A 144179-nucleotide genomic window follows, 5' to 3' on the forward strand; every position below is an offset into this window, starting at 1 on the left:
AGTTGCTAAATGAACTGAGCCCAGCATTTTTGTGGCTAAGTGAGACATGTTGTTAAGTTGCCCCCTTTTACGACCTTCCTGATCACCGTTAAGCAAATCTCTGCAGCTGTTCAGTTAGTAACACGGTTGTTAAGTGAATCTGGAGTTTGCTGGTCGGAAGATCACAAAAAAAAAGATCACATCACCCCCGGGGGACACTTCAACTGTTGTAAATATGAGTCAGCTGCCAAGCGCCTGAATTTTGATCTTGGGGGACCATGGGGGTGCTGCAACGGTCGTTAAGTGTGAAAAACAGTCATAAGTCACTTTTAAAAGTCTGGGTGTAACTTTGAACGGTCACTAAACGAACAGTTGTAAGTCAAGGACTACCTTTATCGGATGCTTTGCTTGCATTGCAACCTTGTATTTTTGGTTCATCAATCCAGAATGAGGATCAAACCTTGGTCTATTTTCCAGACAAATTTACACTGTCTTTTTCTTCCTGTGCATAAAATACTCCCCAAATAGTATCCTTCTGACAAAATTCGGATTCCGAATCCTGCTGATTCAGATCCATTAGCGATCTGAATCTGTTCTGCCTAAAGGATGAATAGAAAAACCCCCCAGAGCTGAGCTCCCTTCCAACAAGGCTCTTGATTTGAAGCCAATCTCAACTTTTACGGCGGGTTTCATTTTCTCCTTAAGGAGAACTCCAACGAACTTTCTCGCTTGGTTTTTTTTTTTTTTTTAAACTACTGGAATAAGCAATGAAACGGTGCTGAAAGAAGACAGAGAAGGCAGCTGGTCTCTTAGTGAAATACAATAACGGAAATCAAATTGCTGAGATGGGTAAAGCCCAGATAGAAACTCTTCTTCCAAACATCTGCCAAATGTGCTCTGCAATACGGAGCCTTTAGAACCATTTGGAAACCTTAGCAACGATGGGTCTGGATTAAAATCCAGCAAGAAAATCTGAGATTGCATTTAAATCCATTCCAAGGTTGGGATAGCACTATCCACCTTCCTCAGTGAGAAGAGAGTCTTGCATCGTTCAATAAATATGGAGTATTGGTCTAGAGATGGCTAAGAACTTTTATACTTAAATAGAACCTCCATAGTAAGAAATTGTACATCCTGAGACCTCAAGCCTCTCCTACTGATGACAACCCAGAGGGAAGATGGCGGCCTTCAGTGAACCAATGTGTAGCTTTTGGGCCACATCCACCGGTGGAAGCAACGTGCCGCATCTGATAGGCCTATGAACCAAACCAGTTGGCATTTTCTTACAATCTTAGCAGCAACTTTTTCATGAAAACCTGCTCTTTTACAGCCCCACCTCTCTTACAGCTACATACCGAGAATGGTCTAAAAACAAAATAGCAAAGGCAACATTTAGTCCTGGTCTGGATACGCCTATTTCTTGCCTCGTCTCGGTCATCAGTTTTGTCAGATTTTTTTCCAAGCATGCATCGGTTTCATCAATCAAATCCTTGTTGTGTACAAAGATTAAGGCTGAAATTATCATGCACCCTGACCACAGAAAACACGGCCCCTTTTGATATCTAAAAACATCTGCATGTAGGGTCCCGGGGACTAGACGTAGCTACCGAAGGTGGACAAGGAAGTCCAAGGTCAAGAAGCCTTAAAATTGAAGAGCTGGGTAGGTACCTAGAGAGACTGATCAGCAAGGACATTTGAACCATCTTGTTAGCAGGAAGGGAAGGAAGCCCATCAGAATGAGGATAATTCATATTCATTCATTCATCATATTTCTACCCTGATCATCTCACCTAAGTGATCCTTTTGGGAGTCTAAGTGATTCTTCTTGCTGATGGAAAGAGAACTGACTGTTGGTCCAAAGAGAATGGAATTAAACTATTTCTGACAAGGTCCAAATAGTCTTGTGGTGGCCTCTCCAGCTAGACTGAAAGGAAGTGTGAAGAGGGGACTGAACTTGGAATCCTTGCAGTGGGAAAAGGGGCACAAGACTGACCTCCTCCAGAATTCTTTAAGCCTTATCTGGCCGTTTCCAAGGGAAGGTGGTCAGTCTGGTGAGATTCAGGGTTCCAATATCTAAGGCGCTGCCACAAAGAAGGGGGGGGGGTCAACCATTCTCCAAAGCACCTGAAGGCAGAACAAGAAGCAAAGGATGGCAACTCCTCCAGGAGAGAAGCAACCTAGAAACCAGGAGGAAGGTCCTGACAGTGAGAACAATTAATCAGTGGAACAACTTGCCTTCAACTTGCTCCAACACTGGAGGTTTTTAAGAAGGGGGACTGGACAACTGTTTGTCTGAAACGTTATGGGGTTTCCTGCTTGATCAGGGAGACCTCCAAGGTCCCTTCCAACTCTATTATTCTGTTATTCTTGTAATATAAGTGACTAACAATAAAGTTTATGTTTGAGACTATTCACAAGTGACCTGGCTGCTTGTGCCCTATAGTTTTCAGAGAGGAAAAATTAGGATTGTGAATGGCAACCTCAAGGGGTTACCTCAGGCCTGATTCGCCTTCTAAAATTCTAGCCTATAATTCCCAGGTTCTAAAAACAGCTAGCCATCTGAAGCTATAGGAACAGTAACTATCCACCTGCAGCTGGTTTTCCAATCAACTCATCCCTCGAGTTTTGAAAACTTGGGTCCTAGCACACTGATCAGAAGTCTCAGAAAATACCTTAAATATGTTACCGGACCAAATCTTCAAGGGAATACGATTAGCTGCGCTCAGGGGAAGCTAATGAATCTCTTCTCCAGCTGAATCTGAAGAAATGAGGAGAACCAGATGCTGGCAACATGTGGAGATTTAAGAGATCTGGACCTGAAGGCGGGAAACTCTTTCAGAGCAAGTAGGAATTTTATGTTTTTACTCAATTAGCAGAGGCTTCTGCCAGGCTACAGCCTATAGTTTTGATATACTGTGCATCAAAAAGAGGAGACTCAGAAATGCAGATTGAGCCTAGGGTAGCCACTCACGTTTTTATCACATTGGATCCTGAGCAGATCAAAGCTTTGATCCAGATTCCTCCATTGTTATTATTGTTATTATTATTACTATTATTTCTTCATTGCAGGCATTTTATTTCATGCTATAGACTGATTGGGACTCAGACAGCCCTGCATATGGAACCAGTCATGTTCCTGTGGATAAGACTTTAGACTGGATGGTTGACAAAGGGTTGAAAGGAAAGAAGGAATTCAACAGAGAAGAGGATGCAGAAATGGCAGCCAATCTGGCAAGATCGTGCATTTTCATTTAAATAAGTCTCGCTATGGGAAAGTTGGCATCATCCAGATGGAAGAATGGGTGGCTTCTATAAAGACTGCAGGCAGGTAATACAAGCGTCTGTGTGTAGCTGTGTGCAGGTACACTGGTTTGCTTGACATAAAGCCTGCCAATGCTGCTGAATCACAAATTTGTAAACTAGCATAAAAGAGAATATTTGCAGCTCAGGAGTGAGCTGTGGAGTCCTTGGTGCTCTCTTAAGCTTGATTGTTTTGTTGGAGACGTTTGAGTACTGAACTAGCTAACATCATCACTGCTGTGGTGGAGGTGGTGGGGAATTGCTCTCCCCATTCCCTTCTAGCACTGATGATAAAAGTTGGATAATGAAACGTCTGCAAGAAAACAAGCAAGTTCAAAGAGCACCAAGGACCCCACAAACACTACTGTACTAGTGTTTTAATGTTGGCTCAGTGGAACTGCTGAGTTTTGGTGAATTGATGCACTCTGTCATGCGTTCTTGCGCTATTCATGCAATTATGAAGCACAATGGATCTCCCTGCTCTTCTCTTTTACCACAGCAGCTGTTCCTGCATGCAAGCAGAAGCATCAGGACAGATGATGTTTTGTGAAGAGTTGCACATGACTGGCAGACTGAAAAAAATCAAAACAAAACAGTGCCACAACATTAAAAAAAATGGACACTGTAATTATTTCTTTTTTTAAAAAAAATCCATCAGCATTAAATGTTTTAACATTTCAAAACATTAAGAAAGCCTTGTAGAGAGGATGTATTAATTGAAAGGAAAGTTAAGGGTTTGAGTCGCTCTATTTCTCCTGTAGTCTGTTGGCTGAGCAACTCAAAAGTTTTATCTAAAGGTGGTGAAGACACCCTATGCATTATTTCTCTCTCTCTCTCTCTCTCTCTCTCTCTCTCTCTCTCTCTCTCTCCCTCTGTGTGTGTGTGTGTGTGTGTGTGTTGGGGAAGGGAGGGCCACTGTTGATAAGAGATGCTAATTCCAAAAGTTGTTCCATTTGGTGAAAGCTAAGCTTTATTTCCATCCCCCCCCCCTTTGGGATTTATTTCAATACCTTCAAAGAAGTTTTAAAAATTCATGCCCATAGCTAATTTTTCTACGACCAGGGTAGTAGATAGCATTCTGCATGGGCCACACACCCACTTATTTTTGTGGTCCTGGAATGAAAACCAAAGGAGCAGCTGGGGGTCCCCCTCTTTCTGATGGTCAACCACATAAAATAGTTCACGTTTTGCCCCAACAAAGAGAACACTCCCCCCCCCCCAAGTTTAGTTGTGTTGGAACGTTCAAGCCATTTCCAGTTTTGTTCCAAAAAACATACAGGCCAACTCAAAAGTGTTCCAACAGAGTAGTTTGGATTCCAGCCCCAAACAAAAACACATTTTTCTAGTTTCACACACATCTCTATTTGCTTCCCCCTTCAGGCTATTTAATTGGAAGTCAGTGACTGGACTTGGAGCCTCCTGTATGCATACAAAGCTGGTGTTCAGCCTGTAAAGCTTCGCCAGTAACCTTGTAGACTTCTAATGTTAAACACTGAGACTTGACGAAGCAGAACAAGCTTCTTCTGGTTTGCCTGTTCACTAACTGACATTTCCAGGAATGACAAACAGGTATGAATGGACTTGGTTAAGTGACTCTAAAAGGATCCTCATCAACAAAGATGTTGGGTCCAGGAGCAAATGGGGGGGAGGAGAGAAAAAAAGAGATAACGTGGCATGCAAATGTTGATAGACCCTGAACCTCTCTCTTAAAATCATAATTAAGAACAAAACAACAACAACAAAAAAGACCCACACTTATTATACTTCTCCTTCCTGGATATCATGCACTCTTGTTTGCTTCGTTCTTTCCCCAAATGTTCTTCTGAAGATGAAGCTGAGTCTTTTTTTGTTTTTGTTTTGGTGGCCATGGATAAAGGCAGGTGATCCTTCTCTTTCCACAAGTGCATTGTGGGAAATGGCCACCAAAGAGGCTGAAAGGAAGATACAGGCACAGAGATCCAGGAGATTCGGAAAGGAGCAAAGCTCTTGGCCCCGATTCTGCGCGTTTGTGCTTTCGGTTTCGGCAGCCCCCAGCCCCACCTTGCCTTCCAAAGTCCGCGGGGGTGTGTGTGTGTGCCTTTGGCCCTCTTTCCTCCCCAAAGTTAAGACCATAAACAAACTCCAGTGTTTCTGAAAGGGGTGGGAGAGGGTGAGAAGCCTACAGGCTGACCAAGAGACACCGGAGGTGTAGATGGGGTGGGATCGGTATACTATACAAAGACAGGCAATAATAATTAAAGTATTAACATCAAAGCCACCACTGATCAGTACAAACGACACTGTAAGGGACCAATCTCTGTCGGAGAAATTAAGCAGGGGAGAAGAAACATTGCTCTCCTCTCCCAAAGAAAACTAAATTCATAAGCCAAGCAACATCCCTCCCGCCCCCAACTCCCCTGCTTTGCCTCTTCTGGGGTGCCCCCAAAGTAATGGAAGTTCTCGTTGGCTTCCAAAGTGTCCCTGTACTGTGTCCCACTCCCCAGCTGATGGATGTCTCTGGGTGTGCGTGTGTTGGGATGGGCAGGGGGCTCTGGGTGTGTGACAAGGCATACGGGCTCTGCGGAGCGGCCAACAGCTCTGGGGCATGGCCGGTGAAGAGAGGGCAAGAAAGGGGAGAAGGTGGACCAAGCTACACATACCACTCTTTTTTGGAAATAAAAGACCCGTCATTCTGAGAGACCATATTATCGGCTATGTCCAGTTGCTCGGGGTCATACTGGAATCCAAGTGTCCGTTCGTTGTAGGCTTCAGAGTGGGCTTCGCCCTCGTCCACTGTGAAGTAAGGCCGCTTGGAGTCCTCCTCATACTTGTTGGGACAGGACCGGTGTTTCCGCTCAGCCCCGGCGCCATCGTCATCTTCGTCCTCGTAGCTGTTGCTGCCCAGCGGGCCGGGCTTTTTCTCGTCATCTGAATCGTCAGGATACTGGAGGTTCTGGGCCATGGGTGGATGATGCTGGGGGATGCCCGCCTTGCTGTACCCGTTGCCGTAGACGTGCTTCTTGGTGCTGTAATCGCCCTTGAAAGTGTGGCGCCGGTGGCGGAGCACCATAAGGACGACCACGGCCACCACTACGACCAACGAGGCTCCGCCCACCACGCCCCCAATCACGGCAGTGGGGACGGTCGGATGTGCCACGGATGTGCCCGGTGGAGACGGGGTGTAGGGGAATTCTGGGTAGGAAAAGACAGATGGAAGGGGGAACAAGCATCAGTCTGTGAAGAATGGCAAACACATGCTTTCAGACTTGAAAATAATAATAATAATTTCAAAAAATCGGGGGGAGATGAGGAGAAGGAAAAGGGGAGGGAAAGCCAGGGAAGGGGACAGGAAGTGCCTACCTATGGAAGCCCTAATTTGGGCTCTTCATACCCAGCTTTGTGGTCAGAAAAACCTTGTCTTCCCACACAGCCTGTTGTGGAAATGCTGGTAATTCTCAACCAAGGCACTCCATCAGCACTGCATATAATCACCTTATATCAAATCACATTTCTTCCCCATTTTAGCCAGCACCCAACACTGGGCTCCACAAGAAGGTGCATCACCTCGTGAGACCTTCCAGAAACTCATAATATCTGTTAGGTGAAAACTACGGACCCACACATGCAGAGTCTGAGCTAACTACTTTATTATGTTCTGCCTTTAATACAGGAATCTCCCCAGTCTGGCTGCCTACTCTTGGGAGCCAATAGGCAAGGCTCCAAGGAACTTGGGAGAGCGGGGTGGGTCCTGGCTCTTTTGTGGTTGCGCAGTGACTCCAGGCTAGCTCTGCACTTGATTCCCTCCTCCCTGCCAGGCTGGGTGTTTCCCAACAGTGTCCAACCCTTGGAACAAATTCCCTCTCTGTGTCCTCTTGCAAATACCAACATAAGATTCTGCCTGGATCTACCTGCTAAATATTTAGTCAATCCCCAAGAAGGTTTCCTGTTCATAAGCATTAATTCCTCAGGAGGATCAGTTCTCATGTGGTTCGTGAGCTTGTCTTGTTTGCATGATGGATATTAAGAACTGACAGGCACCCAGATCAAGAGAGGCACCAACAAGACTGAACAAAGAGGTAGGAGGCCATGTTTGTAACCCAGATTAATCCTGGTACAGATGTTACCTCTTGTGCAGGGGCTGCCCAGACTGCCTGTCTGCTGATGGATCCAATTCAAGGCGTTGGTTATCACCTTTAAAGCCCTACATGGCTTGGAGGCCAGGCTATTTAAAGGACAGCGTCTCTTCTACTACTGTACATCCACCTGACCCAATAAGGTGGGAAGACAGGTGAGTCCCATCTATTAGGGTGAACATCTGGTGGGACCACGAAAGATGACCTTCTTGGTCATCAGTCCCCAGCCTTTTTCCTCTGCCTTTTCCAGTTAGCAGATCCTCTGGCCTTTCTTTTCCCACCCCTGAGAGTCAGATTGAGGTAACAATCTTGCCTGGCTGGGGAATTGTGCATTCCTGCTTGGCTACTCGAGCTTTTCCACCACATGATGTGGAGAAGAAGGAGGCTTTGCAGAGGACCTCAAAGACCTGAACAGAAAACCCTGAAGGCTTGGCTTATCTTTCTGCCTTTGGCCTGAGTGTGTATTACTAAAAGTGGGGCTGGGTTTCTGGAAAGCCAAGACTCTTACCATGTCTGATGTCAGGTCCATCCTCTCTCAAACAACCAAATCTTCTCAACTCTTATCACACAAATTGCACATAACAGAAAGCACCGGCTTGTCTTCCCAAAATAATAAAAAAAAGTGAGCTACTTTGTGCCAAGGGAACAGGCACGTAGAGTAACCCTCTACACAAAGTGTAACCCTCTCTGTGAATTATTATTCCAAGCAAAGTGTAGAAGTGAGAAAAGATGGCGTAGAAAGCATGCATGCAAAGACACAAGCTCTGTTCAGACTCACATGCATTAAATAAACATTTGCATACAAAGGAACGCATGAACTGCAGCCGTTGTGCTGTGAAAAGGTGCAGCCAAATGCATCGGGGCAAAACACTAAATTGGATCCCATTTGATTTACCATTTAAACAAAATCAAAAGTAAATACTAAATGTGCTCCATGTAACAGAAGTTGATTTAGCAGACTTTGGATTTAGTGGACATTTTTTTGCTTCTAATTCGGTTCACTACATTATGGATCTGTCTTTTAAATGAAGGCTTTCTTGTGGATTTAACAGACACTCTTCTCCCATAAAGCTTTATTATATTAAGGTTTTGCTCTATAGTCAATATGATTTCTCTCCAGTTCTAGATTGAGTGATTTCCTTTACTAGTCTTAGGCCTGAAATTGCGTGCCTTTTTTGACATTCTGGATAACCCCAAATGTTGGCCAGAGATCCTGAGAGTTGTTTCTGCCTGATACACACCATGGTCTCCAATTCCTCACGTGCAATTCTGGGCTTGTCTGTATTATGCTCAGAGGCCCTCTTCCCTCCCACCCTTTGAGGTTTCACTCTGACACAAGACAATGGCTCTGCAGGAACAGGGACTGGGTGGATTTTTCCGTAAGAAAGATGCTACAAAAATGAAAGAAAAGGGGAACGCGATTTCCCCCTACTATACCCTGGTTTTTTTGCACTCCCAGTTAAGGGCGATGCGTAGGAGGCATCACCTTGATAAGGCAAGCACATTTCAAGCAAGAGGTCTGCCCCCCCCCCCCAGAGGTGAGCAAAGAGATGTGTGAAGTGTGCTAGACTCAGGTTTTTCCAGGTCAGAACGTCCCGGGGAGAGAAAATCCCTGGGTCCCAATTCTCTTCCTCTTTCACCCGTCCCCTTATTCTCAATTCAGCAGCAAAAGGGCAAGATGCTGATCCTTTTCACCCAACCCTGGTGAGACTTGGTTGCCATGACATTTGAAGGCATCCTTCTCCCCACCCCACCCCCCATGGGGCTGCCTGCAAGAATTCACACATTTGCATCGATTTTGTCTCTTAGAAAGGCTATTCCTTTCACCAACCCCTAACCCTTTCCAGGTTTTGACCAGCCTGCTGCAACCCAAATCTGAACAATGCCAGGGATGCTATTCTCAACACAGATGATGAAGAGACTATATGGGCAACTGACTTCACTGAGAGATACCAGGAAAGTCCAGGGCTAATAGAGGCTAAGAATCCCTTCCGGTTCATCTAGAACAGTGGTTCTCAACCTTTTTAATGCCGCCACCCCCCAACCGGCCGTAAGTCGAGGACTACTCAACCGGCCGTAAGTCGAGGACTACTCAACTGGTGCAGCACCGTTTGCAGAATGGGACTTTTGGCGGGCTCAGCAGGGCAGAGACAGCCTGGACAATTCCTATTGGCTTTTGAAAGCCAATCGAATTAGACTCTATTCAAGAGAGTCTATTCTATTGGCTTTCAAAAGCCAATAGAATAAAAGGGAGTAGCACAGCTAAGGAAAAGGGGGAAAAAAATGGCGGACTGCCTTGTTTGGCGACCCCCGTGAAATGGTCGTTCGACCCCAAATGGGGTCCCGACCCACAGGTTGAGAACCACTGATCTAGAAAAAGAGAAAATATTTGAGAGGCTGCCACCAAAGAAAAGGGGGTCAACCTATTCTCCAAAGCACCAGAAGGCAGGTCAAGAAACAATAGATGGAAACTAAGCAAGGAGAGAAGCAGCCTAGAACTGTGGAATAATAAACCAGTGGAACAGTTTTGCCTTCAGAAATCATGGGTGCTCCATCACAGGAGGTTTTTATGAAGAGACCGAACAGCCACTTGCCTGAAATGGTATAGGGTCTCCTGCTTGAGCAGGGGGCTGGACTAGAAGACCTCCAAGGTCCCTTCCAGCTCTATTCCGATTCTAAACAGGAGGGGGAGAAAGGACGGAGGGCTTTCCAGGGAAAGAAACCCAGGAGGAGAGCAGATGATGGATGGGACCTTCTCAACACTGCCACTTGGTGGAGATAGAGACCGAAGATTGTTGCTGTGTGGTTACCCTTCGCCGTGCAACGGAAGGGAGGGGTCCTGGGTGCTCTCCGAGCTTGGTGGTTTTCTTGCAGACATTTTTTTGCAGACAGTGCTACGTGCGGATGATGCAACCTAGTTTGGGTCAGGCAAGGTCTGCAAGAAAACCACCAAGCTGAGAGAGCACCAAGGACCCCTCCTTTCAATCCCCAGCTACAAATATTCTCCTACACTGATAACAATGGAAGTTTCAGCCTAAGGCTGCTTCTCCTGACCAGGCTCCTCTTTAAAAATAGCAGATAATCACAATACAGGCTTACAGCAGTTCATTCAGTCTGACGTTACAACGGCATCGAAGAAAAGGGACTTGGGATCTTTTTTTCCCCACACCAATGACCCGTTGCGGCACCCCCCACGTGGTTTACGTTCGGATGCTTGACAACTGACTCACACTTATGACGGCTGCAGCGTCCCGGGGTCACGTGATCCCCTTTGGCGACCTTCTGACGAGCAGAGTCAATGGGGAAGGCAGATTCGCTTAACAGCCGTGTTATTAGCTTGACATCTGCAGTGATCTGCCTTCACCAGGGTGGGAAGAAAGGTCGTAAAGTGGGGCAAAATTCACTTAACAACTGTCTCGCTTAACAACAGAAATCTGGGGCTCAATTGTGGCCGTAGGTTGAGGACTACCTGTACTTAAAAGGAGCAGGGGGTTTCCTGCCTTCCATCTTGCAGTTTTGGACTGTCCTCCAGAAGATGTTTTGGCTCACTTTTGCTTTCTCCTTAGAACCCAAGGTAACCCTGCCCATCCTGGTGTCCCCCCAATGTTCTGAACCCCGATTCTTAAAATTTTCCCAGTCAGGAGGGAGGCCTTCAGGCCTGATCAGCCATCTCTTTAGTCATACTAGAATAGAACAGAACAGAACAGAACAGAAGAGAATAGAATAGAATAGAACCTTGGAAGTCTTCTAGTCCAACCCCCCACTCAAGCAGGAGAACCTACACTATCTCAGACAAGTGACTATCTAGCCCAGTGGTTCTCAACCTGTGGGTCGGGACCCCATTTGGGGTTGAACGACCATTTCACGGGGGTCGCCAAACAAGGCAGTCCGCCATTTTTCCCCCCTTTTCCTTAGCTGTGCTGCTCCCTTTTATTCTATTGGCTTTTGAAAGCCAATAGAATAGACTCTCTTGAATAGAGTCTAATGCTATTGGCTTTCCAAAGCCAATAGGAATGGTCCAGGCTGTCTCTGCCCTGCTGAGCCCGCCAAAAGTCCCATTCTGCAAACGGCGCTGCACCAGTTGAGTAGTCCTCGACTTACGACCGGTTGAGTAGTCCTTGACTTATGACCGGTTGGGGGTCGTGGCATTAAAAAGGTTGAGAACCACTGCTCTAGCCTCTTCTTAAAAACCTCCAGTGCGCCCACAATTTCTGGAGGCAAGCTGTTCCACTGGTTAATTGTCCTCACTGTCAGGAAGCAAGCCTGTTTGGGTTTCAGCTCTTTACTTTTGCTAGGAGAGTTTTCTCATTGCTAAGATGGCTACTGATGGTTGGCCAAACCTTTTTGCAGGTACCCAGCTGCCCTCTTCCACCTAGAAGAGGCTACCTACTTCTCCCCTCCCTGGAAAGCCAGCCTGGAAGCCAGCTAGCTGGAGAGATTACAGCTGTTTGAATTATGTATATCCGGATTCTTATTTGAAAGTATAAATTCCTTGCCGGAATTCTTGTCTTGTTAGTTTGACCTTCTTGCCTAATAAATATTTTTTTTCTGAGAAAGGAGAGACTTCTTCCTCTGGTTATTTGTTTCCAGAGCAGAAGGGCACCTTCTTCACGCGATGGATGACTGAAAATGTGGAGTTCTTTCAGTGGTCCTTTCCTACGCAGGTACGTTTGATGGTGATGGATGCAGTGGTCTTCAAAAAAAACCAATCTCTTCAAGGAAGTTGGTGGGTCGGAGATTGTTGTTTAGCACTGTTTCCTCCCCCCCCCCCCAATTCAGATCTTCTTATGTGGTGCTTTTTCAGGGATGAATCTTCTAGGAGAACCGGTGGGCTGAGGCTGGAGATCCTACCATCCAAGTTGGCCCCAAAATGCTAGAATTCCTAGCACCTGGATGGAATTGGAAGGAGAAAGAAGACCAAAGGGAAGCCGAGTAGAGCAGTGGTTCTCAACCTGTGGGTCGGGACCCCATTTGGGGTCGAATGACCATTTCACAGGGGTCGCCAAACAACACAGTCCGCCATTTTTTCCCCTTTTCCTTAGCTGTGCTACTCCCTTTTATTCTATTGGCTTTTGAAAGCCAATAGAATAGACTCTCTTGAATAGAGTCTAATTCTATTGGCTTTCAAAAGCCAATAGGAAATATCCAGGCTGTCTCTGCCCTGCTGAGCCCACCAAAAGTCCCATTCTGCAAACGGTACTGCACCAGTTGAGTAGTCCTTGACTTACGACCAGTTGAGTAGTCCTCGACTTACGACCGGTTGGGGGTCATGGCATTAAAAAGGTTGAGAACCACTGGAGTAGAGGGAGGGAACCACAGTCCTCCTTCCCATCTAGAAAGCTCTCCAATCCTGCTGCCATTAAAAAGAGGAAGCCTGAGCGTCCTAAAGAGCTACTGTGGGTCTTTCCCTCCTCTTCTTTGCCCCAACAGCTGTTGCCTTCAAGTCAAGCATCCTGTCCCCCTGCCAACAGCTCCGTCTCCTGGGACAGCAGCTGGACCAGAAGAAAATCGAAGGATCGTTCTGGGTTTTTGTCTGGTGAAGAGCCAAGCTTGCAGCGTTCCTTTTATCCCACCAGAGAAGGACAATGGGAGATTTATTTAACAAGGACTCCATGTGCTTTGGGCCTGCTGGACAGCTGGAAATCTCCTCTCCTAGGTAAGGAAGCCTTCTGAGATCCATTCCAGAGAGATGAATCGTACAGGTTCCACCTGTTCCTGATGGACAACTGGAGAAGGTCCACTGGCCAAGTCTGTCTTCTCACGCAGCTGGACATGAAAAGGCCATGTTCAGTTCTCTGCTGACTCGAGTCTCTGACTTACAGCTCGAGGAAAGGGTCCATCAAGTTTCTAGACCTCAGGGAAGTCAGATACCCCACTCCCCCCACCCCTGCAATCCGGCTTTGCTTCTCAATAGGAGAATTCCACGCAGGAATCCTAAATGGGTGGAAATGCTTTCATGGGTCTCTCTAGCGCAGTGTTTCTCAACCTTGGCAACTTGAAGATGTATGGACTTCAGTTTCTAGAATTCTCCAGCCAGTTTTGCTGCCTGGGGCATTCTGGGAGTTGAAGTCCACACATGTTCAAGATGCCAAGATTGAGAAACACAGCACGCCAAATCCCAGGCTGGTCGAGGAGAAACAACATACCTCATGGAACCTCCATACATGAAAACATGTTTCTGATCAAAGAGGAGGAAAAAAAACATCCTAGTCTTCCTAAATGTGTGGATTTCCATGAAAACAACTAAGAAAGTATGGAGATTTTTTTCTTCCTTAGCATAAGCAATTTTCTAGTCATCAGAGTCTTTCAGGTAAACAGGCAAACTGGAGCTTCTTAAAACGTATTTTGAAAACAGGGAGAGAGATGGAAAGGGCCTGCTGTAAATCTGAGCACCTACAGAGAGCAATTAGCATGCATATTTATGATTTAATTCAGTTTCTGATCCCCTAATTCTAATCCCCAGCACATTCATTTCCTAGAAAAACAAGTTGCATTTATACCATCATGATGACTGCTAGTTGGATTTATATATTACTTAGACTGCAACAACGTCCTTCCATTTTTAAAGCAATGCAAGGAATTCATACGCAAAGTAAATGGATGAAATACTGTAAATCCTAGCCTAACAAATGCGTTCCACTTTAATCCTAAAGCTTATAAATTCCCAGTTAATTTACTTTCTTTCTGCTCTTTTCTCCTCTTTTATTGTTTGTCTGTTTCCTGTTTTTTCCTTTCTTACAAATCTTTTCAAAAATAGCATAGAAACAATTTAAAAAGATCTCTCTTGTGATTTGCAGCCTGCCAAGCCTTGACACTGCCAAGACACTTTGCACTTTGCATATGCTCAGGCAACCTCATTAATAATATCCCAACTACTTAACATTACAAAACAGATGCCTTGGTTTTCCTCCAAGATAAGATCACTTTTAAGATGGTGCTATAGAGCTCCAGGGGTACTGCCTCCTCTTTGAGGACATTCTTAATCTCCTCTGGCTTCAAAACTGACTTTGAAACATATCTGGTGGACTTGTAGAGATGTTAAAGCCTTTTGGATTAAGATTTGGTGGAATATTCAAAAGATTTTTAAGAGAAAGATAAAGTTTACTCCGCAATTATTTTTGTTGGGTATTATTGTAGATTTTGATGTTAAAGAAATCAATTTGATGTTGAATCTTATAACAGCTGCAAGATTATTGGTGGGGCAATATTGGAAGAAAAACTCACTGCCTACTTTGGAAGAATGGATACTTAAGGTGTCTAATTTAGCAGAAATAGCGAAAATCTCCGGCTACTTGAAGGACCATTCACAAGAAAGATACATTATGGTTTGGAGAAGATGGATTGATTATATTCAAAAGAAATATGAAACTGAAAAGTATTACCTTGCTTTTGAGTAGATTTTAGATAATTATTAATAGTTTTACGGTAATTATATTATTATTTTTGTTTTAATTTGTTAATATTTGTTTTGAGAAGGAGTTAAAGTGTGTTATGGTTTTGATTGATAGTATAGTTGGTTTATGTTAGTTAGATTATGTTTGTTTATTTGTTACCCTGTAATCAGCTCTGGGAAGTGGGGGAGGGAGGGAAGGGGTGAGGGGTGGGGGGGTTATATTGTAATAAATTTATAAAACTTTTAATAAAAAAAATGACTTTGAATCCTAATTTCTGGAGCAAATGGAACTCAGGAAATTGAGAAGCCTCTCCCCAAAACCCTGGCCTGGATTTGGGGTTGGGAAGACGTCTGCAACCACCCCTCTCCCTAGACAGACAGCATGTCTAACGGGGGGGGGGAATGGGGGGGGCTTAATCAGGCTGCAGGGGCGACCCCTTGAAAACCTATCCAGAAGTTTTGCAGCTGCTGCTGATGTTTCAAGCCCTGACAATTTTGGAGACTGGAGCCAGCTGGGTTTTAATCTCACCTACTGCCTGTCAATCAAGAGCTTTTTTTTTAGGGAGGGGGTGTAGAGGCCCCAGTCCCGTCTTCATTTCTGCAAACTGGGGGAACTGGCCAGCCAGGTTCCCAGAGATTGTCCCCACAAACCAACATCCATTCTGTCCACTGATCTTTGCTCTTGAAACCACATCTGCATGCGTCCATGGAGGATGTTGAGCTTAAACTTCCTGCTTTCCTTCCGATGGACCCCCCCAAACAGATTTTGAAAAAAGCATCTCTTTTGGGTGCCCCAATCTCCCTCCTTCCCTCCCTCCCTCCTTCTATCCCCAGCTGTTGCTGCTGGATCAAGATACTTGACAGCACTGGGACTAAAAGGATCTTGTTTTTTTCTGGTTTAATTAGTCACCGAGAAGCTTGCCTCCTGCTTAAGGCTGCCAAGTGATAGAAGACACCTTGGCTGGGAGATCACTTAGCTTATTTGATCCAAGAATCCCTACCATTCATTCTCTTGAGGGGGGGAGAGAGGGAGTGGGGAGTGGGTGGGTGAGGAAGGAGATTATCCCTGAAACCCCAGACTGAGAGACGGAATGAAGAAAAGTATGAGTTAATTTGGCCAAATCTGGCCGATGTCTTAAGGACATCTGTTATCGTCTGATTTGCTTCTTCCTCCCAGTCTGGATCTCCACCGTTGGTGTGTCTCCATCCAAGCTTAAGTGGTCGAGCCAAGGCTGGGAGTGTTATTTAACATGGTTAAAAACTGGCACTCCTTTGTTGGAAAGTCAACACAGTTCTGTACAGGTGAGGATTAGGTACGGTGTGAGGGTCATCAAGAGGGACATCACCAGACCAACCGTTGTAAAGCGAACCGTTGTGTCCAAATTGTGCAGGATGTTTGTGTGGTAATTGGGACTTCAGAACTGGGTTGTAAGTACCTTTTGGGGGAGTCCGTTGTAACTTTCAATGGTGGCTAAGTGATTGGTCGTATGCCGAGGTCTACCTATACTAGGCAAGGGGAGATCTAGGCTTAGATTGTCCTTTGCAGGGACTCTGCTTCTCAGCTTCTTTGAGCACCTTTGAGGTCACAGAAATCAAACAAGGGAAGATTTTTATGGTATGGGGTCCCCTGCTTGAGCAGGGGTTGGGCTAGAAGACCTCCAAGGTCCCTTTCAACTCCGTTGTTCTGTTATGCTGCCTTCAACTCTCAAAAGACAAACATCGCTACAACAACCACAATAATGTTGGCGAGGATGTATGAGGATGATGCTACCACAAAGGTTACTGACCAATCATTCTCAATCTCAGCCCCTTTAAGATGGGAGGACTTCAACTCATATGCTTCCCCCAGCCATCATGCTAGTTGTGGAATTCTGGGAGTTGAAGTCCACCCACCTTGAGGTAGCTTAGATTGAGAAATATGTCGATAAAGATTCTCAGTCATTCAGGCAAAGCTGTTTGAAGGTTGAATCATGGCAACTTGGACTATGATGTTAGTTTGAGATGTTTCAGTGCTCATCCATGCAGCTTCATCGGTCAGCGCATGCTAGTTAGGCACAGAGTCGCTGGAATGTACCAACTCCTACTTGAGGTTGAGACAACAAATCCGTAGATAGTCCTCTATCAGGAAAGCCTGAGTCTGGATTTTGCACTAAGCAAGGGTTGGGCTAGATATCCTCCACCACCTCTTTCCACCTGTAAGAAAACTTGCTTCCCAAGTCCATGGAGTTGCCAGAGTCAAAATTAACTTACACACACACACACACACACACACACACACACACACACACACACACCGGCTGGGGAGGAAACCCTCTGAGTTCAGTTGAGCATTCTCCTAACAAGCAATCCAAACAAAGCTTGCAGCTCCCAGGCTGGACATCTGACCACAGGCAGCAGGATGGTGGGTGCGAATCATGTCTTGAAAAACAAGTGTACGTTCTCAAAGAAAAGTTAAAGTCAAACCTGCCTACTTTTGAATGAGGAAGCCTGGCTGGCTGCAGAGTGGAGTAACCATCCATGAAACTCTCCTCTCTATGCATGCCCAGTTGTGCATGGTTAGCAAAGCATGCTCCTTTCAACCCCAAGCTTCCTCTCTCCCTGGACTCCCCTTATTAAGATTGCGCAAGCCAACCGTGATAGACTTCCCCACCTCGCTGGCTGGATCCAGCACAAGCTAACAAATGTACTGCAACGCGCAGCTACTCCGTGAACAGATTGTGAGAATAAAATTTCCACTGAACCCTTGCTTTAATGGGCCCTAACTGGCAACGTTCAGCTGGCAGCGCGCATGGCCACCGCGGTCAGCTCAGCCATGCCTGTTCCTCCCTGGGGGCCGAGGAATGACCCATGGGGTGTGGAACAAGTGGGTCCTTCAGATGTGAGTGCCGAGTTCGGGCCCTTTTGCCTTCCAACCTCTCTCTGGGCTTCAGAGCAGACCTTTAAAATACCATCACGCTGAGATTCAGCTCCTGGGATGGAAAGCTGCATTTTGCCCTGGCTGAAAAATATATCAAGGAGGCACTGAAATTTAAGAGGGTAGGGCAGTGGTGTGATTCAGCCGGTTCGCACCACTTCTGCAGAACCGGTAGCTAATTTTTTGTTGCCCAGGCCCAGAACGGACTTCTGGAAGCGGCATCCACACAGAGAACCGCTTGTTCGCATATTTGAATCCCACCACTGGAGTAGGGGGCACCGAAGGCCTAGGAAAATAAAAAATGGACATGACAGGTAGACAGTTGACACTCCCTTTGGCACATATCAAGAGTCACAAGGATTCCCATTTAAAGCAGGTTGTTTAAAAAGCTTTTTTTGGGGGGAGGGAGGAGGGTTTCCAGCACCAGGAAAGCCACGATAAAAGATGGTGATTAAATCATATGAACAGTTGATCATCTGGACCAGCTTTATGAGAGATCAAAGGGCTGGGTGTTAGTGGCAGGGCCTTCTTAGCTGTAGCCCCCTGCCCAATTTTAGAGGCCTTGGGCCCAAGGGTGACTTAACAAACTCCTTGTCATCCCATAAGTGACCCCAGTTGGCACCGCCATTCAATTTGTGACAATGGCAGCAAAGTTTCCATCGTTCAGCGAGGCGGTTCTTAAGACAGAGGCGCATGCCCCAGTTCACTACCCTTTCTGCTACCGCCGTTAAGTGAATCTTTGCAGCTGTTAAGTGCATCTCTCCTAGGCAGGGAGTGAACCTGGCTTGCCCCATTAACTTGGTTTGTAAGAAGCTGGCAGGGAAGGCCAGAAACGGAGACCTTGTGACTTTGGATGCTGCAACCCTTGTAAATACAGCCTAGTCGCCATGTGCCCGAATTTTGATCACGTGACCCTGAGCTGCCATGACGGTTGTAAGGGCGAGAACTGGCTATCAGTCCCTTGTTTCTTTGAAAGGTCGTTCAATGAACAGTTACAACTCGGGGACTGCCTATGTGTAGTTCAGCTGCCTTTTTTTCCCTTTAAAGCACAGCATTTTAATCACTGCAGTTCATGGACGTTTGCTTCTGAGTGACGCCTATTTTTAATACTGTGCCATCATTCATGATCTGTTCTTTTTGGCAAATTCTGGATTTTTTTTTTTTTTTTGTTGTTTTATTTAATCGCCCTCCTTTTTATCTTCATGCCTACCAGCTGCTGGGAAAGATCACGAGAAGGATGTGGCTTTTCCCCTTCTGCAATTATTAGGTTCTCCCACAGCTCACATTGGCAACCAAAAGGTCGGATAAGCTAGACTTGCGGTCCAGTTTTTGCAAAGATATAAAACTCCACCCTAGACTCCCAATTGTGAGACGGTTGCAGGGGGACCTGGAAGAGCCATGGGGGAAACAGTAATCCTTGACTTATAATAGTTTGTTAAGTGACTGTTCCAAGTTGCAACAGCACTGAAAAAAATACCATTTGTCTGAAATGGTAGAGGGCTTCCTGCCTGAGCAGGGGGTTGGACTAGAAGACCTCCAAGGTCCCTTCCAGCTCTGTTCTATTCTTCCTTCCTTCCTTCCTTCCTTCCTTCCTTCCTTCCTTCCTTCCTTCCTTCCTTCCTTCCTTCCTTCCTTCCTTCCTTCCTTCCTTCCTCCTTCCCTCCCTCCTTCCATCACTGGAGGTTTTTAAGAAGAGACTGGACAACCATTTGTCAAGCTTGAGCAGAGGGCTGGACTAGAAGACCTCCAAGGTCCCTTCCAGCTCTGCTATTCTATTGTTCTATTCTTTTTTTCCTTCCTTCCTTCCTTCCTTCCTTCCTTCCTTCCTTCCTTCCTTCCTTCCTTCCTTCCTTCCTTCCTTCCTTCCCTCCCTCCCTCCCTGGAGGTTTTTAAGGAGGTTTTTAAGAAGAGTGGACAACCGTTTTTTCAAGCTTGAGCAGAGGGCTGGACTAGAAGACCTCCAAGGTCCCTTCCAATTCTATTATTATTATTATTATTATTATTATTATTATTATTATTATTATTATTAATCATCGCACAGTCAGCCAGATGTTCAGACTGGATTTGGCCTTTTTGTCTACCTATCGAGTGGGCTAGGCAGATGTGGACGTCTGAATTGATGGTATTACAGATATCATCGCAGGATGGAAGCTGTTCTTCTTCTTCTTGTGTCTTATGACCGTTTTTCACACTTATGACCGTTGCAGCATCCCCAGGGTCATTGGATCCAAATTCAGATGCTTGGAGACTGACTCGTATTTATGACAGTCGCAGGGTCCCGGGGTCAAGTGACCCCCTTTTGCGACATTCTGCCGAGCGAAGCCAGATTCACTTAACAATCGTGTTGCTAATTTAACAACCGCAGTGATTCGTTTAACAACCGTAGCAAGAAAGATTGTAAAATGGGGCAAAGCTCTCTTAACAAATGTCTGACTTAACAACAAAAGTTTTGAGCCTCGTTTGTGGTCATAAGGTGAGGACTGCCTGTAAAGATACCCAGATAGATGACGTACATCCATGCCGCAAAGTTATAGGTGCCTTTAAAAGTGTGTTGACTGTCATCAAGCTTTGGGAAATTTACACAACCTGTTTGACCAGAGCAGAACAAATGCAAAACAGCAACTGCGTGAATTAAACAGCACAGGTCCTCAACTTGAAAGTGACCAAATGAAATGAAATTAAAAATATATATATACTGGATTTCATCCCTAGTCAGAGTGCAAATGCCCTTTTAAGAAAGCTGCAGATGAGAAGAAGCAGTGATGTAGCAGGAATGGACCAGGGTTTATATCCCAAGTTTTTATGCCTAGAGGGATCCAAAATAACTATTCAGAAAATGGGAAAATTGGGGAACGAATCCAGCCTCAGCGTCAGGGCTGGCCTGAATTGATCTAGCTTACTGCTAAAGCTTCCCTCTGGCCAACATCTGGACTGGGCGAGAACCCAATTAGGAGATTTTATATTATATTTTTGAATTTTCTTTTTCAGAACCACGGTTGAACTTTTTGTTTGGTCCATGTGTTTCTCTGAGAGCAAAACTCATGTATTCCTCTAGAACAGGGGTCTCCATTTAAGACTTGTGGACTTCAACTCCCAGACTTCCCCAGCCGGCATAGCATGACATCGCTTCCTCCCCTTGAGTCTTCCAACTTAGTGTTCTCAAGGTTGGTATGGCATCAAGAGGAGGGGAATTATGTTGAGGTTTGAAGTTGATATTCTATTATTGCACCAAAGGAAGTTGGAAGTCAATGCCTTTTTTCCTCTTTTTTTCTCCCTTACCTCACTTCTCTAACTCCCTTTCCCATATTTTCCGCTATTTACTCGTGTATTTTCATTGTATCGTATATTATAAATTAATAAAACTTTTGAAAGGAAAGAGGAGGGGAATTATGGGAGTTGCAACTGGGAAGACCCCAGCTGAAGGACTTTAAATGGCATTTCCATCTGTCATCTCTTGCTATCTTCTGACTGTAGGACCACCCTTCTTTCTCCTGATTCCTGCCCATCAATTCTGCTAATGTCGCACCTTGTCTCTTAGTCAACCCTTCCTTCTGTGGCTTAGCCAACTCTGGAGGGAAACTGTACACCCACAAACGCACACACAATCTCTACATGCTTGGAATTAAGAATGAAATCTGAAAAACCAACAGGGACTCAACTACAGCAGTCCTGATTGGTGACTTTATTCCTAAAGCTTCTGAAAAACAAACATCCCTTTTGAAAACAATCAGCAGGAACAAAACACCAGCCCTGTTTCATCCTTTTTCAGACATGACCTTGTAGCACGTCTTTTGACATCCCATGTATGTATGTATGTATGTATGTATGTATGTATGTATGTATGTATATAGGTCTTTGGTTGTTCGGGTTTTCTCCCGCGTAAAATTGGAAGTGTCTTGGCAACGTTTCGACAAGGTCCTATTCGTCATCTTCAGGCTGGTGTTTTCAGCTTCGTGCTTCGAGGAGCACATCATCTTCAGGCTGATGTTTTCAGCTTCGTGCTTTGTGCTCCTCGAAGCACAAAGCTGAAAACACCAGCCTGAAGATGATGAATGGGACTTCGTCGAAACGTTGCCAAGACACTTCCAATTTTACATGGGAGAAAACCCGAACAACCAAAGACCTACATACAAACACCCATGAAAACCTCAGAAAACATATATATGCACCCCTCCTTCTGATTCTCATGGCCTTTCATCCTTCTGGCTTTCAACCAGATGTGGAAAGGGCACAAAGAAAAAGAGAGAGCTAAATTGAGATATTGCCAGCCAAAGGAGAAAAGCAGGAGAAGAAACAGGAATTCCAGGAAAACCAGCACTCCTAGTGAAAAACACCCTTGTAAATAAATGGAAGGGCTAGAAAATCCCACCGGATTCCATAGCTTTTTTCCCAGAGGAGCAGAGAAGATGTGAGAACTCAAGGCAAGCTTGTAAAAAATAAAAATAAAAATACAGAGGTAGCCCAAAGCTTAAATTAGGTTTATATTTTGCAACCCCCAACAAGGTAGAGGTTTGCAATGCCTACCTGTGACATTCACTTCCACCTGCCCAGATCGGGTGCCGATGGTGTTGGTGGCTTCACATATATATGTCGCCGACAGGCTGTACGTGACCGGTCCTTTGAAGAACAGAGTGCTGTTTTGAATTTCGGCACTGTCGGGCAGCGAGCCATTCAGCCTGTCAAAAACAAGAACACAAAACCCTTGGCCCATTAGCAGAAAGCTTGTCATCCGGCTAGCTAATTCTACAAGCAGTGGATGATTGAGTTCAACAGTCATTGGACACCTTGCTGCCATGTTAAATTATTAACTAACATAGCTTAAACCCGTCTGTAGGGCGATTCCTGATCAATGATGTAGTAGAATCTTGGGCTAACTATCTTCTCCTGTATGGGACTGGGTGAAGAGGCAGAAGATCGGTGGGGTACTAGGTGCTCTCTGGGCTGGGCTGTTTTCTTGCAGATATTTTATGATTCAGCTGGACAACATCTCCAACTCACAGCCCGGACACATCTCTTGGAAACTATCAAGTTCTAAAGTCTCTTCTCTGAAGTCCTCTTTGTTAACCAACAGAAGAGAATATTGGTAGCTCAGGGATGAACTGCGGAGCCTTCGGTGCTCTCTGAACATGGATTGTTTTCTTGCAGACATTTTACAACCCAACTAGGTAATATCATCAGTGCTAGAAGGGAGTGGGTTTTGCTCTCTATTTATATAAAAGTGGCTTGCCCTGCCAGGGTTGATGTGAGTGTTGGCTTTTTGCAGGGTCCTTGGTGCTCTCTGAGCTTGGTTGCTTTCCTGCAAGCTGCAGATATTCTCTTTTATTGGTGTGACAGAGATCATTTTGCAGCAACAGTGAGCAATACATGCCTGGGCGCAAAGAAAAAGCCCCCAGTTTTGCACAAGATCTCGTCACCTCCTAAAAACACCAACTGTTGGGGGAGGGGGCTGCCATCCTATTTCAGTGTTTCAAAAACATTTTAAATTATTAAGTTTTAGAAGAGAGGATCTTTTGGGACCTACAGCTGCCATGTTGCTAACCTCTGATATACAACTGCTTGATTTTTTTAAAAAACAACAAAAGGATAGGATGAAAAAAAACAAAATTAAATTAGTTCCCTGGCCCTAAAGAAGCGATAACTTCAACCTAGACTATTTTATTCACCCATCGCTTCAAAAATGGATTTGCTAATGCTATTTGTTCTATAGTAACAGTTCTTTCCCACAAAACACCACATGTAGGAATTGCAGCCTCATAGTGTTAGCCCCGATAGAAACTGAGAGAAGCTCAGCAAAAAAGATTAAAAATAAATAAAAATAAATCAATTCCGAAGTGTTTTGGAAAAATCACTGAGCAAACACAAACAACTCTGTACACAGAGGTAAATTATGCAGTTTACTCATGTTTTAATCAATCCGAGGGAAAGCAATTAAGTTCAGCAAGAGCAATTGAGGAGCACCCAACCCAGGGGTGACAGACCCGATTTGCATTCAGACGAAGCTCCAATTAGAATCAGTGGGTGGTGGGGAAAACCCCTCCCTCCCCTTGAGAGCAATTAATGTTCCGAAAATATTAGCCCAACACCGAGGTCCTCTAAAGCAGTTTCACCATCTACTTGATTGCCTTCAAAACACCATCACCACCATCATTAACCATAAGCTATTTGATCCGAGAGATGGAAGCTTGATTTTGCCCATGTTAGCATGCCCCACTGGCAAGGATTTTGAGAAGAAACAACCAATACTTTATAATTTAAGGCAAGCTATAGCATTCCCAACCAGAAAGCTAATAATGCATTATTTTGAAAAGAAAGGAAAGAGAGTGGGAGATTTGGGGTCTTAGAATCGTAGAATTTTAGGCCTGGAAGGGACTTTGGGGTCTTCCAGTCCAACCCCCCAGCCCAAGGCAGGAGTCCATATACCATCCCAGGCAAATTGTTGTCCTATTTTTTTCTTGAAAACCTCCTGTGATGGAGCACCCACAACTCCTGGAGGCCAGCTGTTCCATTGATTAATTATGGGGTTCTTGATGTTCTCTGAGCTTGGTGGTTTTCTTGCAGATGTTTCATGACCAAACTGTGTAACATTATGAGTGCTAGGACTTTGACTAAAGGATGTGTCTGCAGAGAACAGAACAGAACAGTACAGTACAGTACAGAACAGAAAGTAGAATAGAATGAAATAGAATAGATTAGAATAGAAAATAGAAAAGAATAGAATAGAATAGAATAGAATAGAAGCTGACAGGGACCTTGGAGGTCTTCCAGTCCAACCCCCTGCTCAGGCAGGAAACCCTATATCATTCCAGACAAATAATTGTCCAATCTCTTCTTAAAAGCTTCCAGTGTTGCAGCATTCACGACTTCTGGAGGCAGGTTGTTCCACGGATTAATTTGTTCTAACTGTCAGAAAATTTGTCCTTAGTTCTAGGTTGCTTCTCTTTTTGATTAGTTTCCATCCGTTGCCAGATGGACAGGAAACACAGCCAAACAAGCCCATTGTTCTTCCTTGTAAAGATACATTAACAGAATCCTGTAAAGAACAACCCATGGTGATGATTAGATTGCCTCTCTCTGTTTAGATAAGCCAGCTTCTTCCTCCATGCTCATCTGGAAAATGCTCTTCTGCTGGCCTTCTTCAACCACAGAAAACATATTTGAAGGTTGTGAGGGTCGTATCCCATCCAGGGTCAATGCCAAGGTTCCAGGATTGATGATTTCTCCCTATCAGACTGTTAACTCTCTGCCCACAGAAGGGAAAGGAAAGAAAAGCTTTCCTTCTGACACGCTCGCTTTCTAGAGGCAACGCGTTTGTGAGAATGCCCACCAGGAAGCAGCCAACCTCAGCCCTCACTGGGCCTCTGAGAAGCACGACTCCCATCTCTTCTTGGGCTGTTTGTGGGGAAGGGACCATCCGCTCGCTCGCCTCCATCCAGGTCACTGCAGGTGATGTGGCCGATGACTCAGCAGCTGCTGATCCAAATGTGTCTGCTTGGAAACACACAAACTCACATACAAACACTCATGCTCCTTCCTAAGCTGCCAGTCAGAGATGCTCAGGTGGGTGGAAACTGATATCCCCAACAATGTCTCAGTTGCCAAACAGGAGAAAGGAGCATTTAAAAAAAAGAAAGAAAGAAAGAAAGAAAAAAGAGGTAGGATTATCTGAGGACGACCAGGCTTGAACAGATGTGTGGGTTTTATTTTGAATGTTTTCCAGGGAAACCAACTGGAATCCAGTGTCAGAGACCTACTTCTGAGGTCTAAAGAAGTCCTGCAAGCCATGAAAGGTGAGAATGAGCTTACACCTGAGAGGTGCAACAGGTCAGATCTTCTCGCCTGCTAATTAGATGCTCTTGATTGCAGAAACCATGTGTGGGAGGATGGTGGCCTTCCCCCCCCCCCTTTTTTTTTTTTGCTTTTGTGAAACATCTGCCCTCCAGGGAGACTCTCACCCTGCATCCTGATAGGGTCAAAAAGTTAGGACGGAGGCCCGCCCCCCCCCAAAGGTATTTACAACTCAGTTTTGGAGTTCCAATAACCAGCCCTTCCCCCCTCTCTGCATTCACAATACTGCATTTTAAGCTCTTGGCAACTGATTTGCATTTACAGCCATTTGTAGCACCCCAAAGTCAAATGACCATGATTTAGCAATAACAATAGCACGTAGATTTCTATACTGCTTCACCGCTTCACTGTGCTTTACAGCCCTCTCTAAGCGGTTTACAGAGTCAGCCTATTTGCCCCCAACATTTTACCAACCTGGGAAGGATGGAAGGCTGAGTCAACCTTGAGTCAGTTAGGATCGAACTGCTGGCAGTGGGCAGAATTAGCCTGCAATACTGCATTCTAACCACTGTGCCTTGCAATTTATTATTTTTTTGCCAGAAACTGCTATTTATTTCTGGTTTCCAGCAAAAAACACCCATCGCCAACAATGGGTTCACTTAACAATTGTGGTGTTCACTTAACAACCACTGAACAAAGGTCATAAAATCAGGCACGGTCATATGATAACCGGTTTAACAACCGGCATGACTTAATGACCATAATAGCAGGCTCAATTACAGTCGTTAGTTAAGGACTACCTGTATTTGTTAAGATTCGGAGGAGGCACTGGGAATGGGTTGCAGTCCATTCCCCTTAACCCCTAAAACTTCTGTTGTTCTCTATATGGTGGCTGCCTCTATCAGACTGAACAAGGGAATTCAAGAGAAAGCATTTCTTTATGTCATCAGCAGCATTTAGTACGGTCATTTTTCTAACCCAGAACCCACCATGTAACAAATATTGCAGAAATGACTAGAATTAGAATAAATAAAAGGGTGGCATAAAAGACTTACACAGAGAACAGCAGCACAAATGGAAAAGCTAAACTGGGCCTTGCTTAGAAACGCTACTTTGCAGTCTTCAGGGTACAGTTTTCGTAAAAAAATGGAGGAAAAGAGGTGTCAATCATTCTTCCTTCACCGGCACAGTCTGACCAAATAGCTCTTGAAGCAACTTTACGGGCGCAAAAGTGTTCCCAGTTGGTTCCCCATTCATTCAATGCTACAAAGAACTGTTCATCCATGTGCTGTGGGTCAATACTTACAGCTTCCATTGGTACTCCATGGCGGGGGGATTGGCGTCAGATATACATGTCAGTTTGACATCCTTCCGGTTGAGATACCAGTTACTGTCAAAACCATCGATTCTAACCTCAGGTTCATCTGTTAAGGAGGACAGGGAGAACAGAATGGAAGAAGGTGGGTGAAAGAGAGAGAGGGAAAAAAGGAAGGAGGAGGGTAAGGGAAGAGAGAAGCAGGGACGGAGGGAAGAAAGAATCAAGACAGCCAAGGAGGGTAGAAGTGTGGTTGAGAAGATTAGGAATGAGGGCAACATTGAGGAAGAGAAGGATGGGAAGAACGGGGTTGAGAAGGCGTGGAGAACAGAAGGATGAAGAGAAACAAGGATGAAAGGATGAGCCCAGGAGAAGAAAGGAAAAATTGGACAGGTAAGGGCAAAAGTGGAATTGGAAAGGCAAGGAGAAAAAGAGGAAGGATGGAGGGAAAGCAGAGAAGAGTCAGGAGAAGACAGGAGAGTAGGAAAAACAGCAAAAGGAGGTAGGGTGAGAGAAGATTCAGACATTAATGGATGTCCTGGAGACCAGCTTCATCTCCCAACAATGGCTTCTGCAGCAAACCACAATGATGTCAAAATGACACATGCATGACACCCATCATGTCAACAATGATGGTTGCAGATGTCCTCGTGTCCTGACATCATCACACGTTTTGTTACTTGTCCCTCCTCCTTCAGGGAAGCCCATACCTAGTGCAACTCCCCAACAAGGGAAGTAATCAAATCTTAATTAAGGTGGCTGTGATAAGACCTCCCATTTTAAGTTCTGTCACTTTGAAGTCCCAGCTCCACTGCTAAGCATCACTCCTGTTTGTTCAACTTACACAACACGTTGAGGGTCATGCTCTGCGTAAAACGCTCAAACTGGTAGTTGACCACACACTTCAGCTGCTGCTGGTGGGCCTCTCGGCTTGGTAAAAGACGGTAGCGGCTGATCACAGTGATGGTGCCATTCTCATTGCGGATCTCCTGGAATTCTGCCTCGCCTTTCAGCTTAGTGTCCCAGGTCACAGTGCTAGGAGGTTTCCCATTGGAGGATATGCAGGTGGCCACCAGGATTTTCTCCGTCATGCCGGCCCTGGCAATCAATGGTCTGGAGGTGCCCTCCATCCGGTTCACTGGTTTGGCTGAAGAAAAGACAAGGGATGAGCAAGCAGAAGCAAAGGAGTCATGATCAAGTAACCAACAAGGAGCATGAGTCATTTGATGAACGTCAACCTAGTGGTCCTCCTCATTAGTTTGCCCAAGAGCTGAACATTAGTGAAGATCTGACTTGTTGACAAGGATTTCTCTATGAATCCCATCTCAAATGAAACCAGCCCCAGCTTGCTTCCTTGTTTGTGTTTTTATTATTGTTGTGAGTGAGCCATCCAAAGTTGTGTTTTACAAGACAGGAAGAAATATGAATCTTATAAATACATATATACACACGGAGTAAAACAATGCAAACTACAAATGAGATCCCACTGCTGAATCTGAATTCATTGGAGTGACACATTTCATGAAAAATGGGGCACGTTTTGAGTTGTTCTTCATCTGGACAGGACAGCAAATATGCTACGAAAATCCGGTGTGCTAGAAAGGGAGAAGCTGAGGGCTCTTTGGTAACCTCTGATGACATCTCTCCCTCCTTTCACACCACAAATTCTCCACAAAAAAAAAAAAAAAAAAACGTTGAAGGGAAAACAGCAGATGTTCTGATCTACCTGACTTCTAGGTTAGCATGCTGATTCTGAAACATGTCTCTGCTCTGTTTGAGCCGAGTCACTACGGTTATTCTACAGACTAGAGTTAAAACAGGCCATGGCTTAGTGTAATGTGTGGATTGTAAGGCTTGAATTCAGAAATAAGTCCTCCCTAATATAAAAGTGGAGGGCCAGTTTGATGTAGTAGCTACAAAATGAGGCTATAAACCATGAGACTGTGAGTTCTAGCTTGGTTTTGAGCTTTCTCCCAAACCACATCTTTTGTGGATGACCTTCCCCAGCCACTAACTCACACTAATGTTGATGTTTTTCACGGATCATTTTCCTTACGGAGCTTTGTTTTTATATTATTGCTGTAAACTTGCTTTGGGGTTTACATTAAATGGTCTGCATCAATATTTTCAAAACAAGAAGCCCTGACTGGGAGGTTGTGCAATATTTTGAATAATAGCTTCACCCTGTACACAAACATTTGCATTTGTCCAGAGTCAATTTCTTTTCCTTAATCTCAACATTGATGCAGCTTTTTCCAGTTTTCTGGGTCTCCAAGCAAACTTGCAAGAGAGCTAAAAACTCTGACATAGCTGATGTAGTCAGTGAGAGGCCGTTGCAGAACAATCGATCTACAGGTAGAACATCCGATGACACAGGTGATCATTTGAGGACAAGACAAAGTTTGTTCAGAAGGAAGGCAAATATTTCCTACTCTCATTCTAACTCAGTGGAGAGTTTTCTCATGAAGAGTAAAATATGTTTACCAAATATAAGCCCCAGACAGAACAAAAGGAAAATGATCAAACATTTTTCTGGAGAGCTGGGTGCAATCCTAGATTTGTTTGCCAAGAGTTGGAAATTGAAATGTTTTCCGACAGGTAAAACAAGTGCTTACATTTGAGATCTATGAAGGGGGGGGGAGACCTGAAAAGGAATCCCTCTGAATTTGGAAAAGCCATTTCTCCTTTCTGCTCCTGCAGTTTCTCATTTTTGAATCCATTAAAAACAAGTTTCTAATTCCCAGAAATGTAACCAATTTTTTATATCTTTTGGGCAGGGAAAAAGTCCTCCGAGCTTTAACCACAATGCAAACCTTTCCAAGCTCTCTGAATTTCTGGTCCTGCTCTCCATCCCCTCCCTGCTCTCACTCAGGGACGGTGGGAGGAGACTGAAATCACCCCATGTGCAAAGGAGAAAAAGATTGGAAAGGAAGGCAAAATCATGAAGCCTCTTGATTCCATCCTTGATGCTCTTGTTCACCTGGTTAGAGATACCGCTTAGTTCTACCCCTACTAAGAAACTAGTAAAGCCACATGGACATAAAACAGCATAGGGGAAGACGGATGGATCACTCTGATGCACACTCTGTCTTTGCTATAGCCCCAGCAGGTAGGCAATGTTGCACCTGCTTTGGCAGAAGGGGCATGCTGTGGACCCCAACAATCAAGAAATTCTCTCTGGCAGCTTCCAGAAGGGCCTTTCCTGTTGAGGCTCCCACCCTCTGGAACATTTTGCTCCTCAAGGTGAGATCCGCCCCCTCCCACTTTCTTGATCTTCCAAAATGACCTCAAAGCCTGTCTCTGCCAACTGGCATGGGACCCTGATGGGGCGTTCCAGATCGGTGCTAGTTAGCAGAGTAGGGAGAAGTTCTCACCTCCACCCTGTTGTATTCTGGTTCTTATCTTAACTTATCAAATTTCTGTCCATGCTAATGTTTAATGTTTCGTATTTTTGCTTTTATGGTGATGTAAGCCACCCAGAATCACCTGACAATGAGAGGGCAGCATATAGTTTTAATAATAATAATAATGAATAAAAAGAGATTGGCAACCTACCCAATACGGTGAGATTGAGTTGGTTTTCCCGGTTGCCAGTAGGGAAGGTGGCAAACTCACAGATGTAGATCCCTTCATCGTCCAACTGGAGGTTGGACAGCTTGATGGTCCCATCGGTGATGGAGGGGCTCTGGAAGACCACTCTCTCCTCGTAGGGGGGCAGGATGGAGACCCCCATGACAGGGTTGTAGATGGCCACGTTTTGCTTGGAGCCATTACTGCCCTTCTGCCAGGTGACCTGGGTGATCCTCGTGTGATTGATCTTGACCAAGTTGCAGTGAAGGACCACATCGGTCCCGATGAAGCCAGAGACCGTCTCATTGACAAGCACCTTCTGAGCCCAGAGGCCTACAACGAAAGAGGAAGGGAAGGATTAGGAGATGTTGGGTTCTTAAAAGAGTTCTCCAAGCTAAGATTTTTGGGGTTACTATTGTTTTACTATTTCCAAGCTAGGTAACATAATCCGCAAAGATTAGGATGTCACTGCAAAGGATCTTTTTTGCCGGGCTTCCAACGTTGTCTTTATGAATCTGCCAAGGTTGTCATTTTGGAACCACAAATTCCCGTGAGCCCTTCCAAAGCGCAGAAGATTAATGGGAGACAATTTGGCAACATGTTTCATCTTGTTGCAAGAATTCTCCCGTTTTCTGGGTTTGCACAACGCAATGAATCATTAAGTCACCCAGTGGCCTGGGTTCACACAACATACTAAGACACAGACACACACACGCACCAAGGAAACAACCAAGGTTAAAGCTAACTAAACTTAGTATTGTGTGCAAAAATAGCCCAAAAGACCACTGCAGAGGCTGTCTCTTTTCTTGAAAGAGAACAGAACAGAATAATGGAATAATAACTTTATTGTCCCTTTAAATGTACACTCATCAGCATACATTAGAATGAGATTTTGTTGCATACAGCTCCCAAAGGGAACCGCCTCCAGTATACACTGCATAAACATGACCAATAAATAAAAAAATAAAAAAATTATGCATATATCCACATACACACACACACACACACACACACACACACACACACATAGCCCAGAGAAACAACACAGTCTAGTTCGGGTGTATACACATACATGGCAAGAAAAACAAATCTTACGAGTTTACCAGGCGGATGGCATAGGGAACAAGTAAATTATGGAAATCTAGCATGCATCAATTCTATAATACATGGGAGCATGGATAAATAGAATTCCACCCCACGCCCCGCACAAAACGTCCCTCCCACACACAAACACACACAGAGACAAAAGCAGCCAGCCACTGAAAGAAAATAAACATTACAAGGCAACTTAAGGGGTGCTGACTCAGGAGGAAGTGCCATGCCATTTAATGGGGCACAGGGCTTTGATGCAAGGCAGCCTTCTTTGGCTTGGTGATTTTCAAAGGTGCTGAGCTGGCAGCTCCCATCAGCCTCAGCCAGTTGGCTGCAAGGTGATTGTATTTGCAGGGGGTCAGCTTGGAAGAGGCCCTGATGATGTTGTTTTGGGGGCACACCACGAATGGGAGAGAGGAAAGATGAAGGCGAGGAGCAGTTTGCAGTTTCACAGCAGACCCAGTCAGGGTGACGGTTCATAGGAACTGAATTTTGGAAGGGCTGGGAGGCAGGGTGGAGGGGAGACTTTCTCCGTACAGTGGAGTCCTTGGTACTCTCTGAGATTGGCTGTTTTCTGGTAGATGTTTCATGACCCCAGTTAGGTAACGTTATCAGTGCAAGGAGGGAGTGGGCATTGCTCTCGGAGAGCTGATGATGTAACCTAGAAGGGTCATGTAACATCTGCAAGATGACAGCCCACCTCAGAAAGCACCAAAGATCCCATAGATGTCCTCCTCCTCTTCTTCCTCTTTCTCCACCTCCTCCTCACAAACCCCAATCCCTTCTAGCACTGACGGCATTACCTAGATGGGTCATGAAACGTCTGCAAGAAGACAACCAACCTCAGAGAGCATCAAAGACCCCATAGATGTCCTCCTCCTCTTCCTCTTTCTCCTCCTCCTCACAAACCCCAATCCCTTCTAGAAGTGATGGTGTTACCTAGATGGATCATGAAACGTCTGCAAGAAGACAACCAACCTCAGAGAGCATCAAAGACTCCATAGACATCTTCCTCCTCCTCCTCACAAACCCCAATCCCTTCTAGCACTGATGGTGTTACCTAGATGGATCATGAAACGTCTGCAAGAAGACAAACCAGGCTCAGAGAGCACCAAGGACCCCACAGTTCAACCCTGAGCTACAAATAGTCTTTTTCTATTGGAATCAATAACCTTCCAAGAAAAAAAAGGGTGTGTGTGTGAGACTAGGCATTAAATACGTCTGAACCCTCCTCCTTCTCGCATTGCAAAATGAGCCCTGGGTTCTTTTAGCAAAAGGCAGCAAAGTCTCCTCCCTCAACCATGCCCCTTTCAACCCTCTCTCCTCCTCCCCATTTCAAATTTCTGCTGTGGCTGCATATTCCCTGATTTGTATATTTAGAGATAACACGCCAGTAATTATATGGCTGGTATTTTTATTTCGTACAGAGAAAAAGAGATGGGGGAAAGGGGATGGTTAACAACGCACAGCCGAGAACTGGAAAAGCAAGACCCTCCCACCCCACCTGCCCATCCCAAAGAAATAGAAAGCCTGGGGAAATGCGAACGAGAGGAGAGAGGGAGATGGAGGTAAAAATAAATTTAAAAAGGAAGAGAGAACAAAGTGCCTCCGGAAAAGCATCTGGGGGGAAGCTAACATCTCCCTTTTCCACATCAGTGGGCTGGGTGAGAAACTTCTGTACGCCTGCTGAAAAACCCTGCATGTTCAATCTAAAAGATTCTGGCAGGGCGGTGTCTCGCATTTTCAGGCACATCCTGAATTCACCGACAGGCACCAGGCAGGCCAGTTTGACGGGATTGTCCCCACCCCATGCAAAATGTGATTACATCTTGCGAAACACACCCATGGCTGAGCTCTGCAGGGTAGTATGGTGGCAGTAAGCAGGCGCTAGTAAGCAGGCAGGCTGCTTTGCTGGAGAAAAACTGGTCCACCTGCTCTCTGAACCTCTTAAGGAGGCCTCGAAAAATTTCTGAAGAACCTCAAGATGTCCTAGGAAACTCACTACCTTAGAAGGAACACAACCAGTGGTGGAATTCAGTCGGTTCGCATCACTTCGGCAGAACCGGTACCTAATTTTTTGTTGCCCAGGCCCAGAATGGATTTCTGGAAGCAGCATCCACACAGAGAACCGCTTGTTCGCATATTTGAATCCCACCACTGGACACAACGGACATTGTGAACTTTGGGAAGTAACAGCCCGGGCTCCAAAAGACCACCAATGGAAAGGAAGGAGATGCTCAGAAGCGGTACCACCCCATAAAACCAAGGGTGTCACCTGTCCGTTGGCCTTGGTTCAACACTTGTTCATGAGCCAATGGGAATCCTTTGGGGTCCTCCGGTCAGTTAGGAAAGAGATCAGAGGCAGAGTTTTTTTTTTTTTTTTTTTTTTGAGGTGGTTTTTGGGCGCTTTGTATTGTAATGTGTTTGAAAGCCTGCAACTGTGAGTAGATAAATAGGTACCACTTTGGTCAGAAGATAACATCTTTTTGAGACCTTCTGACAAGCAAAGCCAATGGAAGCTGGGTTCACTTACCAGCTATTTTAGTGACTTAACCAGTGCAGTGATTCACTTAACAACTGTGGCGAGAAAAGTCGTAAAATGGGGCGAAACTCACTTCAAGATCTTGCTCAGCAACACAGGTTTTGAGCTCAAATCTGGTCACAACTTGAGGACCACCTGTATCTGCTCAATACTGCTAGTCATCCTTACAACCATTCATTTAACAACCGCTGGAAGTTACCACAACTCTGAAAAAAGGACTTACAAGGCCCTTGCACTTACAACCCCCATGGTCACACAATCAAAATGAGGGCACTTGGCAAGTAGCATGTATTTTACTACAGTTGCAGCATCCTGAGGTTGTCGCCATGTGTGATCTTCCCAGCTGGATTCCCACAAGCAAAGTCAATGAGGGAAGCCCCCGTGATTCACTTAACAACCACCCGGTTCACTGAACAACTGGGGTGATTTCACGACCTCTGCCCAACAGGTTGTAAAATTGAACATGACTCACCTAACCCCCACCAAATTGTGCCGTAAGTCGAGAACAGCCTGTATTGCCTACCGATTCGCTTTTCATCCTCCCAGACGCTTATTAGAAAACAGGAGGGATTTGTGAGTCAGGTTTTTCTTGTACAGCGTGGTGACATAAGAGATTCCGTGTCCCATGTGGCTTCTCTCTCCTTCCCTCACCAGCCAACCAAACCCTCCTTAACTGGGCAAAACAGCCAAGTCTAAAATATTTGCCAAGCCGGGATTCGTCAATGAAGGGAAATCGGACAAACAGATCTTCCTTTGCTTGCGATGTCCAGATTTGGCCTTTTGAGGAGAAGACTTTAGACCGCTAACCAAGCAATACATCCAAAGAACAAAGTCCCCTTTTCTTTGCTCCTCTCTTTCTAGGGAGCAAAGCTTCTGCACCTGCAAAGGGGAGCTATTGCTTGCCAGGCTCAGCCTCTGAAGTGTTTATGGCTCATTCTGCATGCTGGGACATGTCCGGGAGCACATGAACGGTCATGCAGGAGAGGGCCTGGGAACAGCCTTCCAGCCCTGAGCACTTCCTCCCCCTCTCCCAGGCTTTGGGGTGATCGTCTTTGGCTTCCCCACCCAACCTCTTGAAAGCCAGCCAGGAAGACAAGTTGACTCAGCTACTTGTTTGAAATGCCCTGTCAAGAGGTGCTCAGCCTGAATGGGAACGGCTCTTCCCGGTCCCACTCAACCAGCTTGGCGAAGGCATCTCGTGAAGGTCCTATCCTGAAAGATCTTGAAGCCACCTATTCCCGCAAACCATGGCTTGGCTTCCCAGAGCCATAATGTGATACTCTGGAGCAACAGGCTGAGTGAAGGTTTCTTCTGAGCTGGGGCTGCTGCTTCAATAGCTCTACTGACCAACTGACATGCTGCAAAAAAGGGACTTGGGATTGGTTGATGCACTAATGACCATCACAGCATCTCTGCAGTCACATTCTCATGTTTTGGGCACTAAGCAACTTGCTTCCATTTACAGCCATTGATCGATGCTTCGGGCAAGCAAAGTCAACGTGGAATGCCAGGTTTGTTTAACAACTGTAGTGATTCGCTTAGTGACCACAGCAAAAATCAATATAAAGTCGGCTGTGACTCTTCTTAGCAACTGCATCTTCCTAGCAATGGAAATTCCAGCCTCAGTTGGGCTTGTAAGTCAAGAACTACCAGCAGAAGCATAACTTTGGGAAAATTCCCCACTGGCCTGGAAATTCAAGGTGGTATAATCCAAATACGGCTTATATCGTTGGATGTATTTGAGCTGCAGGACTAAACACACCCACCGGGGTAGACAGGGACTTCCTTCTATGAATGGGTATAGTTAAAAAACAACAACAACCCACTTTGTCCTTGTGTTCTTCTCACTTGTTCTTGAGAACTCTGACCACAGGAAGAACAGCATTATCCCCGCAGCCAAAACCGAATGGAAGAAGCCAAGCAATTTATTAATGAAATGATACTAAGAACATGTCCTTGTTTTTGGAAGAAACCAAACTCTCTCTGCCAGTTACTCCTTTGCCCTCAAGGAGGGGAGGGGGGAGTTAGAATAGAATAGAGCTGGAAGGGACCTTGGAGGTCTTCTAGTCCAGCCCCCTGCTCAAGCAGGAGAACCTAGACTGTCTCAGACAAGTGACTGTCTAGCCTCTTCTTAAAAATCTCCAGTGATGGAGCACCCACGATTTCTGGAGGCAAGCTGTTCCACTGGTTAATTGTTCTCACTGTCAGGAAGTTTCTCCCTAATTCCAGTTGAGCTCTTGAGGACAGATTGGGCAGGCAGAAAACTGGCTGCAAGCCCGCTGCCTTCTCCTCCACCACCTCAATCCAAGAACAAGGATATTTTTGGACAAGAAAGATCTGAAATGAGAGAGAGAGAGAGAGAGAGAGAGAGAGAGAGAGAGAGAGAGAGAGAGAGAGAGAGAGAGAGAGAGAGAGAGAGAGAGAGAGAGAGATGGAGAACAAGCAGGAGGTGGGAGAGGAACCAGGTGAGGAAGTCACAGACTTCCTAATGGCTCCCCCCTTGGCATGTAGAAGCCAACATTATGAAAGATAAGGACTCCTCCAGTAGGACAGCTCTTCATTCAATCAAGTTCTTGCAAGTTCTTCAAACCCCCCACGGTCCACATTTTCCAGACTATACTGTAGGGCAAGAATGCAACCCCCAGTCTGCAAGTCAAAACTTTGCTCCTGGGCATCTCAAATAAGGGCCCACTTTTAAAGACCAAAGGGTCTTTTAGGGCTCACGTAGGTTTGCAGGTGAGAAAGGCATATCCAGAAGCAGAAGGTTCAGGATCTACTTGCTTGATTCAATTAATCTGAAATTAGTCTATCTTATAGGACTATTGGAAAGATAGAGTGTCCCTGAGCAGTTGGGCTTGCTGGGAACTCTATGTGTTGCAGGTGGGGAAGGTTGCTTCTGGTTAAAGTTCTATCTGAAGCACCTTCCTTCTCTTCCCTCCTTCCCTTTCTATTTTTTCTTCATCTTCATTTCCCTCTTCCTTTCTTCCTTCTTTCCTTCTTTCTTTCCTACCCTCCCTCCTTCCTTCCTTCTCTCCCTTCTTCCCTTTCTATTTTTTCTTCATCTTCATTTCCCTCTCCTTCCTTCCTTCCTTCCTTCCTTCCTTCCTTCCTTCCTTCCTTCCTTCCTTCCTTCCTTTCCTTCCTTCCACCTACTACAGTGATTCTCAACCTTGGCAACATCAAGTTGTGTGGACTTCAGCTCCCAGAATTCCTCAGCAATGCTCATGTTGTCTGGAGGATTCTGGAAGTTGAAGTCCAGCCTTTCTCCAGCAATGGGTATCTTTGAATTGTAGACCTCAGCACACTGATTTGGACTCATTAACCTATGATGTGGACAAAAATATGTGAGATCGCACATATGTTCACTTGGAAAGAGGCTGGACCGTGATCTCCTGGGTAAGTGGGCTGAAAGTTTCAGCCTAGAAACATCAAGGCATAGAGTTCTCCTCCATCCATTTTGCCAACTTAGGGTCAACGTATGAGCAGCCTCCTCTGCAAAAATTGGCCCAAAACATGTCTGAGCATGATGGCCTAAGCTCTCCCCCCTCTCCACGCATTCAGTGCCATAAAGCATCTGAGGGTTGGAGACGTAGTGGTGCCAGTACTTCATTAGCTGAGCCTTCGCCTTCCTTCCTCTGGCTTTGCATTTGAAGTGGTTGGCATAGCATGTCTCTGCCAAGGAGAGATTGGCTGAGTCTTGCAAATGTAGCTTTCTTAGGTATTGCTGGAAGACTGTGGGCCACTCAACTACTGCCTGAGCACATATTTCCTGGCAGAAGAGGATGCTGGGAAAGGTTGGGACACTAACATATTGCTGCAAAGATCATGTTCATGCTTCCAACATTCTGAACAAGCTTGTGTCCTGAATCTCAGTTAGTACATATGTTTGAACACCTGTCACATTCCAAGCTTTGGCTTGTCTTGCTAGAAGATGGCAGTCCTACCATGGGGACTTTCATGGGCTAGGTTCTACTGCTTCTTCTGACGCTTTCCCAGGCTCCAGGGTGACTCCACCTGCATGCTGGTTAAAAACAGGTTGGGGCTCTGCCTGAGCAAAGGCCAACCCAAAGCTTGTCTCTTAGAAGCTGTCTTGACTTAATTGGACCAGTCTTGCAGTTTCTGCCCTTCGTGTTCCTCCACCTTACATGTTCTCTTGGTCTCCAACAGCCCAACTTCCCAACAAAAGCTTAGCATTTTGGTTAAATCACTCTCGAGCATCTGAAATATACTGGCTGAGCAGGTGTTTCAGAACAATGCAAGATACCGTAGTCCCAGCCCATAAATGTTCATTGGACCAAAATTTTGCATCTCTGAAAGCCATAGATGATCTACGTATTGTGCCTGCAGGATCTCATGAATGAATGGCTGGTTTTGAGTCAAGGAGAATCATAAGTGGATCTAAATATGGTGCCACCAAGATTCCACTCTGTATGAATGACATTTTTGAGTCAAGAAGAGTCATAGATAGGTCTAAGTAGGGTGCCCCAAGGGGTCTCCGGTCTGCATGAATGGCTAGTTTTGGGTCAAGGAGAATCATAGGTAGGCTACATATGGCATCCCAAGTCCCCAAGGACTGAAACTGAAGAATTATGAACTTGGCTTCCCCAAAAGCTCTTTTCCCTGCCTCATCAATGCCACACTGATGCCTTTTCTCCACTCAGAGTCTGAGACCTCAAGCTAGCCCAAGGCTCTACAACACAATGTAGGTGGAGCCACTTCCAACAGCGTGTTGCAATCTCACGTATTTGATTTGGCTGGAGGGCAAAGAAGGAAAGGAGAGAGCGAAAAAGGGTGTCATATCATTCATGTACGCACAGGTTGACATTTCTAGTCTTAACCCAAGGATCAGACCAGGATGCTTGAGTTCACCATTTGGAAATAGTGTTTTCAAAAAATCCCTATAATACCTCTTCCCCGACTTCAAAAAAAAAAAAAAAGAAGAAGAAGACGAAGACCCACTTTCATGGATCAGTCAGCTCAAGAGCTTTTCTGGCAAATTAGCTGATGACTGGATTTGTTATTTTGCAATATAATTCACGGAGATAAGCATGAAGACTTTCCTTTCTCGCTTCATAAATGAGGGAATTGTCAAATCGTACACCCTCCATATTTGCTCCAGAAAAACAAAGCTTAGCCTGAAATAGTATTTATGTACTCCTCCTCCTATTCCACTGAATAGATGCCAGCTAATCTGGTATTCAGCCTCTGCTCAAATCTTAAAGAGATGGACTTTATATTTACTTATTATATATTCTGACGATAGGCAGCTGAAGAGCACCCCAAATTCCTGCCTAAATGACTGAATAACAGCCGGAGCGTCTGCAAACAAGGTTTAAAATCTGCACGAAGGTGATTGCAGTGTTGCCGCCAAAGGCCAGGTTATTTTGCCCATGAGAACACGGATGTGCAAAAACGACTGGGCATTGATCATGATGCTTTAGCTACTAGCACAGTGGTTCTCAACTGGTCGTAAGTCGAGGACTACTCAACCGGTCGTAAGTTGAGGACTACTCAACTGGTTGCAGCACCGTTTGCAGAATGGGACGTTTGGCGGGCTCAGCAGGGCAGAGACAGCCTGGACAATTCCTATTGGCTTTTGAAAGCCAATAGAATTAGACTCTATTCAAGAGAGTCTATTCTATTGGCTTTCAAAAGCCAATAGAATAAAAGGGAGTAGCACAGCTAAGGAAAAGGGGGAAAAAATGGCGGACTGCGTTGTTTGGCGACCCCCGTGAAATGGTCGTTCGACCCCAAATGGGGTCCCGACCCACAGGTTGAGAACCACTGTACTAGCATGTTGCATGAATCCTGTCGGAGAATCTGACTGCAAAGCAGGGAAACATTTCAAGAGATCACACTACTCAATTGGATATAGTTTCGTCCTGATGAAATGGAAGTTCACGATGCACACCAATCTGCGACTGCCCTTTGCACTGTCCCCTGGCCTGTTCCCACAAGGTATTGAGTTTGCCACAAATCTCACATGCAGATCACTGACATAGAAGAGAGGATCTGTAGCTCAGGGTTGACCTGTGGTGTTCCTGGTGTTCTCTGACCTTGGTTATTTTCCTGCAGACGTTTCATTACCCAACTAGGGAACATCATCAGTGCTAGAAGGGAAGGGGGTTTGCAGAGAGGAGGAGGAGGAGGAAGATTGTGGAGTCCTTGTTGCTTTTAGAGCTTGGTTGTTTTCTTGCAGATGATTCATGACCCAACTAGGTAACATCATCAGTGACAAAGGGAGCGGGGTTTGCTAAAAGAAAACAACCACATTCAGAGAGCACCAAAGACCCCACAGATCACTCGCATGAAAGAAACTCCCAGCAAATTCTGACAAGCAACTTCCTCAGATTCTCAGACTGAACGAGCTGGTCTCTCGGCACTTCACAATCAGCAATGAAGTGCTGAAGACTTTCTAGTCATCTCCAATCACTAGAAAGGAGTGAGTTGTGTTCTCAGCTGCCACAACTAAGTATAAAATCAATGGCTCTTTGTTAGGGGGAAGCATCTTACTTGGCAGAGTTTTTGCACAACTTCCTACGGGCTCAATCTGTGCCAACCTCTCTCTCTCTCTCTCTCTCTCTCTCTCTCTCTCTCTCTCTCTCTCTCTGGCACGCTGTTTCCTAGCTAGCATGTTGCCACCTACCTATCCCCCCCCCCTCACCCAATCTTGCAACCCTATAACCCGGCTCTGCCACATCCTTGGCATCACCCCACCCTACTAAGATGTGGCAAGAGCACACCTGTGTCATGGGTTTTGGCTTCAGAGAGATTAACTAGTGCCAATGCTTGTGTTTCAACTCTCAATGAAAAGAGCAAGGGGGGCATATGCCCCCTTCCCCATCCAGGGGGCATATGATATCATTAACACTGGGATGTTTTTCTTCCTCTCCATTGACACACCTGCAATGGAACGAAGGCTTCTAATTCCTGATGCCTTCCAGAAATTGGATCTTTGCTCCAGGGGAGAAGATGTTTTGGGCTGCAGTACAAGGTAATCAGAGCTTTTCTCCGATGATGGAGAAATGTCACCCTAAGGCAGTTGCTGGCTGTGGAATTCTGGGAGTTGAAGTCCTCATGCCTTAAAATTGTCAAGTTTGGGAAACACTGCCCTAAGGCAAGCCTTCCTGGGCTGGCATCGAGAGGCCTCTAAGTCCAGATTTCCGGTTCACCCAGGAGTCAACGAAGGCACCTTGTAGAGTTTCTTCATCAAGCAGGAGCTGTTATCTTGATGTCAAAGAGGGGAGTTTGCACTTATCCCAACATAACTATTCATCCTTGTTAGATCTCTTAGTTGCCACCACCAACCTATGCACTAGGAGACCAACCAGCCATTTCAGAATTGTGAGCTAGACTGGAAGTGAATGAAGGCATGTCCCAGGATATTGTTGCAGGATCCAATTTGGATTCATGCTGAAGTTCATCTCCAGGGAACTTCTCTCTAGCCCAAAGCACAGAGTAGTCCCTGAAGATAGATTCCAGCATGAGTCCAAAAGCTCAGAAGACTAAACCTCTGGTGATTGGCCCAGATTGGACTACAGAACGGAATTCCACAAGACTTCCTGGAAGACCCTAATGGAAAATTGTTGTATTGTCATCAAGAAAACAACGTGGCTGCAAACAGGATCGTGAGAAGTCAAGGTTGATTCAAAGGAGACTTGATCTTTTAAGCCCTCTCAACCTGTGGCCATCAGATCTGGTGATGGTGAGCTTTGCAGATTAATTAGGTGTTCTCTTCCTCTCTCTAATCTTCCACCCATCCATTTCCTGGAAAGATTCACAGAAATTATTTCTGCAACATCATATGACTGAGATCTGGATGTTTGAAAGGTAGGGACATGGAGGGCTAGCAGAATCCCCCTGGGTAGCACAGAAGATGCAAAGTCCATCCCAAAGAAAGACTTTTCAAGTTCATAGCTCTTCTGGGCTCCATGACACAGCAGCCAGATGTGGGATGCAATAAATGAATTTTTTGTGAAAGGACTAGGAGGATGTTGAGATCCAGTATGGATAGAGTTGGGTTACGCCAAAGCTCTTATGATCACCCTCTCTTGGTCCGGAATGAAAAATGTCAGCACCAAGGAAGGAGACAGCCAACAGGTGGAAAAGAAACCAAATCACCCACCTTTCTTTTCTCTAGGTACACTAAGGATGGCATCTAGACCACACCTGGACTTAAACTGGGTTGGACTCCTCAATGAATCAGTAGTGTTGGCCCTCTGAAACCTGATGCTGCTTGAATCCTGCTGAGTCAGCCCAATTTCGATCCCAGACACTGACACCCTTCACAAGATGAAAGAAAGAAAGAAAGAAAGAAAGAGAAAGAAAGAAAGGAAGGAAGGAAAAGAAAGAAAGAAAGAAAGAAAGTTGATGGGACAGCACCCTCAGGCACCCTCGTGTTCTGAATTTCTACTCATTTCAATGTCTCCTTCAACTTCTATACATCCAAATCTACCGTCTTGAAAGCAGGGAGATAAAGACTATTTTAGGAAAGGAAGAAAGGATGAGAAACTTATGACACCTCCACGACATATCCCGTGGCATGGCCATCTCACCCTACTCCTTAATAGGACAGGTTGATGTTCTCCTACTCCAAAGCATGGTGCCAGTAAGATGCTCTCTGCAAAACCCAGTCCCAAACGTAAGATGGATCTTGAGAAGAGGACAGGAAGCTGTGAAGCTGGCTGGAAATGCTGAGGCTGCTGGATGAGGGTTGGGGTGCTTGATGCAATCTGGTAAAGCCCAAAGCTCAGCACTAGCGGGCCAAGGTTCTCAATGACTCTTGAGTTCCCAGGGTTTGAGCTCCACCCCTGGGAACAGATTCTGCTGCCGTGAGCACTTTCCCCAACCATCAGCCATCGCTGCCTTCCACAGGAGGGCAATGCTTCCTCTTGCCCAGTACAGCAAGAGCTCGGATTGGGAGGGAGAGTCACAAAGGGGGTCTCCATCCCTTTATCCCTGGGGCTTGGATTGGGAATTACAAGGGAGTGGTAATTCCTTCCTTCCTTCCTTCCTTCCTTCCTTCCTTCCTTCCTTCCTTCCTTCCTTCCTTCCTTCCTTCCTTCCCTTTTTCTTCCTTTCTTTCTTTTCTCTCTTTCTTTTCCTCTTTTTTCCTTTCTTCCCTCTCTATTCCTTCCTTCCCTTTCTATTTTTCCTCCTTCCCTCTTCATTTCCTTCTCTCCCTTCTTCTTTCCTTCCTTCTCTTTTCCTCCCTCCTTCCCCTCTCTATTTTTCCTCCTTTATTTATTTCCCTCTCCCTCCTTCTCTTCCCCCCTCCCTCCCTTCCTTTCCTTCCTTCCCTTTCTATTTTCCCTCCCTCCCTCTTCTTTATTTCCCTCTCTCTCTTTCTTGCCTTCTTTTTCCCTCCCCTCCCTTCCTCTCTCTCTCCCCACTACACTACACATTCCTGACCCCAAATATCATCCTAACTTTTCACTTTTCATCTTGCTGGCCTTTCAGCCTTTCAACACTTTTGTTCCCACACAAGGTGGGCTTTTAAAATGTCTGTTTTCCGTTAACTCCCAGTAGTAGAGCCTTCGCTGTCTTTAGGGGTGCCTTAGTGCCAAACCACCTCCCCTTCTGATTTCTGAAACTAGCATAATGTGAGTTTGACTCACTAACCTAAACACTGAAATTCTCAGCTCAGCAACCCTCTCTCTTAGATGGGCTCCCCACGGCCAGCCGAGGGAGGCTCCCAAGTCTGGCTCAATGGGCTTGACTTCTTGCTTCCTTCTGGAAGAGTCTGCAATTCCGTTCCACGTACATAAATTTGAGTCTCTTTTTGGCTTTAGCCACCCTCCAGGAGAGCCACTGAAATTTGCTGCAAACCTCGAACTGCTGCTCATTGCCATACTGATCTGACTTTAACCAGCAACCCACCCACCCACCCCACCCTCCTGAAGTAAGTTAGCTTTGAGCGAACAGGGTGGAGAATTTTGAAAACTATCCCACAATTTGCTTGTGGAAAAAAAAAAGGGAAGATCCATCTCTCTCTCTTTCTCTCTCTCTCTCTCTCTCTCTCAGTGTGTGTGTATGATGTGTGTGCAGGAATTCCTGAGCTGGCAGATTAGGAGGTGGGGGAACTGGAACGAAAAGCTCACAAACGTTTGGCCGGCAGAGCTGTTGACTCATCTCAACACACAATAGGAGCCTGAGAAAAGCTGAAAGCAAGCTGAGTCAAATCCCCCCCCCCCAAGTCTACAAAAGGGAGGTGAGATTATTGCTTCCCTGTCTTGAGCCTCATTATCAACACCGTTCACCCACTTTTGCTAACTCGGATCAGAAAGACCAGGAGAATCCCTTCTCCTTGCTTGCTCCTCAAGTACTTTTTACCCGCAAGGCTGTGCTTGCTCCCCTTGCATTTTGTATCTTTGCTACGGATATGCCTCTATTCCTCACTGGTTAGGAAGAAGTGAGTTAGGCCTGCTTTGTTTTCAGAAGGAAAGGAAGGATAAAAAGCTGGAGGAGAGAAACTGGAAGGATAAGGGCTTATGAGCCGATGCTGAAGGAAGGGAGTTTGCTTAGTTTCGAGCAATGTATCTCAATCCTGGCAACTTTAGGTTGGTTGGGTGGACTTCAACTCCCAGAATTCCCCAGCCAGCATGCTGGCTGGGGAATTCTGGGAACTGAAGTCCACAGATCTTCAACTTGCCAAGGCTGAGACACACTGACTTAAGAGGAAAAATAACAATCTGATTTCTTTTCACCTGGACGTTTTAACTTGTTTTTCACCCTGAGTTTAAGCAACCTTTTATTTATGTATTTGTATGGTTTTCTTCTGTTGTTGTAAACCATCCAGAGTCAATTAGGTGAGATGGGCAGTGCAGAAATTTAATAAATAAGTTAATTAAAGTGGCGGAAGGAACAACAGCACCAGATGCCTTTTGAAGCAAGCTCTAATCCTGTTGACACAGACATAACTACCTTTTTGTATTGGCAACCAGAGGTTTGACCTTCTCTGGGAGGTTTGGATTCGCTGGTCCACCCACCAGCCCCCAGACTCCTTGGGAGTCTCCCCTCCAAATCATAATCAGACCTGAACCTGCTTAGCTTCCAAGTTCTGACAATAGTGTTCAAATCCTTCAACGGATGCCTGAATGAGGAGAGGCAACAGTCTACCCAAGACGTGATGACAATGCAAGAAATTACACAAAGCCTAAGGACTGATGAAGAATTTTAAAGCTAGGTTAAGCCAAGGACCCATCTACCCCAACTTTCTGTGCTCCAGAAAGTTCTATCAGATGCAATCAAGAGGTTTGCAAGCAAGGACATGGGGAAAAAGCCCTAGTTCTACTCTGGTTTCTAGTAGCTGGCATTTAAGGTATGTTGCCTTTGACCAGCTGTCATTACATCCTCCAGACCTCAATGGCCCTATCTTTCATGACTTTGCTCCAGTCCCTTTCAAAATGGTCTTAATGAACAAAATAACAGAGTAGGAAGGGACCTTGGAGATCTTCTAGTCCACCACCCCCTGCTCAGGCAGGAAACCCTATATCATTTCAGATAAATGGCTGTCCAATCTCTTCTTAAAAACCTCCAGTGATGGAACATTCACTGCTTCTGGAAGCAGGTTGTTCCACTGGTTAATTGTTCTAATTGTCAGGAAGTTTCTCCTTAGTTCTAGGTTGCTTCTCTCCTTGATTAGTTTCCACCTGTTGCTTCTTGTCCAGCCATCAGGGGCTTTGGAGAATAGGTTGGCCCCCTTCTTCTTTGTATTTGGCACACTGAATGCCCACGATCTACACCGTTTAACTAGGCAACTCTGAGAATGCACTGGGCACAAGCATCAACGAGAACAGGCTAAAACAGGCAGAGTGCCCCTTCATCCGATGCCAAGCAAGCAGAGGTAACCTTTCTTTTCTTTCTCAAAGTGAGTGGAATTGATTCATGTTGCAACCAAGCAATTTTGGATGTGGTGTAATGCTCTTCCTCCTGACTGTGTCAACTACCGAGCAAGAGGAAGGGATCGGCTGAGAAGATTGTGCAACCTCCTCTCCATGAACCAATTCCCTTTAGGGTTTCGCAACTGGGATTTTAGGATGAATGATCTGGAGAGCAAGTCAATTCTTCTCAAAGCACACTTTCTTGTCCTGGGCCAAAGACTGTGATGCTTAATTCAATTCGAAGTCAGGAGCCTCTGTTTACCTACCCAAAAGTTGATCCCTCTTAACTGAGTTGCTTTTTAATGGCTTTTTAGAAATACCTTTGATACAAAACTCTAAATTTATACACCACTGTGGCTTTATGAGATGGTACATGGTTAGTGAAACGGGCTCATGGATAAAAACAACCAAGCTGAACTTCTGTGGAAGGGCACAGGAGCACCTTTTGTTGTTGAAATATGACACCCTGGGTGCTGAGATCAAAGGCCAGCCTGGGGAAGGGGGGGTGTGGTTGAATGACTGCGTACTTTGGGGGACATAATCCATGTAGAAGTTCAAAGTCACCACCAGGTGGTAGATGGGATCTATGGAGACACACTTTCCTTAGGCTACACCTCTAGTTTTCGTTCATCGGAGCTTCTCAAGCTCTACAGGACCATGTGCATAGCCAGCAGTGAATTTAAGACACAAAACAATAATAAGCACATCCTCTGGACTTTGCACATGCAGAGATCAACTTACATGTTCTCCAAATGTTCTTTTTCTTCCTTGCCCAGACAACTTCCCAAACACAATGTCGGTATTATCTGACAAGCAATGGCGGGTTGCAGTCCCACAATTCTCCAAACCATTAGTTTGGGATCCCAAATTAGTTGCTCCTTTCCACATTCTAGGCTGAGTCTTCACCCAAAGCAGAATTTTTTATCTAGATCTTCTACTATCTATGTCCATCAAGTCACTGGCCAGAGGTGACAATCCTTTTGATGGTCTATATCTCCCATTAATCCTAACTTTTCACAACTACAGCAGGGCTTCTGGAAACCTCAACCCACCTGAAAGATAATCAGGTTGCCAACTTTCTCTGGTGGAAGCTAATAAATGTGAATGCAATATTATTCTGATAGCAATCTTCTCTTATTCCACTTTATTCTTCCTCTTGTTCTACTTGCCTTCTAACTAGGCCTGGATGAACCCTAATTTGGATACCTCTTCTCCTTTCAACTTTCCTTCAAATTATCTTGGGCAAAACTGGATTTGGGGAAACTTACACTTTCTTTCTGTTTTCTTGCTGCCTGCTGTCTCCTCTCTTATTTCAGCCCCACCCCAAAGAACAACACACTAAATTAACAGAGGGCTTTGTGCCTCCCCCTTTGCCCAAACATGAACTAATTCTTCTAGCCAGAGTTGGGGGAGGAGAGAAAAATCCAGTTATCTTGATTTAATCAGCACAGAATCTGAGTGCTCAGAGGGGTGAAACCAAGATGCCGAAGTTCCCCAGAGGGGAGACACAACACAATCTCTCCTTTCCTGGTTTATGCTGCAGATCTTAGGCAACTGCAAAATCAGGCCTTTAAGAAGTCATCTGGAGGATGAAGTCAACAAAGACATACCAGAAACCTTACTCAAACATTTACGAGCATTTCCCAATCCACAAGGACTGGAAGCTTCATTTGTTTTCATTGCAAGCTGGGCAGCCAGGTCCATCCCATCCCATCCCATCCCATCCCTCCATCCATCCATCCACCCACTCACCCACCCACCCACAACAGTGCTTCTCAACCTTGGCAGGAGGACTTCATTTCCCGGAAGTAGGAAGGTTGGAGGAGAAGAGGAGGACAAGTGGGGAGAAATGGGAAGGGAGTGGTGAAGGAAAGAGGAGAGGAAGAAGAGGGAAGTAGGGAAGAAAGAGAAGAAAGGGAGAAAGAAGGTAGAGAAGAAAGAGTAGGAGTGTGGATACAGTGAAAGGGAAAATGGGTGAGCAACACCAAAATTTATGTGTATTTATTTTATTAAAAGTATCTGATAAATAAGAATGTAAAAAGAATGTATGTTAACATGTGATAAATATCTCGGTATATGTATGGGGGAGAGTTGGGAAAAATAAAAAAGTTTAAACAAAAATATAAAGGACTTCGTTCCCCAAAATTCTAGGAGTTGATGTCCATGCATCTAAAAGTTGCCAAAGTTGAGAAACACCTCTCCCCATGTCTCCCTTTTTTTATGACCCTGTAGTCCCTTAATTTGGGATAGAGTTGGGGCAACTGGATAGACCTGAACATTTACTGGCTGGATGCCCTTCCTGACACCTAAGGGGAGTTAGCAGCAGATATTTTCTCTTTGTGCCCTGACAGAGAAACATCTATCACTACCTAGGATTGAACTCTCAATTTCCTGAGTGGGAGGTGACAGTCTTCACTACTATGTCACTACACTGCTTATCTATCTATCTATCTATCTATCTATCTATCTATCTATCTATCTATCTATCTATCTATCTATCTATCTATCTGCCTGCCTGCCTGCCTGCCTGCCTGCCTGCCTGCCTGTCTCTCTGTCTATTTATCAATATATCATCTATCTACCTATCATCAGTCATCTATCTACCATCTTAAAGATATCTGCCTGTTAGTCTGTAATCTAGCTACATTTCCCCAGGGCTCCATACCTTTGCCCTAGTTCACTGAATCTTTTTTTTTTTTTTTAATTTTCTGCTATCATCTTTCTGCCCACATCCCAAAATTACAGCCCCTTACATGGTTTGTTCTTGCCTGCTGTCACTCATGCTGACTTTTACATGCCTGCAATGTTACGTCGTCCTAATAAGGGTTGAAAGAATGTGACTAACGCTCAGCCAGAAAGCATCATGGCAAAATCAGGGCTTCCTGGTCACAGACCTCTAGAAATGTTCATTTACTTTCACCCCAATTTTTCTGCCCCCCTACGATGCTCTTCCATCTGATGGGCCAAACTGCAATGCTTCTCACTAGAGGAAGTCCTTGAGCTATGATCACAGCTGGGCCCAAAAATTTATGTGGCTGGGGGAAACATGAGTTAAGTGAGTTTGCCCCGTTTTATGACTTTTCCTGCCACAGTTGTTAAGGGAAGCATTGCATTTGTTCATAGAGTAACAGGGTTGTTAAGCGAACCTGGCTCCCCCCCTTGACTTTGGTGGTCAGAAAATCACAAGAGGGGATCACGTGACCTTAGGACACTGCAGCCGTCCTGTCATAAACACGAGTCAGTTGCCAAGCGTCTGAATTTTGATCACGTGACCACGAGTGATGGTTACAATGGTCATAAGGGTGAAAAACGGTCCTAAGTCACTTTTTTTCCCAGTGCCGTTGCAACTTTGAGCGGTCACTAAACGAATCCTTGTAAGTCGAGAACTCCCTGCATTTTGGGTGGTCACGTGGCAAACGAACGGCGGCTGTTCTGTGCTGACAAAAACTAAAGCCCTTTTCCCAAACCAAAATCAAAGTTGCTACTCAGTACCTAATAAAAAGGGTTTTTTTAAAAAAAAAAAAATTGTAAAGAAACACTCTCATGTGACTTTAGGCCTTGTTCTGCTGACACACCGCGCTCTGCTATCTTAGTTTAGAGCAAACAAAGGCATAGCTTAACGTGTTGGGACAAAGCCGCTTTTCCTGCCCTAAAGATCTCCGTGGAAAGAAAATTCACTGGAATGAAGAGATCTTTCCTCCTCCCCCCCCCTCTTCCTTTTTTTTCTATTCTTTCCACTATCTACAAGTAGGATCTGCATTTTTAAAGGATTCGCCCACCCAGGTGGGGTGCTTTCCTCCCCCTCCCGCCCCCTCCCCTTTCCAAAATTCTCAGGTAAGTTGCTCAGTTGGGCAAGGATGAAATTTCATTCATTCCAAGATAAAGTGAGTCCCCCAAAGCAGGAACCTATCAGAGACCACCAGCTTTCCAAATGTGCTGACTATTTAACGGTGTGCAAAATGTTTCAATTGTGCCGTACTCTGTGATGATCAGGGGGCTGGAGGTTAAAACATATGAAGAACGGTTGCAGGAATTGGGTACGTCTAGTTTAATGAAGAGAAGGATGAGGGGGGGGGGACATGATAGCAGTCTTCCAGTATCTAAGGGGCTGCCCCAAAGAAGAGGGAGTCAAGCTATTCTCCAAAACACCCGAAGAAGGCAGGACAAGAAGCAACAGATGGAAACTAATCAAGGAGAGAAGCAACCTGGAACTAAGGAGAAACTTCCTGACAGTTAGAATAATTCATCAGTGGAACAACCTGCCTCCGGAAGTTGTAGATGCTTAATCACTGAAGGTTTTTAAGAAGAGATTGGATAACCATTTGTCTGAAATGGCGTAAGGTCTCTTGCTTGAGCAGGAGGCTGGACTAGAAGACCTCCCAGGTCTCTTCCAACTATTATTCTGTTATTCTGAGCTGGACTCAAAACAGCTGCCTTGACGTGACTCAAAGTATCTCAGCCTCAAAATGGTTCCCCCTCCCCCCTCCACAACGGAGTTTCTTCTGGAGGACATAAGTATCCTTTGACAAACAGAGGCTGCAAGGACACCCTCCTCAAGGTGACCCATCTTGTCCTAAAGATATGCAGCTGCATACTGTTGACCTCACACCAAGACACAACAACTGGGCTTACCCTAAGCCTCCTATGCAGTTTGTTTAGTTTTGGCTTTATCTGTTATGCTAACTCGGTCACTGTGGTTTGCAAATCCTGCTTCTCAGAAACATAACACAGGGGCAAGGAGAGTGGGAATGATTTCTGCCCAGCTGGTGAAGGACCTTGAAGAACACAAGCCAAAAGTCAAACTCCTGGTCCTACCTCCACCAAATGAACTGTGGCTATGGAAATGGCCTGCAAACTTTACATCATATTGCAACGGAAGGCCCCCTCAGAAGGTTCCCCTGGATCCCTGCAAGAACCACATCATCTCGAGGGCTGTCTGAGGGTTAAATGATCTAGATTTCCAGCCATGGGCTTAGCCATTCTAGTAACTGGTCACACATAATTTAATGTTATTCATCAAACTAAAAACAATGCCTGAGAGGCATTGTCTATAGACCAGACAAAGTGGTGGGCAAAATGCAAAACTGCAGAGGCCACAATATGGTGAGGGGGAGGAGGAGAAGGAGAAGAAGAAGGAGAAGGGGAAGAAGGAGAAGGAGAAGGGGGAGGGGGGGAGGAGGAGGAGGAGGAGGAGGAGGAGAAGGAGAAGAAGGCAGAGAAGGTGGAGGGGGGAGGAGAAGGAAGAGGAGAAGAAGGAGAAGCAGAAGAAGAAGACTTCACACAGGCCATGACTACATCTGGGGACTGACTTAGCCTTGAGCCCCGTGTTGCTGAATAGGGAGGCTTTGAAACTTTCTCCCCCCCCCCCCAATTCTCAAGCATCGATCTGTACACATCTTCCCAGGCTCTCAGCTCAGCCAGCTAATTGCTGCTGATCCCCTTGCGAGACTCCTGCCAGGGGCACATCCATCATTTGGAAGAGAGGAAAATTGGTAAATAGTGGTAATTTGCGTTTTGCCTAATGGGATTCTGCCCGCCTGGGGCCTGAGCCCGGGGCGGTGAGTAACGGGAAAGGCCACAAAAGGCAGACGGGTGACGGGTGGGGTGCAAGCATCCTCCTGCAGCCTCAGAGGGGCCCCATTATCTCCCACCTCCCACTTCTTCCTCTGGAGTCAGTTGTCTTTGCTCTCCCAGGCAGACTGGAGCCCCAGGAGATCAGCTGCGAGCAAAGCCAGCTCAGGTTGGACCAGACGGAGCTGGAATTACAGGTTGCACCAAGTGACTCAACAGGAGGCTGCTCGCTCGCCTGCATCGTGCCCCGTCCCCCAATGGTGCCTGGGCAAGAATCCAACAAATGGGATTGGCTGCCAAGGGCAAACAGGGGAGCCTTGCGACAGCCCGTTGCAAGCCATGGTTCTGGGGAAGATGGGACATCAGGGATCATGCACAGCCCCGGGGATCGAGGGCCAAAGTCTAGAATGTCCCCATGGCAGTAAGAATTGGTTGTTTCTTTAGGTGGCTATGAATGGACAAGGATACAGGCTGGAAGTCTTCTCCTTCTATCTCCTCCTTCTCCTTCTTTTTCTTCTTCTCCTCCATCTATCTCCTTCTCCTCTTTCCCCTCCTTCTCCTTCACCTTTTCCCCTTCTCCTTTTCCCCCCTTTCCTTCTCCATCTCCTTCTCCTCTTCTTGCTTCTTCTCTTTCTCCTTCTCCCTCTTTTCTTTCTCTGTTTCCTCCTTCTCCTCCTTCTCTCCCCTCCTCCTTCTCCCCTTCTCCTTCTCCCCTTTTCTTCTCCATCTATCTCCTTCTCCTCCTTCTCCCCCTCCATCCGTCTCCTCCTCCTCCTTCTTTCCCCTCCTTCTCCCCTTCTCCCCTTCTCATTCTCCCCCCTTTCCTTCTCCATCTATCGCCTTCTCCTCCTCCTCCTTCTTCTCTTTCTCCTCCCCCTTTCCCTTTTTCTTCTCCATCTCCTTCTCCCCCCTCTTCTCCTTCTCCCTCTGTCTCCTCCTTCTCTGTCTCCTCCTTCTCCTCCCTTTTTATCCTTGGGGATTTCATATCATTTGATTCGGCTGGCATGACTTCTCCGGGCCCTTTAATTGTGTCCCTGGCAGGAGCCTCTCAAGGGATCAGAACAATTAGTTGCCTGAGCTGGGAGCCTGGGAAGATTGTCTGCATGGGGTGGGGACAGCGGATTTTCATAGCCTTCCTCCTGAGAACTTAACAGTAGGCTTTTGCTACGGCTAGACAGAGCCTCCCTGTTTTGAAGCCTTCTCTACCAGTAAAAACAGGAAAACAAGAGCAGGAGGGAACTCTCAACTTTAAAAACTGCTAAACTGGTTGCCATGGCTACTGGTGTCAGGTCTGGTCCCTATTTATGCAGGGCAAGCTACAGTATAGAAACAGAGAGCAAGGCCTACTCCCTTCTAGCACAGATGATGCTACCTAGTTGGGTCATGAAATGTCTGCAAGAAAACAACCAAGCTCAGAGAGCACTGATGTCCTCCTCCTCCTCCTCCTCCTCCTCCTCCTCCTCCTCCTCCTCCTCCTCCTCGCAAACCCCTCTCTCTTCCAGCATTGATGTTGTTACCTGATTGGGTTATGAAACATCTGCAAGAAAACAACACAGTTCAGAGAGCACCAAGGACCCCACATTTCAACCCTGATCTACAAATATTCTCTTTTATTGTTACCTGGAAACATCAGATGCCAAGAAAGTCACATAACCATGAAGTCTCCAAGAATCACAAGAGGCTTGTTCATCCCCCCCAAAGGTGTCGCTAACAAGAGAAGCCAAAGACTCTCACCCTATTTCGATTATATCCCCTACCATGGGACTGTTTGGCTAACCACATTCTTTCCTCTTTCTTCTTTCCTTTTCCTCCTTTGCCCTGAAGTTTTGACAGCCATCACCTAATCCCTTCAATCCTCCTGTAACTAAAGCTACAGAGGTGCCATTTAAATAAGTACACAGATGTTATCTGCTTCCTCCTCTCTTCATTCGCCACTCCTTCTATCACGTCTCCTTGGATTGAATTTTGGATTGCAACCTCCTTACAAGTCCTCTCTAAGCAGACCTGGAGAGCAGAAGAGGCAGACCGTTTACAAGCCAAGGCAGTTCTTCAAACGTTTTGAAGACCAGAAAAGTGAAGAAGGAACCATCCAACACATGGGTCAAGTCAGATTGTATATTTTAGGACTTACATAATGCTTTCCTATATTTGTTCCTCACCATCTGGTGAGTCAACATGATCAAAGTATTGGATGCAGTTAAGAGCACCCTCAGTCATGGGTGTTTCTGGGGAGACCTTGGGATAGTCCCTATTGTTCAACCCAGGGATATAAAAGAACAGGAAATCCCCATCATAGGAGCCAACTTGAACTTCTGGAGAAAGGGCAGGATTGAATGCAACTCAAGAAATAATAACAATGAACTGTAGCCAACTTTATCTATAAAACTCAGGAAGACTATTAGACACTATATCTAATTATTAAGTATTAGAAGTATTAGATAGCCTTAGATATTGGAACACAGAGAGCAGTGTTCCAATATTCGAGGGGCTGCCACAAAGAAGAAGGGGTCAAGCTATTCTCCAAAGCACCTGAAGGCTGGACAAGAAGCAACGGATGGAAACTAATCAAGGAGAGAAGCAACCTAGAACTAAGGAGGAATGTCCTGATAGCAAGAACAATTAATCAGCCAAATGACTTTCCTTTAGAACTTGTGGATACTCCATCACTGGAAATTTTGAAGAAGAGATTGGACAACCATTTATCTGAAATGGTATTGGGTCTCCTGCTTGGGCAAGGGGTTGGACTAGAAGACTTCCAAGGTCCCTTCCGACTCTTACGATTGAGTTCAAGAGAAGTTCTCCAAGGGTTTCCAAAAGAGAACTTGGTAGATAGATGGCTGATCCTTTCTTTTTTCTATTGTCTGATTGCTATATATCCTCTCAATCAAGATTCAAGTGGTTGCAATCAGCTCAATATCCCAAACACTGAAGGATATTATGGACTAGGCATTCTGGATCTCAATAAACCTGAGCAATTCCCTTCTCCTTTGGCAACTGTGAAAGTCACTTGGTAGCAGATGCTTGTTTGCTTTAAAACAGAACTGAGTATTATGTTATATGTTTCTTAGAACAAACAAACACAACGGAGAGGGAACAGGAATACTTTTACCTGGAAAATATTCTTCTCTTGTTTGAAAGCCATTTTCTCTTTCATCTCCTGCTTCCTACATAGATTTTGTTCCCACCACCCATCTGGCTACAACAGGAGCAGCTGTTGTTTGTATTGTTTGGGTGGATACATACGGAGGACAATTTAAAAGAACTCAAGAGTTCATTTGTGTGTGTTTTCAAAAAGGACGGAAATCTAACCGCTTCGTTTTTAAGTAGATATGGTACCTCGGAGACTATTCCTTTAGGAAAGTTGGCATTTTTTTAAAATTATAAACTTTATCTCCTTCAAATGTCAAACAGCACCTCAGGCAAACCAGAAAGGAGGAAAGCTTCTTGTAGGCATGAGTTGGAAGAAGACATTTCCCGTTTTTTTTTTCCTCCAAGAGGATTGTCTATCTCTGTTTTCTTTCCTCTCCTACTTTTTAAGAAGCATTGGCCAATGGAAAGACAGGGGGGCAAAGTGAAATCTTGGATAGAAATAACTCTTGCAAATTAGCCCAACTAAGACTCAATAAGAAGGACCAAAATGGTTGGCTAAACATATTGGTCTCCCATCTCAACACAAGCAGTTGAAACTCCATTTTTCCATCTAAAAGGTTGACCGGGCCCCTACCACTTTGGAGACCAAAATGGAAGACGAAAGCAGTTATTAAGCTCCACCCCTTTGTAAAGTTCCACTTACACTTCAATTGTTCTACACCTGAATTCTCCCATCTCCAATTATGACATTCTGAGTTTCTGGGAAGTATCATTCAATGAATTAGGGGCCAGATAACTTCAGACTATCTGAATTACCTGATCTGATCATCGCTGTACAATAATTTCTGGTTTGTTCCAGAACTGTTTTTAATGACTTGCACAGACACCAGAAGATCAAGAAAGATCAAGACTTTATTTGCATACCTGAGGTGGAGGCTGACAATATGGATGTGACCACAGATGAATCTTTGGGAAAAAGCATATTAAAAGGCTCAGGAAATGGGTTGATGTGCTAGACTTAGCCCAATTCCTTTTCTTCTTTCAACTTCTTTCTCAAGTGGTTTTAACTTTGGGTTTTGAGCTGTCACAAACTTCAGTGGCTGATCCATTCTATCCGAGGATAGAAATCATTTTGATAACTACCAGAATTTCCATCATCTGCCCAAATCTCAAAAAAGTGCTTATCTTTTTTCCTAAGTAAGCTGGACTACTCAACTCCTAATTTTTATCCAGCAAAACATTCTGCACGTTCTCAAGTCAGTAAGTATGTTTAGCTTCTTAATACAAGAGGACCTAATCAATCAATACTTCATCTTGAATGTCTCCCTATATACAAAAGTAGAATTGCACTTGTATATAGGCACATCCTCCGGGTTCAAGTGAGGTAGCATCAGCATGCTGGTAATAGGTGGTTTACCGTCACTATTCCATGCCAAATTAGAAGCCCTGTGGAAATCCTAACCCAGTTGACAGACCTGAGGATTGGATGGGTAGAAACATCTCTGATACATCTCTGATACATCAAGCTACTGGAAGGAAACCAAAGCTTCCCCGGCTCAACCATAGAGGTGAATTCTCTCCCAATGTTCTTTGAATCATATACACAAAGCTGCTCAATTATGACAAAAAAACTTCATCAAGGACTAAGTGCTTTCCAATATCTACGTCTCTCTCTCTCTCTCTCTTTGTATCAGGCCCCAGTTTGAAGGATTTCTCTGTCAATATTTATTCCTCTGCTTGGGATTCAGACCAGCTCCTGACAGAGTTTTAGTAAGTATCTCTAAAACCTTCATTTAGAATTGTCACGTTAGCTGACTGCAAAGAGGATTTAGAGCAAACAAAAAAAAAGTATATCTTTATTCAATGAATTCATTACCTCGAGATGCTAATTTGAATGGCTTTAAGTTGGATAGATTTTAAATTGAATTCAGATCGGATGTGCTCACCAAGGACAGGGCTGCTGATCCCGAAGACTCAGTGTTAACTCCAGACGGAGATGTGACACTTCCAAATTATTTGTTGCACAGGAGCAGCAGCGGGAGATGAGTTGGTCTCCATCTCCTACTTGCAAGCAACCTGGAGACATCAGAAAAGTGAAAGGCTGGACTCAAACGGGCCTTGTCTTGATCCAGCACAGATCTTAGGTTTGTATGGCCACTGTACATTAACTTTTAAATTAAATGCTTTGCTGAAACAATATAAGGAATATGCATCCTGTGATAGTCAATCCTAGGCTGAATTAATAGAGGGATAGAATCAAGATCACATGAAGTTCTAGCATCATTTTACAAAACCTTAGTAAGACCACACTTGGAATGTTCTGGCCACCACAATGTAAAAAAGATGTTGAGACTGTGGAAAGAGTGCAGAGAAGAGGAACAAAAATGATTAGGGGGGTGGAAGCTAAAACATACAAAGAATGTTTGTAGGAATTGGATAGGTCTAGTTTAATGAAAAGAAGGACTGGGGGGACATGATAGAACTGTTCCAATATTTAAGGGACTCCTACGAAGAAGAGGAGGTCAAACTATTTTCCAAAGCACCAAAATACAAGACAAGAAACAATGGTTGGAAACTAACCAAGGAGAGAAGCAACCTAGAACTAAGGAGAAATTTCCTAACAGTGAGAGCAATCAACCAATGGAACAATTTACCTCCAGAAGTTGTGAATGCTGTAACACTGGAAGTTTTTAAGAAGAGAATGGACACCCATTTGTCTGAAATGATATAGGGTTTCCTACCTGAGCAGGGGGCTGGACTAGATGACCTCCAAGGTCCCTTCCAACTCTGTTATTCTATTCTATTCTATTCTATTCTATTCTATTTTATTCTACTCTACTCTACTCCAGCTGCCTAACATCCTACAGTTGCATTTTTTAACTTAAGGCAACGATTTTCAAAGTGTGATACTCCCAGAAGTGTTGATTCTAAAACTGGACTTTTCTTGCGAGAGATTAAAGAGATATTTAATTGCTTGATAGGAAGAAGTCCTGTTCATTGCAAAGTACCATGAGTTATGAGCCTGACAACCAACTGGTCCTGAAGTCAGATGATATTAAACATGAGGGAAAAACAGAAGGATCAGTCTAATTTTTTTCTGATTATAAAATTCTCAGAGGTATTCTGTTGATTATTTTAGGAAATAGAATTCTGCTCTGAGCTGGATTTTAATCTGATCTGTTCTTGGGCATCTGCAAAATGGAGACAAAAGGTCCAACGGCAATACAGTTGTCACAGCATCATGACACAAGCCTGTGACTTCCATCCTTGTGTCTCATGAAGTTCTAAGCTTTCTGTTGGGATACAGGCTGTGCCAGTTTCTGGTCATCATGGTTTGTTACTAGATGCCAAAGGGACCCGTCTGTCCCCAGACTGTCAGGTTGACACAAGCTGTCTCTCTCCTGTCTTGCTTCCATCAATTTTTATCAACTTCCAACAGTGATTTTGACAAAAGACACCCCCTTAAGCAGGTCCATGTTAAAACAGGCCTTTTTTAGGAGCATTTCACCTGATTTTGAGGGCCATTTTGGGACACTGGAGAGAACAATATCACAAAATGCAGACAGGTGCAGAATCTGAAGGATAACTAATCTAGGTGATTAGTCAGGGAGATGTGAATCAACTCAAAATGTGGATGGACAAAATTTTCAAGCACCCTGCCAGGAGCATGGTTCTTACAAAGTGCCAAGTTTTTTTCCAGTTTGTCTGTCAAGAGGCTCTCTTGCTGAGCACTTTTGGGAAGTGGCACATATCTGAAAAGGGAAACGGGTAAAAGCAAGCTTCCTTATTGTGATATCTGCAGCGCAGTGGGTGTCAAGGAGCTATTGATGTGCTGAAACCCACTCAACATTCTCTTTGAGCACCCTCCAATCCATCTGCATCTGGGGGGTCTCAGCCGTCCCCTGACTCTTCAGGACTTTCCTTATTGACTTCCAGTGGGGAAGGGGAGGCAGGATGAAGCTCCTCCTGGATGGTGCTTTCTAATCAAGGAAGCTATAACTAGCTTAATTAGAATGATTGCAAAGGGCAAGTCCTGTTTAGAGTTCTAGGATCAAGCTGTGATCATAAGCTATGTCTAGAAGATAAGGTAGACCATCTCCCAAGGCCAGTCGCTGAGGGAAATGAGCAGGCATAGCTATTCTGTTCCTGTCATCCCTGTGGAGTTGGGCATTGGAATGGGAAGGGAGGGGGGGAGGGAGAGGGGGAGGGGAGGGGAGGGGGAGAGAAGAGAAGTCCTTAGGAAGGCTTCCTAAAGATCGGCTCCCATCCTAAGCCGGGTCATTAGGAAAAAGCATTAGGACAGCGGTTCTCCACCTGTGGGTCGGGAGCCCATTTGGGGTCGAACAACCATTTCACGGGGGTCGCCAAACAACGCAGTCCGCCATTTTTTCCCCCTTTTCCTTAGCTGTGCTACTCCCTTTTTTTCTATTGGCTTTTGAAAGCCAATAGAATAGACTCTCTTGAATAGAGTCTAATTCTATTGGCTTTCAAAAGCCAATAGGAATTGTCCAGGCTGTCTCTGCCCTGCTGAGCCCGCCAAAAGTCCCATTCTGCAAACGGTGCTGCACCAGTTGAGTAGTCCTCGACTTATGACTGGTTGAGTAGTCCTCGACTTATGACCACTTGGGGGCCGCGGCATTAAAAAAGTTGAGAACCACTGCATTAGGATATTGGTAGCTGGGAGGAGTGGGAAGAAGTTAGAAGTGCTTCCAAATATTACGGGCATCAAAGCTAGCAAAACTTTGCAGATTATTTCTGCATTTCTAGTGTGCTATAGATCAAAGACCTATAGCAATGTTCTATACCTTCGGAGGGGTTTGGAGAAGAGCTTTTAAAGTCAGACAAAATAAAGACAGGATTGGCTGAAGGAAAAGAAGAAGTGACTGGGTGAGATTATGAAAGCAGCCGATGCGCGCTGCAAAAAATCACCACCTTGGGAAATTGGGAGAGACATTGGGCCATGCCATGTTTGTGGGATGAGGTGGGGGCTGGAACTGGGTTCCACTCCAGCCTGAGAAAGCCCTTCTTCCCTCGACACTCAGTCCTCCATAATCAGACACACCAATCCAGAAAAGTTTGTTTCTCAGCATTTACCAGCAAGCCCTCTTTCTACCCTGCAGAACCAGCCTCTTGGCAGGCAGGGACACCCACCTAGGGATTCTCCCCAATTTCAGGATCCATGTTCAGACAAAGCCAGCTCTCCAAGGCAAAGGGGTTGGTCTCCCCAAACGAGTTTGCAGCCTTGAAGTCATGATGAGATCAAGGTGGGTTTCGCTCTGGTGCTTTCCAAAGAAGCAGAGGAAGCGATGAGGGAAGCCCGTGGTAGAGACATCAAAATGCTACTTATTTCCACTTCCTCCTGGCACGGTGTATGGCATGATTAGTCAAGCCTATAAATCAAAAGGCTGGCCTACATACTGGAAGAAAGTCATAATTGATGTGGATTTGGGGCTAGAACAGAGAGAGGGGTTAAAGGGAAGGGAAGAGTTGGGAAGAGTTATCCAATATGAGGGTCAGCTCAGCTGGAAAGGAGGGGGAAAATAAGACCAGGCTGACCTAACATGATCCTGGGAGGTGGACCTGAAGAGTAAGAAATGTAAGCAATAAAGAAGAGGGATGCATGCTGGGAAACAGGAAGGGCATATTTTTCTTCTGTTACGATGGACATTTTTAGACTTTGGATAAATTTGTGGAATTTACTACTGACCCACGCAGAAAGGTGAAATTTCTTCTTCTGAAGGAAGGAATGCTCATGTATGAGAAGAACCATCTCCTAGAGATCAACCCATGGAATTTACTTCTGACATGGGATAGTCCAAGTAGCTACAAGGCCTCCCAAGTCTTTTTTGTGAGGGTTCTTCTGTGCTTCCTTCACCTTCCTGATTCCATCCAGGTTCCATCACCCTAAAACAGGGTTTCCCAACCTTGGCAATTTCCAGGTGTATCGACTTCAATTCCCAGAATTCCACAGCCAGTATGGCCATTGCTTAGAATGCTGAGAGTTGAAGTCCACTCACTTTCAATTGACCACGGTTGGGAAATACTGGTCAAAAAGGTAGAACAAGAGACTAGAGAATTGCAGATGCTAGTGAAGGTGGCCTAACTTGCAGCTGCAATGGAGACAGCTCTAAGCTACTGTTGCGTCTACCCAGAAACGTTCCAAAAGCAGAGATGGGGATGCTGTAACCCTAGAGCTGTTTCTGAGGCTTCAATGCTGATCAGAGCCTGCAATGTATGTGGGTTCTCCTGCAAAGTATCTCTGTTCAAGAGAACTGAAGACCATCAAGAAAGAAACAACTATTTTTTTTAAAAAAAAGCCCCATGACCCAATATTTTCAGTTTTCTTTCCAAGGAAGCCCACCTTTCCTTCAAAAACAAACTCTTCAGCATACCTGCTGAACCTGTTGTTCTCCTGTTCTGCCACTTTCCTTGCCATTCCAACATTCCCCAGAGTCTCCCCCTCACCTTCCTTATCAGGACATCCCCTCCTCCTGGATCAAGCTGGATGACAAGTCTATGGTGACTTCCCCAAAACGTGCCTCAGGCCTTACATTTCTTGCACACAAGGGACTCCAAAAGTCACGGTGCACCCATTCCCATTGGATGATAGATTACCGTCCTTAAAATCATTTTTCCTGGAATCCTGCATCCTGTTCTTTTATCTCAATCTCAGCATTTTCCACCCATCCTCTTTGAAACCAAGGCCTTTTAATCTTCTTTCCTCTCCCTCCTGCATCCCAAATTCCTGGCATTTATGGCAAATGGCTGCTTGGCCCCACTGTTTTGTTCAGATCTGTTGAATGTAGACCTCTTTCTTTCAACCTTTCTCTTTCTCTCTTCCTCTATTTCTCTCTGCCCCCTCTCCTCCCTCTTTTCTTCTATTTCCCTCTTTCTCCTGCTCTCTCTCTCTCTCTCCCTCTCTCTCTCCCTCCCCCATTTCTCTTCCTCTATTTCTCTCTTCCCTTTCTCTCTGTTCCTCTCTCTCTCTCCCTCTCTCTCTCCCTCCCCATTTCTCTTCCTCTATTTCTCTCTTCCCCTTCTCTCTGTTCCTCTCTCTCTCTCTCCCTCTCCCTCTCTCTCCCTCCCCATTTCTCTTCCTCTATTTCTCTCTTCCCCTTCTCTCTGTTCCTCTCTCTCTCTTTCTCTCTCTCACTCTCTTTCTTGCCTTTGCATGAACCATAGTCCTCTTGTCTAGGGAGGGAAGCTGCCCAAAGACAGCTGTTGGCTTATTCAGCTGCTAAGCCATTTTAATTACCCGGGATCCCTGGAAAAACAGGCCACGGATAAAGCAAGCCCCATTTCCCTCCCCCAAAGGGGTGGGCTATCTCCTGAACAGCGGTTTGTCTCTTTGATTAAATTCTGACATGAGAGCTAAAGCTCGTGGGGAGGGAGATCTCATCTCGCAAAACCTTTGACAGAAAGAGGAGAGAAACCTCGCTCTGAGTCTGGAGCAAAGAAAAACATGTTCCCAGGAGAAGCAATTGAAAAAGAAGGAAAAAAAAAAAAAAAAACAGGAAAAAAACAGAATTTTTGGGCCAGCTTTGAAAATCCCCCCCCCCCTTTTTTTATATAACAAAAGTCCAAGCTGGTTTTGGAAAATTTGAGGAATTTAGCTGAGGCTAGCCAGCACATTGCAAGGATATTGTCTACCGGGTGAGAAAGAGGAAAAGAGACACAAATTAACCTTGTAAAATCGGGCTTGAATCACTTAACAAACCACTCTGCTTAGCCATGGAGATTCTGGTCCAAATTGTAAGTCAAGGACTAGTGCATGCAAGAATGCTTATACTTTCAACAAAGTTCGAAAACATTTGGTGGGGCTGGGAGTGATATCAGTTAAACAGAGTGTGTTACGCTCAAATAAAACAGTCATCCAGGTCATGGTTGTCCCAAAGGTGCTTTTCCTAAAGGCAACTGAACTCTCTTGAGTAAATGAAATTATCTGGTTATGCTCTGGTAATTCAGAATCCATATTGTTACCCCCCGCCCCCGACTAGTGACTGATGAAAATAGATGATGGGTGATCTAGTCTAAAAATCTGGAAGCATCAAAGTGTCTACATTTGGTCGACACAAGAAATATGCAATGTGGAAGTCACCATTGGTCCTTTAAATCAACGGAAGACATTTCACAATGCTTCTCAGCCTTTTTGGCTAAAGTCTAATGTTATCTGTGTAACATTTTTCACACTGGCTCTGTAAATTAGTTCAGTCTCATTATTCCCCTATCACTGAGTATAGCCCATTGTCCACAGCCAGCAGTGGGAGGTTTAAATTCCAGTGGGATAGGTTGGTCGCATTCTTAGCCACTACACTCATGGCCTGGAAAAGAAAAGCTTGCTTCTTAATTAAGATTTGGTAACTACAGCTCCACTGTAGATATTTCTCTCTCTCTCTTTTTTTTTTTTAACAAAGCCCCTTAATTGAACAAATATTGAGAGGATAAAAATAATTGTGAGCTTGTCAGTTGTCAAGATAACATCCTCAGAAGATGAAGGGGAGATTTAGCGGCCATCTGACTGATAGAGAAAACCCCTTGATGAGGGCCAGCTATAATTCTAATCTAATTAAACAATCCAGCACTTTAGCCAGCAATTTAACAAATTAAGAGACTTCATCAATCCAATCAATTATGGCTTCTGGAGTTAAAGAAGAGGCCCCGTTTTCTAGCCTTGTGCATAAGTTGTAGGCTGACACAACACAAGGGAAATATTGCTCCAATTGACCCAGGTGTTCCCTGAGGAAGTTCAGATAAATAAAGCTGTAAATCAGGGGTCTCCAACTTTGCCAACTTTAAGACGGGTGGAGTTGAAGACTTGTGGACTTCAACTCCCAGAATCCCCCAGCCAGCACAGCTGCCAAGACTGGACACCCCTGCTGTAAAGGGTATTTGCCAGCTACCTTTAAAACCCTCCAAAGGTTGATGAATGTTAAATCATGCTCTGCTCTTTCCAAATCCCTCCCGGTGCCTAGATGTCCATGCAAAGATCTTACCCAAGCACCGTCTTTTCATTAGAAGACCCACCTACATCCCTCGCAATACCCACCCACCAAATCTTCTTCAATCAACCCTGGTTTCTAGGGCAAAGGGGAAAAGATGATGTTGCCCTTGGCACCCAAAGCGGCATGTTAAAAGGCAAGGAGATATATATCCCAACCAGAACTCTTGGAGGTAGGTTGGGCTGAGAAAGAATGACTGGTCCAAGATCTCTCAACCAGCTTTCATGCCTAAGATGGGACTAGAACTCCCAGACGTCTATGACCGGCCCAGAGTCACCCAGCCAGCATTTATGCTGAAGGCAGGACTAAAACTACAGTCTCCTGCTGATTGGCCCAAAGTTACCCAACCGGCTACAACAGGACTAGAACTCCCAACCTCCTGCTTTGTAGTTTGATGCTCAGTCTGATCGAGCAATCTTTTCCAACCTGTGCTGGATTAAAATTGAACTCGGACCGCTGGAGGTTCTGAAAACTACAAGTTGCTGACCCCTTTGATGCAAGCTGCTGACCCCTTTCATACAATCTCCTCCCAAAACACAAGCTGGACCCATTGTCTTTCTCTTCCCTGTTCCAGCTCAAATGCAGATCTTCCTTGTTCAGCTTGGGGGGGGGGGAGGAAAGATTCCTCTTTTCTCATTCTTTTTTGGCCTCCCTGCTTTTCTCCCCCCACCCCACCCCTGGTCTTTCTCCCCCCCAAAACCACTCAGTTTCTCCCACAGAGACATGCAGTTTCGCTTTCCGAGGAGCTGGGGTCGCCAGTGGTCTCCTCCTCTCCCCAAACTAAGATACCCGTTGTGGGAAGCTGCGCCCTGCTCTTTTCCAGCCTTAACTTGCAAGCTTTCAAGTTCTGGCTGAGCTCTTGACATACCTGTTGGGACCTGTAGCTGCCACTGCTGCTGCCACTCCCCCCCCCAATTCTCTTTGAACATGCCTTTAATTGGGTAAGGTTGACTGAAAGCAGCTGCAAAACTCACCCCGTCAACCACGGCTTTGGCACCCTGGTGAATCCACTTCCTCACTGAGGACATGGTATATTTCCAGGCAGAGCCCTCACCTTAGAACGACCTTAGTGCAGAATAACAGAATAACACATTTGGAAGGGACCTTGGAGGTCTTTTAGTCCAACCTCCTGCTCAGGCAAGAAACCCTATGCCATTTCGGACAAAGGATTGTCCAATCTCTTTGTAAAGAAAACCCAGTGTTGAAACAGTCACAACTTCTGGGGACAACTTGTTCCCCTGATTAATTGTTCTCACTGTCAGGAAATTTCTCCTTAGTTCTAGGTTGCTTCTCTCCTTCATAAGTTTCCATCCCATTGCTTCTTGTCCTGCCCTCAGGTGCTTTGGAGAAGAGGTGGACCCCCTCTTCTTTGGGGCAGCCCCTCAAATATCGGAACACTGCTATCCTGTCACCCCTGGTACTTCTAAATTAGTTACATGGAACCTTCATGTGTCGACCTGGTGTTTCACACCTGGTCTGAAAAGCCAGGTTCTTATTTTGCAATCCCTCTCATGTTATGGACAGAGATTCCGGATTGGGCAAGATTTTGATCAGAGTTAAATTCAAGGATAGATTTCCCCTTCCCAAATGTTGGCTCAACCCGGACTCAATCGGAGGAATCCCACTTGTATTAGTGGCATGGACTTTAGTAAGACCATCGGTTCATCCACCATCCATTCTCCTCAGTTGACAACCCATGGAATTTACCGAGGCTGGCAGATTGAATTTTTCCAAATCCATGTTTTGATTCACCGAATGAGAAAAGCAGAGCAACCATGAAAAAACAACAACAACAAAAAAAAAACCCTCTTCATGGGTCAAACTGCTCGTTCGTTAAAAAAGCATCTTTGCTGAGATTTTCAATCAGTTTCAAACCTATTTACCTGTCACAGCTCTCAAGTGGAAAAGAAGCACTGGTCTGGGGTGGGAATTAGCATGACAAAACATATTGAAGGAATCTCTTTTCTGGGTGAGATCAATACCTCCCAAATGTGCGGTAATTCGGAGATAGAAGAATGCGGTTGGGCTAAAGTGCCAAGCAATGAATGGAACTGCTGAATAATTGATGGAAGCAAAAAAGAAGAAAGGAGAGAGAAGGAAGGAAGAGTTGGCACCCAATTTGTATCTACTGGCACTTCCAATGGAAAAAACAGGACTTTACAGAAGCTCAAAAAGGAAATTATTCTATCTATCTATCTATCTATCTATCTATCTATCTATCTATCTATCTATCTATCTATCTATCTATCTATCTTTCCATCTATCCATTCATCCATCCATCCATCCATCCATCTCTCTCTCTCTCTCTCTATCTATCTATCTCTATCTCTTTGTCTATCTTTATTTCTCTATCTCTATCTATCTTTATCTAGCTATCTAATCTCTCTCTCTCTCTCTTTGTATCTTTGTATCTTTGTATCTATCTATCTATCTATCTATCTATCTATCTATCTATCTATCTATCTATCATCTATCTGTCTATCTGTCTATCTTCCTTGTAGGGCTGACATATAGGTGAAAAGGGACACTAAAAGAAGAAAAACAACTGTACTGCAAAAGTTTGACAGATTTAAAGGGAAAAAAATCTAGAAACAAAACCTCTGTTAAATTTGCTTTTCACGACACAAAGATAACTATCTTTATGAGCAACCTGCCAAGAATTATCTGACTCTCACGCAATTCCGAGGACAACAGTCATGTCTGAAAAATGTTAGAAATCTTTGCAATACTTAGTAAATTAATATTCCCTATTATATCCATAAATCGGTTTATAAATCCTGACCCACCCCACTCCCTTTTTTTAACGTCAATTGCAGACTCTTCATCTAATTGCAAAGTCGAGTACAAGGGCCAGTGAGATTATAATCAAAGCAAATAATGAAAAAACAAGGAGGTGTTTGATTTTTTTTTTTTAAAAACTCCTCAGATGTCAAAGAACTGATAAAACAAGGGAATGAAGATTAAACTTGATTCGTAGCTATGAAAACTTTATTATTAATTTAGGGAAAGGGAATAGAAAAGACAAGAAGGATGAAAGGAGAGATTGCTAGATGGTATCTCAGGAGGATACCTACAGCATTCCTGTTATTAGGGGGAAAATAAGGAAAAAGACTATTCAACCCTTGAGTGATTCACTTGTTCTCATTTTTTTTAATGAGTTCTCAACTTCATATGTAGATAAATTTGATTTTGAGAAAAGGAACAAAAACAAACATTTTGGGTGGCTACAACAAATCATTTGCTCAAAGTTTTCATAAACACAGTTTTAGAAAATCACCTTCTAGTACTGAGCAAAACAACTACCAACCACCACCCTAGGGAAACCACAATTCAGATTACTCTGGAGGTCCAACTCAAAATGAAATGATGTGGTTTTGTGACCGGAGTGGGAAAGGAACTGTAATGAAAACTGTGATGTGGGGTTAGGAGGAAGAAAGAGCATATTTGAGGAGTCCAAAACAAAATTACAAGGACACTGATGTTGTAGGAAGGAATGGGATTTTAGACGTTCAAGTAAAATCAAGGAGAGACACCAAGACTATCTCTGTAGACTTGCTAGACTGTCTTCATCCCGCAATTTACCAGAATCATCATTCTAAGACAGTGTTTCTCAACCTTGACAATTTTAAGGCATGTGGACTTCTTTTCCCAGAATTCCACAGCCAGCAATGCTGGCTGTGGAATTCTGGGAATTGAAGTCCACATGCCTTAAAATTGTCAAGGTTGAGAAACACTGTTCTAAGGGTATCTTCTAATAAACTCTATTTTACAAGGAAATTCTATGCCTGATTCACAAAAAGAAGAAGCCTGTATCTCTTTGATACCCACGAGGGCAGGACGTAACTTCTGTGAAGAACTACAGACCAATTTCTCTTCTTAATAATGATGATAAATTGTTCACATTCATTTTAGCTGAAGACTTCAAAAAGTTTTTTGAGATTACGTACATGAAGATCAGTGTGTTTTTTCCACCCAGAAGCCAATTAAAGGATAATGTGAGAATAATCTTGGATATAATGGAACATTTACAACAACACAGTGACAAATAGGTTGCATTAGTTTTCTTAGACATTCAAGTAATATCCAGGTGATACCCCAACATTGACACTGTAGGTTTGTTCAACTGTCTTTGTTCTGCACTTTACCTGAATTACTGCTCTTAGGGGATCTTCAAAACTCCAGCATAATATTACTGGGGGGAAAGGGAGCTTTTGAGCAAGAGCTAGAGAGAGAAAACCCAATCAGAGAACAGGATGGAAAAACTGAGAAGCTTTAATTCAACTGGGCTGTTTCCTGCTATTCAAGGATGACCCAAAGAAGGAGGTCCAAGGATTTGAAAGCTGGCTGGTTGTTTAGCAATTCAAGAAAACATCTGATTGGGAACGTGGGTCATCTCCCCAACCCCATGTATCTGCTTTTTTCTCCTCTGAAAAGCTTCTGGTGGGCTTTCACCTTACCACCATTCAGCAAACTCTGAGGATTGAAGGTAAGGAGAACCTTTTCATGGACTTCTGCCCCCTTTCTCAGCATCCCCATCTCTGGATTGCAGGTGGTCCTTCCCAAGAACAGCTTAATTGGCCACAGAAGAGGACAGGGCAAGCTGAGCTGTCATCAGACACAAAAGCTGATGGAGAAGGGAGGAAGCACTACTGTACCCCCAAGAGCTTTGTCTTTCAACAGGATAAAGCAAAGGCCGGAGGTCCAAACTTCAGTTCTAGAATCACTACAATTCTTACAGTCATTCGGCAATTCTCCCCCTGCCCCGCTGGCCTGGCTTCCCCATCCCACCAGCTCCAGCTGAGTCTCAAAAATCAGTTTCAGCCTGGCTTTTGATGTATGGCAGATGGCCTCCAAGGAGCTCAATAGCAGAGGAGGAATCCTGAATACATGAAAAGACTCTCCAATCTAGCTCTGGATGCTCACAACCCCCACCAAGACACCGTTTGTTTCTGCTGGTTTTTGTTTGCTTAATTAGCCACAACTTGCTGGATTTATACAACTTATGAAGCCACCCCACTGTAGCTGACTAAGCGCCGGTTCCCATATTTTGCTAAGCCTTCTCAGTTAGTCTTTGTCAGGAATTGTAGGAGTGAAATGGTTTCCCTCTGAATTTAGCCTCTGTCCCCGTCACACCCAAGGTGTGTCTGGAAACAACAACTTCTCACCTGAAGTTCAGGGTAGATTCATTGCTGGCCTTGCAGAGAGGACCCTACAGGTAAGTTCTCTACTTCTGACCACAGCTGAGCCGAGAATTTCCATTGCTAAGCAAGATGGTTGTTAAATGAACATTGCCCCATTTTACAACCTTTTTGCCACTGTTATTAAGTGAATCACGGCAGTTGTTATGTTAGGCGCACGTTTGTTAAGTGAATCTGTCTTCCCCATGGACACGGCTTGTCACAAGATGATCACGTAACGCCAGCAGCCTGCAACCGTCTTAAATATGAGTCAGTGACCCAGCGTCCGAGTTTTGATCACATGGGGATGCTTGCAATGGCCATAAGTGTGAACAATCGTCGTAAGTCCATTTTTCCAGTGCCGCTGTTAACTTTGAACAGTCACTAAATGAAAGGGTGTAAGTCAAGGACTACCTGTGGTACGTTTTGCACAAGCTCAAAGGACTTTTTTCTTTTCTTTTCAGGAAGATTTGGCTAATTCAGGAGGTTCCTCAAGAGCACCTGAATCTTGGCTTAAAAAGTAAATCCTTATCTCTCCCATTTTTTTATTTTTGTCTATCTAAGGAGGGTTTCCAGAAATTGGACTTGAATCGGGGAAGGCCCTGAGCAGGTTTCAACTCATCTCTCCGTTTCCAGGCCTGAGGAGTCACCTCCTTCCCCCTTCTCCCTCCTCAAGAGCAGCAGCCAAATCACAACATGCACACAATCCAACCCCCCCCCTCTCTTGCTCTCCCCCCACCAACAGGAACAAACCTTACCCAACCTGAAAACGGGAGGTCCTGCTCCAACTTGCTTAGCCTCGAAGGCGGCCACCATCGCAAGGGGGAAAGAGCCAAGGAATGCAATCCTTCTCTTGTGATACAGGATTGGGCCCTCTCCTGGGTAAACAAGGAAGGGTTGGGTGCAGAGGTGGGTGGGTGGGGGGGTTGTGTGTGCCTTAGCTTGCAGAGAAATGTGCCAGTTATGCATTGCCCTGAAAATTAAGACCGGAGCCAGTCATTGCCAAGTGGGTAAGAAACCAAGCAGCCCTCTGAGCAAACTTCCTAAGGAAAGCAATCATGGTAATAAACTGATGATTAAAATATCTATATAAAGGAATAAAAAACAATAATACAATCAAAGCATCCATGATGACGCTGTTGTTGTTGTTAATTTTGGGGTGCTGGAATTCCACCTGGTCTTATCAGGTTCCTTCAGAATTTAATTTATTTTATTTATTTATTTTATTTTTAAAATTTATAAACCGCCCCACTCCCGCAGGACTCCGGGCGGCTAACAATAAAAACACCATATAACATGACAAAACAAACAGTACAAAGACAGTCATCCAGGGGTCAGATTTTATAAACCCCAGGCCTGCTGGAAAAGCCAGGTCTTAAGCAGCTTGCGGAAAACCAACAGGGTGGGAGCGGTCCTAATCTCCGGGGGGAGCTGGTTCCAAGACGTGGGCACCATCCCAGAAAAAGCCCCCCCCCCCGCGGCCCCGCCAAATGGCACTGCTTGGCCGACGGGACCTGAAGGAGGCCCAGCCTGTGGGATCTAACCGGACGAAGGGAACTATGAGGTACTAGGTGGTCTCACAAATAGCCTGGCCCTGAGCCATATAGGGCTTTAAAGGTAATAACCAACACCTTGAATTGGACCCGGAGACAAATAGGCAACCAGTGCAGCTCGCGGAGGATAGGTGTAACGTGGGTGTACCGAGGAACACCCACTGTCACTCGCGCGGCTGCATTCTGGACCAACTGTAGTCTCCGAATACTTCTCAAGGGTAGCCCCATGTAGAGTGCGTTGCAGTAGTCCAGAGTCTGCGTCATTGGACCTGATCTCCATTTGAGAAGGGTTTTGGTGACAACTGAGGAAAACAGGAGTTTGCTTCACCCTCAAACATCACCTGTTTAAAATGCTTGGACATTCCTTGGAAATGCCCCAAAGCTCCTTCTGAGATATGAGTCTTGCCCAAATTTGTCGGGCGCTGTTTAATCTGATTAGAGAGCAAGAATAGAACTAGGCTCATGTTGAAGCCATCACCAAGCTGCTGGGAAAGAGATGGTAGACTATCCCAAGATATACAGTCTCTCCTCCAGATCCACGATAATAATAAAAAAAAAGCAAAATAGGAGCACAACAAATAAATCTTAACTTTACAAATTCCACGTATCTTCTTACTGGTAATGGGATGCAACCTTCTGAATTGGAATGTTTTTATAATATTAATTTTTACTATATTTCTAAAGAACGCCTAGCAAATACTGGTTAGTAATTGAGGTTCAAACTTTAGCCTGAAACTAAAAAAATTAATAACAACAACAGCATTACCATGGATGCTTTGATTGTATTATTGTTTTTTATTGCTTTATATCAGTGGTTCTCAACCTTTTTAATGCCGCGACCCCAACTGGTTGTAAGTCGAGGACTAAACCGGTCATAAGTCGAGGACTTTCCCTGTCCGGGAGTGCTGCGCATGCGTGGTGCCACCCCCTGCGCCGGCTGAGGCATAGCTGGCAAGCAGCAGAGACAGAGCAGGTCGACCACCGGCTGGGCCACCAGCTGGCCCAGCCCAAGAGAGGTAAGGCACCCGCCGGAAAAGGGGAAAAAATGGCGGACAGCCTTGCTTGGCGACCCCCGTGAAATGGTCAATCGACCCCAAATGGGGTCATGACCCATAGGTCGAGAACTGCTGCTTTATATAGATATTTTAATCATCAGTTTATTACCCTATACCACTGGAAGTCCTTTTAATATACAAGCAGAATCAATCAATCAACATAGGGAAGATATAGGCACTTTCTGCATTTATATAAAAAAAAAATCCAAAAAGTGTAAGCATAGCCAAATCCACTCACTATTTTTGGAATAAAAAGAATGATGGATGGATTTAATCTTCTGCCTCCTTTCACCCTAGTTTCTCTCTCTCTTTACCTTCCCCCTCTAAAAGTAAATTCCTAGTTCTCATGACTCCTGCAGAAACTCTTAAGAAGTTGGACAAAGTCTTCAAGGAGGATAACTGATGGCTGGAGGTCAAGAGACATCCATGCTCTGCAAAGCTGCCATGGAAGAAAGTAAGTTGGCTAGCTTTTTGGTGGCAACGGCCACAAAGGGAGTAGGCCACTGCACATATCCGGCCAAGCTTTCATTGGGGCCCAGGTGTGCAAATCAGAGACACAGAAGCCATACAAGTCCATGAAGGTACAGGTAATTAACCCCTGCATTAGGCTGTCTAAAAAAGTGGAGGTGGAATCTCTCTGGCACAATACAGATGGAGTACCGATTGAAGAGAATATTTGTAGCTTGGAGTTAAAGTGTGGGGTCCTTGGTGCTCTCTGAGCTTGGTTGTTTTCTTGCAGACGTTTCATCACCCAAATAAAAAACACCATCAGTGCTAGAAGGGAGTGGGATTTGAGGAGGAGGAGGAGAATTGTGGGGACTTTGCTGCTCTCTGAGCTTGGTTGTTTTCTTGCAGACATTGCATTAGCCAACTAGGTAATATCTTCAGTGCTACCGTAGAAGGATTCACTCTCTGTTTATGTACAAGTGGGTTGCCCTGTCAATATTGGTGGGAATTTTCTTGGTGGTTCCTTGAGGAACTCCAATCAGTCCCACCAACATTGTCAGGGCAGCCCTCCTCCTTCTCCCTTGTAAGGGCAAGCTAATAATATATAAAGAGAGAGAAAGACCGCCCTCCCTTCTAGCACTGATGATGTTCCCTAGTTGGGTCATGAAACGTCTGCAAGAAAACCCCCAAGCCCAGAGAGCACCAAGGACCCCACAGTAGGATGGAGATTTTCGCTATCCCCACCATCTACCTGGAGATGTTTTTAAGAATGCCATTCAAAACCAACAGGAGATCGGACCACTTCCAATTCTGAGTGCCCAGGAATCTCATCCTCTTTTATTCAGAGCACTGTCTGAATGCCTGGCTGACAAGCCTCACCTTGCTTTGCCTTTTGGGAGAGGAGCTTTAATTGCTCAGCCCCCCTCCCCCTACCTGCTCATTCTATGCCCGGCTTAAGGCTATAATTCGTCTCTAGACTACTCAGGCAAAATTTTGCCCTTTTCCCTTCATGAAAGGAAGGAAGGAAACTCCAGCATTAGTTCTCTCTCACTTTTAAGTCATTTGCTGGAAGAAAACTGGGGAATTAAATCGCATTTGCAGCTTGGGGGGAGAGGAATTAAGAGACAGGGTGAGTGCCTGCATGTGGACACAGGCACACACAAGAGATGCATAGACCCACAAACAGAGACACAGGGGAGGGGCACTTTTTAAATAAAGGAATTGCAATGGGGGCAGGGAGCCAGGACTCCAGTGGGCTAAAGACCTCTGGAGCCAAAGTCAACAGTTTTAAGGGTCAGAAACAGGGAACAGAGGAAGGCCAAATCAGAACTGCTTCTGAGTGTAATGGATTTGGAGTAATATTAATTAATTAATAATTAATTAAACAACACTGGAGCAATCCTATTGGCTTCGAGTTGAGCGTTTCTCAATTTTAGCCAGGCTAAGATGTGTGGACTTCAGCTCCCAGAATTCTGACGTCAGATCTGAAGGAGCTTTTGGGATGAGAAGTGAAACGCCTTCAAGGGAAAAACAAACAAACAAAGAAAGTCCAGTCGCCTTTTGAAAAAGTAACTTTTTCATGGGACAGCCATGGTCTGGATGACTGAGAATGTCCAGAGACAGTTAAGAAGAAGTAAGAAGTAATTATTTTAGAAGGTTCTGCCCACTGTGGCAAACATCTTGCAAATGGCCAAGCCAAGCGTCATTTGCAAGTTCTTGCAGGATGTTCTCAGCTTTGCAAACAAACCAAGAGTATCCAATGGAAAAAAAAAAAGGAGACTCTAGAGCAGTGTTTCTCAACCTTGACAATTTTAAGGCATGTGGACTTCAACTCCCAGAATTCCACAGCCAGTGCTGGCTGTGGAATTCTGGGAGTTGAAGTCCACATGCCTTAAAATTGTCAAGGTTGAGAAACACTGCTCTAGAGACTGGGTGGAGAACTCAGCATTATGGAGCAAATCCATAATTAAATCCCCATGTCGGCCTGCAAAATGGCAAGCCCAGCTCCCCCCCCCTCCCATTTCTCTTTAGGAGAAAACGGAGAGCGATCCAAACAACATTCAGCACGCAGGGCTCCAAAGGGAAAGGCTGACTAACTGAATGAAATTGCCCAATCAATATTCTGGATCCAAACAAAACATTTTGACATTTCTAAAGGAGGTCTTTTGTTCCCCAACTGTTGACCTGGCTGCTTTGTCAAATGTTTGCATTCCCGGAGCCTCAACTGGCAGAGAACATCTGAAGGCTGGATGCTTTTCCTCCTTCCCACGTTGGTTCGAAGCGGCACCGGAATGTCAATTGCATTTGCAACTGACAAAAACAGAGGCAGCCCGGCTGAAAATCAGCCATGAACGACGCAGCCTCGAATTAAAATAAACGTTTTGACCATCCAATTCAGGCCTGTTTACGCCTTCCTTTCCTAGTCTGCCATCCTCCAGATATGCTCAGCAGAGACCCCAGGAGCCACAGCCAATAATGATTTTACAAGCATAGACGTTATATTACAGGTATTCCTCGATTAACGATTAACGATGGATTCCCCCCAAAAAGGTATTTACGACCCAGTTCTGGAATTCAACCGGCTGCATGCACACTGAGGCCACAGATCACAATTTGGGTGTTTGGCAACTTGTCTCACCTTTATGATCAGCTACAGAGTTCTGTGGTTATGTGATTCATGATTTTCTTTTGCTGGTTTCTGATCTGCTCGGCCTGTTTCCAGCAAAAAACACAGACCGAGAAACACTGATTTGCTTAACGACCCTGGCGTTTGCTTAATGTCTGCTGCACTTGCTTAGCGGCAAACACATCACTTAATGACCGCCGCAAAGAAGTATAAAATTGAATCCGGCCATGTACGCCACCCTGAGTCCTTTGGGATTGGGCGACATATAAATAAAATTAAATACAAATACAAATACAAATAAATACAACCATCACGACTTACAAGAGAAATTTCAGGCTCCCCGACAGTCGTGAGGACTCCTGTGTCAGAGGGAACAAGAGTAGATGGAGGACTTGGGGAATACAAAGATGCACCACCTGCCCACAACTTTGGAGATTAGGATCAATCATGAAAGAGCAATAAGATTCATGCCCTGAAACACCCCCCCCCCAGAACACTGAATATAGATTTCAGAAACAGTGGAGAGGCAAAAGCAGACATCAAGGTGCAATGGGACAGATGTTTAACCCCTACTGCAGTTGTGATCTCCCGTAGACCCAGGGAGCTCAAAGGAGGTACCAGGACCACTACAGAAAAGATTCCTGAGTCCAGAAGAGAGGAGAATGCATAAAAAAGAGATTCAGAGTAACTCCATCTTAATTACGCTAAGTGTAAGTTGGTCTGGAGAATTGCTTTGGCAGGATTTCAAGACTCGTGCCAAGTCCTTCAAAGTTGGCCAACTCAAGAAACAAGAACTACTTGCATTCCTGGAACGATCTTAATGGCTATTAGTGTAATGCAGCGTGTTTCTTAACCTTGGCAGCTTGGAGATGGGTGGACTTCAACTCCCAGAATTCCCCAGCCAGCAAGGTTGAGAAACCCTGGTCCAAGGTAACAAAATCTTGAAAGCTTACAAAGCTATTCTCCAGATAGCTTCTTGGATGAGAAGCGAAACATCTTCAAAGAAAAACAAGGAAGTCCAGTTGCCTCCTGAAACAGCATCTTTGGGATAACTATGACCTGGATGACTGAGAATCTCCATAGACATATACCTAGCATAATTAAGGTGGCGTTACTCTGAGTTTTTCTTTTTCATGTTTTCTTCTCTCTCCTGAATTCAAGAATCTCTTCTGTAACGGTTCTGCTTCCTCCTCTGCATTTCCAGGATCCATTCCACCACAGTCATAGACAATACTGAGTTAGTAAGGACTTACTAGCAGATGTTCAAACACATCTAGTTTCCCAGTATTCCAACCAACCACCTCAATGGTATCTTGGCAAGAACAGGTAACCCAAGTCATCTCCATACCCTGGGAAAAGTGGTTGCACATCCTCCACCTGCTCCTGATAACATCAGAATATAGTTATTTTGGAATGGTAGCAAATGAGTAACCTTGTCTGAATCTTGATCTGACTCACAGCATGCTTTGGATCTCCATCACTGTGCAGAGAAGAAGAAGAGCAGCCCTCATGTAGGGAATTTAATGTTTCATTCCAGGATGATTTGCCTCAGTACACAGTGTTAAAAAATAAACCCTGAGGAATTGGGGGGAAGGAACCAGAAAATCCACAGACATTCAAAATGGGAATCTTTCCACCGGATTTCTGTTGCTGTTGAAGCAAGGATTGCAAACACCTCCTCTTTGGCTGTCAGAGTACACGACAAACCTAGATTTTCTCCTGTGTCATTAATTGGAGAATGTGATTGATGACTGTGTCATTAATTGGAGAATGTGATTGATGACTGTAGAATGAAGGAGTGATTCTTTTAGGTGAATAAGCCTCAAAGTTCTCTGAAAAGCTGCTTCTTTTCGGAACCATGACACCTCTATTGTGAAAGCTGCATTGGCTTCCAATTTGCTTGCTTAAGCCCTTAAATATGTGGTATGGAGGTCTATTTGCTTGCTTTATTACTTCAGGTACAAGTTGCTTCAGATCCAATTCAAAATTCTGGTTGTCATTTTTAAAGCCTTCCATGGCCTTGGACCAGGATGTTTGAAGGACCATCTTTTCCCAGTTATATCTACCCAACCCACCACAACAGGGAGACAGATGATGTTAAGGGTCCCCTCTCTTAAAGAGGTCCATCTGGTGAGACCAAGAAGAAGGACCTTCTCTGTGGTGGCTCCCTCCCTGTGGAATACCATCCCTCCACAAATAAGATTGGCCTCCACAGTTCAAGAAAGGTCCTGAAGACGTGGTTTTGCCAACAAGCCTAAGGACTTCAGGATGATATAGAGCCCGTCAATTGGTTCTTTGATTATTGTCACTGGTGGTGGTGGTGGTGGGTTGTATTGGGATTTTATATTTCTGTTAAGCTACCTGGAGTAACTAAGAGCGGGTTGGGCAGCCATATGCATTTTCTTAATGAATAAACTTCACAGGTGCCCCCAAATCCCATTTCCTCCTGGGCTCAATCTTGCAGGAAATCCCAGCAAGAGATGGACTTACTCTCATCCAGGAAGGTGGGTCAATAAAATATGAGATCTGAAGGATGATTTTGGTTTCCACAAAGAAATTCATTTTTATCATTTCACATGCAAGAAAGGAGAAGGAAAGGAGGGCAAAGAAGATGAAGCCAATGGGTGGAAGCAGCTACTTGGCCTTGAGTAGAACTTGGCAGGAGATTCTCAGCAGGCCCCGAGAAGAAGGCCACTCCATCAATGCCACCCCAGAAGGTGAAGCAAGTGCTGGATACTGAAGAGTTTGAGAGATGATGCCAAAAGATCTTTATTACTTCAAAACGAGGAGGACCTCAAACACTTGAGCCAAATCCAGATGCTCAAGGAGCCAACAACTCAACTCCACCAGCCTTTCGCAAGCTAGAGAAGACCTGCACTGTCCCCCCAGGGTGACAGAGTGGAGATGACCTCTATTATGATGGATGGTTAGTTAACAGCTTATCCTTGGTCACTGGGTGGTGGTGATAGTGGTTATGGTTGGGATCTTTGTTTTTAATCTTGTAACCTCCACGGTCACTTGTGCAAGAGAGGCGGCTATTTAAATAACACCAATACATATCAATGCACATCAATAACAAAAAGGTTTTCAAATGAGGCATGGGAAAATGATAGGAAAAAAGCAGAATATGGCAGAATTCTTCCTTAATGGGAGAGGAGGACCTCGGCACTTCCCAAAATTATAGATTTAGACAAACAGTTGTGTAGAAAGCAAGTCCCTACACAAAATCTGTCAGGGTTAAGTATTTATTTACAGACTTTTGATTTTTACGCTTCATTCATGCATGACAGGCTACCATTCCCTTCCAGTGCAGAATGTTAATATTTTATTTCTCTGTTTTTCCTAGTAGTTGTATTTTGCTTGCCAGCTTGGGTCTAGGAAGCAGCGAATAAACAAGTACAGATCTGTTCAGGCCTAATGGCCAGGATGGATTTTGATTTGTATCATCAAAGCCACCTCTGTATTGTTTCGATTTGCATTTCCAAATCAGTTTCTCACACTAATGATTCCGAAAAATAATTCAGTTTGCCTGTGCGGGAAGGGGCATCTTTTCAGTGGGTGTTCGAACACCAGAGGCACCTGGAGAACCCAGTTCTTTTGTAATATATTATTAATTAAACATATTTATACGGCCCTCCAACTCACAAAGTGGTGACTCTGGATGAGTTATAACAACATCAAAACCATAACATTCCCCGCCACCGCCCATTTGGGATCTCCAGGCCTCCTGACCAAACCTAGTCTTTAGGACCCTTCAGAAAAACAACAGGGTGAAGGCCATTGGTACCCTGGGGGAATGATGTTCCATAGAGCAGGGCTTTTCAACCTTTTCACCCATTGTACCACTTTTAGGATATGGCAATATCCGAGAACCATCAGTCACCTAGCAAGGTGTCAAAAACTTGATGCCCCCCCCAAAAAGGAAAAAAGTGATAAAGTACAGGTAGTCCTCGACTTACAACAGTTCTCTTAGTGACTGTTTGAAGTTACAATGGCACTGAAAAAAGTGCCCCCCAAGCCACAGCCGAGCAAGACACCTGCCTGCCCACCCAGTGGCGCTCTTCCTCCTGTCCGAGGTTTTCATTGTTGTGAGCATTTCTGTTGAGGATTGGCAGCGGGGGTGGGGTGGGGGTGTTTGGTTTTTATTCCCCCCGTCTGCTGGGTGGTTGCAGCAGGTTTTGGTCACTTCACATGACCCTGGAACACTGTGACCGTTATAAATATAAATCAGTTGCCAAGCATCTGAATGTAAATCACAAGACCCTGGAGATGCTGCAACATTCCAGCTGATCAGTGCTTCTTCTGGGCTCAGCAGAAGCGCCAGGATCAGTGCTGCTTTCCAGCTGATTGGTGCTTCTTCAGGGCTCAGCAGAAGCACCAGGATCAGCGTCGAACTCCAGCTGGAACCTGGTGCTGATCATGGCACTTCCACTGACAGCCCTGAAAAAGCGCCAATCAGCTGGAAAGGGGCACTGATCCTGGCGCTTCTGCTGAGCCCTGACAGTCCAGAAGAAGCACCAATCAGCTGGAAAGCGGCACTGATCCTGGCGCTTCCACTGAGCCCTGACAGCCCTGCAGCTCCAGCCATCTCTCGCTCAGACTTGTGCGGTGCTGCCACCGGTTCAGCTCATTCCCCTCCCCCGCTACCACTTTTCTAGGATGGTCGCGTACCACCTGCCAGGTGCCAATGTACCACAGGTGGTACCCGTACCACTGGTTGAAACGCCCTGCCATAGAGAAAGGGTCACCGCTGAGAAGGCCCTTGAGAGAAGAGTTCCTTCTTTGAGAAAAAACTTAAGGCCGATCTCTGGTCAAAGATTTGAACAGAGGCTTCCAATTCAACCTGATTTGAAAATTAGGATTCAGGAAAATCAATGTCAAGCTCGAAGATGATGTTGCCACCATTATTGCTTCTCAGCTTGCCAATGCACCGGGGGCAGGAGAGGGAGAAATGAAATGCAGGCTCCAGACGACATGAAGTCAGCCCGTGTGAACCAAGGACGTTTCAGCAGGTGTTTGCAAACCCACAGAGACACTTTCTCATAACAATATTTTGACACTCGATTGGACCATGTGATCTGCACTAATAGGGAGACGGAGAATTCTATACTAACTGTACTGGTTTGCATGGGAAATAACCAGAGCTGGTTTTGCTTTCATCTCTGCCAAAAGGATGTACTCAATTAAGTTTTGCATTAAGAGATTGGATCGTCTCGATGGTGCTTGCTCAGTCGGAACCATGACAGTCAATTTTATTTGGAGAGTTAATAGAATCTTCTCACAACCCTTCAAATGTACAAGTATCTGGCATACTTCTTGAACACCTTCGGCACTGACAAGATCACCATTGGTCAATTGCAAAAGGCAGCTTGGCTCAGAACAGCTGACATCTTGCAACAATATCATTAAAACCACCAAACAACAACACCTGCCTATCCCAGATCCTTAGAAAACACTCACAGGTGGATAAAAATACCACATAAACATTGGCTGTCTGTGCAACCAACCTTAATAATAGTCTTTCCATCCACTGTTACCGTCACAGAGTTGAACTGCTAAGGGTAATTTTTGAAACTATGGACTGATACCATTGATCAATGAAATCAAACCGAACAAGGAGCTTCTACAATAACCAGGGTTATCACTGGCTATCATCTTCCCAAGATGGATGAGATCAAGATCTATCTACATAAAAACTGATCTTTATTAAATGGGAATATTAACCCGGACTTGATTATTGGCAACCCCCAAATCTGTAGGAGCTCCACGGATCCAGCACAGGCTGTGTCAGAGAAGGTCATGCCTCTTGTTTATTTCTTGCAGAACGTCTTTCCACATATCCTGTTCAAGTACCAACAAGCTGATGGGGAAACATTCCTGGAGGAACTGAAGGGATCAACAACAAGCAGGGTGAGATGCTTTTGTGTCAATCCCCTCTTGAAGGAAAACAAAAAAACAAAATTCCAGCAGAGGTTGACCGTCATCAGTCACAACATCCACATGACAGATGAACAGAAGGCTGCGGAGGGGAGGGGGTCAGAATTAAGTCACATGGACAAAGCCACAACAGGCTGCTGCAATGTGTCAGCAGGAGGAGGGTGTGCAGTAAATTTTTTTTAAAAATTGCTGCAGCGTCAAAACACCAAAAACCTCCCAAGGCGAGAAGAAAAATCTACGTCCAGGACACTCCTTGTTGTGTTGATATTTTTGCTGTCCTGCCGCCTGAGAAGATCCTTCCTTGTTTTTGTCCCAAAGGTGCTTTCCCCCCCCCCCAAAGGCAACTGGAGTTTCTTGGGGGGGGGGTTTCCTTTGAAAACATTTCGCTTCTCATCCAAGAAGCTTTTTCAGAAGAACTTCAGAGAATTGAAGAAGCTTCTTGGATGAGAAGCGAAAGGTCCAACTGCCTTTTTGGGGGGAAAAAAGCACCTTTAGGACAACTATGACCTGGAGGATGAAGAACCTCCACAGAAGCTTCCTTCTTCTTCTACCTTCAACCCAATGCAATGCAGGCAGCAATTTGTTTTAGTGACCGTTCAAAGTTACAAGGGCATTGAAAAAAGTGATTTTCACACTGATGAACATTGCAGCATCTCCATGCTCATGCTTGACAACTGACTCACATTTATGATGGCGGCAGTGCCCCGGGAGGTCACGTGATCCCCTTTTGCGACCTTCGGACAAGCAAAGTCGATGGGGGAAACCCAGATTCAATTAACAACCAGGTGGCTAACTGAATCACTGCAGTGCTTCACTTAACAACGATGGCGAGAAATGTAAAATGGGGCAAAGCTCACTTAACAAATTTCTTACTTAGCCACCTAAACTTGGGACTCAACTGTAGCCGTAAGTCAAGGACTAATCGTATGATCTCTTGAATTGAGTTGATAGCTGCTTTCCCATTCACCTCTTACTCCAAGTCAGTCTGTCTGCTTAAAATACAGACTCAGGCGCACAGAAATAAGGGGGAAACCAACATTTCTGAACAGCCCCATTTATCCATCCCCCCCACCTCCCCATTAAGCGAACCTTTCAACCAGCCACAACAGTAGCTCTCCCCCCCCCCTTCTCTGGATTTCCCAGAGACCAAACAGAGCGTCTATTAATTCATACATCCCTTTCAAAGCTATTAGGCCTCAGGTTATGCAAGACCCGACTTATATAAATTGGTGGTTATGAAAAATTGTCCACATGCTGCTTTTATACTTATGTGCACAACAGAAATGTTTACGTTACACATAGAAAACTGTGCGTTTATGTGAACTGCCTCGAAACCTGCCTTAATGCAAAAGAAAAAAAAAAAAATCAGGTCACACATGGCTTCTTAGAAGGGAACAGTTACATAAGTCACCCCGCTGGATTCTGAATGAAATATACAATTTAATTTTAGATGGATCCTCGGCTTAAAAATATACACATCTGGAACTTAAGCAAAGGAGAGCTTACTAAAATCCAATGGTTTCTGCCAATAATTACTGCTGGTTATCATCTCTCTCTCTCTCTCTCCCCCCCCCTTTCTAATTTCCTAGAAATGCTCTATTTTTTCCCAAGTAGCTGCAAAGCTGCTCTTTAACAAGGATAGAAAACAAATATTTGAAGGAGGCAAGGAAGCTGCCAGTGACCCCTCCCCTCTGAAATACATAAAATAAATCTCATGGGAGTGAATGTTGTGGCTGCAAAACATCAGCCCAACCTTCGGCAACCTTCCCAGGTAGCACTTTCCGGATGAGAGCACTTCAACCTCCTCAGAATTCTCCAGATGTTGGTGCTCAGGGTTCTCCTTAAGAGTCGACACCAACTGTCCTTACTGAATGCAGCCATATGATCCTTGGGGGACCATCTCACAGTAGCCCATGGACCTGAATGGTCTTCTCCTGAGGGTTCAGGACCAAAGTGGACCTCCAGGATGGTATTCATCTGAACCTGGAGGCTACTGAAATCACAAATGATAGTTGCTCCGCAAGAGCACAGCTATCTCCAAATGCCAACCTGTGAGACTCTTCGAACTGTCGAGCTGCACAGCTCAACAATCTGATTTGCTCCATGCTGCAACAACAGGACCCTAAGCTGTATTGACAGGTCATAGCCCCCATAGTTCCCAGCTATTCCTAAAGCACATAGTGCTTATCCTTTAATCTAGCAGGGATGGCAAGAGGTAGGGAGCCAATCCTACATCTGTACTAAGAAGCGCATCAGGCACAGCTCGGTTGCAGACCCATGTGCCACAGCATCAGGAAACCCACTTCTTTAGGAAATCGCCCCAAAGGATACCTGAGCAGAAGAATCACGTGCAACACCAGGAAAGCCAGCCGCTTCTGGGGCAGAATCAGAACCACATGGGACACTCATTCATTAACTAAACATGGAGCTGGATACTGTAAATCCATCTTTCTTTTCAGTCTGGCAAAGATTAACTTTGTTTTTTGCTTACCCTCAGCTGCTAATAACGTGGAAAGAAATGTCTTTTTTGCTCAGCATGAGCTCCCTAACAGGGTTATCCACTTTGCCTAACTCATATGCGGAAAATTTCCACGGGATCTGAAATTTTGCAGAAGTGCACATAACTTTGAAGCTAGCGTCGGCATAGTTTCTTGGAAATCAGCTTCACAGTGGAATTAAAGCCCACTTATCCGGGATTAAAGGCCTCTGAACCCAGGGAGGATTACTTCCAAGAGAACAGTGCATGAGAGCTGTCTAATTTTGGATTAATTTACAACACAATCTTCCTCTTACCTCCTCAGACAAAAGACACCGTTGAACCTAATGGAACCTCCTTCTAAAGAAGATATGAGTCGGATTTCGCTTCAGTACAACACCAGGCGGTCCTTTGATCTGGAACAGCTTTCCATATTGTCATTTCTTTCCTTAATTATTCCTCTTTTCTGGCTATGGGCAAAACCAACATTCCTTGCATTATTTTACAGTCCGCTTACAGATTGTAAGTCCTTGACTTACCACCATTTGTTTGGTGACCATTTGAGGTTACAATGGCACTGAAAAAGTGACTTATGAGCACATGGGCAATGTTGGTTGATCCAACAGAGTCCATCTAACAGCACATTCTTAGTGCAGGAGAAGGAGGAGGAGAGGGATGAAACAACCTACACTTGGGCAGGTGTCTCTTGCTAATTTTTCGCTGGGCCAGCCCAAGTCCTTATTAACAGCAGCACATAGAGATGCTCAAAAGAAGGATTAAACGCCTCGAGACTGTATTTTGGGAAAGAGGAAACTGGCCAGGCTTGGGGTTCAAGGGCAAAGTGAAGCAACTGGGAGGTAGTTGGCAAGGAGGGGTTCACTTCTGCAAAGATGGCTTTTAGGCCTTGAAGGTTCAGCCCCATTTTGCTTCTCAAACAAATCAATCTGTTTATAGACAGGAGCTGATTATTGGGTCTGCTCATCTGCAGCCCAAATCTGGCTTTTTCAAAAAATATATCCTTTTTCTGAATTGGGTCATAGAATCACAGGTCTGGAAGGGACCTTGGAGATCTTTTACTCTAACCCCCTGTCCCAAGGCAGAGTCCTAAAGACCATCCTGGGCAGATGGCTGTTCAATCTTTTCTTGAAGACCTCCAGAAATGGAGCACCCACAACTCATGGAGGCAAAGCTGTTCCATTGATTAATTGTTCTGTCAAGAAATTCCTCCTGATTTCCTGGTTGGATTTCCCTCTGACCAGCTTCTATTGATTTTCCTTCCTTCCTTCCTTTCCTCCCTTATTCCTCTCACAACCCTTCTCTCTTCCTCCCCTCTCCTTTATTCTTCATATTCTTCTTTCTCTTTCTCTCTCTCTCCTTCCTTCCTTCCTTCCTTCCTTCCTTCCTTCCTTCCTTCATCATAGGGCTGGTAGGGACCTTGGAGGTCTTCTAGTCCAACCTCCTGCTCAAGGCAGGAGATCTTATTCATTCTGGACAAGGGGTCTTTCCTTGAAAATCTCCAATCATGGAGCACTTTCAACTCCAGGAAGCCAGCTGTTTCACTGATTAATCGTTCTCACTGTCAGGAAATTCCTCCTGATTTCCAGATTGGATTTCCCTCTGACCTGCTTCCACCCACTGCTTCTTGTCCTGAAGATCATCTCTCTGCATTTCAGGATGACTCCCCAGGAAAGGCAGCCTTCAGACTGAACCCAAGTAAGTCCAGAAGAGCAGCAGCAGAACCACCTCCCACCTCCAATCAATTCTAAAAGTTAACCACCTTGCTCAAAAACCCACTGGATTCTATGATGGCTTCCAAGATCATCAAAATCCCAGCACCTTCTCTTTGCATTTGGTAATTGCGCTGCGCTTTCAGGAATGGTGTGACTAAACGATCAGGGTGACCTGGCTGAACCTCTCCATCACTAACCAAAGGTGAAGCATGCAGGGACCCAGCAGGAAACCTCTTGCCAATGGTTGCTTTAGACTCGGATGGGCCTTTAATGATTTTGATAATTTATTTCTCGCTGCAGATGGGGCTCCTTTTTTATGATGTTCTAGTGGGCCTGAACACCACATTTGGGAATTATCCTGGGACACACAATTTGGCCCCTGTGCACTTCCCCCAACCCAGCCAGATCACACCACAACCCAGCCAGATGGAAGCACAACTCAGCAGCATAACTTATACCAGAATTCAAAGGAAAGAGGGGGGAGAAGCACCACATTTTGATTGTTGCCAAATGGCGATGGCTATATTTGCTCCTGGGAATTATGTTTATTAATCTCCTTGCTCTTTTTTTTCTCTCATTCTCTTTTTCTGCAGCCGTTAAGATGCATCTGACTGTCACCTCTTTGGGGAGAGAAAGGATAGGGCGGAAGAAAATGAACAGCTGTCAAGATGTGGAAGGAGCATAATAAAATCCGAAAGCAAAGATTTTGCAATGCTAATTCCTTAGTGTTCCAGTTTGCAACATTGTCAGGCATGGGGAGAACAAAGGAACTTTTGGTAAACCTTCTCAAGTGGGGGGGGGAGGAGGAGGAGGAGGAGGAGGAGGAGGAGGAGGAGGCGGCACAGCTGAAATCTCTGCAGAAACTTTTTAACTTTATTTCATCCATGGGTCCTTTGCATTAGCAGGGACGGGGTTCAGAACCCTTACAGCTCAGCCTGATTTTTCCTGGCCTGCATGAGTGGCAACATCTGGAAGCTCTGGATTCAGAAGCTAAGCAGGGTTGGGGCTGGGATGGATTGGGATGGGAGCGTGCCAAGGTACATCTAAGCTGAAAAGTTAAAAAAAAACAAGCCACAAAAGGCTTTTCAAACTTTTCCCTTCATTACCCCAAACTGCTTATCAGAAAGCCCTACTTACCTAATGTAGGTAAAACACAATTTGAGTCCATTTAAATGTCCCCGTGGTGATTGGGTAATGGCTTTATGTGTCATTACCCAAAGAGAAACCACGTTGAGTTGACCCAGTTTGGGAAGCCCTGATCCACTGGGAAAAACCATTGCCGTGCAGTTACTGTGTATAATAATTCTTTCCTTCCAGCAACCACCCAGAATTACTAAGAGTCAAGTGCAATACTAACAATAATTATTATAATAAATAAGCATCTCCCCCCCCCCAACATCCCACAGTTAAGAACTGTCGATAGGACAAACAACAAAGTTTGTATCGCAGAAACTGAAAATACATTGAGAAAGAACAGGAGAAAATCACGAACCGCAGAGACCTGCACGCAGAAGGAAAACGACGGTGGCATAAGAAAGCTAAGATAGTACCAACCCAGGAAGTCCTCGACTTACAACAGTTTGTTTAGTGACTGTTCAAAGTTACAGCAGCACTGAAAAAAGTGATTTATGGCCATTTTTCACACATTCGACCCTTGAAGTGATCAAAATTCAGACCTTGGTCACCGACTCATATGTTGCAGCGTCCTGGGTTCTTGCGATAACCTTCTGATAGTCAGTGAGGAAGGAATCACTTAATAACGGCATTACTAACGTGACTGCAGTGATTCACTCAACAACGGTGGCAAGAAAGGTCGTAAAATGGAGTAAAACTCACTTAACAGCTGTCTCGCTTAACAACGGAAACATTGGGCTTGATTGCAGTGGCAAGTCAGGGCTACCTGTACAGAGAACTACACATAGAAGTAGAATGACGGCGATGAATGAAAACAAAGATAGTGTCAATAGTTATCCAACACCTTGGGTGCAATCCCAAAACATCTGGAGTGCCACTTAAACAGCATAGGCATTGACAAAAAAAAACAACAACAACCCATCGGTCAATTGCAAAACAGGCAGCTTTGCTTGGAATAGTTTACATCCTGAGTGTCACGACTGATTCGTCTTTTCAACTAGATTTTCTCTTTTGCTTGTATCTTGACAATGGAATGCAAGGGTCATGTGGGGGACCGTGGGATACTTACCACTATACTAATGAGGAGATAAAGGGGGGTCCTTTACAGCAGGGGCCTCCAACCTGTTGGCCAGCGGGCCATTTGCACATGTGCAGGAGAGCTAGCACCGCTGCCAGCGTCACACAGTTGCTAGCAGCCCGTTTGTAGATGCTAGCAGCCTGCTTGCATGGGTGCACAGGCACCAGCACCGCCGCAGGTGCCCCACGTCTGCTTGGGTATGTGCATGGATGCTGGCACTGCCACCGTGCACACACTCATTTGCGCATGCGCGCATGCACAAACACATTTCTCTGTTCCTTCCTTTCCCTCTGGGCCCCCAACCCAAAAAGATTGGGGAACTCTGCCTTAAAGGAGGAGTACCAGTAACTTGCCTAACAGAGCCAGCGAGCCTTAGGGCTGGACCCACATAGAGACTATCCGTTTTATTGTGGGTCCTTGGAATGACCGAGTACTAATGGGGCTGCTGAACGCGCCAACTCATTAGTAGAGCTATATTTGCGCTGCTATGTAAATTTCTGGAAATGCCAACTGGACAGTTTGACACTGAGACAATATAGTTTAATGCCAACAAACAGCAATATCTGCCTGTCTCAGGTCCTTGGGAAGGACTCGATAGGTGGATTAAAAATGCCAGATCTGGTCTGAACATCTGACTGAGCGTGTGACAGACACGATAATAATAATTCTCCTATTTAGTTTGGTTATAAAAAAGGGCCGGTTTTGCAAAATGCTGATCCACCAAGAGGCTGGAAAGGTCGAGCCGAGATAGACGGCTTTGAACTGCACTTTGTGAAGAGATTCTGCTTTTCCAAGCCTGCAGCATGACAAAATGGATAATTACGATAAATGGAAAGGAAGTAATCCTCTCCATTTGGAGGAATGGATCCAGGATGTGAATGGGTTATCTGGTTTTGAAAAAAAAAAAAAAAAAAATCTCTTTTATTTTAGAAAGGAGCGGATGGAGCAAAATGCTTCTATATAATCTAGATTTAATGATAAGCTTAAGGGCGGAATTAATTTTATATCACTATCAATAGTTATTATATGAATCGTCTCACTCTTTTTTCCCCCTGGTTAATTTGCTTTTTCTTCCTTTTTTTCCTCACCTTAAAAGTTATCATAATTGGCATTATATATGTGGACTTTTTCTTTTCTTCGCCATATAACCACGGTTTCCTTAATATTTTTTTCCTGAAGGTGCTGCAATGTTTTGCATTTCAGCACAACGGATAGATACACAGACAAATGCATTACGTGGACGGACAGATAGACACAGAGAGAGGCAATGCTGGACCATTTTAACTAAATGGGGCCGAGTCTTTTCACAAATTTCACTCAGTTCTGTGCTTTCAGTCTGTGGAAAGCCACGGAGCAAGACAGATGAATTACATGCATGGATGGACAGACAGACAGACAGAGATGATGCTGCACCATTGTAATAAAATGTGGCCGGCTTTTCTTCCAAATTTCCACCCCGCCCTATGTTTTTAAACAATGACAATGCCAAGGGCCAAATGTTAAGGCTGGACGCTCTTTCCTAAAGTTATCTCTTCCGCAGTGATTTCGGTAACATTGAACACATCTGTCTCTGGCATCCAGAAAAAGAGGAGGAGCCTACAGTCAACAGCTGCAGATGGAGCAGGAGTCTCCCAGCTCTGTCTGTGACAAGGCTGGAGAGGGAAGGGGGAAATTGGGTGGCCAGATGGCCAAGGAATTCTGGAGCAATTCAGGAAACATCCCCTTTGGGAAATGTCAGCACGGAATTCAACCTGAACTGGGGCGGGGGGAGTCCCGTGAAGCTACTACTTAAAGATCTTGGGCAGAATCAAATGTCCCACACCTTTTCCACCCTAGCTGCATCAGCTGCTTGGGGCAAACTTCTGTTTATCTCCTTTAGGTGGGGAAGATCATCCTTTAGATAACCTTCAGTTGACATTTGGAGCTACTGAAGGCTCACCAAGATGAATTCTAGAGCTTGGTGCACCCAAAACTGTCAAGGATGGTAGTCAGAAGGCATGTACAAAATATTTTGCATTAAGACCGCCTTGAATTTAAAACACCCTGCCTTCGAGTGCAAAACCCATCGCTTTGATCATTTCGGAAGCATTTGGCACTCAAAACCAACCTGGGCCTGGCATCCCAGCATTCTTTGCTGCATTTGGGCGCAATTCCCTTAGATTATACAGTACAGTACAATCGAGACATAGGTCTGTTGGTGGTTCCTGGACACACACACAATCATGCATCGCTCAAGATTTGCAACAAAAGAAGAAGAATTCTCTCTCTCTCTCTCCCTCCCTCCCTCCCTCCCTTCCTCTCTTTCTCCCTCTCTTCCCAATCATGAAACCACTTGACAAGCGTTGTTGTCCTCAGAATGGAAGGTTTTAAAAATAACCGGCTGTCTTTTGGCCGGTCCAGTGGACAATCTGGACTCTGATTGTCCTGCAGGCTTCTAGTGTCCCAGTTCCACTTAATAGATGGCCCAGCTCTAGAAGGCTTCCTTTGTCTCACAGCTATTCAGCAACACAACAATGCCAGCGCATGAAGACAATGGGAAGTGCTTTGAACACAGGGGACACAGACCCCAGACACCAGCCGGGCGGGGAGAAAGGGCAAAAGAAATGAAGGGGGGGAGGAGAAAGAAGAAGGAGGTGTTCCAGCCATACAGCCAAGCCAATTTCTTATAAAATATTTACTGGTCAGCAAGGACCAGAGGGTGGGGGGGTGGGGGGGAGAACCCAGTTAATTTTCACTGATGCAAGCGAGATTTGCCATTGGGGCACGTGTGGGTCTCCTTATGGGATTGGCACTTTGCTACAAGGCATTGAGGCAGACAAAGGATTAACCATACAGTATATGCATTTTGTACATGAGAGGTGGATGGAAAACAAAAGGAGAATGTTGGGACCATCTGCTGCAGTCAGATTAATTTTGTTATTCTATTTTGATCGCCAACCTGGAAAGATGTGTGTCCAGAAACGATCAACAGGCCAACTTTTCTTCAATCAGAATAGAGCTGGAAGGGACCTTGGAAGTCATCTAGTCCAGCCCCCTGCTCAGGCAGGAAACCTTATACTATTTCAGAACGTGTCTGTCCAGTCTCTTCTTAAAAACATCTAGTGTTGGAGCATCCTTTGAATCAGTGGTTCTCAACCTGTGGGTCGGGACCCCATTTGGGGTCGAACGACCATTTCACGGGGGGTCGCCAAACAACGCAGTCCGCCATTTTTTCCCCTTTTCCTTAGCTGTGCTACTCCCTTTTATTCTATTGGCTTTCGAAAGCCAATAGAATAGACTCTCTTGAATAGAGTCTAATTCTATTGGCTTTCAAAAGCCAATAGGAATTGTCCAGGCTGTCTCTGCCCTGCTGAGCCTGCCAAAAGTCCCATTCTGCAAATGGTGCTGCACTAGTTGAGTAGTCCTCGACTTACAACTGGTTGAGTAGTCCTCGGCTTACGACCGGTTGGGGGTCGCGTCATTAAAAAGGTTGAGAACCCCTGCTTTGAATGGTGAGGGAGTGTGAACACATTTGCAGAAAACACTGCAGACCGCAGGAACCGTCTGCGCTTCAGTTTGAGAAGCAGACAACACAGACTCATCCCCAACAGCCTGCGCCTCTCTTTGACAGTGAAGGGACCCAAGGCAGAAAACATTCTGCAGCCAGGGAGTCTCCATATCCATTGGCACTACACAGGTGACCCTGAGGACACAGGTAAACCTCCAAGTGGCCTCAAGGACTCTCTAAAAGAAGGCAAATGACCAGCTGTCCCCACCATCCAGTCAGAGCTGAAGCAGCTTCTGGGATGAGAAGCGAAACATCTTCAAAGAAAAACAAGGAAGTCCAGTTGCCTCCTGGAAAAGCATCTTTGGGATAACTATGACCTGGAGGACTGACAACCTCCGTAGACACTTAATATGAAAAAGGACAAGGTACTTTCCAAGGGCTACACTCTCCTGGCACAAAGCAAAGGACTGTCTCTCAAAGATCAGGTTTGGGTTATGTTTTTGGCAAAAACGGCCAATATTTTCACTGGGTTGACAAACTCTACTCATATTCCTTTCCTTTCCTTTCCTTTTTTGAACTTGTTCATGGTGTCCCAGAGCAAAGAAACAAAACCGGACCATTTCTGGTGCGGTTCCTGATTCTGACTAAGAGTCTTAATAATGAAAAAAAGGAGTAAGAAGATTTGGCACCTTCACCCATGACGGAGGAAGGGCTGGTGAAGAGGATGGAGCTGGCAGAGAGGGCTAAATGAACTTCCTTCTTCAGAGAAAAGACAAGATCTACCCCTTATGGTTGACTGGGAAGCCCTTGTGGACTTTTTTTTTTTTTTTTTTTTTTACCTAAAATGGAAAAAGGACTTGTGGTTTTTGACGATTAGGAAAAAAAATGGATAACAGAAAAAAGCTTTTTGTAATCATAGAATAAAAGATAAGATATAATATTGCAGAGGAAACTGGAAGCTTTTTCTTTGTTTTTCTGTTTATTCTTCCTTGCTGTACTTATGTTTTCCCCCTCTCTCTTTCCTTTCTTTCTCATCTTTTATTTTCTCTCTCTTTCTATCTCTCCTTCCCTCCTTCCTTCCTTCCCTCCTCTGTTCCTTCCTTCCTTCCTTTTCTATTTTTCCTCCCTTCCTCTTCTTTATTTCCCTGTTCCTCCTACTTTCCTTCCTTCTCTCCCTTTCCCTCTCCCTTTCTTTCTTTCTTTCTTTCTTTCTTTCTTTCTTTCTTTCTTTCTTTTTCTTTCTTTTCCTTCCTTCCATCCTTCTCTCCCTCTATTCCTTCCTTCCTTCCTTCCTTCCTTCCTTCCTTCCTTCCGTTTATTTTTTTCTTCCCTCCCTCTTCTTTATTTCCCTGTCCCTCCTACTCTTTCCTTCCTTCTCCCTTCCTTCTCCCTTCCTCCCCCTCTTCCTTCCTTCCTTCCTTCCTTCCTTCCTTCCTTCCTTCCTTCCTTCCTTCCTTCCTTCCTTCCTTCCTTCCTTCCTTCCTTCCTTTCCCCCTTGCATTTTATATTAGTTTGGTGGATTACTTTCTGTGTTTCCTTTAAAACCCATAATAATATTTATTTTTCCAAGGAAGGAAAAAGACCACGAAGGGAGGGGAAAAACAATTCGCAGGCAAACAGCTGTTTTCTTTCCCTTGCTTTGGGCTCCCTTCCACCTCCCAGCTCTCTCCACCTGAATCGTGAACACAGATGGCAAGTTTCTCGCCAGGCAGAGATCAAATAACTCATCACTCAAAGACAAGATATTATCCCCTATTACGATTCAACGCAGGCTCCAAACAAATGCTCAGCTTCTCAGATTAAAAGCCAATTAACAAACTTTGCTTTTCGAGAGATACACAACACGAGCCCGCCTCTCTTCTCTCTCGTCTTAGCCATGAAGGGATTTGCATCATTTTAAGTGAACAGAAATCAATTATTCTGTTATTAAAAGAAAACAAGGGAGGGAGGGAAGGGGGGGAAGGACCAACTGCTCCTGGCCGTTAGTACTTTGCACAACGGAGTTGAGCTGGGGAAGGAGAAGAAGGAGGAGAACAAAAACCTTGAGGTTACTGAAAGGCCAGGTTGATGTGAATGTATAAAATTTGCTTCGGTTCCAGGGTTGATTTCTGCATCATATTTTTTACAAACAGGGAGAAAAATTGGAACTCAAGGAGAAAATTGGAATTTCCAAACATGCAGGTTCCAGCTAGCTGTGTCTTTTGCATGACAAAGCAGCTAGATATTCCTAACAATCTTTTTTTCCCCTTATCAAATCCAGATGTGGCACCGAGATGGGTTCACATGATCTGCCACACTCAGATGAAATGAAGTTGGGTAGCTGCTGGCAGTCGCACCCAGGAACTGTCCTGGCACATTGCAAAACCTGGCCACCATATTAAGCATTTCTATTGTTTACTTCTCTGGGCAGGGCGCTTTGTGTGAATGCAAGTGTTCCCTTGTGGGTAGGGCTAATGTGGAGCCAGCTTCAGAAGAGAGAATAAACAAGGCTTCAGCCATCCTTTGCTACCTGATTAAAAATCTGGAAAAGTCAGGGAGCAATAACCCTGACTCTTGTCCACACAAATCAGAGGGCTGTCCACACATCTATGCCTTCTCTTCCTCCAAAAATAGATTTTTTAAAACATCTTCCCTTCCTTTCCACTATGTGGTAAATGCTACGGACTGGAGGGTCTGCTGTCCAAAGTCCAGCTTTTATTGCATTTGGCTTACCCACCAAGGAAGGAAAAGACAGAGAAAGAAGGAAGTAAAGAGGGAGGGAAGGAGGAAGGAAAGATAGAGAAAGAAGGAAGTAAAAAGGGAGGGAGGAAAAGATAGAGAAAGGAAGGAAAGAGGGACAGAGGAAGGAAGAAAAGAAGGAAGTAAAAAGGGAAGAAGGGAGGGAGGAAGGAAAAGATAGAGAAAGAAGGAAGTAGAAAGGGAGAGAGGAAGGGAGGGAGGGAGGAAAAGATAGAGAAAGAAGGAAGTAGAAAGGGAGGGAGGGAGGGAGGGAGGGAGGGAGGGAGGAAGGAAGGAAGGAAGGAAGGAAGGAAGGAAGGAAGGAAGGAAGGAAGGAAGGAAGGAAGGAAGGAAGGAGGTAGTTGGGAGATTGGGAGGGAGGGAGATGCAGCTGGCACAAAAGGAAAGAGCCCAACTGACATTTAAGCGCAACAGGTCCAAAATGAAGTCATCCCAGCCAGAACCATTGTTTTCTCTTTTCCTTCTTGCAACCTGGCCTCCACCTTGCATACTGTATTGCAAAGAGGTAAAAACACCCTCCTTCGATCCTGGAATCTAAAGGACGGACACCCGCCTGAAGGAGCAAAGCCATCTTCAGCCGGGACCCAGGCACTACAGCGAAGAAAAAAGTGAACCATCTGGGCTTCCGGCTTAAAAAACCAGCGAAGTTTCTAGCCCTTATGGTTGCAGGAAAGGAAGGCCCGGAGGCTTTCTGGCAAGAGAAATGGAAAGCTGCAATTATAATAGGCAGCAAACAATAAGTCGTGCGCAGCGACAGGCAGGAAGACAAAACAGGGAGATGGTATCTTTTATTGGGCCCATTTCTTACCCAGAAGCGCGTTTCTCTACCAGCTCCGGGCTGCACAGTAGCTCCTTCATTAAGCAGATGGGAAAGCAGCCGATTCGCATCCATGCAGCCAACGAGGTTATGGATCGATGCAAACATGGGAGATTACTCTGTTTGGCTTGTTTTCCTTTTTTACTCCTCCCAGGCTCACATAAATCTGTGGCATCTCCACCACGGAGGCTCCAGGCAAACACATTCACCAGCGTTCCTTTAGTTAAATTATTTCCCAAATGTCTTTTCTACTATGAAGAAAAAGGAACCACGTTTTCTCCCTCTTTTACTATATTATTTATTATTATTTTATTTTTTATTTTTTTATTTTATTTATTATTTTATTATATTATTTTGCCTTCTGCTCTTCTCCACCAAGCTTGGTGACATGCATCTTTTTTTTTCCCCTTCCTTCCCAGGAACAAGTAAATCGATGACCTCATCTAACATGACAAATGATGTTTTCAGACGGACCAGAGTAAAAGCATAGTCACAATATTGGATGAAAGCAAGAGAAAAAAGGCTCCAGAGTTTAAAGAAAAAACGCTGGTTGGGTGACTTTGGGCCGGTCACTCTGTCTCAGCTCAGCCCACCTCACAGGGTTGTGCTGTGGAGAAAAATACAGTGGGAAAAAGAAGTATTAGGTAGGTTTGTCACCTTGAGTCACTTATAAAGTGATAAAAATGGGATAAAAATCTAATGGATGCACGCATGGATGTATGGATGGATGCAAGGATGCATCCTGTGCTGCAGCAGTGACCATACCTTGCTAACCATGGCTATCTGGGAAAATTGCAGCAGATTTGGACCTGGTTAGGATTAGCATGGGAGAATCACAAAATAGATCATGGTTGGATAGAGGCATCATCTCCATATTGCTACCCAGAAAATTCGGAATCTTCTACTTTTCAAATGGGGAGAGGGGGCCAATGTTTAAAAACGTGCACTTCTGGAGAAAAAAAAAACCCTCACTCACAAGTAATCTGGAAGTCACAGTGTTTAGGATGTTTGGCCTGGGAGAGCCTCAACAAGAGTTGAATTTTAAAAAAAACAAAACGGCCCTGCATTGTTTCTTGTTTATTGACCCAGCAACGGCTTTCAGGAAGGTGTGCCAAGCGGGCAGGTGTTACCTGGGGAGGGGGAAGCCTCTGCAGCTTATCTTAGTCTTGTATATGCAGAAGCAAATCACACAAACACACATTCACAAACACATCGGGCCCCTATATGCAAAAGCAACAGAGACACACATGCACTCCTGTACATATTTCTAAGCATAAAACGAGGCAGTATTGCTGGGTTCCCCTATAAAAGAAATGCAGGTGTGTGTGTGTACGGCTCTATTATTTACACAATCCTTCCTGTGCTGCTTAATCACAGGATGAATCTTTGGTGGCTTTATCTCAGTTCGCCTCTTAAAACAATAAAAAAGGCTTGCTGGCCCCTTCCAAAGTAGTGCAGAAAGCTGGCAGAACCAGCCTGGCAAAGGACTTTTGCCAAAACAACTCAGAATAAGCGAGCCGAGAAGAGGGAGGAAGATTGTTGGTGGTGGAGAAGAAGAAAATGCTAGTTTAGTTCCTGGACTGGAGGCTAAAACATATAAAGGATGGTTGCTGGAACTGTGTATGTCCAGTTTAATGAAAATAAAGATCAGGGGTGCCATGATAGCAGCGTTCCAATATCTCAGGGGTTGCCCCAAAGAAGAGGGAAGTCAAGCTATTCTCCAAAGCCCCTGAAGACATGACAAGAAACAATGGATGGAAAGTAATCAAGGAGAGAAGCATCTTAGAAATAAGGAGAAACATCCTAACAGTGAGAACAATTAACCGGTGGAACAATCTGCCTCCTGAAGCGGTGAATGCTCCAACACCGGAAGTTTTAAAGAAGAGACTGGACATCCATTTGTCTGAAATGGTATAGGGCAGTCTTTCTCAACCTTGGCAATCTAAACTTGTGTGGACTTCAACTCCCAGGATTCCCAAGCCAGCCACACTGATTGGGGAATTCTGGGAGTTGAAGTCCATATATCTTCAAGTCTCCAAGATTGAGAAGCACTGGTATAGGGTTTCCTGCCTGAGCAGGGGGTTGAACTAGATGACCTCCAAGGTCCCTTCCAACTCTATTGTTGTTGTTGTTGTTGTAAGATTTTTTTGGGAAACCAGAGATTGCCTGTCTAGGAATGGGGACTTACAACCGCAACGGAGGCCAAAATTTATGCTGCTGAGCAAGTCTTTTGTTAAGTGCGTTTTGCCCCCTTTTATGACCTTGCTCGCCACAGCTATTAAATGAATCCCTACAGTTGCTAACTTAGTCACACCGTCATTAGGTGAAATCTGGCTTCCCCATTGGCTTGGCTTGTCAGAAGGTCGCAAAAGGGGATCCCACAACCCTGGGACACCACAACCATCATAAATATGAACCAGTTGGCAAGCGTCTGAATTCGGGGCTCCCTTATGGCTGTATTTGTCGAGGATTACCAGCAGAAGGCTAATGAAATAGAGCTCTTTTGGGATCGATCCTGCAGGATTCTCCCCCAAAGGAAACAGATTTGGGCTTGCAACTATATTTATTTATTTATTTATTTATTTATTTATGAGACTTATATACCGCTTTAAGTGCGAGCACTCTCTAAGCGGTGTACACCAGTAAGCAATGTATATATATATATATATATATATATATATATATATATATATATATATATATATATATATATATATATATATTCACATTGCCCCCAACAAATCTGGATCCTCATTTTACCTACCCCGGAAGGATGGAAGGCTGAGTCAACCTTGAGCCGGTGAGATTTGAACTGCTGACCTGCTGAACACAGTCAGCTAAAGTGGCCTGCAGTACTGCACTCTAACTGCTGCGCCACCTCGGCTCCTTTTTTTTGTAACAATCTTTTTTTATTAATTTTTTTCCCATCAACATATGTTAATTTTTCCAATCAAACAAGTTCTCTGGTGTTTGCTAAGCTAATACATGTTCACTTCCTAATCCTTCATTCTTTTCTCTAACCAAGCTATATATATAGTTCTTGTTCAGATGCCATTGGGTGCAAACCTTTAGGAAGCTGGATTTCTGCTCTGAATTCGGTCCAGCTATCGGCAGCCCCTCGGGGTAATTTAGCCTACGGAGACAGAGGGAGTTGTCCTCCCAGGAAGCTGGAAAATGGCGACGAGGGATGTTGGCCACCCTTGTTTTGGAAAAAGGTGGCAGGCCAGTCCCAATCTCCGCCTGTGTCCCTGGAGACGTTTTGGGACGATGCCTCCTGGAACTCCATTCTGATTTTGATGGGCTATTACTCAAAAGCACAACAGCCCCTCTTCCTGGCATGTCCTTGTGGAGGTGGTGCCCACCTTGTAATCTCCTGTGATTAAGTTTCAGGTAACCCTGGCTAGTCATTTGACTCCTACAATTTCTTATCTGCCCATGAGCTGGATTGGAAACTAATGGTCCAGGACAACCTTGCCGAGGGTCTGGCCAAGGGTCAATCCATCACAGCCCAGCTTCTCTCCCACCTCAACATAATGAAACTGATTCTTCTGTTGTTCCAACATCTTCACAGCTTCTGTGCTGCTGGGGGCAGCTCTTGCCATTTTCTCCCCAGCTCTACCCCACACCTTATGAACCTCAAGCCGCCAAAAAAGCAGTGAACCGAGCAGCCAAAAACGAATAGCTTTCCTCTCCTTCTCAGCAACTCCTTAAAAACATTAATAAAAGAGAGTGACAGCCAGATGGTTGGCACGTTTTCTGAATGCTGTAGCTCCTTCCGTCTTCAGCCAAGGCCATTTTGCTTACTAATGTAACTCCTGACTTAATGTACTTACCCCAAACGCTCTTTAAAATCAAGAACAGATTTTGTTTACAGCATGCTTTCAAAGTCTACATCCCACTTTCTACCATCAGACCATTGTGACAGACCAAGATGCCAAGAGAAAGCTTTTATACCACGACGGAGCTTCCATACTGTTGCCAAGAAAACTAGGGAAGATGTCCAGGAAATCACCAGGAACCAATCTTGATTCAAGGATGTCTTTTACCCTTATCCTGCCCAGATACGGAGCACAGATATGCTTTCAGAGCACCAATTTGGGGAACAATAGAATGCAGAGTCCTACATGAAGATGCTCAAAGAATTCAAGTCCAAGCAAAGCTGACTCAACTCGTATGGTCCTCCTGGAGTGCAACACTGATTGGCAGATATAAAGCATTCTCACATGATATACCCAGGGGAATCAGCCAAAGAGCAGAGTGCCTTTTGGGAGCATCATTGAGAATTTGGAGTGATGCCCAATGCTGTTCGGTTCTGACCAGGAGTTCAGCAAGTCTCCTGGACCTTTGAACAACCAAAAACAGTGGCTGGTACATTGACATCCATTGTTTTTTTATCCTGCCTTCTGGTGCTTTGAAGAATAGCTTGACTCCTTCTTCTTTGTGGCAACCCCTAAGATACTGGAAGGCTGCTATCATGTAACCCCTAGTCCAGGGGTAGGCAACCTTGGCTCTTTTATGACTCGTGGACTTCAACTCCCAGAATTCCTGAGCCAGCACAGCTGGCTGAGGAATTCTGGGAGCTGAAGTCCACGAGTCATAAAAGAACCAAGATTGCCTACCCCTGCCCTAGTCCTTCTTTTCATTAAACTAGACATACCCAATTCCTCAATAATTCTTCATGTGTTTTAGCCTCCAGTCTCCCAATCATCTTTGTTGCTCTTCTCTGCACTCTTTCCAGAGTCTCAACCTCACTGTGGTAACCAAAACTGGATGCGGTATTCCAAGTGTGGCCTCACCAAGGCCTTGTAAAAGTGGTATTAACACTTCATGTGATCTTGATTCTATTCTTCTGTTAATGCAGCCTAGCACTATGTTGGCTCTTTTTGACGGCTGCAGCACACGGCTGGCTCTGTAAAGTCAGGGCTGTGGGACACTGCTAGAGTGTCCTGACTTTACAGGTGAAAAGATTCTCTCCGAGAACTTGCATTTGGACTAATTGTGCCCGTGTTGTGGTGGAAAACACCCAGCCACAAAGCCTGGGAATTGATGATGTCTCCTTGCACAGAGGCTCTGAACTTGCCACCCAGCATCTGGCTCTTACAACGCTTGCCTGTTGCAATCCCATAAATTCATGACGATGCAAATTTGTGTTACCTCGAACCGCTGGAGCCACCATAATTTCCTGGTTTCCACACTTCGCTCCTGATTGTGCCAAAAGCAGAAGGTTATCAACCAGCGGGGAGTAATCAATTATGTAAATGGAGTGGCCCTGAATTAGCAAAGAGTCAAGAGTTGAGCAACCTTTCTTAAATCAGTCTGGGAATCTTTGCCTGTCATCAACGCTGATGATAATAAAACGCAAACCGGGCGAAGAAGTCAGCCCTGCAAAGAGCCAGCTGACATTCACAATTACCTTCTTCTTTTTCTTCTTCTTCTTTTTTTAATCCTTCTAATCCTAAGCCCTCCTTAGCTTTTCTTCTGCCTATTAGTCCCGTAAAAAGCAAAGTGTAATAAAACTCCGAATTGTTCTTTTATCTTACCGATGCAATGGCCCTTTGTGTGGCAAAGGGGCGTAATCAGTGATGGTATTATTGGAAGAAGAAAAAAAAAAAATCAAAGTCACATCTTATAATAATCGTTGCACCCGGCATAAACTCTCTGCCTGGAAGGGCAGAGATAAATGTAGCCTACCTTTACGGAAAGATAATCCCCAGCCATTCCAGGCATTGTATTCCATTACAGCATTGCATTTGGACCCGCCTTAATTTAAATCCTTGTTCACCCTTCACCGTCCTGAGCAGATGCTGCTAATGGCTTTTCTCGTATTCTTTTTCCAATCCACTTTGAAAGAACTGAATGTTCACTGAGGATCAATGAAGTGCAGCCGCAAAGAGAATTTGCTAAGAGTTAGACATTCTTCCCCAACCCTTCACCCCATCTTCACGGAGTCCTCTCCTTCAACAATACGAGGGCAACTTTAGCAGACAAGCTGGCAGGATCGGTCTCGCATCTGTCCAAGCAATATACAGGTAGTCCTCGACTTACGACTGCAATTGACTCTCACATTTAGGTCACTAAGTGAGACATTTAAGTGAGTTTTACCCCATTTTGCAACCTTTCTTGCCACCGTTGTTAAGTGAATCACTGTGGTTGTCCAGTTAGCAACACAGTCGTAAAGCGAATCGGGCTTCCCCCTATTGAGTTTGCATGTCAGAAGATTGCCAAAGGGGATTCACAGGACATTGCAACCGTCATTAAATGGGAGTCAGTTGCCAAGCGTCTGAATTTTGATCGCGTGACCACAGAGGCGCTGAAATTGTCATAAGTGTGAAAGTCACTTTTTTCAGTGCTGCTGTTAACTTTGTATGCTCACTAAATGAACTGTATAGGTAGTCCTTGACTTACGACTGCAATTGGGACCTAATCTGTTGTTAAGCAAGGCAGTGGTTATGTGAGTCCTGCCCGAATTCACGACCTACTTTTGCCATGGCTCCTAAGCGAATCACTGAAGCTGTTAAGTGAGCCCTGCAGCCGTTAAGCGGATCCAGCTTTGCGGGTCATCCTTGCTTGTCAGAAGCCGGTTGGGAAGATCACAAATGGTTTGATCACAGGAACCCCCCAAGATGCTGAAGTGGCCAAGTGCCCAAATTTTGATCACGTGTCGGTAGGGATGTTGCGATGGTTGTTAAGCGCCAGGACTGTCTTTGTAAGTTACTTTTTTTCAGAGCCGTTGTAACTTTGAACAGTCACTAAACAAATGGCTGTAAGTCAAGGGCTACCTGTATATGAAAATGTACCTGTACAGAAAATGCCCTGTGCAAACAGGTACGGCTGAACTCCGTGTCAACTGTCTGATTGCCGAACTCAAAATCAAGGAATATTCAAGGCTTTGAAATGCCACAAAAGATCAATCTTTACTGAGTGAAGAAGCAAAACCAGCTCTAGTTTTCCCACGCGAAAATCTGCCTAGTGAACAACAGCTTCCCTTAACTCCCATTCAGCGGGTGTTCACGTTGCCCAATCATATGTCTTTGGTTTGTTATGGGAATGGTCCACTTCTCCAATGGACACCTGTGTTAGTGCCATCCCGCGGATGGCTTCTTGGACTCCCGTTTCCTCCCTATGTTTCCTCCCCTTCCCCATTTCTACGGCACGTTGAGTAGCGATAGAAGTTAGCTGGCATCTTAGCCATTCAACCTTGATGCTCCGACTCTCAGCATTCTCTATATCCGCCAGGCTGGTGAGAATTTCTTAATTTTTCAAGTCCAGAACATCTATAGGGACCCTGGAGATGGGATCTTCTTCAACCCTTTTTGTTGGGACTTCATCTCTATCTCCATCTCCCATAAATCTTATTTGGCTTAGTTCATATTTGGGAAAGTAGCTCTACAAAAGGATTTTAATAAGGTCTCTATATTCGGGTTTTTTTAAAAAAAATAGGTTGATTCCTATTAATATTATTCCATTCCGCCATTTCAAATCATTTTTATTAAACGACTTAATACACCTGCATTGGGAGTAAAAATCTCCCAAAATGGTCTTTGTCTTTACTTAAGAAAAAGCAGGAAAATACTCGTTTCAATGACCGATGAGCCGTCAGTAAACCTGCCTTGATACATCTGGATTGCCAAACCCTGCCAAGAAGCCCCTCCCCCTTCCAACAAGCCCCACCCCTTGACTCTGGATTGCTGGTGTGCCCAAAGTGCCATTTGGCCTGATCTGTTCCGCCACCCCAGATCAGGTGGGGTTAAAGTTGGAAGACATTAGGCTACACTTGAGCCAAGACAAATATCCCCGTTGTCAAGAAGGAAGGCATCCATTATGCTGGAAAGACAGGGCTGAGTTCATTAAAACAGGAATTATGGATGCACTTTGATTTGGAGAGAGAGAAAAATAAATTAATTGGCCTGCCAGAAAGGTCAGTGAATATTTACGTGGCCAGCAAGCAAAAAGAGAAAGAGGAAGGGAGGGAGAGGATGGTTCTCTGGTTTCTCAATCTGAGCCCATCAAGAGTTCTTGAGAACCTATCTCCAACTTCTGGGAATGGAAGTCCCACACTTCTGAATGGCACCAAGTTGGGCAAGGCTGGGATAGCCTATTTTGCTGCTGGCTCTCTGCCCAGAGTTCCTGGCAGAGGAGCTTTCTGCTGCCAGCCCCTAGGAAATTAGGATTTAAGGGCCATATTTCCCCATGTTCAAAGACTCCATCAGCCCTTAATCTGCTTGTAACAGAAGAACAAAATAACAGAGTTGGAAGGGACCTTGCAGGTCTTCTGGTCCAGGGGTCTCCAACCTTGGCAACTTTAGGACGTGTGGACTTCAACTCCTAGAATTCCTCAGCCAGCATAGCTGGGAGTTGAAGTCCACATGTCCTAAAGTTGCCAAGGTTGGAGACCTCTGTTCTAGTCCAACCCCCTGCTCACGCAGGAAACCCTATACCATTTCAGACAAATGGTTGTCCAATCTTTTCTTAAAAACCTCCCATGATAGAGCACCCACAACTTCTGAAGGCAAGCTGTTCCACTGGTTAATTGTTCTCACTGTCAGGAAATTTCTCCTTAGTTTTAGGTTGGTTTCCTCCTTGATTATTTTCCATCCATTGGTTCTTGTCCTGCTTTCAGGTGCTTGTCTCCCATTCCGTGTCTTGGCTATGGTAGCTACGGTAGGGGAAGACAATGTCCTACAGTGTCAGGAACCGTCTTTTATATAAAAAAGACACTTTTCCACAAGTGTGTCACAGTGTCAGGAACTGTCTTTTATGGGGAAAAAAGACTCTCAACTGCTATTGTTCCAGACCTCTGTGTCCAGGATCTCATTTGTTGTGGCTATGGATAGCATGAACATTTCCCTGGGAAGTGTGGGCTGAAGAACCCTAAAGACAGGTCCAAATGCCCAGAAAACACAACCCCTTAAGACCCTGCATTGCTAGGATCCAGAAGAGGACAGAGACTCAGAGAAGGTTGCTTGTGACTCAGATCGTCATCTCTGGAAGCAATCTAATCAGCCAGCCACCGCTGCAAAACCAATCTCCAAGCCTCTCAGATGCCTTCAAGACCTTTTCTTCCCCAAGAACCAAGCTTTCTCTAGACCAAGCTGCACAGCAGAATGCTTTTCGGTGCTGAAAGCATGTACCATCCCAGTGTTCACTGACCTTATCCACAGCCCTTCACGTCTCTGTCACGAGGGACAGCAATGCGCCCAGCACGAGGGATTAAAACGAGAAGATATAAAGATGTCAAAAAAAAAAATGAGCAGATTTCAGTTTGGGCTATAAATAACCGACAGCAGGATAGAGCTGTTTCAACCCAGACTGAGAAACACACATCTGTTTCAGGAGAGCAACGTGAACATTTGTGTGAGGCTAGCAAGACCGACCTGATTTGGAAGAGGGGAAGAAGGTTGAAGGGGTGGAAGAGCAGAAGACAACCCCAAAGGGAAGAAAAACGAGCCGGTTGAACCTGGGGAATGAAAGCTTGCAAAGAAACAATGGCTAGAAAAGGTCAAATCATCTGGGTGCATTACCAAGAGAATTCTCCTTATCGATCTGGCTCAAAGGCAAACTCCAAATGCAGCCTTCTCTCGGCTTATCTGCTTTGGATTTGGGAGACCACAATCCTTTGGGGTGATGAACTGGAGAGGATTAAGTTCTCCACTGGAGTGGGGAGAGGACTATTTTCAGCCGAGGATGTTCACTGGATAACTCAACCAATCACTCGCTTCGCCCAATGCATCTCCCAAGGTGGATATGGGGCTAGTATGAAGGGAGATACCCCCTCCCCATGAGGAATATTTGAGCTTCTGGAGAAAAAGTGGGGTGCTGTCAGAATTGCAAAGTTCTCCAGACTAGAAATACACCCAGATGAAGTAATTCTACTTTATTGTAAGGTTACATTGAGTCTTGCAAGTCTGAAGGGATATTTCTTTTCTGTCGCTTTGACAGTCCAAGAAAATGGGGGGGGAGTCCCTTACGAGATGTTTTTGAGCCAAGCTGCCTCTTATCCAACTATTCCCCTGGCTCTGGGTCTTCCCCCTGTCCCCCAAGGACATTCGCACATGCCATTATAATAGAAATCAAACAATGGTAATCAAAACACCTAAAAGGAGTCAGTTCAGTTCCAAAAAGCCAATCAGTGCTTCCATAGCGTTGTGCACCAATTAACGAACGTATCAAATACTTATATACCAAAATTAATTGGTATATAATCTCTCCCAAATACTTTACACAGAAGCAACATGCCCAAAGAGGTACACTATATAATGATAGTTGTATATAGCAGCAGCAACAACACGGTGAACATCCAGCTCTTGGTGAAGGTTGCCATGTATGTGCAAAACACTGGCCATCTCAGGAAAATGTTATGCATGTTTAAAAGGAGAAACACCATAGCTCTGTGGCACAGAACATGCTTTGCGTGCATAAGGCCCACGTTGAAACACCAGCCTCTCCAGCTAAAACATGTTAGAGGAAGATCTGGATGAGCGACACTCGTAACAATTCACACATTGCATTAATTCATAATGGTCTGTTTGATTTTGGCTTAGTGTGTGGTAGAAGCCCAGCCCACAGTTTATTTTATTTATTTATTTTTATTTATGAGACTTATATGCCGCTGTAAGTGCAAGCACTCTCTAAGCGGTGTACACCAGTAAGCAATGTATATATATATTTACATTGCCCCCAACAATCTGGGTCCTCATTTTATCTACCCCGGAAGGATGGAAGGCTGAGTCAACCTTGAGCCGGTGAGATCTGAACCGCTGACCTGCTGAACACAGTCAGCTAAAGTGGCCTGCAGTACTGCACTCTAACTGCTGCGCCACCTCAGCTCTTAGTTAGTTTGCCAGGGCATCATTTATGGCTCAGCATGATGTGAAACCCATCAATAAAGCACAATTAAGCACCGTGAGCTAAAATAGTTCAATAACATAGGGAGAAACCAGACATCTGTTAAGATATTATTTATGTAAACTTATGTCAATTCTCACCTAGGAGTTTTGTGGTTTTGTGGCCATCTCTTTTCTGTTCAATGACAGGCCAGGATGCTTAGGCTCTCTATACACTCACACATTTTTGAAGACCTCTTTGAACATCCTGGTCACCCATGTTCCCTTGACTGACAACGGCCATTTGCTAAGCCCATGCCACCACTAAAGACAAACTGGGTTTGTCTCGATATTTTGGTGACAAAGCTGCCGGCCATCCTTTGTAGCCATAGTTAGAGTCTACAGCATTTGTAGTCTAAACATCTGGAGGGCAACCAGCCAGAAAATGTCCATGAAATTGTGGCTGCTAACTGACATGGAAAGGCAGAGAGGCAGTCCTTGAAACAACCCTAGTCAATCATCTCCTCCATCCATCATCCATTGTCCTCTTTTGACCCGTTTCTACTTCTGGATCCTCTTCTGATCATTTCTACTCTACTACAACAGAGATCTGGCCTCCGAATAGTCTCCCAAGGAGGAGAAGAACTTTTTCATGTCCACCACTTCAGCAAGAACTTTGAAAATCCAGAGTTCCATTGTAACTTTCATTGTGGAAAGGGTGTGTGCATCGCCTCAGGATCTTGGGAACATTCCTTCTGTTTGTTTCAGTTCAGGGCTGAGAATATATTGCTAGGAACTCAGGACTAGTTGAAAGTTGAAGAGGCGAGGAGGGACGGGGTGGGGTGGGAAAAGAAGGAAGTTCTGTCTCTATCTACAGTATCTCCTTCCACTTGGGGGAAAAAAAGACAAGCATAACTTCTACACAGGACCTTTGGCAACTGCTTTAACTTTGCAACTGATTCAGACCAAGATGACTGAGATCCTCAAATGCAAATCCTAAACCGGCAACCGTGCCTGGGTGGCGACACCCAACAGAGCAATTTCCAAGCTCTACAAATCTCAGCTAATGCGGCCATGTAACTGAACGGTTTTCCCTCCCATTATTTAATTAGCAGTAGCGCATCTCTTGCTGAGCCTTCCTGTTCCCCCTCACTCTAATGGGTCTTGTTTTCCTTTGTGCAGAACGGCAAACAGATGTAAGCAAATCTATGCATGCACACAGGCACCAAAGCAACACCCTTGGTGGCTGACCCAGCAGAAGGGACGCAAGAGATGCTGGACGCCAGAAGAACAAAACTCTAAATCTTTGATTTTCCAGATGGAAATTCTACTCCGGAGAAATTAAGGTTTATTCTTCTGGCAAAGAGCCCATCACTGATCTATTTTCATGGGGATCTGATGGCCACGCCAAGGTCCTCCTCACTGACCAAAGCAAGTTCTAGGAATATATAATTGAGCTGAGTCCTTTGCTACTGCTTCCTGCCCTTTCTCGACTGCTGAAATTCACATTCTCCATTCCTGGGTAAGCTTTGTTCTGCAGAGAAGCTTCCCGGACGAGGCAAGTAGAGAAAAAATAATCAAACAGGTAGCCAAGAGGCTGATTTTTTTGCAAAAGGCACCTGCAAAAATCCACCACGCACAGAAGTGGCCGACTTCAATGGAAGCCGCGTGATTATAATAAGGGTTGGTGACCAGTGCCGCGTGGAAGAGAGACAGACGGATTTTCTCCACGCGATGCCTCCGAGCACTTCTGATTGCAACCACTTCGCTTTTAAATTAAATTGGTTCAAACAATATTACATTGTTATTGATTAAACACAGATTTCTCCTTTAAAAAAAAATGGCATTGTAGCGTACCCGGTTCTCAATCACAGCCTGCTTTGAGGTCCGTTCAAGGAGGAAAAGCAATGCATACACTGAAATGCAAATGAAGAAGGGATCCTGCTTTGGAAAAAGTGCAGAGAAGAGCAACTAAGATGATTAAGGGCCTGGAGACTAAAACGTATGAAGAACAACGGTTGCAGGAACTGCGTATGGCTAGTCTAGAGAAAAGAAGGATGAAGGGTGACATGAAGGACTAGGGAAGATATGATAACAGTGTTCCAGTATTTGAGGGGCTGCCCTAAAGAGGAGGGGGTCAACTTATTTTCCAAAGCACCCGAAGGCAGAACAAGAAACAATGGATGGAAACTAATCAAATAGAGAAGCAACCTGGACTTAAGGAGAAACTTCCTAACAGTGCTGACAATCAACCAATGGAACAGCTTGCCTCCAGAAGTTGTGGGTGCTCCATCACTGGAGGTTTTTAAGAAAAGACCAGACAACCATTTTCTGAAATCTCCTTCCTTCCTTCCTTCCTTCCTTCCTTCCTTCCTTCCTTCCTTCCTTCCTTCCTTCCTTCCTTCCTTCTTCCTCCCTCCCTCCCTCCCTCCCTCCCTCCCTCCCTCCCTCCATCTCCTTCCAAGGCTTCCTCTTATCCACTTGCCCCCATCCCACTACCACCTCCTATCCTTAGCAACATTTCCCTTGGCAGAACACCTTGATGAGGCAGCGTCTTTCAAGCCTCTTCTTCCCGCAGGCTACAGCTCTTCCAATAAAGCTTAGCCAATGTCTGTTGCCTGCTGGTCTCCTCCACAACCTTTCCTGACTTATCTCTCCTTTCTATCTAGGTTTGTTCACCACACCCCACCGGTTGCTCTCTATCTCATTACACAGCCTCGGTTAATCACGGCAGGTAGAAGAAAGAGGGAGGGAGGGAGACGAGGTAGCACTGGCTAGGCCAGGCCTGGGAAATCAGGTCATATGCAGCTGGCTCTACAGGTTTACCTTCTGACTCAGCTCGGATACAAGAAGATGCCTGCAGGAATCTTCCAGGCAGATGAAGAGCAGCATCCAAAATAAAATAATGTAGCAAAAGTCTGGATTAGCAAGGAGGGACAAAGCCTTGGTTCAGCTTCCAGCCTCCAACGAGGTCAATGAAGTTCTTATCCAAGGCTTCTAGGCCAAGGCAAGCTGTCCTAAGGCATAACAAGGGGTGATTTGTTCTTCTTCCTGTCTCCTTTAGGAGGAATAGAAGGCATATCCAGCTATATATGAGGATAGAGACATACAGCTTAACCCTGAGCCTCTTCATTGCCCTCCAGCTGAGCGGCCAAAATTGCAGAATTCCACAACCGGAAGAACCGTTTCTAAGAATACGGGAAACTGAAATCCGCCATGGATTCAGGCTGGGAAAAACTGTTCTAGGAAGAAGGAGAAGTAATGAAGACTATGAGAGGAAGTGTTTGAAGGACGTGCAATATATATTTTTCTCATCCAAAAGATCCTGCAAAGCTGATCCCTGGGCTGGAACCTGGAGGCAGGGCTGAGTTCCAAAACTCTCCTTATCTTTCAATCAATCACTCAGACCAGGGGTCCTCAACCTTGGCAACTTTAAGACTTGTGGACTTCAACTCTTGCGTTGACCAGTGGGATAACTGAGGCACAGACCAACCTTTTTGTGCCTACGGAATTCCCAAAGCTCTCAAAATTGATGCATCGGATTCTTGGGCCATCAGTCATGTGCATAACAATATGGGGAACGCCAGATCTTTCTTTCCCACATTTCTGGGCCTCGCCACCCCAAAGCAACATTTTACACAGTGAGCACAAACGTGACATATATGTCTGTGTATGTGGGTATATGAATAATGGTATTTTTTTCTGAAAAGCTGAATGCAACAATTTCATTTTAATGTATGCTGATTAGTGTACATTTAAAGTGAAGATAAAGTTTCTATTCTATTCTACTCTATTCTGTTCTTTTCTGTTCTATATTCTATTCCATTCCATTCCATATTCCATTCCATTCCATTCTATTCATTGAATCAATTCTTCATTTATTCCACTATTTCCTCCGGCTTTTTAGTTATGTACCCTTGGCAGTTGATGTAGTTGGTTTCACCTTTTAACTTCTGCTTTATTTCTTCCTGTTTTGTTATCCGGCTGATACGTTTTTATAGTAAGGTTATGTTAAAATTATTTACATTATTCGGTAATAAGGCTGGACAGGAGGCCATGTTGTGGCCAATAAAGAGAGGTGAAGCATGGAAAAAAAAAGTCCTGGGAAATATGATTTGGAGGAAGCTGAGTGAGGAAATGGGGCCCTCTCCTAACTGGAGTTTTTTTTTTAAAAAAAATCTGCCTTTCTGTGTAAATACTTATAAACACCTATTGCACAGCTCAACCTACGAGTACAGTTGGGGTCAGAACTTTGGTCGCTAATTAAGGCGGTTATTAATTGACTCGTGCTTGATCTTATGACTTTGTTTTTTGCCACAGTTTTTAAGCAATTCCCTAAGGTTGTTAAGTAAAATGCAGTCATTAAGTGAATCCAAGTCCCCCCCCCCTTTGACTTTCCTTGCTGAAAGATGCCCGGGCAGGTTCCAAATGACAATGACGTGATCCTGGGATGCTGCCACCGTCATAAATTCAAGCCAATTGCCGCACACACAAATTTTGATCATCTGGTTGTAGGGATACTGTGACAGTCGTAAGCACGAAGACCAGCCAAGAGTCGCTTTTTTTCAGTGCAGTTGTTTCTTGGAATTGCCCCTGAATGAATGCTCATAAATCAAGCACTACCTGTACTCAATAGATACTTAAAGCTTCCTAACACCCTGTCCTCCCTCGGTTACTAATGTGCGGAGGCCCGGTTTTTGGAATCTTGCCTTCATCCTAGACTTTGCATTCAAGTCAGGTCAATCTAACACACACGTTGGTGTGTGTCTGTGGTTGCTGGCGACGCCAACAGCTTTGAGAAGCTTTGAGAAATTTAGTGTAATTATGACTCTTGCTGACACCAAGGATCTGAAGACTTCTTGCAAACGAGCGAATGGAATAATTTCCTGCATCCAGCTAATGAAGCGATGGGGAGGGGGGGGCATTAGAGAGAGAGGAGGGAGAGAACCTTAGCAGTGGGGAAAAAATTTTTTCCTAACCATAATCTATTATTTCCCTGTCAGCTTTCACATGTCAAGTTGTTGCGCCTGTCAGCAATACCGTCCCCAAGAGGGAAGAAAATTTTAAAAATAAAAATAAAAACCCATACAAATGTGTGACACTTATTATTTATTTAATAGACCAGCCAGGCTGAGACTTGAATTTACACCATCCGGGCGGACTAGGTCACTACTTAATGTGTAAAGTATTTGCAAATACCTGGGAGGAGGGGAGGGCTTTGCAGGATGCAAACCTATCACAGTTTTCCTCAGTTCATCCTAGATTCAGTCACAGTTTTGTTCCATACAGTATTAACCCTGTGAACTCTAAAGCTTCCTCTTTCCGTTATGTACTCAAAATGGACAGTGATTAATATTTATTTGTAAGGGTGTAGGTCTATATATATATGTTGTATATAGTATATTTAAATATGTGTTATGTATGTGTACACTTTGACAGCAAGCAACTATATTTCATTTTTAATGTGTGCTGTTGTGCCCATAGTAAAAAATGACAATAAAGGTTATCTATTCTATTCTATTCTATTCTATTCTATTCTATTCTATTCTATACTCTATCCTATCATATATTCTCTCTTCTCCTTCTCCATCTCCATCTCCATCTCCATCTCCATCTCCATCTCCATCTCCTTCTCCTTCTCCTTCTCCTTCTCTTTCTCTTTCTCTTTCTCCTTCTCTTCTCTTCTCTTCTCTTCTCTTCTCTTCTCTTCTCTTCTCTTCTCTCTTCTCTTCTCTTCTCTTCTCTTCTCTTCTCTTCTCTTCTCTTCTCTTCTTTGGAAGCCAAGATGCTTTAATGATTTGGACACTACTATGGATGCTTTAACTAGCCCTGGAAGGCAAGAACTGCTGCTGGGTTCTTTATTGTCCTTGCTCTGCTGAACCCATTTCCCTGATAGGTAAATACAGGAAATCCTCGACTTACAACAGTTCATTTAGTGACTGTTCAAAGTTACAACATCATGGGAAAAAGTGACTTATGACTGTTTTTCACCCTGTTGCAGCATTCCCCCTGCTCACGTGCTCAAAATTCAGGCGCTTGGCAACTGACTCACACTTATGACGGATATAGCGTCCTGGGGATCATGTGATGCAAAGTCAATGGGGGAAGCCAGATTCACTTAACAACCGTGTGACTGACTTAACAACTGCCGCAATTCGCTTAACAATTGTGCCAAGAAAGGTTGTAAAATGGGGCAAAATTCACTTAACAACTGTCCTCCTTAGCAACATAAATGTCGGGCTCAGTTGAGGTCGTATGTCCAGGACTCCTTGCGAAAGCAACAGCACTGCTCTGCTGTCTCCAGAGTCCCCCAGAGGCTTTTTCCAACATCCCTGTCACTTTTGTAATTGCAAGGCGTCCAAGCAACCTCCCTAAAGCCCACGACAAGGAGAAAAAGGCCCCGTTGTGGGACACCTTGCAGGACACACATCCGTGATCGGTGGCTGAAGGCAAATTTGCCCAGCCTCCTCCTACCCGCCCTCGGTAAGTGACCCGCGTTTGCTTTTATGGCACTGCTCTCTTTTATTTTATTTGTGCATTAAGGAAGAGCAAACACCATAACCAGGAGGGGCAGCCACAGCAGAGGAGCAGACGGTGTCATAAAATTGTATCTACCTGCCTGGAGGTGATGAGCATTAATAGGGAAGGCAGGGAAAACACAAAGCCTGGAATAAACTGCCTGTTGTATCTACTGCAAGACGATTCTGCTTCCCCATCGAGGGGATGGCGGAAGAGAGAGAGAGGAGAAGACAGAGAAGGGGGGAGAGGGAGAGAGGAGAGAGAGGAAATAGAGGGAGGGAGGGGAAGAGAGGGAGGGAGGGAGAAGAAGAGAGGAGAGAAAGAGAGAGAGGGAGAGAGAAGGAGAGAGTGAGGGAGGGAGAGGGTGAGGGAGGGAGAGAGAGGGAGAGAGAAAGGGGGGAGAGAAGGAGGGACAGGAGAAAGGGAGGGAGGGAGAGGGAAAGAGAGGAGGGAGGGAGGGAGAGAGAGAGAGAGAGAGAGAGAGAGAGAGAGAGAGAGAGAGAGAGAGAGAGAGAGAGAGAGAGAGAGAGAGAGGGAGGGAGGGAAAGGAACAGGGAGAAGCGTGTTTTACTGGTCTCCGTGAAAATGGGCTGGGCAATTTGTGGGAACTGTTATGTGAACCAGGTTCATCAAGTTAAACCAGATTAGGATTTATTTTATTTTAATTTGGAGTACAGCATGCCATTGACATCCCACCTTTTTCTGCAGCAGTTGAAAGTTTAAATGGATGGATGGATGGATGGATGGATGGATGGATGGATGGATGGAGAGAGAGAGAGAGAGAGAGAGACAGACAGACAGACACCCAATTGGCTCGTGGATTGAGTGGGTGGGACCAGCCTAAATTCAGCCAATAATTTTCCATGAATGGGGAGGGGCAAAATCTGGCTCTCTCTGTTTCTACTCCAGCATCTCTCCAGGTTGCCTTTTTTATTTCTTCACCTAAGTTTGGTGCCTCTCTTCTTTTGTGCTTCAGCTGGGAATGTATGAATACAAACCTTTTAACATAAGCAAACCCCACTCCCTTCTAGCACTGATCGTGTTACCTAGTTGGGTATTGAGACGTCTGCAAGATAGCATCCAAAACTCAGAGAGCACCAGAGACTCCACATTTTAACTGAAATCTTCCCCTTCTTCTTTTTCCGCCTACTGATAAGCCAAATTCTCACATTGCAGGGACTGGTAAGGTCACGCAAGTATCACAACACACACTCTCCATCATGATCCCTGTACAGACAACTATGCTTTTCACGGTGGAATTTCCAGCTGCAGGAAGCTGCTGAAGCCAAAAGCACTTTTACCAAAGTTGCTAAGAACAATGTCCTTCTTGATTTTGCTCTCTTTTTTTGTTTGTGTGGGCAAGAATTCCATGCTCACGTTTGCAACACAAGCTGCCCTTCCTGGAAATACACTTCCGAATTTTGGAAGGAGACAGGGCAGGGAATTTATCTCGCTCTGCATGCAAAGATAGTCTTTATTCCTGAGCTGAGCTCCCGAAGGCCGTAAACTCAGCCAGGATTTGCTACTCAGTAAACATCCATCTGGTTCCGAAGCTGAAAGTACGTTCTGCTTGCTGAAAAGGCAGGTGAAGAGGAAGGGAAAGTGTCTTAAATCCACCAAGACGGATGTTGCTTCCGTGCTGACAACTCCCTTCCATTTCCTTTTTCTCTTTCTGACTCTTCACCATTAGAAGCACTTAGCCTCCAAACCCCTTGGGGTACGAGCTTAGAAGCTTAGCGCCGGCAGTCCCCCACATTTCCGTTGCTAAGCGAGACAGTTGTTAAGTGAGTTACGACCTCTCTTGCCATCTCTCATTAAGCGAATTGCAGCAATGCTTAAGTGAGTCACACGGGTGTGAAGCGAACCTGGCTCCCCTCTTGACTTTGTCAGCAAGTCGCCAGAAGGGGAACACGTGACCCCGGGACGGTACAACCGTCATAAATGTGAGCCAGTTGCCGAGCGATTGAATTTGGATCACGTGACCCTGGGGATGCTGCAAACGGTCGTAAGTGGGAGAACGGTCCCACTTTTTTTAGCACTGTTGGCGAACGGTCGTTAAGTCGAGAACTATAGATTGCATAGATTGTCCAAATGGGATGGGAGGAGAAACGGCATTTAAAAAAAAAAAGCGCAAAAGGTGTAAACAAGTTCCAGGCTGCGTTTTGCAAGCTTTGCTCCTCTCTAAGTGTCCAAGAGGCACCTCTTGGCTTCCAAAGAGGCTCAGAGAGAGAGAGAGAGAGAGAGATTTTCATTTTTACTAGGATTTTCTATTCCAAACAGTTCAAGAACTGGTCAGCCAGAGGCTGGGGCTAATTCTCAGCTTTGTTGTGTGGTTCTCAACTACTGAAATGAAAGGGGAGGGGAGGGACGGGGGAGGGGAGCTTTGGGAACACAAAATTAACACATTTTTCCCCGCATCAGAAGACACAATTTTTTGAAGACACAATTTTTTGAAAGCGTAAGACCGCACAGAGAAAGATATTCATGGTGCTCATGCACAATAAGTGCTAAGCTGCTGAGTATAAAAAGAGGACAGGAAACCAGTGGTTTTTTGCATGCGGCCAGATTCTAAGGACCCTCAGTCCCAGCTAGCAACCCAGTGGGCAAGGATGATGGAGGCTGGAGTCCAACCACCATCAGAAGGAACAGAGCCATGCAAACCAGCCACCTTGAAATCTGCCTCCTTCTAAGATAGTCTGGCCCACCCAGGATCCTGGAATACCATTACGCTGAACCCTCTGGAGGGCTTCCAGGCTTCCCTAGTGGGTGCCTCCAGAATGAGCTGTGGCTAAGCCTGCCACCATCTGCTGGTCCCCAACAGAGAGAAAGCACCATGGACCACCTTCCCATCTTTGAAGGCTTTGTCTTCTCTTCTTTTTTTGCAACCATCTCTAACCCTGAACCCCAAACCAGCTTTCCAGGTTGATCGACAGCTGGTTCCTGGCCTTCTGAAGGCTTCATCTACTGAGCCTCCTCAGCTTAGTCTGCCCTCTGCTGTACCAGCAGCAGAAGCAGCACCACTTCGAAAACCAAGCTGAGCCTCATTTTTTTTAATTTTGGTTTTTTGCAAGATGCCCCTCCGGCATCTAGGGCTGTCCCCCCCAAAAAGCAGGCAAAAAGGCAAGACCCAAAAGGCAACGACATCAACCTGGCCAGGTCAAGAGCCACCTCCTACTCTGGCCAAGAGAAATGGACATGGTTGGGTCTGTCTAGGCAGCCAAAGCTTGGCAGAGCCGGCTCCTTGCAACCTTGCAATTCTCAGCTACCCAAACATAGGTTTTGCTGACTGCACAGTCCCTCCAGAAAATTCCTCCTGCCCCGAAGACCCACTGCCTCAGTTTCCCTCCACGACAGGTTAGCATGACATTTGGGGGGGGAGCGATTCTCCCCGGTGCCCCACAGCATGGACGCATCCTCCCCACATACCCAACACACAGGTCCTACAACCGTTCCGTCCATCAAATGCCCACTTCTCATCCATTTCCTGGAAACAGTCGCCCACACAATACATTGGCCAGGTTCCTCCATGGCTGCTTTCCCTCATCCATGGCTCCCTGGGGTCCTGTTAGCGCCCACCAACAATGCTACCCACCCCTCCAAATTATCGTAAGGAACACAGGGAAGGTTTTGCTTAGAAAGAGTTGGAAAGCTGGGTCGGTCGTCTCCACCATTAAGTGTAGGGAGGGAAATCTATCCAAGATCCCACAGCCTTGTCTCAAAGGCTAGATGCACCCTTCCCCCTCCCGTTCTCCCCCCCCCCAAAATCCACTCTTAGAAAGAGGGGGGTTGCGATCCACCTCAGCTCCGTTAGAGACCCCTTGATCTATCCAGAGGCAAAAAATAAATACATCCTTTTTCAACCAGGATGAGCCAGGCTGCCACTCAGCCACCCCCTGAAATGTTCTCTTGACGCCCCCCTGTTTTTCAATCCAGGGGGGTGTACCTAGGATGGACCAATCTCTCCCCCCCCACATTCCTCCCCAGCTGAGAGTACACCCTCCCCTTTCCCCTGGCAGAAAAGCATTAATCCCGGGGGGGGGGGCAGCCTCATGCCACCCTCCCAACTGGCACGGGTGGGGGGTGTCCGCAGCCCCCACCCACCCCAAAGGTACAATTTTAAGCCCAGCCAGTCTTATCAGCGGCAGGGACGTCCCCCCCCCACCTCTTTTCTTCCAACTCTCCCCTGGGCTTTCTCTCCCCTTCCTCCCCGCCCCCGACTCGACCCTCCCTCCGACCCCCCCCCTTGTATCACCACCACACCCCCCCCCAGAGGAAAAAAGGGGAGGGGGAGGCTCACCTGGGAAGGCCAGGGCCGCCAAGCACACGCCGGTAGTCCACCAGCCCCGGAGCCAGCCCAGCTGCTGCGCTTGCCCGGCCATCGGAGAGGTTCCCTGGGGGGGCGGCTGAGCAGGCAAGGCGGCGTGGGAAGTTAATTCGGGGCGAGGCGCCGACCGGGAAGGCTCCGCCGGGGATGGGGCATCCACGGGATCCGCGCCAGGGACGCCCCGCTTCTTCTTCTCCTCCTTCTTCTTCTTGGCCGCGGGGCAGGAGAGCCGAGCAGCCCCCGGGGGTCGCCCGCAGACGCCCCCTCCGCGCGCAGCGACCCTTCGCCCGGCGGGGGACGGCGGGGCGCTTCTCGGCCGGCCTCCGGTTGCCCACTGGCTGCTCCGATCGGCTCGTCGGCGGCAGCCCAGCCCAGCCCGGCGCGCCTTCCCTCGGACAGAGCCCAGCGCTTGGGGGAGTGTCTCAGAGCGGATCCCGGCGCCGAAGCATCGCCCGCGGGCAGAGCCGCGCGCCAGACAGCCGGGAGGCGGAGAGGTGGCGCGGAGCCGGAGTCCGGAGGGGCGCTCCCGGGACCGCCTTCGCCCCGGTCCGCCCGGGGCCGGGGAGCCCGGCTTAAGCGCTGCTGCGCGGCGGCTACTCAGAGGGCCTCGGCGGGGCGCGGAGGGAGCCCCCCGTCCATGGCTCGGTCCGGGCTTGCGGCGGGCGGCCGGAGGAGGAGGAGCAGGAGGAGGAGGCGGAGGCGGCGGCAGCGGCTCCGCGCTGCAACATCAGCCCCGGCTGCCTCCGAGCGAGAGTCGAGTCTGGCCGGGCGGAGAGGAGCGAAGAGGGAGCGCGCCCCGCGGCCCGTCGTGCCCGCGCTTCTGGCCGCCTCGCGCCGCCGCCAGCCGGGCACGCGCACCACCCGCAGCAACAGCAGCAGCAGCAGCAGCAGCAGCGGCCGAGCCCCCCTCCCGGTGCCCGCTTCGGAGCTCTGGCCCCGCCCCTCCGGCCCCGCCCCTCCGGGCTGTGATGTCACGGCATGTAACGCTCCGGGCGGGGCCTCCGCCTTAACCCGCTGCTGGGCGGCGGGCCGCGTGCGCGTTGCGAGGTGCGCGCCAAGCTCCGAAAGGGGGGGGGGAGTTTGGCTGAGTGGCATCCTTTTCCCGTAGTCCTTTTTTCCTTCCTTCGTCATGCTCTATTCCTTCCTTCCTTCCCTCTTTCCCTTATTCCTCTCCCAATCCTTCCTTTCTTCTTCTCTCTTCCTCCCCTCGCCTTTATTCTTCATATTCTTCTTTCTCTCTCTCTCTGTCTCTCTCTCCTTCCTTCCTTCCTTCCTTCCTTCCTTAAGCTCTAGCAGGGCTGGGCTTCTCCCAACCACCCACACCTTGATCCACAATCCACTCCATCCTGGTTTAGAGTAGTCTTGCGTGTGCTCGAACAACGAGCTTTGTCGTGCTTCTTTTAGCTCTCAAATGACAGCTACTCTCCTGTAAGCCAAGTGCATTAGAAGTTACATCGCCCTGTCTTTTGAGGGGACACCCGCCCCCCCCCGCCCCTCTTTGGGGCAGCTGCTTTGCCTCTTCCAGCAGCGTCGGCCGCCCTCCAGACGGAGCTGGTCCTCAGCTCCCGGGACTTGGGCAGAACCCCAGAAATCCTGGCTCGGTGAATGGCTGCCCCTTGTGGTCAGTCAGGGTGCTGCAATTTGGTGCACCTGTGCAGGCAGCAAAAGATGGGGAGGGTCAGGGCTGCCCTCCTGCCAGCCACGGACCATCCCTAAGCCTGGGATTCGGTAGCCCAGTGGTCCTTAACCTGGGCGATATTGCCCCCCCCCCGGGGTGATTTCATTTTTCAGGGGGGCGATGTAACGAAAAGGGGTGATGTGGGGGCAAAGGAATGAAAAGGGGGCAATGTGGGGGCGATGGAGTGAGAAGTGGAGCCGAAGTGGCGCAGCAGTTAGAGTGCAGTACTGCAGGCCACTTTAGCTGACTGTGTTCAGCAGGTCAGCGGTTCAAATCTCACCGGCTCAAGGTTGACTCAGCCTTCCATCCTTCCGGGGTAGGTAAAATGAGGACCCAGATTGTTGGGGGCAATGTAAATATATATATACATTGCTTACTGGTGTACACCGCTTAGGGAGTGCTTCCACTTAAAGCGGTATATAAGTCTCATAAATAAATAAATAAATAAAGTTTTGGGGACACTTTTGAGACTTTTTCGTACAGCGAATCGCTGTATATCTCTTGTACAAAAACATCAGATCGCTCGCTATTAGTGGATTGAGTTGTGTTTTCAAATGTTCCTCCGGCTAGCTTCGGTACAGAACGCCGTACATATGTGAAGATGCATCGCTTATCTTCATGCGCGTTGCGCAGCAGCCTCTACCCATACAGTGGCGCGCTATTGGCCAGAATATGGGAGATACGGGGAAAAGACTGGAAATAAAGTATTTGCATCGATATGACAATTTTAAAGAAAACAAAAAAAAATGTTTGCATAAATTGAAGAATTATTTTCTATGTTGTAATTGAGAGGTTATGTTGGGGGAGGGGGGTGATGACAACTTCCTCATTGGCTCAAGGGGGCGATTCGTTCAAAAAGGTTAAGAACCACTGCAGTAGCCCACCTGCCATTTGTTTAGCCTAGAATGGTGGGGCCCGCGAGAGAGCCAAAACCCCCGCTCCCAACACAATTCCTGCTGCTTCACTATGGAAAGCAAAAAAATGAATGGATCAATCACTCACTCATGGTCAACAAATTGAATTTTTGACCATATTTTATGGCCCCCTCTCTCTAGCTAAAATAGAGTAGCATAGCATAAATCTCAAATAACATAAAACAAACCAAACAGAATAGAATAGTACATGTCTTTGGGCTGGAATGGGAATAAGACTAGGAATAGGATGCAATTCTCCAGTAAGTCATTAATAGTCTTGGGATGAAGTGGGATGTCTGTCGGTTGGCTTAGATGTTAAACCAGGTTTATTTGCCCTGTTGCTGCTGCTGCCCCCCCCTCACCTGCTGCTATGTGGACTGATTTGGACACCCCAAGATTTTTGGGCCTTGCTCTTTGCCTGAGCCTCAGCCCTTGTTGCAACTCCAGCATGTCATTGGGAAAAATAAGAGCCTTCTGGAGTTTCCACTTTGGGGTTGGTTGGGGGAACCTTTCCCCCTTCATCTGTTCCTTTGTCCATAAAGCCAGCCAGTGTTTGCATCTTTTATTCCCAAACAACAAAATCTTAAATCCTGATTTGTTCCATCGTGGGCAATGACAGTGAGTCACAAAGTGTTGGAGAGCAGCTGGTGCACCCCGCCAATGAGAAGAGCGGTTGTTCTGAAGCCCCATTAGATGCCTCCTAGGAAGACATCAATGGCTGGCAAGGAAGAAGAAAGAGAAGGGATCGGAAGGGGAGGATGCTGTACGCAACCAGAAATGGAGGAAGAGGGGGGGGGCAGGAGGGAAACACTATAAAAAGATGCCTTTTTGTGTCCTTGCAAGCCTTCCCTTCGTTTATGGCATCAAGAGTTCATTTCCACAGATGCAAAGGAAGCCTGCGGCTGGAAATAATATGCCAGTTATTTTTATTCCGGCCACAGGAAAGTAATAAAATCCTCAGGTCATCTTAGGAAAGAGCATTTTCAAGGTTTTGAATTCCCTTCCCAGTAGAAACATAGCCCATCAGGGACTTCAGCCCAGCCTCCATCTTGCTGGGCTGCTAGTTTTCTACTTGCAGAAAAGAATTTATTCATAGGTTTAATGCAGCGAATTACTGATCTTATTAACCTGCTGACTGAAGTACTTGATTCTTCTAACTAAACCAAGAATTAACCCAGCCAAGGATAGAATTCTCCTTTGTAACAAGAAGATGGTTTGTTATGTAAAAGTCTTTGACTGTTCATTTCCAAGAAGCAGAAGAAACTAACAACGGTATTACATTCAGAGCTGTTAGGATGCTATCCTAAGGGTGGAAAGAATGCAGAATTGGGAATTGACCCATTTAAGCAACAAAATCATATAATATAGTTGGGACAGGACTGCTTATATTTTATGAAAAACTGTCCATGTAAATCAAGGGCCTTTCAATGTCATTTAGCGGATAGACAGACACAGATAGACAGACAAACAGACAGATAGATGAGAAAGTAAACAGATATACACACGCATACATATACATATACATTCACACACACACACGTACACACACACATATATGACAGACTTCTCTGATGTTCTCCCTTTGCCCTCCTTTCACACACTCACAAGAGTGCAGCAGGTTGTCTTTTTGGTGTCGCCTCTTTCCTTTGCAGACAGTTAATGGTTGACCACAATTTCCTGTGCAACGCGGCTTCTGAGCTGACTATCATCTTTCTCTACTGTTAAGTTGAACAACCAGATCTACACATGCGAACTTCAATTAGCTACTTTATTGCTCATGCATATTTCACAGGAATCTTCCCAGACTGGCAGTTTGTACCTGGCCCAAACTAGACAAGGTTCAATCGCATTCAAGCGGGTTCGGACCTTGCCCTCTTGTGCCTTCTTAAGGATCCCAGACTGATGCCCTGCTTGATTCCTCCCCTTCGCTCAGCCAGCCTCTCTCCTACAACTCTTTTATTATTGTTTGATTGATTGCTGGGCACTGATCGTTTTACAAGCATGAGTCCAAATACCAAGGTGCTTGAAGGAACTGGGTTATGTCTGCTCACCCTCTGCTTCCTCCTTTTCACTTTCCTGGATGGAAGATTCGTATTGTGCCCTCTCGGTAATTAAATAAACCAAGATTTGTTTGTGCTCACAGCCTCCTTTGTGCCAACAGCCGCTGTTTGACTTTTGCATCATTTTTTTTAGGAAGCAAACCTCTTTTCCATCTCTTTGTCTTTCTGTCCTCCCTCCCCTCCTTTCATACCTCCTTCCAATATTGCAGGCGATATAAGGCACGGGGAGAGGTTCGTTGCCAGCCACAGACAAGGCCCAGATAGAGAAAGATGATAGTCAGCTCAGAAGCCGCGTTGCACAGGAAATTGTGGTTCTGCAAAAGAAAGAGGCGACACCAAAAAGACAACCTGCTGCACTCTTGTGAGTGTGTGAAAGGAGGGCAAAGGGAGAACATCAGAGAAGTCTGTCATATATGTGTGTGTGTACGTGTGTGTGTGTGTGTGTGTGTATGAATGTATATGTATATGTATGTGTGTATATCTGTTTACTTTCTCATCTATCTGTCTGTTTGTCTGTCTATCTGTGTCTGTCTATTCATCCATCTATATCTATCTATCTATCTATCTATCTATCTATCTATCTATCTATCTATCTATCTATCTATCTATCTATCTATCTATCTATCTATCTAGTGCCTGAGTGAGGAATTTGAAATTCTGTCTACCAATCCAGTTCAGTTTTGTGTCTTTGTTGTCTTCTATATGTTGATTGGTTTATTTAAATTTATGGTCCACCCAACTCCAATAGAAGCTGGTGTAATATGATCATAGAAAGATTTGTGTTTGGGACTTAAAAAAAAAGTATCGGTATCGAACAGGTTTGACATCAGTGCACACTTGTGAAAGAGATCTTGATCATTTACAAGAAGTTGCTGGAAATATTTAGAGGCTGATAAGTCTGTTAAGATACGAAGTGGAGGATCTCCAGACCAACCAGGAAAAAAAAAACCATCTTAAATTTACTGTAAAATCCATTCCAGACTTGAATTCCAGCCATATACTATATACATGGCTTATGCCATAAGTAAATTGGCCAGCTCTTAAAGTATGGTCATGCTTATACAGCTCTTGAAATTGCAATTAAAGCATGAAACAACATTTGGACTGTGGAAAAAATATTGCCAGCACTTATAAATGGTTCAGCTTTACCTGGACAACAATGTGCAACGCTTTGGAACATCTTCGTATCTCATGAGACCAGGAAACCTATCATGACCATCTTCCTTCCTTCCTTCCTTCCTTCCTTCCTTCCTTCCTTCCTTCCTTCCTTCCTTCCTTCCTTCCTTTTTTCCTTCTTTCTGTCCTCCTTCCCTCCCTCCCTCCCTCCCTCCCTCCATCCCTCCCACCCTTCCTTCCTTTCTTTCTTTCTTTCTTTCTTTCTTTCTTTCTTTCTTTCTTTCTTTCTTTCCTTCCTTCTTTCTTTCTTTCTTTCTTCCTTCTCCCTCTCCTTCCTTCTTCCCTCCCTCTCTCCCTCCCTCCCTTCCTTCCTTCCCTTCTTCCCTTCTTTGTTCCTTCCTTCCTTCTCCCTCTCCTTCCTTCCTCCCACCCTCCCTTCCTCCCTTCCTTCCTTCCCTTCTTCCCTTCTTCCTTCCTTCTCCTTCCTTCCTTCCTTCTTCCCTTCCTCCCTTCCTTCGTTCCTTACCTACTTCCCTTCTTTCTTTCTTTCTTCCTTCCTTCCTTCCTTCCTTCCTTCCTTCCTTCCTTCCTTCCTTCTTCCTCTCCTCCCTTCCTTCCTTCCTCCCTCCCTCCCTCCCTTCCTTCCTTTATTAATGTTGGCAACTATGGGACAAACTTATTTTCCATTGATTCTTGTTTTTGTCCAGAGCCATCCGCATGGAACGGGGATCAAAGAAAAGAGAGAGAAAGGGAGAGAGACTGGAAAAGAGAGGAAATGAAATTTAGACAGGGCACATGGGTGGGGGAGGAATCAACCCATAGAAATTACCTTCATTGGTGTTTTTGATTGTTCCTGTTGGCTGGTTCAGGCATTCTATTTTGGAGCAATAAAAGACGTTCCAAATACGTGGGTTACACTGTGGTCCTCTGCAATCTCCTCCCCCCCCCAGGAAATGCATTTCCCCTGCAAACCCTCCTTCCCTTCAGCCTGGGGGTCCCCTTTGTTCCGAAAGCAACCCTGTCACTTAACTGGGAGAAAATTGTTGACACTTGTCACCGCAAAAAGGCTGCCATGTACTTCCTGCTGTACTTGATTATATTACCTTTCGGTGTTTATAAACATTTTAAATTTGTGCAGAGCGCGGTGTCAAGCAGCCTCCGAACGCCCACATTGGCGTGATGTTTGCTCCACTGCCTCTAAATGCCTCTAATGCTCCGTGAATGAATGAATATGGAATGGGCTCAGCTGCCTCTGACCCAGTTAAATTAAGGGGCTGGACCAAGCCTGGGGAAAGAAATACAACCCCACCCCCGGTTCTTCTGCTCACTTAGGCCTAACCTCCTTCACAAGGTTGTTGTAAGGGATGAAAACACAGGGAAAACTTGCATCTTTCTTAAAGGTCAGTAGAGAGAAAGCAGGGGAGGAAATGAACAAGAGGTATTCGAAATCATGTATGGACGGCCGATCCATGTTGGAGATAAGCAGTGGTGGGATTCAGCCAGTCTGCACCACTTCGGCAGAACCGGTAGCTAATTTTTTGTTGCCCAGGCCCAGAATGGACTTCCAGAAGCGGCATCCACACGGAGAACCGGATGTTCCCATATTTGAATCCCACCACCGGACACAGGGCATCTTTCAGCACAAAGATAGCTGTGACGTTGAAAAACGTTTCTCGGTCTTGGCAGCTTGAAGATGGGCAGACTTCATCTCCCAGAGTTCCTCAGTCAGCATGCCAGCTGGGGGAATTCTGGGAGTTGAAGTCCACACATCCTAAAATTGTCAAGGTGGAGAAAAATTGCTATGAGGTAAAGAGGTGGGGGGGGGGGGTAACATACCAGCCTGGCTCTCCCAGGAATTGTGGTTGGAGTTGAATATTTATTTATTTATTTATTTATGAGACTTATATACCGCTTTAAGTGCAAGCACTCTCTAAGTGGTGTACACCAGTAAGCAATGTATATCTATATTTCCATTGCCCCCAACAATCTGGGTCCTCATTTTACCTACCCCGGAAGGATGGAAGGCTGAGTCAACCTTGAGCCGGCGAGATTTGAACCGCTGACCTGCTGAACACAGTCAGCTAAAGTGGCCTGCAGTACTGCACTCTAACTGCTGCGCCACCTCGGCTCTTTATAGTTGGAGAAGAGCTTAGCATAGTGTTTCCCAACTAGCCTGCTGGCTGAGGAGCTCTGGTAGATGAAGTCCACCCATCTCCAACCTGCCAAGGTTAAGAACCTTTGAATTAGAGGATGGACAACACTCTCCTTTGTCTGCGGTGGTATAGGGTCTCCTGCCTGAGCAGAGAGGGGGTTGGACCAGATAGAAGATCTCCAAGGTCCCGTCCAACTCTGTTATTCTGTTATTCATCCTGTAGCTGTTGCTTTCTGTTGTGGTGGAAGCTTCTGGACACCTTCAAGAGAACCACATCTGTGTGGGTGTTGCTGCAATTGAACCATGTTGCACCTGAGCCATGAATAACCCTTGTCAGATCTGACCTGGTTTAGGTTAGGGTGGGAAATGCCAAGGAAAGTGAACCTCTTCCCAACCAGCTCCTCAGAGTAGATCTTTGGCCACACCGAGGGTGGCTAACCCCATAGAATAGAATAGAATAGAATAGAATAGAATAGAATAGAATAGAATAGAATAGAATAGAATAGAATAGAATAGAGTGGAGTGGAGTAGAACAATGATTGAATAGAATAGAATAGAATAGAATAGAATAGAATAGAATAGAATGGAATGGAATGGAATGGAATGGAGTGGAGTGGAGTGGAGTGGAGTGGAGTGGAGTGGAGTGGAGTGGAGTGGAGTGGAGTGGAGTGGAGTGGAGTAGAATAATGATAGAATAGAATAGAATAGAATAGAATAGGATAGGATAGGATAGGATAGGATAGGATAGGATAGGATAGGATAGGATAGAATGGAATGGAATGGAATGGAATGGAGTGGAGTGGAGTGGAGTGGAGTGGAGTGGAGTAGAATAATGATTGAATAGAATAGAATAGAATAGAATAGAATAGAATAGAATAGAATAGAATAGAATAGAATAGAATAGAATAGAGTGGAGTGGAGTGGAGTGGAGTGGAGTAGAATAATGATAGAATAGAATAGAATAGAATAGAATAGAATAGAATAGAATAGAATAGAATAGAATAGAATAGAGTGGAGTGGAGTGGAGTGGAGTGGAGTAGAATGATTGAATAGAATAGAATAGAATAGAATAGAATAGAATAGAATAGAATAGAATAGAATAGAATAGAATAGAATGGAATGGAATGGAAAGGAATGGAATGGAGTGGAGTGGAAGTGGAGTGGAGTGGAGTGGAGTGGAGTAGAATAATGATAGAATAGAATAGAATAGAATAGAATAGAATAGAATAGAATAGAATAGAGTGGAGTGGAGTGGAGTGGAGTGGAGTGGAGTGGAGTGGAGTGGAGTAGAATAATGATTGAATAGAATAGAATAGAATAGAATAGAATAGAATAGAATAGAGTGGAGTGGAGTGGAGTAGAATAATGATTGAATAGAATAGAATAGAATAGAATAGAATAGAATAGAATAGAATAGAATAGAGTGGAGTGGAGTGGAGTGGAGTGGAGTAGAATAATGATTGAATAGAATAGAATAGAATAGAATAGAATAGAATAGAATAGAATGGAATGGAATGGAATGGAATGGAATGGAATGGAATGGAGGGGAGGGGAGGGGAGGGGAGGGGAGTGGAGCGGAGCGGAGTAGAGTAGAATAATGATTGAATAGAATAGAATAGAATAGAATAGAATAGAATAGAATAGAATAGAATAGAATAGAATAGAAGAGTTGGAAGGAACCTTGGAGGTCTTCTAGCTCAACCCCCTGCTCAGACAGGAAACCATATGCATTTCAGATAAATGGTTGTCCAATCTCTTCTTGAAAACCTCCAATGTTGGAGCATTCACAACTTCTGGAGGCAGGTCGTTCCACTGGTTAATTTTTTCTTAGTTCTTCATGGCTCCTTTTTCAACAGGAGAAGAGTTTTAGCAGTCATCTCCAATGGCCTGCCTCTCTGGACTGTAGTTTGGAGCAAACTTCTAGTGCATCAGCGTCATCCATCTAATGATAGCAATTGTGCTGGCCTCCCACAAGCAGCCACTTGACCTTTCCCTGAATACGTTTTCTTGAAAATACTCATTGCCTATGAAAATTCAGGTTGCTTGGCTAAGTACCTTTTACCAAGGGCGGTAAGCCCCATTGAGCTAAGAGAACTTATGCCTGAGGAAACGGACTCTGAATCGTGCAACAATTAAGGGCATATAATGGAACCATCCATATTTCTCTCTTACTAGTCTTTTTTTTTTCATCTCTTTGGCTGTTTGGCCCTTTGCTCTCAGCTTTCCCATCCCTCAAACTTAAATATGAAATTCTCAAAGACCAATACCCCCCCCATGCCCGTCTTTTGGTTCAACCCAGGTGGGCTGAGATAAGTGGAGGAATTTCTGGTGCTCTCTAAGCTCAGTTGCTTTCTTGCAGATGTTTCATTACCCAAACCAGGTAACATCGTTAGTGCACTGATGTTGTTACCTAGTTGGGTAATGAAACGTCTGCAAGAAAAGAACCAAGCTCGGAAAGCACCAAGCACCCAGAGCTACAAAATATTCTTTCTTTCTTTTCTTTTCTTTTCTTTTCTTTTCTTTCTTTCTTTCTTTCTTTCTTTCTTTCTTTCTTTCTTTCTTTCTTTCTTTTTTGAAATCTGGACAATGAATAAAAATGATTTCCAGACTGTAACCCTGGATGATGGAAAAAGATTAGCATCCTTTGCATACCAACATCAGGGAATAAATATCATTTTATCATCTAACAGAGATTCGAAGCCTTTTCCTTAAAATACAAGGGGGGCTGGACATGAATGAGATTAGAACTGGGGCCCTTTTAGCAGGTTTTATGTTTGTTTGTTTTTTAACTCTTGTTCCCTGCCCCCAAGTAGCATGCTCACCTTTTCATGGTACCTTTTATTTTAATCTCTTGCTTTCCTCTGTATGCAATGGCTGGGTTGACACCTAATTTTAAGCCATTGTTTCTTGTCCCATCTTTATCTGAATAAACTACACTTTGTTCTAGGCTGGATGGTCCCAACCTAGAACAAAGGAGAAATTTTCTGACAGGGAGAACAATTAATCAGTGGAACAACTTTCCTCCAGAATTTGTGGGTGCTCCATCACTGGAGGCTTTTAAGAAGAGATTCGACAATCATTTGTCTGAAATGGTGTAAGGTTTCCTGCCTGAGCAGCGGGTTGGACTAGAAGACCTCTAAGGTCCCTTAATCTGTTATACAATATGTTGCACCATAAATGATGATGGATAAATCAGGGCTAGATGCTGAGGCCAATGGAATACCCACTAGCTGCAAACACAGTTGTGGCTGCGTGTGGCATATACCCACACAGCAATGGGGGGGGGGGAGGCAGTGTCATTGTGACTACTAATTGTAGACACCACAACCACCCAATTTTTCCTCCAATTGGGCACATTCAGCAAAATAGACACCCACCGTTCAGTGCGTTTTTCCTATTTACTAATCAGTTGGAGAATTGGAACCACGTTGTCTTTTCAGCAGCAGGCCTATGCAGAAGAGAATAACAACGTGGATGCCCTGGTGATAAATGTTTGTGCAAATCTTTCTAAAAGGGAGGCAAATTTTTATGAAAATCGATATCTTACATTCCCTTCTGTCTAGTGTTGTAAGACAGAAGACCAGAGTTACATAATACAACTTTCCAGTGCCATCTAGTGTTTGAAGAGCAAGGTCTAAATTACCGATTTCGCTTAATGTAGCTTGCTGGCCCTGTCCTGAACAGTATAAACTTGTCCGATTGGCACAGCTGTCCCTGAAGATATAAAATATGCAGGAATATATCTGGAGAAAGATTTTTTAATTGTTTATTGTTGGACTCCCTCACCTTGACACCTTGACTTACCTTCATTCCTTACAAACATACTGTATAGCACAATCTTTGCTGCCCCCCTTTTCTCCTTCTCTCTCTATCCTTCTCTTTCTTCCTCTCTTCCTCTCTTCCTCTCTCCTTCTCTCTCTCCTTTCTTTCTCTCCTTCTATCGCTCTCTTTCTGTCTTTCTTTTTCTCTCTCTCTTTTTCTTTCCTCTTTCTCTCCTTTCCTTCTCTCTCTCTCTCTCTCTCTCTCTCCAACTCTCCATCTCTCCCTCTCTCTCTCCCTGTCTATTCATCTATTATTCCATTAGACTCCAACACTTCATTTGCTCCAAATGTATTAAAGAGAGAGAGAAAAGGTAGCCTAATTGTCACAACCCCCAAAAGGATAAACAGGTGTGGGCATTTTCACGCAGGCTTGAAAACAGCATACCTGCAATCTGATGCAGAAACCGAACGGTGGTGCATTTTGGGTTTGAGTAAAAGTGGACGTGAGAGATGGATTTGAGCTGTCAGCGTCCCCTAAATCCGAATAAACTGTCTGGAACAGTGAGACAAACAGCCTTCATTTTGCATCCTGCCTCTTAAAAGATAAAGCTTGAACTTTGGTTTGGAATGAAAAAAAAATGTACACTGGGAAAAAAGGAGAAGGAAAGAAGGCAGAATGGTTAAAATAGAAGGAGGGTTTTTTTTACCAACAGACCAACCCACAGATCATTGGCCTGTAGGGGAAGAAAAGTGTGCAGGCACAGAATTTTGTCACCACCAGCAGATTTTGGAGAAGGAATTCAATGCAGGGAGTCCTTGACTTACACCCATTCATTTAGCGACTGCCAGGATTTACAACAGCGCTAAGAAAAATGACTTACAACCAATCCTTGCCATTATGACTATCCCGACGGTCACATGAGCGAAATTCAACTGCTTGGCAAACTTGCCCATATTTATGAGGGTTGCAGCATCCCAGGGCCCTGTGATTGCCATTTGCCACCTTACCAGCCGGCTTCCAACAAGCAAAGTCCATTGGGAGAAGCTGGATTTGCTTAACGACCCCAGGATTCCCTGAACAATTGCGGTGATTCACTTAACAGCTTTGGTCAAAAAAAGATTATAAGATTGAGCCCAACCCATTCAGCAGCTGCCTTGCTTAGGAACGTAGATTCTGGTCTCATTTGGGCCATGTAGAAAAATGGGAAATGCCGTGGCACACATGATTGTACTGAATGTGCAGATGGATGGATGTGGCATGCATGGTCTCAGACAAGATAAGATAGATAAGATAACCTTTATTGTCATTTTTTTACTGTGGGCACAACGGCACACATCAACAATGAAATTTAGTTGCCCGCTCTCAAAGTGAAACACATACGTGACACAGACCTAAACATACTATGAACAACATACGTATAGACCCACATCCCTACATATACGTAGCAAATAAATATTAAATACTGTCCATCTTGAATATATAATGGAAGGAGGAAGCTTGAGAGTTCACAAGGTTAATGCTGTATGGAATGAAACTATGACTGAATCCGGATGTTCTGCTATGGATACCACGAAGCCCCCTCCCAAAAGGTAACAAGAAAACAGGTCGTGAAGAGGATGTGTAGTGTCCCAGATAATCTTACAGACCCTGCTCAAGCAACGCTTCTGTGCTATGTCCTGGATGGGAGAGAAGGAACTGCCAATGATCTTTCCGGCCATTCTCACCACTCTCTGCACCGCCTTCCTGTCTGAAGCAGGGATGCTTCCAAACCAGACCGTGATGCTGTAGGACAGGATGCTCTCGATTGTCCCGTAGAAAGTGGTCAGGACAGGGGAAGGAAGATGTGCTTTTCTCCTGCGACGCAGAAAATGCAGGCGCTGCTGTACCCGCTTCACCAGTTTCTCGCTGTTGAGTGACCAAGTCAGCCTACTCGTTAGCTGCACACCCAAGAATTTGATGCTGGTAACCCATCCCGTGGTTCATTTGCTTTTGGGTTTCAGGTTGTGCAACCCCAGCCATCATGGCTGCTCAGTCATGGTTCATAACTTAGGGCAATGTGGGAATCACTCCACCCTTGTCTAGTTAACAAATCAGCATTAAAATGGTTTAGAGCAGTGGTTCTCAGCCTTTTTAATGCCGCGACCCCCAACCGGTCGTAAGTCGAGGACTACTCAACCGGTCGTAAGTCGAGGACTACTCAACTGGTGCAGCCCCGTTTGCAGAATGGGACTTTTGGCGGGCTCAGCAGGGCAGAGACAGCCTGGACAATTCCTATTGGCTTTTGAAAGCCAATAGAATTAGACTCTATTCAAGAGAGTCTATTCTATTGGCTTTCAAAAGCCAATAGAATAAAAGGGAGTAGCACAGCTAAGGAAAAGGGGGGGAAAAATGGTGGACTGCGTTGTTTGGCGACCCCCGTGAAATGGTCGTTCGATCCCAAATGGGGTCCCGACCCACAGGTTGAGAACCACTGGTTTAGAGAGAGAGAAAAGGCAAAGGCTGCAATAGAGAGAAGAAATTCTGTCTCTGTATTTCCAAGACTCTGCTGAGGCTAATAAGGAACTGAAAAGCCCCCAATGTCCACGTTCCCTTTGGCAATAGCATGAATCAAATCTCCTCACTTCCCCTCCCCACCTCCAATTCCCCTACAAATCTTGAAGTGGAATATTCCTTAGGGGTCTACAAATATTTGCCAGGCGCACCCTTTAATAGTCAATCGATTGAGATGAACATCTGCCCAGTCCATTTGGGCTTCCCAGAGGCACCGTTTTGCCTAGATCTATAATTACAGTTCGAGTTGATTGAATGTTGATTGCAGAGATTGATTTTGATATTTGATAGTTGGCGCAGAGTGACACTGGGCAATGAATGGTACTTGAGGGACGCCGAAGGCTCTGCCAGCATCTCGGGGGTGGAATTCAAGAAGCAAACTACATAACAAGGGATGCCAGGGCACATAAAATCAGGCTGACTAGGCAGATAAGTTGACGTGGTGTGAGCGGGTTCGAACAGCTTAAGGTCCACTTCTGGGGAGAGCCAGTAGCTTCTACCTGCAGGTTCTACAGTTGCAGACACTAACCAAGGAAGGACTCTTTTGAACCTGAAAATAAAACAGTAGGCAGAGCATAATTTCTGGAATCTTTTCCAAAGCTTTGTGTGCATGGGTGAAACACAGAAAGAGGCAGCCAGTTTGATATAGGGCTTAAGCTGGCCTACAAACCAGGAGATGGTGAATTCTAGTTCTGTCTATGCCCAACTGTCTCTCCCAGAATGGTACACTGGGGAAAATTTTCAGAATTATTTTGGTCTCCTTCACCTTCTCTGGCATTTTGGTCTTCCTTTTGCTGGTTCCTTCCTTCCTTCCTTCCTTCCTTCCTTCCTTCCTTCCTTCCTTCCTTCCTTCCTTCCTTCCTTCCTTCCTCCCTCCCTCCCTCCCTCCCTCCCCCCCTCTCCTTCCTTCTTCCACTATTCCTTCCTCCACTAACTCACCCACTTTCCTTCCTTCGTCCACTCACCTTTCACGCATGTCTCTTATTCCTTCCTTCCTTCCTTCCTTCCTCCCTCCCTCCCTCCCTCCCTCCCCCCCTCTCCTTCCTTCTTCCACTATTCCTTCCTCCACTAACTCACCCACTTTCCTTCCTTCGTCCACTCACCTTTCACGCATGTCTCTTATTCCTTCCTTCCTTCCTTCCTTCCTATTTTTGGACAGTTCTGCTGATGGATGGATGAGGCAACTCCATGCCCCTCTTATTTAACCTTCTGCTGGTCTGTAAAGAAGAATGATGACTCTCCTTGCCGTGTTCATAGGTGCATCATCTTAACAAAATCCATTTCATACTGTACCAATGTTTCTGGCATCCAATCTCAGGTTTAAGAAGCTTTGCAATCCATGAGAAGAGGAGGAGGAGGAGGAGGAGGAGGAGGAGGAGGAAATTCTGATTGCAGTATCTAAGGAGCATCCACAAAGAAGAGAGAGATCAACTTATTCTCCAAAGCACCAGAAGACAAAACAAAAAACAATGGATGGAAGCTAATCAAGGAGAGAACCAACCTAGAACTAAGGAGAAATTTTCTGACATTTAAAACAATTAGTCCCTGGAATTACTTGTCTTCAGGAATTGTGGGTGCTCCATCACTGGAGGTTTTTAAGAAGAGACTGGACAGCCACTTGTCTCAAAATTGTACGGGGTCACCTGCTTGAACAGGGGTTGGACCCAAGGGTCTTCCAGATCTGTTATTCTGTTATTCTGATCTTCTAGCCAAAGAGGAAGAAGAATTACATTGCTTGCATTACTTTTAAGAAATTACTTGAATCCTGGGAAGCAAGATAGTTAACTCTCACATTGCCCCAGAAAAACTACGCTATTACTCTGAAAAGTTATATATGTAGTTTTCTGTGGACAGACTTTGCCACAAACTCATCCTTGCTGGCTGCATTTTCTTGGTCACCACTGAAGCCGTGAGTTTCTATAATAACATGTTGTGGCGCAAATGCTGACAGTTTTCATTTAACAGCAATAATCCTCAGTCTACTGGCTTGTGTCCTTAGTAAATATCTCTGTGATGGCTTTTGATGGGTTTTTCTTATTATGATGATTTCGTTGGTGCCTTTCAGTAATGCTTTATTAAAACATTAGTGTGATTTTTTCCCCTGTTTTTTCTATTTTCTCCATTCAGCCAGCACTGACAAGTCTATTTCCTGTCGGTGTCAGTTTTAAATGTATTCCATCATGAGCTCACCCTGTCTTGCTTTATTTATTTGCTCAATAAAAATGGACTTATTTTTGTCTCGACAATTTGCATCTAGACAGAAACTGCACCAAAACTTCAGAGGAATGAACTAGAGGTTCCCTTCCCCCCCCCCCCCGCTACTCTAATGGTCACTTAAAGTCTAATTTTGTAATTGGAAAATGAGAATATGTACTTCCATAGTGGGAAGACCCATAACAACAATAATATATATATATATATATATATATATATATATATATATATATATATATATATATATATATATATATATTTGAGAACATCAGATCTGCCTCTACTGGTGAACAGAATGCTGCATTTGAATAGTTTCCTAGTAATATTTGATATCTGAACCCATAAAGTCCTAGTAGTGGTCAGTTGTATGTTCTGTCTCACAGACGAGAAATCTCCAACTCACAACTAAGAAACGTCCCTTGGAAGCTGTCAAGCTTAAAACGACTTTCCTCTGAAGTCCTGCTCTAAAATATCTCATCAGGCTAGAAACTGGGAGATTGTAAGTTCTAGTCCTGTCTTTGCCATGAAAGCCAGCTGGGTGACTTTGGGCTAATCGCCAGGAGATGGTGAGTTCTAGCCCCGCATTAGGTATGAAAGCCAGCTGGGTGACTTTGGGCCAATCACCAGGAGACGGTGAGTTCTAGTCCTGCATTAGGCATGAAAGCCAGCTGGGTGACTTTGGGCCAATTCTTTTCTCTCTCAGCTCAACCCACCTTGAAGAGTTGTTGTCATGGGGAAAATAGGAAGAGGAGGAAGTTGTGTTGGATATGGTCGCTACCTTAAGTTATTTGTAAAATCAATAAAGGTGGGATATAAAATAAACAAACAAACAAAAACCCAGCCCAGGTCAATTTGGGGGGAAGTGAAACACAACCCATGGAAAAATTTCCACCACCCTCCTGAATTGGCTGTGGAAAAGCTTCCCTGTTATTCTGATCAATCCGCTTGTTTTGTGCCTGATGGAGATCAGAAGGAAGCGAAGGGGCAACGGAAAGAAAGAAATCAAAACTTCAAAGATAAGCTGCTTAGGGAAGGAAAGAGCTTCTCTGTTGGCTGCTGAAATTGATGGTCACTCTAAAGGGAACAAACATTTTCCTCCAGCAGGCAATTCCGTTCTTGTCTAATCCACCAATTGCAGAAATAGCAGAGTTTCTGCCCACCGTGGTGGATTTGTCAACTCCTAAACAAAGGGAGAAGTAAAAAATCTTTCTTTTCCCCCAAGGAACATATAATTCTACTTTTCTCTGGCTCCCCGAGAGACTTCCCCCCCTCCAAAAAAAAAAAGTTTCTCCAAATTGCCATTATTAATATAACAAAGTGAGAGCATCACAAAATGGAATGGGAGACATCATGTTAATTGTACTTAATTAAATTTGGAGAACATTTCACTGTAAATGGAAGGAAACTGAATGTGGTCTCACCCACTTTTGGGGATGTAAATTCCCACACTGGGTTCAAAGACCAGGTTGAGGCTACGGGTTCAAACAAAATTGTGCACTTTGCTCAGGCTGATCTTCTCAAAAGTGATGTGATTCCTCCTTCTTCAACTCATTGAATCTGAGCTGTGCGTTTAATGACAATAGAAGACTTGCAAACTGGGCTCGAAAAGTAACTGAATAACCGAAAATAAAAATGGTTTTAGCACCATAAGTCATAATTAACGGCAAGAGTGTGCTTCTAGATTCTAAAGCAGCGGTTCTCAACCTGTGGGTTGGGACCCCATTTGGGGTTGAACGACCATTTCATGGGGGTCGCCAAACAACGCAGTCCGCCATTTTTTTCCCCTTGTCCTTAGCTGTGCTACTCCCTTGTATTCTATTGGCTTTTGAAAGCCAATAGAATAGACTCTCTTGAATAGAGTCTAATTCTATTGGCTTTCAAAAGCCAATAGGAATTGTCCAGGCTGTCTCTGCCCTGCTAAGCCCACCAAAAGTCCCATTCTGCAAACGGTGCTGCAAGTTGTCTGCAGCGAAGGCGAGCTGTCTGGAAGCTTCCACCCCTCCCTGCTGAGCAACTACTAAAAATGTAAGTAAAAGAGGGCCAGGGGTGGGAGGTGAGAGGCCGGCAGGCGCAGGGAGGGTTGCTGGCATGTGTGAGGCCCGGCGGGTGCCTTACCTCCCTTTGGCTGGGCCAGCTGGTGGCCCAGCCGGTGGTCGCCCTGCACCGTTGCTGCCCCTTGCCAGCTATGCCTCAGCTGGTGCAGGGGGTGGCACCACGCATGCGCGGCGTTCCCAGGCAGGGAAAGTCCTCGACTTACGACCGGTTGGGTAGTCCTCGACTTACGACCGGTTGGGTAGTCCTCGACTTACGACCAGTTGGGTAGTCCTCGACTTATGACCGGTCGGGGTCGTGGCATTAAAAAGGTTGAGAACCACTCTTCTAAAGGGTTCTTTCTCGACCTTGACAACTTTAAGACGGGTGGACTTCAACTCCCAGAATTCCCCAGTAAATGGGAAAAGAACCCCTGAAATGATGATATATGGATTTGATGATTAGGAAAAAAAAAGTAGATGATAAAAAAAAAAGAAAAGTCATGTTGTGAAAGAGTAAGAGCTTAATTTATACTTGTTTCTGTTGTAAAAGGAAGTCGGAAGTCAATTTTTAAATTCCTTTTCCTTCTTTTGCTTTCTTTTTCAATCTTTACTTTTCTCTCTCTTCTATTTCAGTAGAAATAGCTGCTTAGATACTAAGAATAGTGATTGATTTTTGCTAGTTTTTATCATTTTACTTTAAAATTTAATAAAGTTATTTCAAAAAAAGTATTCTTTCAAATAGGTGAACTCTGCTTCTCTCCCTACTCAGATTTATTTACAGCTAAAGGTATATAAATTGTTCATAGGCTACCTAATAACATATTAATACAAATATTCAATGGCTTCCCATGGACCCGTTCTCTTCCACATCCATTTTCAAAGAAAAAACTGACAAAGGAGGACCAAATGTGGGAACAGAGAGAATGAAACTGTGGTGCAGAAATCTCAGTGACTGATTTGAGCAATTTCAGTTCCTTGTGCTCTCATTCACCTTCCCTCACCGTCATAATGCTATAAGGCTCTCATTGCTTTCGGCTTGTAGGATTTATTGACTAATATCCAGTAATGTTGCCATCTCTGATGTAGCTTCCTTCTCATCCTACTACGATGAGAAAGGAGCTCACTCACTGAGGAGGGGGGAGGGGAGAGGGAGGAGGAGGAGGAGATTGTGGGGTCCTTGGTGCTCTCTGACCTTGGTCGTTTTCTTGCAGATCTTTCATGACCAAACTAGATAACATTAGCAGTGATAGAAGAGAGATGGGGAGAAGGAAGAGGAGAAAGAGAGGAGGAGAGGAGGAGGAGGAAGACGAAGAGGAGGAGGAGGAGGAGGAGGAGGAGGAGGAGGAGGAAGAAGAATTCTCTTTGGTGCAGTGTGGTGCAGAAATGGCACAAAAGAGGACAATACATCCCAGTGAAAACAAGCTCTGATCATTTTATCATCTTAACCCAAATGCAAATCGATAGCTAATCAGTAGAAGCTTCTATATTCTTCTATATTGGCGCCACCCCCCCCCCCCCTTTCCTGTTTTCTGTTCTGTGCATGCAATTGAGATAAATTGGCTGCCCTCTTAATTGAGAAGGGTCCCAAAGGAATATAATGGAACATACTTTTAAGTGGGCGCACCAGGTGTAGAATCACGGCATGCAAGGCGTTTGCAAAGAAACTTTTGAAACACTTCCTTTACCGAAATCCGGCTCTATGGTATATATCTTAAAATGTGCTATTTTATAATTGCATCTCTCTTTCTCTCCCTTCTTACCATCTGCTCCTGGACCACTACCCAGTGCTTTCTAAATTGCTTTTACTTATACTGTAGAAATTCTCTCCAAAGTCCATATGTAGATTCCTTCAGCCCATATATGTGTATTGCATATGCACGCTGTCGCCAAACATTCTTGCATCAAGCAGGAAACTAGGGAATAACCCAGGGGTCTTCAAACTTGGCCCTTGTGGACTTCAACTCCCAGAATTCCTCAGCCAGTGTGCCTGGTTGAGGAATTCTGGTAGTTGAAATCTACAAGTCATAAAAGGGCCAAGTTTGAAGACCCCTGTAATAACCCATGACTTGATAGTTGATGAATAAATTAAGGGATGTCACCTGAGAACAGGTGAGTTCCCCTGAAGGGCAATTTTGAAGAAGATAGCTATCCATGTTTAGAGAAAGTGTAGTTGTCAACCCCTAAGGAAAAGGAAATGATATGAGAGAGGTCTATGGATGTGAGGGAGAACATAAGAATTTATACTTTGTAGTGCCAAATAGAAGCAGACAACTGCTAATTGCTAATTTAGTTAATTGCTAAAAGTGGAGGTCTTCAAAGCAGAGAGTGAGATGGTCCATTGTTAGGTCCAGCCTCTTATAGGTGGAGTATCACTTCGGAACTCCGCCAAATTTAATGTGGAGGCTTAAATCCAAGAACAAAATCGGTTGACTCAATCCAGATTCTTTGGTCAATTAGGAAAAAGGTCATTCTTCTGCCTGGCAGATGGGTGAGACCTCGCCCAAACTGACCTGGAGGTATTTGATTCAACGATTCAAATCAATTTCATCTAAAAAGGTCCTTTAGATGAGGTCTTTGGGAAGTGATGGCAAAAAGCTGCTAATGCATTTATGGCAGAAGTTGGTAGACAACATGATGTTGTTCATTATTGTTGTGCCTGAAATTTAGCAAGGATATTGAGGAGACACTTCAGGTAGAAAAGTGGATGTCAGAGAAGCAGATGCTGGCCAAGGCAAGGTACATTCAGTGGATCCCATGAGATCATTTATCTTGAACCTGTGACACGAGATCATTTGCTTCTTGGTCTTCTAAGACAATGTTGGGAAGAAGTTGTATATGATCCCAACTATCTGATGAGGTTGCCTAGTATGGTCATGTAACCTGCAAGAAAACATCCAAGCTCAGAGAGCACCAAGGACCAACCTATGGTGGGAGGAAGTAAGTGTGACAAATGACAGGAACTTTCTTTGGAAGTTTGGAGAAATAGAAGAACCTTTTTTTAAAGAAAGAAAAGAAAAACTCATCTGGGGAAATTGCTCCAGCAGCCTTGTTTTTCAGTTGCTTTGCATTTCCTCCCTTCCATGGAGAATAGAGATAACTTTGAAGAAACACACATCAGTCATTAAGAAAACATGAACTTAGTTCAGGAAAACAGGAAAAGGTGAGGAAGATACTCAAGAATGCTTCACCTTGATTCTTTTCAGTATATCTAATAATCTTGAAAACACCATCAGTTTTCAAGATTCTAATATTCTAACTTACATTAGAGTTTTTCAAACTTAGCAGCTTTAAGATATGTGCCCTTCATCTTTCAGAATTCATCCATGTTGGCTGGGGAATTCTGAGAGTTGAAGGGCACACATTTTAAAAGTTGCTATCAAAGTCAGAAAAACATTGACTTATTTCAATAAAATTCTAGTTTTTCTATTGGTGTCTATTTCCTGACTTGGTCTACTTAGAAAGGCTGATAGATAGTTTTCCAGATAACCACGCATATATTGTTTGAACAGTACAATTAAAAAAAAAAGTGTGATTTATGATAAAGTCTATTAGCCGCAGCATCTTCAAAGAAAATCCCTGTCCCAGGAGTTCTCTTCATTTCACACCTCCTGCTAAGGAAGAAAATATCCCTTATGGCAACTCAATGTTTCCATCTTGGCTTGGTCTTCTGAGCCTTCGTTATTGAAGGGCTGATTTTGCTTGTTCTCCGCTATCTAATTTCAGTCCCTCGGTGTCAATGTCAGCATGGTCACGCTGAGACTCTTGAAGGATCTTGAGACCCATCAAGGAAGAGCCAGTTGAAAGCTGAGAGATGAAGGATTTATCATCTGTGAATAAGTGCTTCAGTTGACTTAGGCGGCATTAAACATTTTCAGATAATTGGGAACAGATGATGCCCATTTCAAAAGAGAACCAGAGAAACAAAAGACTTTGGAAAAGTGATCCAGATTCCTTGATATACCAACCTGGGATGATATTCAAAGGTGACTTTCAAGAATCTCCAAGAAGCTTTCAGGTCATCATCCCTTGGGGTTTCCAGCACCTGAGCCCATATCTACACTTCTTTCCCACCCATTCACTGGTATTATCGATCTATATACGACTAAAATTCTCCTGTTTGTAATCTTTAACTGGGCAAAATGGTGCCTCATGAGCCGTGGTGGCGCAGCTATTAGAAGGCAGTATTGCAGGCAAACTCTGCTCACAGCCAGGAGTTTGATCCTGACAGGCTCAAGGTTGACTCAGCCTTCCATCCTTCTGAGGTCAGCAAAATGAGGACCCAGATTGGGGTCAGGGGTAATATGCTGACTCTGTACATTGCTCAAAGAGAGCTGTAAAGTACTAGGAAGTGGTATATAAGTCTAAGTGCCATAGCTACTCTAGTGCAATAATTTTTGAATCAACTGTCTCAGATGGGGTAACTTACAGAACCCATCCAAAATAGGGGAGCCCGACTCCAGTGGGATTGAAATTTGGCAAATTTATGGTTGCAGGTCTCTCCCCCTAAATCTATCCACAGCCATATCATTAGGAAGTATTTCTTAATATTCAACAACACTTTCTCCTCTTGCAGACAACCTTTGACTTACAGCCATTCATTCAGCAACCCAGAGCCTTCCTCCCCCATCCCAAAGCACCCCATGATATGCATAACGGCAACCAGGAGAGCCAGGATCATGTGGGCACCTTGCTAATGTTAACAATACCTCTGGATTCAGTTGTGATCATAAATTAAGGCCTCCCTGGGTAATGTGTATCTTCTATCCTTGGAAGCGTCAGAGAACAATTCTACACCATGTTCTCCAAGACACGTTCTTCTTGCAAGTGAGAAAGCTGATAGGGTGACTATTGTTTTTTAATCTCCTTTTAGTCACCTCTTCACGAGGATAAATGTATCTGTCTCTTCCAAATATTCCTCATGATTTACCTGACCTATTTCAGCTGGGCAAAGTTCCTCTCAACATGTGGTGTCACGACTTCCAGAGTTGATGTCCACGTACTTGCCTAGTCTGGCAGCTTCTTCAGCTTTTTGCCCTTATCCAACCTCCCCCCTCATCTTTCTTCTCAAAATTTCTGGATCCAGACATATTGAGATTTATGAAGGCAAGGCGCCTGGCAGCCTGTAAGCCAGTGTTTCCCAAACTTGACAATTTTAAGGCATGAGGACTTCAACTCCCAGAATTCCACAGCCAGCAATGCTGGCTGTGGAATTCTGGGAGTTGAAGTCCACATGCCTTAAAATTGTCAAGTTTGGGAAACACTGCTGTAAGCAGATGATGCTCCTCTCATCTCTTGCTGGCTCACCACAAAAGCAGTGTGGATCGAATTGAGCTGCCAGTCAGGAGGGAAACCGTGCTGCGGGTAACGCTGCTTAATTATCAGCTTTCCTGATGGCAAGGAGGAATAATGTGAACGTTTGGTGAATTGGTTTAAAAAAGAATACAAAAAGCAAGGAACATCTGATACAGGAGGAACAGATAGCTGAAGAGAAAGGGGGGAACCAAGATTTTCTTACTTTTCTCCCAAATCAGTTTGAATGAGGAGCTCTGGTCTCACTCTCCAATCAGAAGGATGATAAAGTACAACTGGTAGGAGATTCCTTCAAGGTAACAGTGATGAGAGCTTCAGATCAATGTTCCTCAAACTTGGCCACTTTAACATGTGTGGACTTTAAAAATGTGTGGACTGCAGAACATTCAGAATTCTATAGCCACCAGGCTGGAAATTGAAGTCCACACATTGTAAAGTGGCCAAGTTTGAGACACACTGCTTTAGAACGTGGACATTAGCAATATATGAAGGGGACCTCCTTAGATAGCATTGTAGGGAATCAGTACCCCCCTCCCCAGAGAATGAACTATTCTGGGGGATATTAAATAGGTAGGAGAAATGGAGGAAAAAAACTTAGGCAGAAACAGCTCCAGTCTCCCCCTACCCCAGTCTACATGCCTCAAGCAGAAACTGAGCAGTCCAGCTCTTTTAGAAATGCAGATTTGGTAATTCATTCAGGAAGACTGGGGAGAGGAAGGCTGGAGCTGAGGGGATTAGAAAAACAAAGACTCCTAAAATTTACATTCCCCACCCAAATTCTAAGGATAGGACATGACCGTTAGAACATAATAGGATTAACCCACCAGCATTAGAATAACAAAAGGCACAAAGCTCATACATTGCATAACCCCTGCTTCAGATGTGCTGGGTGGGTTAGAATACAACTGTCATTATCCATAGGCAGTCTGACATAATGGAAGCTGTTATCTAAGGCAGCTAGAAGGTCCCAAATTGGGAGAAATACTGTCTCAGATCCAATTTGAGGTCCATCTGGAAGTTCAGAATTTGTAGGCCCATCTATAGAATTTTCAAAAAGAATGTTATAAATATCAATGTGATCAGCAGAATATTTGGCTTATCCAAAGAGGAATTGATTATACACCATATAAAAAGTATTGGAATCTTTCATTATTTCAACCTTTGGGTTTTATTAGGGAACATGGTGACATGGACATCTGTGTGGAATATTACTATAGGAGAGTCATCTACACCAGAATCACTAGATCCAAATAGCTCTTCTCCAGATTTCACACATTTATTGCAGAAGGTGGAAGAGTTAATGTCTACTCCTGGATTTTCAACTGCAAAAAAATTCCCAAAAATCTTCCTTCCTTCCTTCCTTCCTTCCTTCCTTCCTTCCTTCCTTCCTTCCTTCCTTCCTTCCTTCCTTCCTTCCCTCCTTCCATAAAATGTATTTAGAAGACATTCCCATCCACAATCTGATCAAATCTATATCCATATACTAATGGAAGTTTGCCTTGAACATGGGTTCCCATTGTCCTACAAAGCCTAAATTGTTTTTAATTATAGTCATTCAGGAATGTACAAAACTGTTGCAGTAGCCAATGCTGTCCTTTCCTTTTAGAGAAATAATGATACAGGATCTGAAGTGTAATAGAGAAGCCTTATTTTGCTTCTTTTCAAAGAGTTTCCCACTCCAGATTTAAGTCCCACTGCTCCTGCGATGTGCCCAACTTTGTCGATCCAAGAAAAAAGACAAGAACAGAATTGAAGATGGCTGAATGAGCCTGAGACACCCTTAACAATTTCCCCCCTTGTGACCTCCTTTTACAGCTGGAACTCTCATTTCTATATTTATTTATAAAAGCTCTCTCATTCTTTCACAGCAAATGTCTTCACGATTTAATGGAGGCGAAAGGATGGAGATGCTTTTCTCTTGCAGCAAATTCAGGCTTCTTTTTCTGGAAACTAGGATGGCACTGGGCTTGACATGTGTTCCTTTCCTTTGTTGTGTGTATTCATGTGTCAGTGTGGGTATTTTGGTGTGTGTGTTTGCATATGTGTACATAAGACAGAAAGTCTCCCTCCATCCCATTTTCCGCAGCTGGGGACCTATAGAGCATCCATGCCTTCTGCCAGGAGCAAAACAACAGGGGGTGAGCTTGTGATAAATGGCCAAAGACTGATGGAGGCCTCTTGTCACCATGATTGATATCACTTGGAATCATTAGCCAAGTGAGTCCTGATGCCTCCCTTTGGATGAGACAAGGAGAAGCAAGTGTTTATCGGAAAAAGGGGTCAGAAGGAAAGAGGAGGCTGGAAGGGAAGAGCAGAATGCATGAGTACCGATTGAAGAGAACATTTGTAGCTCAAGGTTGAACTAGGGTGCTTGGTGCCCTCAGAGCTTGGTTGGAACAAGCACCAGGGACCCAACAGAAAGCACGACTGCTAGCTGAAAGAACCAGGATCTAGAGGACAAACAGGAAGATGTGGCTTGTGGCACTGAGCCACATCTCACTGTGGGGTTCTCATTAGAGGAAAATCCTTCAAGGCAGGGACTGGGCATGATGTCTGTAGAAGATGGTTGAATCAGCCAGAAAAGGAGTGTTTGAGGCTTTCCAAGAAGGTCTGAAGATCTGGCTCTGCTAATTGGCCTGTGTTCCGGATGGGAGCATGTCAAACTGGAGAAGGTTGATGGACTAAAATAAGACCCACCTCCTCCTCATGTGCCTCCAGGCAGGATGATTGTCATATAAGTTTAATAAATAAATATTCTTGACTGACCATCACCTGAGTGCATGAGTAAATTAGGCTGACATACGATATTTATAAAAGTGTTGGGGAAGGTGTCTGCTTCCATTAAGCTTATCTTTGCTCTGGTGCTGGAGATTCAACAGCAATGTAGTAGAGTAGATCTGGGAAAGATTCTATATATGGGTGTTTTGCTTGTACCCAGATTTTGAAGACCCAGCCTTTCAAAAAGCCTGTCTCTTCTCCCAAATTCCTCAGCCAGCAAAGCTGGGACTTGAAGTCCACAAGTCTTAAAGTTGCCAAGGTTGAGGACCCCTGGGGTAGACTGTCAGGTAAGATGTGCACCATCTTCTCTTCCCAGCAGTGCAGGAAAGCTTGTTTTCCAAGATGATTGACAAATTGATATTCAAACGCAAGGAGACTCACTGAGAATGAATAATGGAGGTTGTCAATGGAGGTTGGGGAGATATAATTTAACCTGTGCCCTCCGTGGATGCATCCCAAACGGGCTGATTTCTCTTTCTCTAATTGCCACCTTTAGAATAAGATTCAGAAATGTCTCTGCATGGAGCATGGACTTTAGATGGTCTGGCCTCGTACAGGTGGGTGGGCTACCAAAGCAGGTAGATCAGCCAGAACCAAACTCCTAACAGCTGAGCCTCACTTTCCCAAAATTTAAAAAAGTTAGCATGTAACCACTAGAAATGCCCACCTTCAAAGAAGGAAGCGTTGCTTGAATCCCGAACTTGAAGAGATCCATAAAGATTCAATGATGCTTCAAACTGATTTCTACCTGAGATTCATAGGGCTCCTACTCTTTTGAGTTTCTGCAAGCTGCTTGTGATCTAATTTCTCTCCTAGACTCTGGCTAGGGTAGCGATGGCTGCTTATTTTTTTAAAAAAATATTTATCCCACCTTTATTATTTTTCTAGCTAACTCAAGGCACTGAACAGATTTAATACTCCTTCCTATTTTCCTCACAATGAAAAAAGGTGGGTTGGGCTTAGAGAAAGTGACTGGCCCAAAGTCACTCAGCTTGGATTTCAAGGCTAATGCAGGACTAGAATTCATTGTCTCTTGGGATTGGCCCAAAGTTAGCCAGTTGACTTTTGCCCCTAAGGAGGAACTAGAACTCACTGTCTCCTGTTGATTGGCCCAAACTCACCAAGCTGACTTTCATGTTAAGGTGGGACTAGAACTCCCAGTCTCCTGGCTTCTAGCCTGGTGCCTTCACCACTAGACTAAACTAGCTCTTTCTTTATTGGTTGGGGGTTTAATTATTATTATTATTTGTTTGTTTGACTTGTCTTTTCTCTTTTTTCTCTTGATATACTTTGTTTTCTTTGAATGCTTATCTACAAACTTCCTGGAGTCACTATGGAGCAGGACGGCCTCAGAACTGAAGTAATAATAAATAAATTGCCCAAGAATGAATGTTGTGGGTCTTTGTGGTTTCCGATCATACTGATTTGAGGAAAGCAGGATGGCAACAGCAATCCAGGCAGGGACGAAGCAGGGAACCACTTCAGGGACCACTCCTGTTGTCCTTCAGTTCTGGAAAGAACGGAATGTGCCAATCTCGTTCCCGGAGAATTAGAGCAGAATTAGCAGAGCCTGTTGAGGAGAAAGCCAGAGGCCTGCTGAGGCAAGAGAAAACTCCAATGAGAAGGGATCTTCACTCATTTAGCAGGAAGGCAATGCAACTCTAAGTCCCAGCTAGCACCAATTACTGCAGCCAAAGCAGTAGCTAGAACAGAGACTCACACGTAATGGGCTATTCCCCGTAAGATCAATGTTTTGAGGGGTTTTATGAGCCCTTCATGAATTGCATTCTCTCTGCGTATCGCAGTACACAGCTGACTACGGATTGCACTAGCCTATGCATGAGTCTTCAATCGCCTTTATGCTTTAAAGAGCTGTTATCTCACTCTTCGGTTGTGAAAACTCCTAGAGTGGCTTACAAAATCCTACCTTTTTAAAAAATCTTCACAACAGAACAAGAAAAGAAAAGGATTGGGACGGTAAAAGAAAGGGGTGGGGAAGCCACCCAGCCATCAATTCTTGGCCAAAGAGTCCTTTAGCAAAGGTGATTTCTGGTAAGGAGGAAAGTCTTTTTCTGAGGGTCTCCTGCATTCATTCATTCATTCATTCATTCATTCATTCATTCATTCATTCATTTAAAGCATGTCT

General features: G+C 44.9%; 1 protein-coding gene across 1 annotated transcript; it reads right to left on the minus strand.

Annotated features, from left to right (window-relative positions):
- Positions 1-4112: 4112 nt before the first annotated feature.
- On the minus strand, positions 4113-115611 carry NECTIN1 (nectin cell adhesion molecule 1). Its single transcript, XM_039350634.1, has 6 exons — positions 115440-115611; positions 30354-30701; positions 27643-27945; positions 26790-26907; positions 22223-22374; positions 4113-6450 (listed from the first exon to the last, which is right to left on the minus strand). The coding sequence occupies exons 1-6, from the start codon at positions 115519-115521 to the stop codon at positions 5909-5911; spliced, it is 1545 nt and encodes a 514-aa protein (XP_039206568.1). The 5' UTR covers positions 115522-115611; the 3' UTR covers positions 4113-5908.
- Between the last annotated feature and the right edge of the window lie 28568 nt (positions 115612-144179).

The sequence above is a fragment of the Crotalus tigris genome, unplaced genomic scaffold (assembly GCF_016545835.1).
Source record: "Crotalus tigris isolate CLP2741 ecotype Arizona unplaced genomic scaffold, ASM1654583v1 scf7180000018340.3345759, whole genome shotgun sequence".
NCBI lineage: Eukaryota > Metazoa > Chordata > Lepidosauria > Squamata > Viperidae > Crotalus > Crotalus tigris.

Bases quoted from the DNA above. Each gene is read 5' to 3' on its own strand.
- NECTIN1 (XM_039350634.1), bottom strand. From the start codon at position 115,521: ATGGCCGGGCAAGCGCAGCAGCTGGGCTGGCTCCGGGGCTGGTGGACT. The intron at 22,375-26,789 runs GTAAGTATTGAC...TGTTTTTGACAG, and splicing joins ATGGAGTACCAATGGAAGCT to GCTGAATGGCTCGCTGCCCG. The intron at 6,451-22,222 runs GTAGGCATTGCA...TTTCCTACCCAG, and splicing joins GGTGGAAGTGAATGTCACAG to AATTCCCCTACACCCCGTCT.